Consider the following 144,179-nt stretch of genomic DNA (forward strand, 5'->3'; position numbering starts at 1 on the left):
CTCAATGGGGTTAAGATCCATAACACTCTTTTCCAATTATCTGTTGTCCAATGTCTGTGTTTCTTTGCCCACTCAAACATTTCTTTTTGTTTTTCTGTTTCAAACGTGGCTTTTTCTTTGCAATTCTTCCCATAAGGCCTGCACTCCTGAGTCATCTCTTTACTGTTGTACATGAAACTGGTGTTGAGCGGGTAGAATTCAATGGAGCTCTCAGCTGAGGACATGTGAGCTGTCTATTTCTCAAACTAGAGACTCTGAAGTTCTTATCCTCTTGTTTAGTTGTACATCTGGCCTTCCACATTTCTTTCTGTCCTTTTTAGAGCCAGTTGTACTTTGTCTTTGAAAACTGTAGTGAACACCTTTGTATGGAACCTTCAGTTTTTTGGCAATTTTAAGCATTGTATAGCCTTTACTCCTCAAAACAATGTTTGACTGATAAGTTGCCATTTTTGACCTAATATTGACCTAAAGACATGCCAGTCTATTGCATACTGTGGTAACTCAAACACAAAGACAATGTTAAGCTTCATTTAAAAAACAAATAGCTTTCAACTGTGTTTGATATAATGGCAAGTGATTTCCTTATACCAAATTATTAATTTAGCATGATTACTGGTAAGGTGTTGGAGTGATGTCTGCTGGAAGTGGGGCCTATCTAGATTTGATCAAAAAAGACTTTTCAAATGGTGATGGTGCTGTTTTTTACATCAGTAATATCCTGACTATATTTTATGATCAGTTGAATGTCACTTTGGTGAATTAAAGTAACAATTTCCTTCCGAAACAGCAAAATCTGTACATTATTCCAAAATATTGGCCGCCAGTGTGTGTATATATACACACACACACACAGTGCATCCGGAAAGTATTCACAGCGCTTCACTTTTTCCACATTTTGTTATGTTACAGCCTTATTACAAAATTGATTAAATTCATTATTTTCCTAAATTCTACAAACAATACCCCGTAATGACAACCTGAAAGAAGTTTGTTTGAAATCTTTGCAAATTTATAAAAAATAAGTATTCACAGCCTTAGCTCAATACTTTGTTGAAGCACCTTTGGCACCAATTACAGCCTCAATTCTTTTTGTGTATGATGCTACAAGCTTGGCACACCTATTTTTGGGCAGTTTCTCACATTCTTCTTTGCAGGACCTCTCAAGCACCATCAGGTTGGATGATGAGCGTCGGTGCACAGCCATTTTCAGATCTCTCCAGAGATGTTAAATCGGGTTAAAGTCTGGTCTCTGCCTGGGCCACTCAAGGACATTCACAGAGTAGTCCTGTAGCCACTCCTTTGTTATCTTGGCTGTGTGCTTAGGGTCGTTGTCCTGTTGGAAGATGAACCATTGCTCCAGTCTGAGGTCCAGAGCACTCTGGAGCAGGTTTTCATCAAGGATGTCTCTGTATATTGCTGCATTCATCTTTCCCTCGATACTGACTAGTCTCCCAGTTCCTGCCGCTGAAAAACATCCCCACAGCATAATGCTGCCACCACCATGCTTCACTGTAGGGATGGTATTGGCCTGTTGATGAGCAGTGCCTGGTTTCTCCAGACATGACGCTTGCCATTCAGGCCAAAGAGTTCAATCTTTGTTTCATCAGACCAGAGAATTTTGTTTCCCATGGTCTGAGAGTCCTTCAGGTGCCTTTTGGCAAACTCCAGGTGGGCTGTCATGTGCCTTTTACTGAGGAGTGGCTTCCGTCTGGCCACTCTACCATACAGGCCTGATTGGTGGAGTGCTGCAGAGATGGTTGTTCTTCTGGAAGGTTCTCCTTTCTCCACAGAGAAATGCTGGAGCTCTGTCAGAGTGACCATCTGGTTCTTGGTCACCTCCCTGACTTAGGCCCTTCTCCCCCGATCACTCAGTTTGGCCAGGCGGCCAGCTCTAGGAAGAGTCCTGGTGGTTCCAAACTTCTTCCATTTACGGCTGATGGAGGCCACATCATAGACAGTTGTGTGTCTTTCCAAATCATGTCCAATCAACTGAATTTACCACAAGTGGACTCCAATCAAGTTGTAGAAACATCTCAAGGATGATAAGTGGAAACAGGATGCACCTGAGCTCAATTTTGAGTGTCATGGCAAAGGCTGTGAATACTTAAGTACATGTGATTTTTTTTAAATTTTTAATAAATTTGCAAAGATTTCAAACAAACTTCTTTCATGTTGTCAAAATTTGTAGAATTTTGAGGAAAATAATGAATTTAATCAATTTTGGAATAAGGCTGTAACATAACAAATGTGGAAAAAGTGAAGCGCTGTGAATATTTTCCAGATGCACTGTATATATATATATATATATATATATATATATATATATATATATATATATATATATATATATATCACTGTATTTGAAGAACATAAGCACCCTTTTATTTACTTTAAAAATTAATTTATTCATAAAAAAATACACAAAGCAAACAAAAAAAATTACAATGATCAATATAAGACACCGTTTTGTCAGTTAGAGTGATAGTAAGTTAGTAGTTATAACTCATGTTCTACAGGTCTGGTAAAAAGAACAAGATAGCAGTCTAACATTGCTTTTTATACAATATGCTTTATACAGCACAAGATAATGCAGACTAGTGACTGTATATTACTATTCATTCCATTTTTATTGAGCTATGCTCTCAGAACATACATTAATAACATAGTCATATCAATAGGCAGAAATACAAGTTCCATAAATAATTATATAAAGGGACATATGGCTTAATAATTTGTATCATGTTGTGTGAACATTTTCCTACAGAAAACTGTAAACGTGTTTAACAAATCATAGACTCTCCCATGTTTTTATCTTGCTATTAACTTTGTGGCCCTCTGATTGGCCTCACTGATGCGGGACTCATTGACTATGGCCTGCAAAAAATAAAGAAAGATAACAAAGGACCATTGAAATAAATTGGCTTGGTAAAACATACCTTTTTGTTCAGCAAACAAATGATTCCATTCCAAACACTGACCTTGCTCTGTATGCGTTCAATCTGGACATTCTGAGTGTCGATTTCATTGCCCATGTCAAGTGCCATGCTTCTGAGGTTGCCAAGGATACTGCCTACCTGGGCCAAGTTTTCCTCCATTTCATCCTCCCTTGCATCGTTGGTCACTCTGTTACACAGAAATGCACACAAAAGCTAAGAAACACTCTCAAATGACTGTTGAACACAGGTAAATAATACTGCTGGAATATGGCAACCATTTGCATTAACATTAATTATGAAGAATCCTTTAGAGGGTGTTCCAATCTCAGTCTATTTTTTTTTTATTGAATCAGATTCTGTCAACATACAACAAAAAGGCAAATTATTAAAAAAAAAAAAAAAAATTCTTTACACTCTGATAACACAGTATACCAACTTGTACATAAGCACAGAAATTATAACACAAAAGGTAAAGAATAACAATAACATAAAAACAGGAGGTGTTCCTTTATACAAATTCATATTTATTTGAAATACACATTTTTTAGTCTTGGGGACTTTTTATCCTTTTTTATGCATCAAAATACAGGGACAGCTCCATTAAGAAAACATGTAGTTGAGGTGGTGTTATTAATCTATATTTATATATAAACAAATTTTAACAAAAGAATAAGATTATTCGAAACAAAATATTTTTTTCCCTTAATTATTATACCAAATTTGAAAATATCCCAAGAAATAAAAGGTACAACAAATATTTTTATTTTATCCATTGACATTCCAAAAGGTCTGCACCAAATTTCAATGAAAAAAAAAAAACACGTTCAACTTTTTCTACATCAGTTACACATTACATACAGTATATTTGAATTAACTATGTTAGGAGCAATAGGAAACAAAGGTATTTACTCCTAAATTCACATGCTGATTTTCTGTTTGTAGTGCTGAAGGCTCCTGCATAGGTCCTAGAAAACATTCTTGTACAAGACATTTTCTTAAAAATTTGTTAGTAAAATTTTTGTCTATAAAATTGTATATATTTACCATGGGATCATGTATTTTGGGCATTGCCACTGAATATTTATTGCCACTTTTATTAACCAATCAATTAATATTTTTAATAATTTTACTATAAACCTTGGGGTAACCATTTATATTATTTTACTACAAAAATGACTGTGAATCAACATGTTATCATATTTATCCATAACATGTAACACTTACTATATTCTTATGCCCCCAATCATCTATAAATAATTATTTTCTATTTGTTAATACAAGTCTATTATTCCAAATCGAAATTTCAGGTGGACTGAAATTATGTTTGAAAATGTATTTCCAATTTTATAGGACCTGTTGTTTAAAATCTCATTCTAATTCTTACTCTAGGTGTTAAATAACTTAAACATATTGCAACCTGTTAAGGAGATTAATGATATCTGAGGGATTGATTTGAAATGGTTGATGACTTCTCTATTTAAAATGTGAGGTTATAGTGTGCTGTATGCTGCATAAAAAGCCAAAAGATTTGGCACCTTCTGATATATCCACCACTCATGGTCATCTTCTCTCTCTCATCCACCACTCGGGAAGAGGGCTGGCTAGATATCACCTCATCCTGATTATTACCCCATACCTTCTTATAAGCCCCACTTGCTTCAAAGTCTTTTAGCCTGTGAGAAAGTCAAAGTTCACAAGATCAGTCATATCTGTTGACTGTTTGTTTGGTTGATTGGTTGAATGGGATTCAACACTGAACCCTGAAAATACAACAATTTTGTGGTGCGTTGTTGGTGTTTTGAATGAACCACACAAGAATCACAGTACTTGTGATTTGGTTAGATTATAGTTTCAAAATTGATGCACATGATTGTTGACATTTATAATTTTTCAGAGGTCTGTAACTAAGTAGCAAAGAGCACTTTATTGGGAACACTATGGTCCTAATAAAGTGCCCAACATGTTCTTCTGTTGTAGCCCATCTGCCTCAAGGTTCGACATGTTGTGCATTCTGATTCTGAGACGCTATTCTGCTCACTACAATTGTACAGAAGGGTTATCTGAGTTACCATAGCTTTCTGTCAGCTCGAACTAGTCTGGCCAGTCTCCATTGACTTCCACAGAACTTCTGCTCACTAGATTTTTTTTTTTTTTTTGGCACCAACCGTAGTAAATTCTAGAGATGTTTTCCACATTCTGATGGCTGATGTGAACAATATCTGAAGCTCCTGACCCGTATCTACGTGATTTTACACATGAATAAGTAGGTGTACAGCCATTCCTAATAAAGTGCTCAATGAGTGTATGTTTAAACAATTCATAAAATTCAATCAATTTACTGTGATTTCTTGAGTTTTTTGACACAAGCAGTCATTCAGCGCAAAACAATAAGAAAAATGACTGAGGCATGCAAAGTTTTCATGCAAGCACACCTACATGCCCCTAAAAGCTACTCCAAACACATACTTATCACAGGAGCACAAACCGCAGCATTTGCCCAGGTCTGAAAGGTTTTTCTCAGCTTCTCTCATGTCCTGGTTGATCTGGTCCAGGCCTTCATCAGTCCGCTCCAGCTGCTCTGGATGATGGAGGGTGCGATCACAGAGTATGGCAGTTTCAGGGATTAAAGGGGACAAGATAAAAACACAACCACAGTTTCTCAGCAAGAAGCGCCACAAACCCACAAGCAAATATACATCACAGTAGCAACAGTAGCTCTAGCTCAAAATGACAGAAACAAAACAGACACATGTAAACTAAAAATGGCTGAATGACAAAGGAATATTTTTGTGTGAGCATGGGTTGCAACTTTGTACAGCTTAATTTCAAATGTATTATTTCTATTCATGATGTAATGCATGTAGTTATAGCAAACTTCTGCTCACAAAATAGGCCTTGAACACACACACACACACACACACACACACACACACACATAAAAAGACAAATATGAATCTAAATCAAAGCTGGATAGGCTTTCCAATGGGCGGAGACATGGACAGAGAGGTGACATTACTGATAGTGGGATAACTGACTGCCAAAGCCCAGCCATGGCTCAGGTGTCTGGGAGGAGACCTACTTTGAACATGGCCAGATGCAGAGACAGCAGCACCTGGCCATTTCAGTGAGATTTTTCTCAGCCTCCTTCATGTCCTTGTTGATCTGATCCAAGCCCTCATCAATGCGGTCCAGTTGTTCTGCCCATGCAGGGGAGATAGGCGCGGGAGTGGGAGGCAGCAGGGAGGGGAATTGAAAGGGGAAGATATATGCGAGCATGCACACATGAACACATACAAGGTACGCATTTCCATATGTACAAAATCATATATAACTAAACTTGTATATATGTTGTACTGAAAAGACAAATATTAGAGGATGAAGAAGACACGGGCTCTACACCCACACAGCTCTTTGGCATCTTTGTGCACAACTGTGCATATTCACAGCATGATTAGCTCAGAGATAATTGCTACCTGTCTAACAGATGCAACTGTGAATCCACTGGTTGAACAACTAATGGTGCATTTACAATTTCATTATTTAGCTCCAGTGCATTTTCCATTATTTCTATTGATCTGTAACACTATTGTGTATGGAGATTATTCATTACCTCCCTGCTCATCCAGCATAACAAGTGTCCTGATTCCAGCATCTTTACTCTGTTGAAGAATTAGGACAAAATTCAGTACAAGACGACATTGCAGAATCCAATGTACCTATTCTCTTTTAAACCCAAAGCCAAACCATCCTAGATTCATAAGTGAATATTACTGTATAACATATTTGAAATAGTTACAAAATGTGTGTTATATGTGCTCTTGTTGTATTATGTTTTATTTGTGTCCAAGTGCCCATTTAAGAGTACTAAACTAAAGAATAAAACCTGTTAGTTCCTCAATGGACACACAACTGCATACAATTAGCATTCCTGATAATATACTTCAGTGTCTTCAAGACATTATGAAAGAACACTGTGCTCAGAGTCAGAGGCTTAGTTCCGTATGATTGCTTGAGCAGAGCAAAGTAATTTTTCCCCTGATGACAGTACTGTGTGATACAAATTGATATGGCATAACAGCAAACAATTCATTGTTGCTGATGATTATAGGATGAGGCAAATACAATTATACAGTAAGACACAACATTCATGCAGTTATGAATATTATCTTATGAATAATGAGCTCTCACCTCTTCTAAGAGAAGCCTCATGTTTCTGGTGAGGTCTAGGGACTGTTTGTGGTAAAAGAGATGAAAACTGATTTTAAAGACAAATTCAAAGTATAATTGTTATGTATACCTTGTCCTGTCTCACTGTTGCCCTTTGTTTGTCATTTTTGAGTTCTCAGTTTTATTTCATTGTGTTTAGTTTCCTGTTTTCCCATCGTGGTTGTTTCTTTTGTGTTTATTCGTTTGTTTATTTAATAATGTAAGTTGCATTTGGATCCGCTCTCCTCGTCTGCCTTCGCTGCCTCCATTCGTTACAGAACAATCAACCGGGGCTGACGAGGAGAGCGGATCCAAATGCAACTTACTTTAATAAATAAACAAACGAATAAACACAAAAGAAACAACCACGATGGGAAAACAGGAAACTAAACACAATGAAATAAAACTGAGAACTCAAAAGTGACAAAAATGACAAACAAAGGGCAACAGTGAGACAGGACAAGGTATACATAACAATAATGTTGGTTATAAAGAGTTGAAAGCCAAAGTAAGTCATACACAAACAAACCAAAAACTTAAATCCCAATCTATATGAGAAAATTGTTAACCTAAAAATTGTGCTTCATCTAAATTCACTGGTCTTATTCATATATTATTTAATATCACTAAATCAACTTACATTTAGGTTACACCAACAAAACTCATTTTAAGAGTTAATCAGGTAGAAATAGCTCCTCATGGTAAAAATGGTGGATTACCACTTTTTACAGTGTATATCCAACAACACTGTAAACATGTTTCCATCATTAGGTTTTAAAGGGATAGTGGTAACCTGCAATTGTTACCTTAAAGGGATAGGTCACCCATTAATAAAAATGCTCTCATCATTTACTCACCCTCCTGCCATCCCAGATGTGTATGACTTTCTTTCTTCTGCTGAACACAAATTAAGATTTTTAGAAGAATATTTCAATGCAAATGAATGTTGGCCAAAACTTTGAAGTTCCAAAAAGTATATGAAGGCAGCATAAAAATAATTCATACAATTACTGGTTAAATCCATATCTTCAGAAGTGATATGATAAGTATGGGTGAGAAATTTAAGCACGGGAGTCGTGTATTACTTTCATGCTGCCTTTATATGCTTTTTGGATCTTCAATGTTCTGATATGTTCTTCTAAAGAGCTTAATTTGTGTCCTGCAGAAGAAATAAAATGATGAGAGAATTTTTTTGGGTGAACTATCCCTTTAAGAACATCTTTGTTTCCATCCATTTAACATGTCACAAGTTTTTGTCAATTCTAATTGATTTTGGTTTCAATTTGATTTTCCTGATCAGTAATTAAATTCAAAGTGGTTGGAAGAGTAATTGCAGGTTGTAACTTTGGCACCACTCTTTGATAAAACTTAAAAGGCATTAAACCTTTTAAAGTGTATTTTACATTTTTGTGTGCTGACATTTTTTACATTGTGTTTTCATTATTTAACATAGATTGGAAAATCTGACGCTGAATAATGGACACATTTATGATTTACATCACTCAGTCACAGTGGGAATCTATTTATACTGCAGGTACATATATAATGTGTTTAGCGTCATCATCTTTGCTTCTATGTACCATGGGAATAAGAGAGACCGGTAGTAACCTTAACATAACAGAGGAACAGGGAAAATGATTGATGTCATCACTGTAAGGCTGTTGATGAGTGAGACTGGGTGCAATCTCATCAAAACAGGACTCACAAATGCAGGGCACTCAATTGTCAGCTGAAGATCCAGAAGAACCAATACCTTAATCTAGAAGTTTCCTACCACTTTGGTGTTTGTTTGTGCCATTACCTCATCTGTCACCTGATTTGCCCTCCTCTGCAGCTCCTCCACTTCAGATCTCACGGTGGGGTCATCAGCCATCCTAGCTGAGTTCTGCAGCAGGGGGGAGGACAGGTTGAGGGATGCAGTTATTCTTAGAGCATGGGCTTTATAAGCTCAGCATGCCTCAGATTGACAGCAATAATTGGTCTAATACAACAGATAAGAGCACAGCACAGCTGATGTGTTGAAATTCTTTGCATAACATTGAACGCAGACAACAGACCTACTTATACAATACTGAAAACCTCATTCATTAATTGCTAGGTGCATCAAAATCAGCGTGCAGACTGGAAAATTATACATCTCTACAATACTAAACCAATCCTTGAGCACACAGTCTTTCGGAGGGGTGTTTAAGTTGTCAAAATGTCTTGCGCACCTTTGTTTTGTGACTAAAGTAAAACAACAGTAGGTATTCGAACCAAAGCAGTGAGACTTATTTGCTGCATAAGTTTTGTTATTTCACTAAACTTTATGATACATGACAAAGACAAGTAATTTGGAATGTTAAAATGTACCAAAACCAACGATGCATATCTTGGTTATATATGAAGACTACAAGAAATGTGGAGTACAGCCATTTGATGTTAAGGATATTCATGCCAAAAGTTGACTTTTGAAAGAAAGGTGTAAAAATGTTAAACACCAACCTATTCACATTCCCCCTGAATTATCCATATTGATTTTAAGACGCTTAACGATGAATATGATTTAAAGGGCATCATCCATTCAGCATGCTCTGGACAAAACACAAACATCACACTACTCACACACACACACACACACACACACACACACACACACACACACACACACACACACACACACACACACACACACAATACAATTCTCTTCCTTGTTCCCTGAGAGGAAACAGATTTATTTCTGTCTCTGTGGGCAGCTTTAATTAGTACATTAACATATTTATAGTCTATTACTTTAAGCTGAGCATTTATATGCAAAATCAAACATCTTATATCACCAGGACACAGAATTACCACACACTCCACACACAATAACAATATTTTCTCATTTCAACTGCAGTATTGAATACATTGTAATTACACAAGATGTACCTACATTATTTGTTTTACTGTAGCAACATGCAGATGTATGGCTTGTGAGAAGCATTTCATATCATCATCATATATCAACCAATAAATCATGCATATGGGTATAGGTCAACCGATAGTGGATTTTGTCTACCCATACCGATAGCCAAGTTGGTGTTACCACCTTAATTGGTTATCAATAGTTTTTTTAATGTAATGGTTATTTTACTACAGGGAAGCGTGCGCCGTTTAACAGCAGACGGAAGTGACGTTTCAAGTGCACTTGATGTGTTGCCGCTAGCTTTAGCGCATTCGCCAACCTCAGTTCAATACTTGCATCTTAAACAAGGTACATATTCACTCAGCGTGGGGTGATGGTTAAGCATTCAGCTCAAATTTTCAACACAGCTGTTTTATCAAACCAGCAGTGCCGCCAGGTTACCCCCTTCCGATATCTACGGCAAGCTGTGTGCGCTGAGTGCACTAAGTGTCCAACATTCCACACTCTGTGTTGGCTGTTAAAAAGTGCATCATCCAGGCACTTAAACTACACTTCTTTAGGGCTGCATTTTCTTTGTAAACATACTACTCACTCTACACTACAAAATGGCGTAGAATAGTGCAAAAGTGTGTGGTTTGGGACACACCTTTTGTCATTCCAAACTATGACTGTCACAGACATAAAGGCTACAAGAATTAAAACATTTCGGCTTCAATTTTAGTGCAACCAAAATCCCAATAATAATTCGAAAAATTGAAGATTTGGAGCACAACGCAGGACCTTTTACTATAAACAGGCCCGAATACACGTTCTTATTTCGGGACTCTTATTTTGAAATGATAGAGACTATGCTCTGTTACAATGCTCTATATTAAAGTGTTTACCAAATAAAGCTTTTATAGCCTATATTTACCAGAAGGATTTTATACATCACCAGATTTTTTCACAAAAAGGTTGGAGTCACGATGTATGTGCTGCAAGGCACGTTTCTATTTAGTTTAGAACACTTGATTTATCAAATCAAAATAACAAAATATGCATTGAAGCGAGGATGAATAATATATGAATATTGTTAATAGAGATGTTCAGCCATGATGTCAATCTGTAGGCAACCCTGGAAGTCTAGTTCACCATGGGTTCCCTCTGGATTTTCCTATGGGTTTTTAACTTATAGGCCTACGTATAATAAAGGCTGTGGTAAACATTACTTGAAGATACATGAACGATTTGTTCTACAACATAAATTGCACACAGGCATACCTACTTTTTTTTTTTTTTTAAGTTAGGTAACTAAATAAGGCTTCAAAATTCACGTTTGAGGTATGACTGTGTGTAATTTATGTTGTATAACAAAACATCCACGTATCATCATGTAATTGTTTACCACTGGCCTTATTTTTCTCATAAGTTATAAAAAAAAAAAACACATTATAATAACACAGAAAAATCCCAAGGTAACCCATGTCGAATTCTCTTCCGGGTTTTTGGACTACAAGCTGAACGGCTCTATAATGAAAGATTTATGCTGCCATCACATGCTATTGGCATTATAGTAAATACAAGTTTCCCACTCTGAAGTTGCACGAGTGATCCCTCAAGTCGTAATAACAACTGGGAAACTCTGAGATAATATTGATACCAGAGTTTACGAGATGGGAGGAGTCCTAAGCTTTCAGCATGGTGGAGGAGAGTGCAGTTTCTGTAGTGAATGACAGGTTTTGTTCAATTTTCTAAGTACAGCTAATTGTTAGCGTTTGCCATTTTGTTCATATTCATTTATGTATCAGCAATGCATGTTGTACATTTTTACACCGTGAAAATCGCTTGTTTCTGACCAAAGTTCCATTATCGTCAGCAGGCTAGCACATATATGTATAATGGTGTCAAAATAAAGTTTCCTCAAAAATATGAATGAATGAACCTGGCATCCTCCATGTTTCCAGCTCTTTTCGACAACAAAGCACGTGAACACGACGTACTCGTAATTACCACTTCAGAAGTGGGAAGTAGGATAATTCCAATAGCACATAAGGCAGCATTAGATAGGCTACATCAAATCCTCTGGAGGTGTCAGAGTAAAACACTGTTTTACTGTAGATCCAAGCCATTCAAGACCCTCTAATGCTGGCCACAGAAGAACATGCTGGAATTAAAATAAAATAAAAATATCTGCAACTATAGCAGCATCGTTTTTGACACTAACCATTAGTAACAAAAAGCAAATATCTGCACTGATTAATCAGTAAAACCACTGATATATCAGTCTACCTCTAACAGGGTTGGGAGGGTTACTTTTGAAATGTATTCCATTACAGATTACAGAATACATGCTGTAAAATGTAATTTGTAATGTATTCTGTTAGATTTCTCAAGGTCGGTATCATATTCTAAATACTTTGGATTACTTCTTTTTTTTCACTTGTTTACACTATAAAAAATCTGCCAGTACATTAAGACAAAATGTTAAAAATAATTTCTATAAAAAACAAATATCTTCAATATCAGTGTTGCTTCTAAAAAAGATGTAATCTCTTCAGTAATCAAAATACTTTTTGAATGTAAATGTTTTCTGATTACCAATAAAACAGTTACTGTAGTGGAATACAGTTAATAATTTTTAGCATTTTAAATATGTGATCCAGTTACATGTATTCCCAATACATGTACTCCCCAACCCTGGTACGCAAATGATTTCTGTTATTTGTAAAAACAGATCTTATAATAATAGATACCATGTTGCTATCACCTTTAACAGATCACTAGTTAAAGTTCATACAGCGTGTGGTTCAGCACAGAGGGAGGGGTGATGTCAATTATAAAAAAAATCACCATTAAACACACTTTCAGTAACAATGTGCCTCCAGGTTAATAATTATTTCAGTGTGAAATTGAGTTTATAAACAATGTATATTTTGAAACAGTTGAACGTTCTCCAAAACATTGCCTATTTGGAAATGAAAAGAGCATCAAACCCAGAAACTTGTTGGTGAACCCCAATGAAATGGGTAGGCCTAATCCACAAATGTCTTCACAATGTTAGATTATATTCATAAAATGTATAGATTCAAGTTAGATTTATTTATTATGTAGTTAATTGTAACTTACATTTTCTTTTTTGGATTTCTGAATGACTTCATGAAAAGCCCACCATCAGTTTTACATCATTGATCATAATTAGTCTAAGATACAATATATCATATTACTGTAAGGCAAATGTCAAATGACTCCTCCTGAAAAGGAAAAGATTTATTCATCTTAGTACCTTCCCCGGGGCACATCAACACACTGTATAATTTACTGGACTAGTTTGCCCATGGGTTTTAAACCACAGGTGGACATAACATGCCCTTAATGAAGGGATTTCATCTGCATTAATGAAGGACTGCTGTCCAAACCACAAAACAGGCAGTAGACTAAAATCTGTAAAACTATACCAAGTCTCAGATTATTTATTGACATTTGATTGAAATTGTTTACACGCCCAGCAATTAGATAAATTCATATGGACATATTATTATTTTAACCGCCCAAAAATAATAGGAGCGTCATTTACTGTCCTTAAAGGAACCGTGATAACATTGTAATACCAGACTTTTATTTTTTATCAAAGTATAATCAGATTTTATGGAAATATTATGGAATCAATTTTACTCTCTTGCCTTTTTGCGCTTGAATAATGCAAGCAGCTTGACGTAAAAAATAAAATAAAAATTATATAAATTTAAAAGTTTCCCCCATTGAAACCTCTGCTATGGTGAAAAAAATTACATACAAATTTAAAGGCAAATACATAATGATGCAATGTTTCTCAAGTATACTTTTTTAATATGAAAGACTACAATAAAGCCAATTCGAAATGTTATACTTCAACATCTAGATAGGGAAATCTTAAAAAAATTATAATAAATGTTTAAAACAATGTACATCAATTCGACCACACTTACCTAGTACGAGACGGCACACGCTAAAACTGTCTCTTCCCCGGATGAACGCGCAAGGACAAATCCCGTTTTGTTCGCCTAGTCGCGCTGAACACCTGTGTTTGCGCATTGATCTTATTTCAGCATCATCTACGAGGCAGCAGTTTTCTTCATCCCAGGTAACTTCGAAGCCACGCCCACTTGTGGAGCCCTGTTCTCGTGCTAGATTTTAATTGGCTATTTAAACTGTCAGTCATTCTCTATCCATTCCCTGAAGAGGGCAGCTTCTGTTGCCCAGGGCAGCCGGTGTTTGCACACGTAATGAGTGGATATCTGCTTTTGTATGTCTTGAACAAATAATGTTTATTTGCACTTCAGCTTAATATTATACACTGCAAAGCTGTCAGTTCATTGATGTCTTCAGTGATTAATATGCAACTGGAATGTTCTTAAAAGCTATTATCTCAAACACATAATTATTTTTTGTTTGTAAACTATGAAGTTGCTGAATAAATGGGAAGATTCCACACTTGCTTTGGAATTAAATATGGCATAAACTGAACCTTTAGAGACCACAATGCAGACACTCTGTCTAACATTGCAACAAAGCTGCCACCTAGTGTAAAGGCACCGTAGGTTTATGCCATGCTAACAAACTAACATTGAAACAAACAATAAGGTAACACACACAAAAAAAGAAAAATGGCAATTAACTTCGGAATAAAATCAAGATGTTGTAGAATATTCTTCTTCATTTAGGAGTACATAGTCAGCTGCAACCACTGTGGACAGAAAACAAATGAAAGTTTACATTATAAATAAGTGGTAACCTGCAATTGTTATCTTAAGGAGCAATTTCTACTTGATCTAACCCATAAAATTAGATTTGTTGGTGTAATGTGATGTAGTGAAGTTGAATTAGACATGTTAAATACTATTTTTGACTTAAATCATAGCAGTTAATTTAGATGCTAATAATTTTTTTTCCATGTACATAAGTTAATATCAAAGAATCATGATCAAAGTAATACAATATCATTGTAGTCTTCAATTATAGTTCACATACCTCTTGAATGTCTACTTTTATGGTGCCATTTTTGTCTGTATCAAGCGTATTGAAGGCACCTGTAAATGAACATAACGCCAGTAAGGCAATTAATGCTGAATCAAATAGATAGTTCACCCAAAAATGAAAATTCTCTCATCCCAGACGTGTATGACTTTCTTTCTTCTGCAGAACACAAACAAAGATTTTTAGAAGAATAGCTCAGCTGTGTTGGTCCATACAATGCAAGTGAATGGTGGCCAGAAATTTTAAGCTCCAAAAAATCACATAAAGGTAACATAAAAGTAATCCATATGACTCCAGTGTTTAATCCATATATTCAGATGCGATATGATAGGTGTGGGTGAGAAGTAGATCAATATTTATATATATTATTTTTACAATAAATCTCAACTTTCACTTGCACTTATGTAAAAGTGAAAGTGGAGATTTCTAGTAGAAACTGACTTAAATCTAGATTTTTTTATCAATACAAAAAAATATTTGGTCCATACAAAGCCACCATTCACTTGCATTGTATGGACCAACACAGCTGAGATATTCTTCTAAAAATCTTTGTTTGTGTTCTGCAGAAGAAAGAAAGTCATATACATGTGGGATGAGAGAATTTTCATTTTTGGGTGGACTATCGCTTTAAGGCAGAAGAAAGGATGAAGACAGTAAAACAATCGCACAACTTACGACACATGGCATCTAGACGCACAAGACACCCAATGAAATTGTCAAAGTCCATGTTGCCACTTTCATTACTGTACCGTCGGACGATCAGCTGGAAAAGCTGGTCATGAAGTGGGAAGCCTGAACAAGGATGAATGGAAATTTCAAGTAAGACCCAACAAACCAAATCCTATTCCACTGACTTATAAGTGATGTAGAATGAATTATGATAGGTAAAACTACTGGCATTTGAAAAGTAAGTTTGCATCATTGCGTTACACAACTGTAACCTAATCTGTAACCATTCCTACATGACAACACCACTCACCTGCTGCTTTGAATGCTCCAGGTAGCTCGTCAGCCCCAATTAAACCAGAGCGGTCTGCATCAAAAGACTTGTAAATACCCTGTATTTAACAAAGACAGGTTGCTCAGAAACCCAATTTTTAGGACATGCAAAATAAAATCTGTTGGGTGAACCAGGAAAACTCAAAAGATATTATTGTATAAACAAAACAGAAGTGGTCTGTTTTAGAAACTCATTATGACTTGTAGCTAAGTCAAAACAATTCCACATAAACATTTGAGTCATAGTGGTTACTAAAAAAAAAATACAAATCATGCCAAACATGAATTTTTGGCTCGAGAAACAATGGATTCCTCTGAAGCCAATTCACACCTGAAGCAAAAATTCACGCGCCGACAAAGCAAGATTTTTTTTACGGTGTGTCAGTTTTTTTCTTTGCGTGGTGATGAAGTGCCCTGACCAATAAAATATGAGCTTTGTATCAAGTGTCAGGACCCGCTCCAGTTACCAAAACTAGTGCTACTGGTGGTGCTAAAGCACAGAAAGTTGTTTTGACCACCCACAATTAACGCTGAAGTAACTCGTGGAAGATATCCTGAACCAGCAGTGAGGATGTGCATTTAATTTGCATCAACTACCTTAAAAACTGAAAAAGAAAAAAAAAATAACAAATTCTCTTATGGGTTCTCTTAACATGTAAATGATATGGCGGCATTGCTGCTTGGATCTCCTTTAAAAAAAAACTCTCTGATCTTATGTGGATTGTCTCCATAATTTATTCCTTATTGCTGTATTTTTTGCTTTGCAATTAATCTTATGTGAGTTCTCTTCTATCTCTAATTTAATATATATTATGGCATCTTTGACTTTGTACTTCTTTTTTTAATAAACAACTTTACATATATTAAGGATTTTTCTTCAGTAAATATGAATAAAATTAATACTATTGCTATGAACTGCAGTGCATTCTGTATATATGTCTTTGTATCAAAGTGCCTTTGTATGCCATAAATGTTGGTTGGGATTTGTGTTTTACTGTGTGGATTATATAGACTCTTGGAGTACATGGCAATAAGATACAATCAGTATTGTTCTAATCAATAACATGATTTAACTATTAATATTTAGTTTACACTCGATTCTGTTGTAAAAGCATGAATGTGGTAACAGCAATCATTTACCTCACTTTTAACGTGAAAGGGCGTTTGTTGGTGATTTGTTTCACATTATCGATTAGACTCTGGTGTGCAAAGGCCTTTAGGCGAATTTGACAGAATCTGTGGCATAATGTTAATTTTCCACATTAAATTATTTCAACTCGTCCTTCCTTTTCTTTAAAAAAGCAAAAATTAAGGTTACAGTGAGCCACTTAAAGTGGAAGTGTATGGAGCCAATGGTTACAGGGTTATGTCGTCATGGCAACAAAGTTGTAAAATTGGATATAAATTTACACAGAAAACGTTAGTAAGCATTAAAATGCATATGGTTTAGATCTTATGGCTATACGTTTACAGATTGCCCCATTCAATTCCATTGTAAATGACTCACTTTAACCCAGATTTTTGCTCTTATTTAAAAAAAAAAAAAAAAGGAGGGACAGGTTAAAATAAATGTGTTTGGTTATCAACATTATGCCACAAATGTTTTTGATTGAGCTTAACTTGTATTGAACCTGGAATAATCCTTTAAATATTTAATACATAATACATTAGGTTTTTACCTGCCATTTCTTGATATTATTCCAAAGATACTTGAACTCATCAAAGCCTAGCTTTCCAGTGCTATCACTCTAAGAGCAGATAGTTAAGGCAAAATCAATGTATGTACACATAAACACTTAATATACTTAGTCAGGTTAGACATCATATTCAATTTACATGGACAATGATGAAGCTGTGGGGATAGACTTACAGTCTGTTCAATGACATGCACTGCATACAGGTTCTATATCAAATATAAAAATGTGTTTGTTTAGTTGCAACTCACATTTTCAGTGTTCTGACATTTCTTTTGGAAAATGTTTCATCGGCTCAATCAACACCAATTTAAACAACAGTACAACCCATTGAACAGACTGTACTTCTGTTTCTCAACGTCTTATTTTCATTTCAGCCAAAATTCAATATTATCTATTGAAGGATACATCCATTACTGCCACCATGCTTCTGCAGGACTCAATAGTGAAACCATCTGTCTTCAGATCAGCATCTGGAGGTGAGAATAAGGGAACATCTTAACAACGTGCATAAACATCATGGCTCATTCAAGCATGTTAAGGTGACTGCAAAACAGACAGAACTTTGTGAGCATACAGAGAAAATAAGCTTGAATTGCAACAAAAAAACAGGTTAAGATGACTCACGTTTGGAGATAATCTTGTTAAGAATATTCATCAGCTCATTTGGGCTAACCTCCATGTCCTATGATGACAGAAAATTAATACAAGGTGTAAAAACATTACAGCAGGCTTATGACATTTACATTTTTAAAACAATTTACTAAGACTATTAATTTTAATTTGTGAGATTAAAAATAACCTATTTATATTTCTGTTATAGTGCACTCAAATTAAGAAGGACAAATATACTAAAGTGATAGGAAATGTGTTTATTTGTTGTAAATACTAGTTTTAGATTCATAATGGTTTAGTGCAAAAAAGGACAGTATCCCTTCAGCTTCCGAGGTGAGGCCCTCCATATAATGGACCCAAAACTCCAGTAAACATAAAGCAGGCATCCACGCCTCTCTCTGACTCATCATAAACTCAACCCATCGTCCTTAACAAAACTCTCATAACTGCCAGGACACCCTGCATCACAATAGCAGGAATGTACAAAAGAGGAAGAGCCAGTCATCCTTCTTGCCTCTGGACTCAATGTAGTTTTGCCAGCTAAAACCACACCCTTTGTGGCTGTTCAGAGATCAGTAACTTTGGATGAGCCCTATAAGACTGTGTGGCAATAAACTGTGCTAAATCAGAGAAAATGCCACAAGCCTGCTGGGTGGAGCAATGCAATGGAATGTAGTTATGACTTGATGTGGAAGTTTCTATCTGGAGACTGAAGTGTCTGACTAAAGTGTTCATCAGACTAATTACACAACTTTTCCTGCCTGGTTTGTTAAACCAAACCAGTTTCAAATATCTTGATGAACTAGTGCATTGCAACATGATTTCACTGTTTCTGAGAGTTTTGGTACCGTAGAATTGGCCACATTATGCCGACAAACTGACAAGCGTCATCTCCCATCAAGCATTTTCATCGGCTCTGGAGCGTTTACTTTCTCTTGTGGGGTGATCTGAAGCCTGTTGCATCAGCAGGGTGGAAGACACTTGTTTGGATCCCATGTTAAAACAAGGAAGTCATTGTGTCTGCATAATCAGTGACGAGCGGGATTCAGATGTTGCATTTTCCCCCTTAACATAAAATTTGTATTTCTTTCATGGTTAGGTTAAAGGTGCTGTAAGCGATTTTAGCCGGGAGGGCTCTATTGTCTCTATTACAGCAACTACAGCTGAAAACAACTCATTTCACCACTCGCTTTTGGCACCCCTCCATGGACATTTGCCAATACGCTTACTACTTTGGCCACTGGAGGCAGTATTTCGAATTTCGGTAAGCACAGACCGACTTACTCTTTCCAATTTCACTATGAGATCAGTCTGTGCATTAAGAGGTGTCTTGATGATTTGAGAAGTGTTATGTGTGTTTGGGGGTTGGGTTTTTTTCCTTCTCAAAGTGAATTGCTACAGACATGAGTGTATAATAGACTGCATTCACAAGATGTTACAGAAAACTGCACCACAACTCCATCCTTATTATTTACAGCCCTGAGCATACAGTCTCATACAGACACAGTTTGATAAAATGCAAATTAAACAAACTTGAAAAGGGCAGATAAAAAGAGCAAGGTCCACAGTAAAAAGCAGGTCTACTCACATCCCCTGCAAGTTGTTTAAACACTTTGCGAAACTGCTTCTCCTCTTCAGATTCATTCTGATTTGCATATGCCAGTGGTCTTTTGGGAGGAGGCTGGGATTAGAAGACAGAGAAAGCACTGAGAGAAGTGCATTAAACTTTTTCATGCCAAAGCAAGAAATCAATGAACCACTATATCTGACTTCCAGGATTTGCTAATGTGCTTTAATGGTAAGAGGCAAAACACATTGCTCATTGCCTCAAATATCAAAATGGTGAAAATAACAAAATAACTGTAGAAAAACTTACAGGGTCTGAGGGAACAAACTGTCCAGGATCGATGTTGCTATGATGTATATATGGAAAAAGTACAAAAAGGTATAAAAACTAAGGTCCTTGGTGAATTGTCAAAACATTGTTGATGTTTTACACTCAACAATTATTGATATTTCCAGAGACAAGTAGTGAGAGTTTGTCCGTATATATATATATATATATATATATATATAGGAGGCTTACCTTACAACATCCAGGATCCCTCCAATAAGTCTTTTGGCCAAAAACATTTTGAGTACTCTAAATAAGGCACAGATGTGAAAATCTAAATAAAACAATAAAAGATCAGACCAAAGTTATAAAAAGAAAAAGTTTTTTGACTCACTAATATATGATGTTTATAACTAAATGCACTAGAGCACTACATACACATACTAATCCTACCTGTATTGTGAGAGTAGGGTCACGACAGAACTAATTTATTAAGTTTGTACAGCAGTAATATTACTGTAGGAACTATGTTAGTACCATACATTTTTAAGGGTAATGCTATGAAAGAACACAGACCATTTCCTGCATTATGATTGTCTGCTTTCAGTAAGTGATTGACATATTATCTAACTATAGATAGCAAGATATCAAAAACATTGGGTATTAGATCGCTTAGGCACTAGTTCGTATAGTACGCATATGTAGTAAGTAGCCTATGCTACCTACTTGGTTTCATTGCCATGATAAAATTTAAAGTTACATTTTGTTCAGACCGTTGTGCTTTAATTCTGACGCATTTCAGAAAGCAGGAAATTAATTTCAAATAAGACGAAATAACACATGACAACTTACTAGAACAAAGACGTTGGAGAGGTCCAGTCGAAAGCTATAGAGAAGAAAGGTTCCACTGCTCAGATAAACACAGGACAGTAAAACAAATTTGCCAAAGGCGTTCTGGTCTTCATGTATAGCGCAGCGGTCCACACCCTGTCCGCGGATGTGTGAAATCCAGGGTCCTAAATACAGTCAAGTTACACGAACAGCACTGCGATCCTGGATGTTTAGTGTACCTGGATGGATAACAAAATAATAAGTGTATTTATCATTATTCTTTAACGATTAATGACGAATCCTCTCCCAGAAGGGAAAACTATGCTGATAAAAAAGAAAATTAACTGGAAGCAGATTCTAAATCACAATTTCACAAAGAAGGTACTACAGATGAATAGGAAGTAATTGTCCTCTAAATGAAACTCACATTAAAGTACACAAGTAACAAGATTTGTATTGTGACTTTACCTACTTAAAGGTGGATAATAAAAAAATAATATTCCTAATGAAAATAATTGTGATTTTGAAACATATAACAAGTATTAAATCATTTCATTTCAGTCCTCACATGAAATGAAGACTCCAGTCATATCAGCTACCTTATAAAAGCTGTATTTTTTCCATTAAGGGGTCTCCTCAGGGGGGCAGCCATGTCGAGATCACATGACCGGCCGAATACTTTTTGCTAAATCCAAAGACTATTTACAGACATTCTTTTATATTGAGATACTTTCTTCTGCGGCTCTATCATAGGAGAGAGTATAACGTCAGCTAGCGTGTTTTAACAGTAGGTCACCGTTTAAGTAAACTCCACACATAGTTAATTCCTAAAGGATTGTTTAGTGTAAACTATATTGTAGAACAGCGGACAGGGGGTGAATTCATTAAGTGGGTCTCCTTGCCAGTGTACCGCTATGTTACGCTTTGTTTTGCTAAACTTGAAGGCTACCCCTTGGTAGAGGGGTTCTGCTGTTTAACAGGCCACTTTTATTAAAATTAATGAGAGAAACTGAAACCTGCAATGTAGAAAAGAAAGTCCTGCCTTACAGATAAGAGCCAGTCACCTTTTACAGACATCGCCTGTCAGTCATCTCGAGAAAGTGCATTAGCTTGACCAGCTTTCTAAAAAGAAGCACAAGTTATGATACCATTGTTGGCAGATTTAAAGCCTACTGCTGATTTGAAATATGTTATTTGATTTGTTCCAAAGATGGCCACAAAGTGGCCTGACTTTTCTTGAAAGGGACTTTGCTTGATCTCAGTAACTGCCCTGTTATTGGTCACTTTCACTCATAGATTTATTTAATCATGGCTGACTGACAATAGTGAATTTCTACAATGGCATTGGCAGCTAAAGATTTATTTGAATGAGACTGCATCCATGCCCCTAAGTGTCAGTGTACACTACAGGTCAAAAGTTTAGTATCACTTACTCATTCTTATTTTTCACATTTAAGGATAATAGTAAAGTCATTAAAACTATGGAAGAACAGAAATGTAACTATAGGAATTGTGTCCTATTTTAAAAATCCAAATTAAATAAAAACGGTGTTATATTTGAGCATATTGAAAGTAGCCACCCTTTGCATAGAATTTTCAGACATGTGCTCTTGACATTTTCTCAACCTTGAGGTATCACCCTGGGATACTTTTTAAATAGTTTTGAAAGAGTTCCCATCAATACTGGGCACTTATTAGCTTCTTTTCTTAATTATTCAGTCCAAGTCATCCATTTTAAAAACTTTTTTTTTTAAATAACATTTTAGTTTTGTAATGAAATAAATGAATATGTTGGTACAATTATATTTTTGTCTGCAAATGCAAAATTTTTGAATGGCAGTGTAAGTCCAAGACACAAATAACAACAAGAAAAATATTACTGAGTGCACCTTTAAACATTTAAAGAATGCAAATTCATCAGAAATATGCACACATTTGCATATAATATCAAACGTGATTTAGACCCTGCAGCAAAGATCACAACTGCTATTTATGTTTTAATATGATCAACTCAGTGGTTGGTAATTGTCAGACCCTTTTGCTACAAGGTTCTTTATTTAACTAAATATTTCATAAAACTCTGGTGTAAATGAAGATGCTTTTGCCATTTTAAATATTAAATCGGCCTATAAGGATAATAGATTTTCAAAAGCCACTGTAACCTATTTTGAAACATAAAATATCATGTTTACCACAAACAAAATATCACTTTAAAGGTGGAATAAGTAACCTTAATCTTTGTGTCTTCTTGGACTTTTGTCATCTAAAATGATTTTTAGCGTCATCATGCAATTTACATTTTCTGAAGAAGCTTAGCAAATGCAATCCGAGGTAAAGAGGGTTAGATTTAAAATATTTAAAAGTTCTTAAATGTCCAAAAGCTCATTTTCTGAATGTGAACTCAGCATTGGACAAATAGTTCTTGACAGTTTATACTCTTGAAAACAGTGTAGAACATTCTGAGAATCTCAATCAAATGACTTTTTTCATCTACAGAACAAGGTAAGGCTAATTTAAGTTTGTGTAAAGAAAAGACAATTATATAGCCCTAACAATATTATTTTTTTTTTTATTATGCTTTATTCGTTTGGTAATTTATTTAATTTAATACAAACAATAATTGTATAGGGCTGTATAGTGTTCCAAAAAAGCACACTGAAGCTTTTCTCCTATTGTGTTTATTTTAATTTAAAACATATTTGTCCACAGAAAATGTTTTTTTGTACTGTGGACTAATTCCATGACTGCCATCTATTATTTTGAATAATGGATGTCTAAACAAGCTAGAACAAGCTACTGGGTTGCAGCATCAATTAATTAGCATATTAGCATTAATTGCTAATATTGTGAAATTAAACCAAAACCATGCCTATAGACATCCTGTAATACCTGTAGGCTGTTTCAGAGAATCAATACAAGTTGGTGCAATGACATCAGGAGAAAGGGGTGTCCTGGTATCTGTAGCTTGTGCTGTGAATGCACTAGGAAATGTCATTCCTCCATCCTTTGTCTTCCCACGTAAAATATATAAAGACCACTTCTTAAAGGATGGACCACCAGGTAGTGTTGGGTGTGGTAATGGATCTGGATGGATGCAGGAGGAGGATTTCCTCATCTTCCTGGATCACTTTGTTAAACATACAAAGGTCGGTCCTGAGAGGAAGGTGCTACTGTTGTTGGACAACCACAGTTCTCATCTTTCAGTGAAGGCGGTCACTTAATGCAAAGAAAATGGGATAGTACTCCTTTCTTTCCCACCCCACTCATAAGCTACAGCCCCTTGATCGTAGCGTCTATGTCCATTCAAGAAGTTAATCAACACAGCCAGTGATGCATGGATGAGAATGAATCCTGCAAAAACAATGACAATCTATGACATCCCAAGCCTGGTCAGGATTGCATTCCCCAATGATGCTACGCCAAGCAACGTACAAGCTGGTTTTAGATGTACAGGTATCTGGCCTTTCAATCCAGACGTTTTACAGGAGTGTGACTATACACCATCACAGGTCACAGATCGCCCTGAACCATCTGCCTCTCTGGCCTCCATCTCAGCTGACCAGCCAGCCCAAGCCTCTACCTCAGCTGACCAGCCAGTTCAAGCCTCTACCTCAGCTGACCAGCCAGCCCAAGCTTCCACCTCAGCTGACCAGCCAGCACAAGCATCCACCTCAGCTGACCAGCCAGCCCAAGCATCCACCTCAGCTGACCAGCCAGCACAAGCATCCACCTCAGCTGACCAGCCAGCCCAAACCTCAGCTGAGGCAGCCCAAGCCTTTTTCCCACTTGACCAGGCAGGTCAAGCCTTTTCTCAGACTCAGCCAGACCTCTCAACTCAAGCTGCTCAAAAAGGTTTCAGTCCTTCTGCTCTGCGTCCAATTCCCAAAGCAGGACCAAGGAGGATTGCCAGGGGAAGAGAAAGAAGAGGCAATCAGAAATTCTGACAGATGCACCTGTGAAACAGGCACTTGAAGAGGAAGCAAAGAAGAGGACCATTAAAAAGAAGTGAAAAAAAAAAGAATAACCCTGCCATCTGGAAAGGGTCAAAAGAAGAATGCAAACAAGCAAAAGGCCCAAGCCCAATGATCAAGAGGATTCTGAAACCTCAGATGATGAGAATTTCTGCATTGTGTGCATGGAACACTTTGAAACTCGAGACCAAAATAAATGTGGGTCAAGTGTGTAAACTGTCAGTTCTGGGCCCACAAAGCCTGCACTCCAGGGGCAGCCATTTACAACAGCACACACACACACACACACACACACACACACACACACACACACACACACACACACACACACACACACACACACACACACACACACACTTAAACAAACTCACACAGAATTTCTTTTTGTCGACTTTAAATTGTTCAGATAATTCAAAACAATGTCTTCTTTATTCTTCATTAAAGTGGATCTTATTTTAGCAAATTACCTCTCATCGTTACATCCATCCCCAACTCGTTATACAACAGGTTGAAACAACGGAACTCTTTGTATTTGACAATAACTCATAATATATGATTGTGTAATAGATGTCCAAGTTAGTTTGAGAGATCTAGCACAAACAACCACTGAGTTACTGACGCTCAAACAAAAGGTGTTACTTTCATCCCCGGTCTCCCCTATAGGCCTATATATTTACGATCTGCCTGTAGAATATACTGCCAAATTAATCTTCTTAGATCATCAATTAATCTTCTGGTATTTGTATTACGTAATACAAATTTATCACATTCTTTGATATCAACAAATCACTGCCACATGTAGTAATAAGGCCATGTTTGATTATTATCATAAAATTAAAATATCCAAATGTGTCCCCGCCCACCAAATTACGTCAAACAGGAAGTAGCGCAGCAGAGGGAAGTGAAGTCGCTCCTTTTCGCGTAGAAGTTGTCACGTCAACTGCTTCCTTATAGCAATGGCGACTGTTACGACCGCGTCATTGGTGTCGACAAGACTTCGTGGAGTATTACTAGTTGCCATTCTTAACTGCGTATTAATTCGACCGGTGACAGCAATATCTGAGCCGGGCAAATGGATCCTGAAGGTGGACAGCGTAAGTGCATCATCTGTGCTGGTGCAGTATCCAGGCTAAGTGAAATCTTGTAGAACTACCTTGTAGAGTGATGACAGTACATTATGTTTCGAGACACAACACCAGTCAACAGTCACCGTATATGAATGGGAAGATACTTGAAATGGGGCTTGCTAATATGAAACTTATGTACTAGCTAGTCCTGTAGGCTAAACAGCATAGGTGTCAATGTGTTTAGGCTAAACTATTGGCAATATAGATTATTACTATAAAATAGCTAACTACATAATGCTAAACATGTGGTAATAATCAGTTTAATAGTCCTGTTGTACTCTAATATACGGCAGCAGTAGACGGATACCATCATATGTAAACCAGTTTTCAAATTGTAACATGTAAAAAAGGAATCCATTTTTGGCGACCAATAAATATTGAGTATTCATGCTTTTTGACTCTTTCAGGAAATGATCAAGAAGCAAAACTACTTCTATTTTCCAAAGACAATGTTCAATGACAGTCTCATTGAATTGAAGTGTGAGTATATTCTTGAATTGATCAGTTTCTTTGTCTTTTCAAATCAGTTTTGGTAATACTTTACAAATAAGTTTCCATTTGTTAACATAAGTTAATGCAGTAGGTATCATGGGGCTAATGTTAACAAATAAAACCTGGGGCCTGGGTAGCTCAGCAAGTATTGATGCACACCTGGTGTTGCGAGTTTGAATCCAGGGTGTGCTGAGTGACTCCAGCCAGGTCTCCTAAGCAACCAAATTGGCCCAGGTGCTATGGTAGAGTCACATGGAGCAACCTCCTCGTGATTGCGAATAGTGGTTCTCGCTCTCAATGAGGCATGTGGTAAGTTGTGCGTGGATCACGAAGAATAGCATGAGCCTCCACATGCTGTGAGTCTCCGCGGTGTCATGCACAATGAGCCACATGATAAAATGCACGGATTGACTGTTCCAGAAGTGGAGGCAACCGAGACTTGTCCCGGATTTAGGTGACTAACCGCACCACCACGAGGACCTACTAAGTAGTGAGAATTGGGCATTCCAAATTGGAGAGAAAAGGGGATAAATAAAAATGCTACTTTAAAATATAATAAAACCTTATTGTAAAGTGTTACCTCAATCTAATGCATCAGAGAAGGTTTGTCATTTTTTGAATGCATTATGCCTTGTGTTAAATTAATGCTCATGTTTTAGGGCTCACCGAGAAGTGCGAGTCTGTAGACCTCACTATATCATGGTATTTGCGGAGTTCCCCTTGCCATGATGAAGTGTTTGGACTTGATGTGAGTGTACTGTTTATAAAACCATTTCAATATCAATATTAGCTACTGTTGACCAAATTTGCAGCATGATAACATGCATTTCTGCTCCTCTGAAAAGGCTGAAATGGCAAAACAGTATTTTGGCAATGATCAAGTGCAACGTGAAGGAGGCAATGGATTCTATATAACCCACAAGTACTCTCCGATAAAGTGCACCCAACACATGTCTGGAAATGTGGTACGTGGAATCATCTTTTGTTCATATTACATCAGGTTATAGGCGTAGTTATATTCCGGTCAAATGAAGTACATTTTAAGATATTTTGTCAGTGTGTTGCTGAATCTGGATTAATGAAATCTATGATTATCTATTGATTGTATTATGTTTTGGCTTAAGTTATTATTTAGATAACACTTTACAGTAAGGTTCCATTAGTTAACATGAACTAACAATTAACAATACTTTACAACATTTATTAATCTTGGTTAATGCTAATTTCAACATTTGTAAAATCAAACGTATATATTAACATAAGTTAATGTACTATGGACTAACATGAACTAACATTAAACAATTGTATTTTTAATAACTAGCATTAACAAAGATTAATAAATGCTGTAAAAATATTTTGTTTATTGTTAGTTTACGATAATTAATGCATTAAGCAATGTTAATGAATAGAACCTTATTGTAAAGTGTTACCATTATTTATTTTTTACAGTTGATACCTGTATTTGTTTCTCAGTGTTAACATGAATGTCAACGTATTTGTGGTTTAATGTTTGTTCACTTTTTCTCGGTTTTCTTGACACCACAGCTTGCAGTAAAGGAGCTTGATAGGCCAATAAAGCTGGAACCACTATATCAGGTGAGTTAAATTGCTCCTGCTTTAAACTGATAGTCATTTTTATATATATATATATATATATATATATATATATATATATATATATATATATATATATATATCAAATTGGTGGCTGCTGTTAAATTTCTCAATGCAGAGAAAAGTTTCTGAAACAATGCCTCTTTTTGCAGTCAACCACAACAACTCAAGGCAGGCGCAGAAGAGACACAGAGAAGACTGAGGAAGAAATAAAAAATGTGGGTTATTAGATGAATGTGAAATAACATGACTTTTATAAGGTTCCTGGTCAACAACAAGGTGTTTTAAGACTTGAATACAGGTATTTGAAGGTTTTCAATGTTCCCAATGTTTGCAGGATCAGGGTGCCACAGACAACAAATCAAATGCTGCAAAAAGCAAAGACTCTTTATCAGTGTATACACTGGTGAGTATTTAAGCACAGATTAATGATTCATAAATGCTTTATGTATAGATATTGCTCTTTCTTTACAGCGTTTTTTGTTATTGTTTTGGCAGAGGTCTAAAACAGACAACACAGTGGCACGAACCTGGGAAGACAGTCCTTATATGTTCATCATCAAAATTGATGAGTCTGAAACCACAACAACAAAATGGAACATACAGTGTAAGTTTTTAATTTCTGGGATAGTTCACCCAAAAAAAAAAAATTTCTCATCATTTACTAACCTGCATGCCATCCCAGATGTGTAGGACTTTTTTCTGCAGCTGAACACAAATGAAGATTTGTAGAAGAATATCTCCGCTCTCTTGGTCCTTTCAGTGGAAGTGAGTAAATGATGAGAGAATTGTAATTTTTGGGTGAACTGTCCCAAAGTGACGTTTTGAAGTGAGGTTGCATTTAGTAATCAACTAGCCGTAGAGCTTGCAGAGCTAGATATTGATTACCGGTTTGAAGTCCTGTGCATATTAGCCCTGTTGTTTATTCCGTCCAAGAATTGCTTTTTTGTATGTAGAACTAATATGAGGTTCTTTTGAATTTCTTGAACCAAAGTGGAGGTCAGGATGAGGGGACCCCATGACTATATTTCTGCATCTGAATGGCCTTTGATGATTGTGAGTATACATTGTTCCTTGTTTTGGTTGTGTATGGGTATGCTCTGTTGGTTAAGTTCTTGTAGGTTAAATTTTTAAAAGTTTTTTGTGCCGAATTTGGTATTTATTTATTTTACAATAGCTTCCACATTGTGTATTTCAAATGCTCCATTTTCATTGTGGCTTTCCAATGTCCTCAGTTCTACATGGTTATGTGCATCATCTATGTGATTCTGGGTGTGCTGTGGTTGGCTCTTTCGGCTTGTTACTGGAGAGACCTGCTGCGGATACAGTTCTGGATTGGAGGAGTGATCTTCCTTGGCATGCTTGAGAAGGCAGTCTACTATGCAGAGTTCCAGAGTATCCGCTATGATGGCCACTCAGGTAACGTGAGAAGTCATCTAATAAAAAAAGTGTGTGTGTGTGTGTGTGGATCAACAACATTAAAACCACCTGCTTAATATTGTGTAGGCCCCCCTTGTGCTGCCAAAGCTGCTCCAACCTCTATTCTTCTCACCACAATTGTACTTATTATTGAGTTATTGTGGAATTTGTCAGTTCAAACCAGTCTGATGTGCCATTCTCTGTTGATCTCTCTCAGAAACAAGACTTTTCTGTCTGCAGAACTGCCTCTAACTGGATTTTTGTTTTGTTTTTGGCACCATTCTGAGTAAATTCTAGATACTGTGTCTGTGAAAATCCCAGGAGATCAGCAGTTACATAAATAATCAAACCAGTCCATCTAGCTCCAACAATCATCCATGGGATTATCTAATCAGCCAATCATGTGGTAGCAGTGCATAAATCAGGCAGATACGGGTCAGGAGCTTCAGTTAATGTTCACATCAACCATCAGAATGGCGGAAAATATGTGATCTCAGTGATTTTTGGAGCGTGGCATGATTGTTGGTGCCAGATGGGCTAGTTTGAGTATTTCTGTAACCGCTTATCTCCTGGGATTTTCACACACACAACAGTCATGAAATAGGTCAGAACAATGTTAATAAAAATGGATACCATTGTTAACAAAAAGTAGTGATTTGTGAATTATATTCACACTTTGCTAAATTGAAAATGCTACAACTACACATGATGTTTTACCTTGTGAATTTCATATATATTTTTTTTATGTACATTAATTTCAACATGCACCAAAATAGTTGAGATGGGCAATTTAAGACTAATAACAATTTGATGAGTGAAACAGGAGATGTTAAACAGGTGAGGAAATTGTGTCCTAGTATATAAGGAGCCTCCAAACAGCCTAGTCCTTCAAGAGCAAGGATCATTTGAGACAACAGATGCTTCAGCAAATAATCCAGCACTTTGACAACAATGTTCCCAAAGACAAAGTGGAAGAATTTTGGCCATTTTACCCTCTACAGTGCACAAAATAGTTAAAAGATTAAAGGAATATGGTCAAATCTCTGTGCGTAAAGGGCAAGATGAAAACCACTTCTGAATGTGCGTGATCTTTGATCCCTCAGACATCGCTGTCTTAAAAAATATTATTCATCTTTAATAGATATCATGAACATGGACTTGGGATAATTTTAGTAAACCTTTGTTAGTCAACGGCATTCGCTGCTGAATCCACAGATGCAAGTTTTAAGACTTTACTATGCAAAGCAGAAGTCCTAAATCAACACTGTCCAGAAGCGCTGCCGACTTCTCTCATCTTAGATGAAAAGTAGAACAGTGGAACCATGTTTTTTGGTCCGATGAGTCCACATTTCTAATAGTTTTTGAATAACACAGCCGTCGTGTTCTCTGGGCCAAAGAAGGACCATCCAAGCTATCAGTGTCAGGTCCAAAATTGTCTGCATGGACCAGGGCTGTGTCGGTGCCCATGGCATGGGGAACTCACACATCTGTAAGGGCACTATTAATGCAGACAGATATGTAAAAAAAAATTACAAATCACTCCTTTTTTGTTTTATTAGCATTTTTCATACTGTTGTACTCAAATGAAAACTGTTTAGATATAGTGTTATACTAGTTGTTTTGAATGAATGATCTATGTAAGTCAGATGGTCATTATCACATCAGGGTCTTTAAATGACATGCTGTATATTGTCATGCTGATGACATACTAAAAGCTGAAGGATGTAATTTTTGTGAAATTAGCGCCACAGAATGGAATTGCAAAAATAAACATTTTCAAAACAGCTTTCTGAAAATGCCCCCAATCTGCCATTGGTGAAACAAATAGTTGGTCCCAATAGAGGACTAACGTAGAGATTGTACTAACCATTGGTTGATCAGTGTTGGTGGGCGGGATCTAAACTGGTCGGTCAAAACAAATGGTTAAGAGAAGATTATTCTAGGGTTTTTCCAGTAAGCATCGTTCTGAAACTTCATGTAAACAAGAACTGTGATTTTCTTACACCGTAAGAAATACAAGGGATTAAGAGAAAGCAGTTTAACACATCCAGATTTCTCCTGGAGAACACTGCTTAATGTGGCCATGTAAACACTTAAAAAGCATTCAAACTGTTTTTTGAGGAGTGCGCATGTGCACGAACAGGCCGGATAACAAATGTCGTAGGATGGAGCCCAGCAACAAGTCAAAACAGTGAAAATAATTAAACATTTCTGTGAATAAAGTGGGAAAATCACATACACCATAAACTATACCAATTTGTTCACACCAATGTAAAATATTGATGTCCCTCGCATTTGCATTTTACATAGGGGGAATCCTGGAGTTTTATGTAACCGGGAAACCCCACTATTGAAGTGCAGTTCTGCTCTAGGTTGTGATCGAAAGTTAAGAAAACAAACACATCAACAACTCTGCAATATCTAGAAATAAAGCGAAGCTTTGAGGAATAAAATCGGCAAGTCTCAGATAACAGTTTTGTTATTTAAACAAGTGTCGCCGGGAAATTACGTTGCCGTGGAGAAAGCTGCTTACTGCTTGCATGTATACGTTAGTAAAGATTATGGTGCTTATACAGTGCATGTAAACTGGAATGCTACTCTGCTTTCTTGTAATAAGCCGCTTTCTGATTTCCATGTGAACATTGTCAGTGTTACAGTTTTCAAGCAAATTAACCTCAGAAATTGCTTACTTCTAATTGTCTCTGCATGGTAAATGGTCTGCACTTGTTTTAACCTTAGAGGTTACCAAAGCGCTTTACATTGTGTCGCATTCATTCACATTCACAAACCAATGGTGGTGATAATAATAATAATAATGCATATTAAGAAATATTAATGTTGTAAGTGATGATGATGATGATGATGATGATGAAAGTTGAAATGATTGTAAGAAAGCAGTGGTACAAGAGACGTGAAACTAGCACAACTAGGTCTGTGTAGTAAATCGGTTGCCTGAAACAACGATCAGTTTTACAGTTTAGCACTCATTATAAAAAAATTATTTACTGTTGAATGCTGCAGTTGACAAGTTTGAATTTAGAATCCCAGAGAGCCATGTAATAATGCTGAATATCCTAAGATGTGTGTTAAGGGCTTATGTTTACTGTGACAAAATGTTGTTTAATTAAGCTCTAAAGCCTTGGTAAGATTGATAAGGTGAATGTAGTTTTTATGATGCGTGTTTGTAGTTCAAGGTGCAGTAGTATTTGCTGAGGTGCTTTCAGCTGTGAAAAGGACCCTGGCCCGAGTGCTTGTCATCATTGCTAGCCTTGGATATGGCATAGTCAAGTAAGTTGTTGTTTAAGCAGTAAAAAATGTTTAAGCACTGTAGCCTCACACTTAAAATGGATTAGAATCCTTTATTCAGTTTATTGAAATGCCATGTTCTTTAAAAATCAATTTTTCCTCTGAGGGGAGAAGACTTGTTCAATATTATTTTTGTGATTCAGTGCTAAACAAAGTAACCTTAAACCTTTTATAAAAGATCAGTAATGCCCATCTCAAGTATTTACCATTTTGGCAACATATGAATGCATAACACCCTAAAGCTCTTCAAATAAGGATGTTTGGTAACAATTGTTGACGTGATGACGCAACAAGCGATTTTTCATTTTATGCGTAATTGTGTATGTACCGTATCTCACAAAAGTGAGTACACCCCTCACATTTTTGTAAATATTTGATTATATCTTTTCATGTGACAACACTGAAGAAATAACAATTTGCTACAATGTAAAGTAGTGAGTGTACAGCTTGTATAACAGTGTACATTTGCTGTCCCCTCAAAATAACTCAACCCACAGCCATTAATGTCTAAATTGCTGGCAACAAAAGTGAGTACACCCCTAAGTGAAAATGTCCAAATTGGGCCCAAAGTGTCAATATTTTGTGTGGCCACCATTATTTTCCAGCACTGCTTTAACCGTCTTTGGCATGGAGTTCACCAGAGCTTCACAGGTTGCCACTGGAGTCCTCTTCCACTCCTCCATGACAACATCACGGAGCTGGTGGATGGTACAGACCTTGTGCTCTTCCACCTTCCATTTGAGGATCCCCACAGATGCTCAATAGGGTTTAGGTCTGGAGACATGCTTGGCCAGTCCATCACCTTCACCCTCAGCTTCTTTAGCAAGGCAGTGGACGTCTTGGAGGTGTGTTTGGGGTCGTTATCATGCTGGAATACTGCCCTGTGGCCCAGTCTCCGAAGGGAGGGGATCATGCTCTGCTTCAGTATGTCACAGTACATGTTGTACTGGGCCCAATTTGGACATTTTCACTTAGGGGTGTACTCCTGTTTGTTGCCAGTGGTTTAGACATTAATGGCTGAGATATTTTGTGGGGACAGCAAATTTACACCGTTATACAAGCTGTACACTCACTACTTTACATTGTAGCAAAGTGTCATTTCTTCAGTGTTGTCACATGAAAAGATATAACCAAATATTTACAAAAATGTAAGGGGTGTACTCACTTTTGTGAGCTACTGTATGTGGTTGTAAATCTGGTGTTTTCATCTTAACCATCTGTGAATGCAACAGGACATTTTGAAATTTTCTGCAGTGTCATGCTGTGAATCCCCACCCACACTGAAATCTCATTGGTCTAAGATCATGATCCATATATCTGTATATTAAACATCAAATATCTTCTTATTTGCTGTGATTGTATCATATCGTGTGGAAAGAGAAATTGCTTGTTGGTGGAATTGTTTTGCATTGCGCCTGGTTAGGACACTGTGCTAAAACTAATTTTAAAGATGTGGAGCATTTCACCATAAGAAATATGTTCTGTATCCGTCAGTGGTATTTATATATTTGCATTTGTAATCTGCCTTTACGCTGCAGGCCCAGACTAGGAGCATTGCTGCACAGGGTTGTGGGGGTGGGAGTGCTCTACCTTCTCTTCTCTATCATAGAGGGTGTCTTGAGAGTCAATACGGTAAGGAGAGTCACACCACAGAAATGGATTACACAATCTTTACTAAGTAATGAATGGAAACTATTACAAAAACCCTCTCAACTTTTGCCACAAACCTCCCCAATTTAAAGTGATAATGATGTTTCTGCACCCATGCCTTGTGAAGCTTAATTTTTCTCTCTCACAGGAGCACGGTGGTTCAAGCAGACTGCTTTGTGACATTGTTATGGCCCTCATTGATTCTTGTATTGTGTGGTGGATATCCTTTCGTAAGCAACCATCTATTAAGGCCATGTGATAATGCAGTTCTCCCTTTGTGCAGATGCCACATTGGCTTTTACATCATGTAGATTAGGACAGATCATTGGAAATAAATGTAGAAGCAACAGAGTAGAATTTATGATTTTTGTATTGCAGAAAATAGGCATGTGATGGTACCATATTTCCACATCACGATAATTGCTGAAGCTTTTATCATGGTATTGAGATATATTTCAACCTGTTTTTGTAATGTGTGTGTATGTATGTGTGTGTGTGTGTGTGTGTGTGTGTGTGTGTATATATATATATATATACATACGTATATATACGTGTATATATATATATATATATATATATATATATATATATATATATATATATATATATATATATATATATATATATAAACTTTTAATACCAAACTGGCCTTTTAAATTAATAGAGAAGGACTTTGAAAAGAACCCTGACAAAAAAAACTAATTTAGCCAGGTGCTAATATATAGCTAGGTGCTAGGTACAAATTTAATAACTGCAAGTTCACTCGCACTGTATTGCAACATTAGATTGCGTTGCATTCCAACTTGAACTTAATATTGAAATCCTCGTTGTGCCACATTGACATTATTAATTACAATTTAATGATATATTTAATTAAAATTAGTTTGGAAAAACAAGCAGAACTGTCACAATTTTATCTTGCTGATATGCATGAGATGATTGTCCCACTGATGGTGGCATTCCTGTGTTTCGCTGCCACGTTTCTGCCACATGTTTTACACAAAAGGAAACTGTCTTCGGCCGACATTTCCTCTGCATTTTTATGGAACCCATAATACTTCAACACTTCTGACTTAACGCTTTTAGAAGTGATGTACCATATTACCGAATACCATCACATGCCTAGCAGGAACTTCAGGAAGCTGTATTAGGGAAAGCCACAATGTAAAGATTCAATTCGATTCTTATTTAATTGCTTTACAAGGAGATTTTCTTTCCTGTGTTGATGCATTTTCTATTGAAACGGGGTAAGCTTGTCCTTTTTAAAAAATAAATAAATTGGCAATAGCCTTTAGTTTGTTACAGCCATGAACCTTGCTATTCAGTTGCAGGTGGTATTAGGGGAGGGGACATTCTGATTCTAGAGAGCATTTGATTGGACAAAATGAGTGAGTGCAAGATGATTCATCAATACTTTTGGTCTGTTTTCTTGGATGAAGAAGACTTAAATGCTTATATTTGATTAAAGTTAGTTTTGTCAACATGTATGAGTACGCTAGCATATTAGATGCCCTCAAAGCTAATAGACATGCACTAAATACCACAACACTCTTTCAGTTTAATGGGTTCTTCTAGGTTTCTTTTGGCATTTATTATTTCGGTGGTTGTGGTATACATTTTTGATAATATTTTGGGAATATCTTCCTTCTCAACTTTCAGTCTTTTCTTTAAGCTTACCTTGCTACTAGCCTAATGTGTACCTGCCTTTGTTGGGCTGAATGCTGGTTTTGGTTTGCAGTGTATGAGCCTTTTAGGACCCTCTGATCGTGATGGAACTGTAGGTGTGTGATGGTGCTGCTCTTCTCTTTCTTTCCCTTTCTCTTCCCCCTATATTGTTCTGCCAGGCTGAAGATGACCTGGTGTTGCTGGCTGCCATCCCCTTGGCTGTTCTCGACTCTACCCTCTGCTGGTGGATATCCTCAGTTTCTCCATTACTGTGTCTCTGTTTCTCCCCTTTCTCTCTTGTTGTGTAGCAGTGGGCATGTCTATATGGGATGTCAATCACCCCTCCTTTTGTCCTCATTTTCTCTGCAATTCCCTTGATTTTTTTTCTCCTTTTGTAAAGATTGAAATCAGAGAAACATCAAGGGACTCAGTCACATTTTAGTCAGTGGTTCAGGAATACTTGCTTCTCTGGCTCTTGCTACACTCTGCATGGGTCAATAAACTAAAAAGCCTATCAGCACCTCATCCAGTGCTCCATTTAGACTCCATGTTTAGTTCTCAGTGTATTATTTTTTGCTGTAGAGTAAGGTGTGTGTGTGTGTGTGTCTGCTTTAGATAGATTGAGTTAGAAAGATTCTGAGCCTTAGTGATCTGAAGTAGCCCTTGACACCCAGTCACATCTTCATTAGCCTGGCCCAGACAATGAAGCTCCTTCGGCTGAGGAGAAATGTGGTCAAGCTCTCCCTTTACCGACACTTCACCAACACACTCATATTCGCCATCATCGGTGAGCACAAGCTGCATGTTACTACTATATTGTGCATAATGTCTTTTCATATGTCTTTTGGAATGATTGCAGTGCTTGCAAATATTTTGTTCATTCTTTTCTTACTCTTCTCTATTATTCAACTCCCAAGTTTTTTTTACAAACTTTATAAACTCTACTGAAGAAATGTAAGACTATTCTTTAAATATCTCCCATTGACCCTGATTGGTCTGTATCTGGGTCACATGGTTTATTATTGGAAAGTGAACCTTAATTGGGGAGACTCCATCTCTCTTTCTCACTCATTTCCATTTCGTTATGTTTAGTTTTACAACTTTTCATATTTTTACTAAAACATTTTATATTATTATTTTGCTGTCTTGCAAGCACAGTTATTTCCTTCAGGAAATGCAAATCTAGTCACAGAGAATATTTAATGATTCTCATTATGAAATCCTGATTCTCTTTCAGTTTCTGTTATATTCATTATTTGGACAACAAAGACCTTCAAGTTATCAAAGTGCCAATCTGTAAGCATTCTTTAGTAATATTTGATTCATGTTCATTCTGCATGACAGTTGTATCTTTTTCCATATAATTATCTGGCATGTATTCTTGCAGGACTGGAGAGAGCTGTGGTTAGATGATGCCTTCTGGCGCTTTCTTTTCTCAACTATATTGCTCGTCATCATTTTCTTGTGGAGGCCATCCGCCAACAACCAGAGGTTAAACAATTCCCTACATTCATGGGTCATCTCTAAGGGGCCGTTTAGACTGAACGCTTGGGCTAAAAAACTAATAGAACAGTTGTATCTTGAGGTGCTTTCTTAAAAGTTGATGTTCTTTGTAACCTGACATTGCATCTAAAAAAATTTGCTGTTCATGTGAGAGATGCTGAAAAACAATGAACGGCCCCTAATTTGTAAGTGTATTAAGGGTAGTTCACACATGCATTGGTTTGCTGCAACCGGAAGGCATTCTTTTTTTTTAAAGAGAGTTGTCTAATTCCAGCAACATGAGTGACCGTTGGCAATGTGATAGGGGTCCAGCGACATGCCAAAGTTGAGAGAAGTTTAACTTTATGCAAATGAGTAGAAATGTGATGCATCAACTGCCAATAGTAGTGAAGATGTTGGAGCTCATGTGATCCATCTCCCATGAGATACTGTAGTCGGTAGTCAGCAAAATGGAGACGTTGATGTTACTGTGAGCGATAGGGCTGTCCCGATTATGAAATTTGACTCAATTAATTGTCAAACAAATAATTGTGTAATTGTGTTTTAAAGCTCTCACAATTCTGACAATTATGATTCTATCATGCGTGTATGAACCCACAACCACAAATAACATTTGCCATTTACATTACACAATTGTTAAATTAAAGTAAAACTTTGAAATATTTTTGCGGGAGTTTGGTCTGAACCTCCACAGATGGCGTGCACATCACGGTTTTGAAGTGGTTAATCTTCACATGCTCTTCAGTAGCTGCACTCCTTGTGGTCCGCAATGCTGCTCAGTTTGACAGTCGGAGTTCAATTAAACGAGACACCATTAATTTCCTTATTTGGAGAGTCAAATATAATTGGAATTTAAAGTGCACAATAATCGCGGTCATCTCAGATATCTGCAGTTAGATCGAATAACTGCGATCAAATTATTATTTAATAATCGCGACTGGCCAAGTGAATGATTTCTGTGCTCTATGATTTGTCTCTGCCCATTTTAAAAAGTTGATGCATAGAAAATTGTGTCAGGAATTGTTGCCATTCTAAGTGAGTTTGATTTATGTTGATAATCTGTGCATTTATGGGAATGGTTCATGATACAATGCATTATTCACTGCTGCAATTTATTTACAAATGTTTCCCCTCCGAAATGTGAATTTTAACAGCAAGAGAAGTGATTCCTTGTCAAAATATAATTGTATCATATTTTTACTGGCAATACATCTTGTTTGTGATCAGATTTTTAAAAGCTATGGCCAGTTACGCAGCCCATCAATACAATTTTGACAACCAGTGGCAGGAACGTCTAGTAGTGATAAAACCTCAACCTTGCGACCTCCAGTGAAGAAATCGATGTATGTGTGAAAAAGCCATGCTGTTACAATTGAAAGTGTTATGTACGTCGAGGTGATAAGCCTCAATCTTTGTACTTTTGAATTCTTCAGATATGCCTTCAGTCCACTGGTGGATGAAGTTAGTGAGGAAGAAGAGGGAGAACAGCTAATGAATGATGCCTTTGGTAAGTGTTTTGATTTAACAAATTAGCAGGTGTAAGATTTCAGTAGTGCACTGTATTTAAGGATGACAGATAAATAATTCTGCACACAGGACCATTGCAAGCTGCCATTTTTCTTCACTCAGTTAATGAAATAGTAATTCAGAAATGATTCAATATATTATTATATATAAATCAGACATGCTGGTTACATAGCTTCATACTAAAAGAATAATCCAGGTTCAATACAAGTTAAACTCAATCGACAGCAGATGTGGCATAATGCCAATTAGCACAAAAATGTATCTGGACTTGTCCCTTTTTTTTTTTTTTTTTTTGTTCTTTTTAAATGTTCTTTTTAAAGAAAAGGAGAATACAGGCAAAAACATTTTTTGCGGCAATCAACATTATGCCACAAATGTTGTTGATTTAATCATAACTTGTATTGAACCCGGAACATTCCTTTAATCATTGGAGGCAGCGCATTTAAATGCTGACTATAAAGTCTCCATTTCTGGTAATCAGTCTTTGTTTCTTATGCTTTTGTTTGACTGCGTTAAACTGGTTCTAACCAGTTGTACTTGAATCCACAGAGGGTGTGAAAATGAGAGGAATGAAACCAGAGACCAATGGAAATGTAAACTGCAGCAAAGTGGTAATGCACACCAATACTTGACCTAAGAAAAATGAATGTTTATTAAGGGAATAGTTCATAAAAATGCACTATTTTTATAAAAATATAAGATTCCATCATTATTTACTCACTCTTATGTTGTTCCAAACCCGTATGACTTTGTCTTCTGTGGAACACGAAAGGAGACTGACAGCCTCAGTCACGTTTCCTTTCATTGTATGGAACAACAATGTTTTCATTTCTAGGTGAACTATCCCTTTAAGAGTAATGACTTAAGTATTGTTGTTGTCAATGTAGGATTGCTTTACCTGCTTCAGAGATTATATATCTTGTATTTTAATATAAAAAAACATGTTTTTATATACTAAATCACAAATTTTTCCATAGAGTTCAGAAATCGCATTCAAGATATTAGCTGTTCATTTTAAAACAAGCTGAATTATTCTTAATCAGTCTCATTCCTTCTCCATTATTATGAAGTAATGCTTTCCAAAATGAAATGATTTAGCCATTTCTACATCTTCAGTTAATACTTTCTCAATGCTGTAAAATCGAATTAATATATTAATTAATATAAAAACATTTTTTTTTATACTGAAAAACAATCGTTCATGTTATGTATTACTGTGTGCCAGACATCAGATTTATGTCATCGAATCCTCCATCTCACAAATCAGAAATGTTTTGTTTTTTTCCCATCTAGGATGAAGATCTCAGATGGGTTGAGGAGAACATTCCCTCTTCAATGGCTGATGTGTAAGTCCAGAGATCATATTCAAGCCATAAATACTGAAATTATGCAATAGTAACAGTATGTTTACAATGAAAAAAATATATATTTTTTTATCATTATTCAGCATGGCTTTTGATTACTTGTACACCAAAACGCATCATTAGTTTGTCTGTAAAACGTCTAGCAATCACTGCTGTGTCATTAACCTTTTGTTTTTCTTTTACAGTGCCCTGCCGCCTCTGCTAGACTCAGACGAGGTAAGTACAATACTCTGAAATGCCAGCAGTGGCTGCTCTTTGAGCTTGTAAAGTAGAGCAGAGAGCGATCAGACTGTCGCGTCACAGTGTTTACCCTCGCTCCCTCTCCTTTGGCCGTTTTCTTTCTGCTTGGAACAAAAGGAGTGTTGAGGTTTTGTCTGTCTAATAAGAGCTCACTTAAGCTTGCGTTGGACATTGTATATTTGAAACCTCTTAAAAGAGATCAGAGATTACACACTACAATACACGCAGGCTTTTTACAGGTTTTTATGTAACCGTATTGAATATTTAGGAGATTTCAGTGTATTCCACAGCCATTCAAATAAAAAACCTTGATACATTTTGCTTAAACTGTAAAAGATAAATTGATTCAGCTCTCTCCCATAACTTTGGTATTGATACATTTTCTCTCCAACAGGAGATCATGACGACGAAATATGAAATGTCCAAAATGGAGTAGGTCTTTAAAGATGTATGTATTGTAAATATGTATGTGTAATACAATGCACAATTGCTTTATCCCAAATGATAAGAGCTTTTCATAATTGATGTCTGTAAATATGTGGGACGATGAGGGTAATGCACTAAACAACTTTTTGTTTTATTTTTAATTGCCTGTTTGTATTTATATTTTCTCAGAAAATATGGTGTACGGGTTTCTTAAATAAGTGTATATTGCCTTTTTCTGTTGTTTATGTATTTAAAGTACACAAATGTAATTAAAACAATAGTTTGTGCATTGTGCTCTTTTATAAATCAGATTTGGAATCAGATGGAAAAACATGTAATAAAGCCTTTTTTTTTTTTTTTTTTTTTTAAATTCGTCAGTATGTTTTCATACAATAAGAGTACATCTGACCTGGAGGTATTTTCAGTAAAAGTGGCCATTAAGTGTCACCTTGCCAGCCTGTGGTTCATTAAGCAGATTGCTTTTCAACTGGGATTTATATATATATATATATATTTTTTTTTTTTCATTCCCCTGGAACTAGATAAACTGCTTAGCATGGGACATATCTAGCAATGTATGTAGAGTTCAATAATTTATTATAGCTACAAAGAAACAAAGTTATTATTGTTGATATTCTTTAACTTTAAAGACATATTGATTTGACTGCATATTCTGAAGCCTGTACAGTCCACCCATCTTTGTCTGTCGATAGTTATTGATTTCCTCTCAAAGCCACATTCAATAAGTCTGTCATACGGAGTGTCAATTTCACCAACTTGCCAAAACAGTCTGAATATCTGTCCTGTTTTGTCCTTGTTAAATCTGCTCATTATCTGTTAATACATCCACACAGTCCTTCATTAACCCTGCCACTGCGGTGAGCAATAGTAAATATCGCTCCGAGACCTGTTGCTAGGCATTCTGTTAATCTGCAGTTAACGTGCTAATAGCATGATCCCGGAGAATAAGTGCAAATAGTTGACAGCATAGTGGTGGTCAAGAATGGTGCAGTCATAATTACCTGAGCTTAATAGAAATGTTTTGGGGATGAAGTGGGATATTAAATTGCAATTAAAGCACAACATTGAAATATATCATGATTTCCATGAAATCCAATATAAAATAAAATTTGCCGTAATACAGTGTCCATACTGTATTAAGGGCCTTATATAATGTGTGCTCCCATAATGGGAATTATGCACCAATATAAAATTCGTCCTCCATTTTTGGAGGGTGCATAAACAAACATGTTCAGCATTAGCTGTGCCTGTTGTGCAATTGCCCCAAATGGCAATTCTAATTAGTTAGTCTAATTATTAGTTGGCAATTTTGGCATTTAAAAAAAGTAATCGCAAGAAAAAACAGAGAATTACTTTGTTTAATAGAGGTTTATTCATGTACACATAATAACAGTCTAAAAACAAAAACACAGAGATTAGTGCACATTCCGTATTGAATTCACAATTGGGAGGCTGGTGGGCTGTTATTTCAAATGTGTCTATTTTACATAGTTATATCTAGTCAAAGGAATGCTACAAACAGAATGGCAATTAATATAAAACTAAGTGTCTTTATGATATCGGTACTTTGTGACCAACAAGATTATAATTTCAAAGGAGTGTTGTTTATAACAATATAAAATCTCACTAGTAGACAGGCAAAACATTTACAATGATGGAATGGTAGCAAGAACTGCACTGATGATCCTGAATTATTGCTTTTGATATATATTTTTTAAACTATGTGGATTGCATCTCTCACCATGGTGAATCGTGGCGTAAACATGTGATTACTCCATATTTTGGGGGAAGGGGGGCAAAGCTCCTTGCTGAGCGAATCCAATGCAGATCTATTCCTCTTTGTGTGGGGTCACACGTTTCCCGCCTTTTTCTCTGGTAAATGATAACAGAAGAGATTAAATATATTACAATATGTTTCTACATTTAACATTTTAAAATAAATTAATATTCACAAATGTAGTCACCGAGGGTATTTTTGGGTTATTGTTCATTAAAAATAAATAGTGAACTTTATAAAACAGAACAGAAACCAATACACAATTCCTTGTGACAGTTCAGTTAAGACAGTTCCTCAGCCTCAAGAACACTTAATTGTTTGTGGTTCCACATTCACATAGAGAAATTGTGTGTAAATAAAGTGTAATTTGAATAATTTCACAAAATAATGTGGCAAAATTTAGAGAGAAACTTCACAACGGCTCAATTAAACTACCTGTACTTTCCTTCGCATTGACTGACACTACAGTGCACAAGTTTTAATTCTTTAAAGGGGTTTACCAATGTCTTTTGACATGTCTACATCACCAGAACATGTTCAAACAGACACAGATGAAGGTGATTAGGACATTAAGAATCAATACAGATTTCCCTGATTCAAAGAAACTTGTCTTTGACAGTAACTGAGATAAATTTCTGCATAACTGCAATCGTTTTCAGGTTGAAAAGGTTTCAGACTATTGTCCAGGATTTCCTTCTTGGCTAACTGTTCAGTGACTGAGAACACAACTGCACGAATGATGGAAGCTGCAACCTCATAGAACATCCTCTTCAAGGTCTCTTGGTCATTTGTTTTGGTGTTCGCTGACCCAGAAATTGACGCTTCACAGTAAGCCCCCCCAGTCTCTAACTTAACACTAGTACTAGTCCTAATTTAGAATCTGCTTTGTCATTTCCATTTTGCTGCAGATCTCTTGAGTCAATTGAGGCTGCACACTCACCGCTTTGGGCAACTGCATTGACAGCATCGAACTTCCCGTCTTGATTGAGGATCTTCCCATCCTTTGGACAAGTTTTGCCACTAGAGTCTATGTTCTCCTGGTTGGTCTCCTCCTCCTTCACATCATTCTGGATTGTTGCATCATGATTGTGTGCCGTGGTGTCCTCTGATGTAGCATCCAAGCATCCATTCTCACCGTTGGCTTTGGGCTCTGTCTGGCATCCACCTTCTGGCACTGAAACGACTGCGTGAGAATTGTCTGATGGTTGACCATGAGGTGTGCTAGTGTGGGATGTCTCCTCTCCATCAGAACTCTTGAGCTCACCTGCCACCTGAGCTTCATTATTACTCTCACTCTGAGCTACCGTCTGCTCCTCTGTTACAGTCTGTGGGACATCAGTTGCCCCAGCTGTATCATCAAGGACGTCCATGTCTTTAGCCTCGTTCTCACCAGTACCATCGCTCTCTTTTGGCATTGTTGTACCCTCCCCCGTGCCCATGCTGGTACTCTTCCCCTTTCGCAGTATGAAGTTCTTCAGCGACACAGCACGGTTGAAGTGAGTCCTTTTTGCCTTGGCTGTCTTGCCTGAGTCTTTACCTGCCTGTGGTTCATCAGTCTGCTCTTGCTCACCTGCTGGTTCCTCCTCTGCTCCACCAGTGTCAGCTGCCCTCTTTGATTTATGAATAACTCGTTTTTTGAAAGAGGTCCAGATCTCATTTGCATGCTGGTCCACAGATTTTGCATGCTGTGTGGTATCAGTTGCTCCTTTCTCCTCCTCACCCTCAGCATTAGTCTTCTCCTGTGTTTCTACATCACTGGACATCTTGACGTCTTCTGTCCCCTGTTCTACCTCGGGGGCATTTTCATCTTTTAGATCCAAAGAGTCTTTATCCTTTGGTTTGTGGATTCCAACAACCGATGAATCTCTCTTCAGACCTTGAAATGTCCATGATCTCTTTAGTTTCCACTTTTTTTGCCCACTGTGCTCAGACTTTGTGATGGAATCCAATGTCCCGGTGTCTCCTGCTCCATCTGAACTTGTTCCCTCTGCCCCTTCAGCATCCTTAGGATCATCTGTGTTTTTTTTGTGACTCTTTTGAGCCATAAGTTTCTTAAAAGAGTGCCAGCGTTTCATGTGTTTTGCTTTCTCAGTGTTGGGCTTGTCTGGCTCGTCTGCTGTCTGAGAGGCTTCTGTTTGTTCAGCCACAACTCTGCAGACTTCAGCATCTTCCAGTCTGTCTAGAGATTTTGACCTAACTTTTTTCTCTGTGCTTTTGTGTGAGAAAATTTTAGCGACAGGCTTGCGGATGAAGTCCCTAACACTAGACTTCTCTCCTTGCTTTGGCTTGGCACCAGCTGCCTTTTGCTCTTGGGAAGCATCCTCATTTTCTGATACTTTTTCAATAGTCTGGCCATCAACTGCAGCCTCACTAGGTTCTGCTGGCTGACTAGATGCCTGGTCTATAGAGTCTGCAGTATCCACTTGATCGCTCCTTGTTGTGGCCTTATCCTGCTCCTCGCCAGTAGTATCCTCAGCTTCTGTATGCTGTTCCTTCTTCTTCTTCCTCCCATTACTTTTCCAAGCCCACTTTTGTTTAAAAAAGAGTCCCATATTTTTTCAGAAGCTTGCTTGGATTTGCTATCAGCTGGTGGCTCTGTGTTTGGAATTTCCTCAGTGGTAGGTTGTGTTTCCTCAGTTGAAGCTGGGGCTGGAGCTGACTCTACATTTGTGGTTTCCACCTCAGGTTTGGTCTCTACAACATCAGCTTGGACAGGCTCTGCATTAGCCTCAGTTGCAGCCATATCCAAAAATGAAAACTCCAACTATCTGGACTTCCTCACAGAAAAATATGTATTTCCTTGTGTTCTTTAAAGAACTGAGTTCATTGATGATCAGCCAACAACTCTGAAAGTTTTCTTATCCAGCTTATTTCCATAAGAATTGGGGAATTCTGCATCATATGCCGTGTAGAATATAGGGAACTCAAAGCTAGAAGGAAAGAAGACAATCAGTTTTAAATTGGCTGCATATTTCAATCAGGATTTAAATGATAATTGTATGAGTGTTTTATTTTACAAGACTTGATACTGGTGATCTACAGTAGATCTTATGATCCTGAAAAAAATCAAAGCAAAGGATATTTTGTCAAAATAAAGTGTGCATCATAAAATCTCATGCTGACTTTAAGAGCCTGACACCATTCACCTTAAAGGCACAACTGTACAGATGATCAGTGATTTTGTTTATCAGTTGGGCTATTTTAGGAGTTTTGTTTGTGTTTCCTGGTGTCCAATCCAGAAGTAGCGTATTTTTTATGTAGTTTAATATCTATAATTTAGATATGGAGCTGAATCCACCTCATTGCATAATGCGCACTTACGTGCATTCACGCAAGGACATGAAAATGGAAAATACAAAAGTAAGTCCTCATATCGTTGCCCATATGATAATAAAATCGTATTTTAAACCTCACCTCTGGGTCAAGTCATATCTTTTAACACTGGGTCTGTTTTGTAACTCTACAGATGATTCTTTTGTTGCTGTTTTTATGTTAAGAATTAATGATGCTTAAAGCAATTTAATGCTTCCTTTGAATGACCCACTTGCAAATTTGAAATTATTTTACATTGTCTATTCGGTGTAAGAGGTTAGAGGCGAACCATATGTGACATAGTTATATAATTGATTTATACAAGGCACCTTATGACTATATATTTATATATACATATTCTTTGCCTTGTGAAAGCCCAATAGATAGAACAAGACTTAATTGGATTTCACCATGACTGAGTCTGTTTACTGATGGGGCACATGACCCTGCTTGCCCATCAGACTGACACTGGGACAATTGAGACTTGACGGTTTTGCCCCCTCTTTTCAAGGACAAAACCCTTGCCCTTTGTTATGCTAACGCAAGAGAAGAGATTTTGAGAAGCTCCCTCAATATAGCCTTAAGTGTTGGCGCAAACCTTGCTTTGCAGAAATGGAATATAATTCTAATGAGAAACGAGGGAAAAAGCAATGCAAATGTTCGAGACAGCAGGTGCCAATGCACTTCAAACCCTAATTTGCATTGCTAATGTTTCCTTAACCATTTCCTCCATTTTGTAAAAATACCAGTAGTTGATATCAACATCGCCGATTTATTTTAATTGACGTCATTTCACGAGTAATAGGTTATTTGCCGAAACGAGACATGCAACTTCTGTTGTGTCTGGAAAACATGCTGAACAATGGTCAGTCACTTGTTTAGGTTTGAACACCAATGTACCTCATAATAATCATAACTTTGTAAATAGATATCACTTAGAAGCCTCGTGCCATCGGTAACACGTCAGTCGCCGTGAAAGTGGGCGATGTGGAAATTAGGAAATCATCATGCGGCGGGAAAACAACAACAAAAACCCAAGCGCCATACAGGCACGCGCGCATGAATCGTCTATCGTGGTAAAGCCATGCTGGTTACATTCTCGAAATATTTACAGTAATGTAGTATTGATCCGGAGACTCTATAAACACTTAAATGTTGTTTTTACTTTGGAAAAGGAATTTCATTCATAAATATTAGACTAGAAGCAATTTGTAGCAAATTCACACTTGAGTGCGTCTTATTATAATGTGCGCGAGGGCAGTCTGGCACGTTTGGCGAAGAAGTGGATTGCATGAATGAATGAAATAGTAACAGTTGCTTGAGCACACAATTAGCAATCGTGAAGCAGATGCCCGTATTCATAAACATAAAAACAAAGCGGGAAACGAATTCATTGAACCAAACGCGCAATTTCACTATGCCAACGAATTCAAATCCAGGGCGCATTCATTGACTTGCGCATATTGTCCATTCCTTATAAATCCCTGTACTTCATTATAATATCTCCAGCTTGTGTTAAAACACATTGTTCAGGCACAGCAATCAAAATAACACGCACACATTTTCAGACACAATAACAATTAAGTTCAGTACGTTTTCAGTCAGAACAAACCCCATTATAACGGAAGAGGCTGCAAACCTTGTTTCTTGTGTCTAAATCGGTCCTGTGTGCTGGAGGAAAGGTGATAATCTGCTGCAGACTGGAAAAGACACTGAAACTAAATCCCCTCTCGCATCCTCATGCCTTGACTGAGGAGAGCTCAGTGTGTGCGAGTGTGACTGTGTATGGACATTTGCGCGCGCGGGGACGTTGAGAGTCGAGCGCTGGTACTAGACACGCAGCTGCGGCTACATCTATCTCACCCTGTTGCCCTTAGCAACCAGCCAAGGAGACCACCCCCACCCTGTCACTACCACCATACACACCCGCCCCCATGACTAAAGGGCCGTTCACACTGTACATGTTTTTGAGTCTGTTCGCGCGTAATAGTTTTTCTATGTAACCAAGCCATTGACGGGCGCCGCGTCTCGCTGTTTTTTCATCGTCTCGCGCAGCAGCAGCAGCACCGCGTTTTTAGACCCCGTGCCAGGTAAAAAAAAGAACGTCAACTTTTAAAAGCACGTCTTGAGAAACGTGTCCTGTTGCGCTGCTGCTTTTTAGTGACGCTTGAATCTGAACGCAGGGGCGAAAATTTCATCAAAATGTTGGGGGGACAATAAACATAAGAATTCTCAAGAACAATTTTTGAAGGGGACAGCAATAATACAGGAAAAATTGTATTTGCAAGGATACGTGTACACCGAGGAGAGCCTTAACTACTATTATTAGTGTAGCATGGAGCTAAAACAGGCAATATGGTGTCTAAAATGTACATCACTTAATATCAACTTCTTGTTTATTAAACTTGTATAAAATCAAAATCACATTTGTTATCATGCTGATATCTGGAGGAAAAACTGCACTCTTCGTGTGATATTATATTAGATTAACTATATTAAATTATATAAACCGACTAAATCACAGTGAAAGCGTTAAAATCTAAATGTGCACCCGGACTAGTCTAATCTACAAGACTAACGTTACATCACGTAGTGTATGCGTACACTCTATGGATGTGTGTGTGAGTGGGGATATACTACTGTATTAAACAAGCTAGGTAAACGCATACTGTATTAAACAAGGGTAACGTTAAACGTTAATTCGCTAACATAGCAGACTGCATCAGTGACAAAAGTACATTGGTAAGTACACAATCATATTTGTTTTTTGACATGATTTATTAATGACTCAGAATCATTAAAGAGAAAATAATCACTTCATCCGATGTTTAAAGTGAATAAAATAACATTGACTTACTTGAGTTCCACAACTACTTAAAAACTTTGTTCTTCTCTCCCGCCACCGGAATGTATGTGTGAAGGTCGTGAGGTAAAAGGGGCGGAGGCAGTGGACAAGGGGGACTCAAAAATGTTTAAAACTTTTTTTTGTTGTTGCCCCGTTTGCATTTGTATTATTTTATTTCTTAAACAATTATTTTAAGAATATATCATTATATTATTTACAATACACCTATTTTAATGATATTTTTTGGGGGGGGGGGTGTCCTGACCTATGTCTGAGGGTGACTGTAGGGGGCTGAATTGGATTTGCTTATAGTATCTCCACTTGAGATTAAAATCTGCGTAAAATTACATATTGCATAATTTCACTTCAAATTGGCTGCAGCAGGTCCGCGTAGTCTACATTGTTGTTTCTGTGCCCCAATGAGATTGAGAAGTGCCCTTATGTTCTGATGGAAGACGAAAACTTCCCACATAGAAATGTAAACAAGCTGACCTCATTATCTTAGGGACCAATTGTTTGAGAATCAAAACAAAAGCGTGTGCGCACGTTAGCTTGATGCAACTGGCCTGTAAGAAAGAAAAATAAAAGTCACAGCAGTTCCTCCAGAGACCCAGAGGCTTAGCCGAGGGATGAAACCGAACATTTGGGCCACAATTGTATTTGTCTGTTTCCCTATTTTAAATGTCGGACAAAAATCGCCCCTAGGGCAGAATTATTTGTGCACTGCACTGGAAATGCTTCGCTCCGTGATGAATATTTCATACGACAGAGCATCTGCAAGACAATTTCCCGCTTTTTCTTTTAGCTTCCTTGTGGAGGAAGCCACGTCTGTTTGAAGGACTGAGCAACCACGTCGAAGGATTATCATGCTGTCAAAGAATCATTGTAAAATCATCATCATCTTCATTCAAGCGAAGGGGTGGAGCATAGGGGATTGGCCAATTTTAAGTAGCGACCTATAAATAGCAAGATAACAGGAGTTTGTTTTTACAGGAGGCGTAGTAATTTATGCTTGTTGTGAATATGGTTGACAACGCATGCAGATGGTGTAGAGAGGTCAACGTGCGGATGCATTCAAAACATGCACTTCCACAAATGTTTGATGATTTGGGAATTATAGGCCCGTAACCACTTCGCCCCCCAACATTAAGATTAGTGGTCAATCAGAAATTTACCAGCTCCCATTCTGAACACGTATCACTGTGCATGCTCAGGTAGGGCCACCCTCGGCATTTCACTGCAACAGTGAATGATCCACCATTAACTTCTGATATGCTATGCATCCATTTATGCGCGGGATTCGCAGATCCAATAATATCACGTAAACTGCTCGTGCCATCGTCCAATGACAGGCTGTCTTACATCCTCTTTGAGTGGCACCTGGGAGAGAGTGACTGTCTTATAATGGAGTTTAAAGTTCATTGGTTGCTCCCACGAGTCAACAGTCCAATGGCATTTTTTAAACTCAATTCTCAATTGGTGAAAGAAAAGGAAAGCCAAACAAAAAAGAAAAGCCATTGGCAAATGAATTAAGAAACCAATTGCCAAATACCTTTTTAAAATGTAATTTAAAAGGTGCTTTTAAAGTACATTAAAAAGTGCATTTCAAAAACTCATTAATGTACTCATTCATTGCTACATTTAATGACAATTTAAACATAAATATAATTTATTAATGCACAATTGTATTGTTATATGTATTGTCTATTTATTTGTCCATTTATAAATTGATATATTCACATTTTTTATTTTCAAATTAATAGATTGATAATTTATTCCTTCATTCCTTCACTCCTGGGCTTCCATAGATGGCAAGGTGAGTAAAGTAGAGAATTTTCATTTTTGGGTGAACTGTCCTGTTAAGGCACAACAAAAATATACAGGAAGGAAATATAGACATTGTTGTGAATTTGTTGAGCAAAAACAAACTTAACTGCAATAAATTTGATTTAGAAAGTGACTAGTAATGTGATTATTTTTTTCCAATGAAGTATCAATAAGGTATTGTATTGTATCAGTAAAGTAAATGTATTTTACATACATAATATAATTTTAATCCCAAGTAGGGGAAGCACTGTTGCCTCAGCAACAAGGTCCCTGGTTCAAGTCCTGGCTCATCCAGGGCCCCCCTGTGTGTTTGTGTGGGTTTCCTCCAGGTGTTCTGGTTTCCCCACTGTCCGAAAAACATGCAGGTTAGTTAATTGGAAAATCTAAATTGTCCATAAGTGAGTGTGTGAATGTGTATTTCTGTGTGTATTAGCCCTGTGTTCAGACCCTTAACTCAGTACTTTGAACACAGTACAGCTGAATTATCTTTGGCAGCAATTATAGCCTCAAGTCTTTTAGGGTATGATGTGACAAGCTTTGCACACCTGGATTTGGGAATTTTCTGCCATTCTTCTCTGCAGATCCTCTCAAGCTCTGTCAGGTTGAATGGGGATTGCCGGTGGACAGCCAATTTCAGGTATTTCCAGAGATGTTTGATTGGGTTGAAGTCCGGGCTCTTGCTGGGCCACTCAAGGACATTCACGGAGTTGTCCCTAACCTACACTTGTGTTTTCTTGGCTGTGTGCTTAGGGTCATTGTCCTGTTGGAAGATGAACCTTCGGCCCAGTCGCAGGTCCTGAGGGCTCTGGACCAGGTTTTCATTTAGGATATGTCTCTATTTTGCTGCGTTCAGCTTTCCTTCAACCCTGACCAGTCCCTGCCGCTGAAAAAATTTCCCACAGAATGATGCTGCTACCACCACCTTGCTTCACTGTTGGGATGGTATTGCGCAAGAGTTGAGCGGTGCCTGGTTTCCTCCAGATGTGGTGCTTGGAATTGAGGCCAAACAGTTCAATCTTCATTTCATCAGAAAAGAGAATCTGGTTTCTCACAGTCTGAGAGTCATTTAGGTGCTTTTTTTGTGTGTGTCTTGCGAGGTGGAGAAGCTTCCATAAAGCCCAGATTGGTGGAATGTTGCAGTGAGGGTTGTCCTTCTGCAAGTTTATCCTATCTCCACAAATGATCTCTGGAGTTGATCAACCAGAGTGACCATTTGGTTCTTGGTCACCTCTCTTACCAAGGTACTTCCCCCCCGATTGCTCAGTTTGGCCAGGCAGCCAGCTCTAGGAAGAGTCCTGGTTGTTTCAATGTTTTCCATTTAAGAATTATGGAGGCCAATGTGCTCGTTGGAACCGTCAATGCAGCCAAAATGTTTTGTAGCCTTCCCCAGATCTGTGCCTCGACACAATCTTGTCTCAGAGCTCTGCAGGCAGTTCCTTTGATCTCATGCCTTGGTTTTTGCTCCGATATGTGTTTTCAGCTGTGACCTTATATAGACAGGTGTGTGCCTTTCCAAATCATGTCCAATCAAAGGGTGGAAAAATCTCAAAGATGATCCAGAGAAATGGGATGCACCTGACCTAAATTTCAAGAGTCATAGCAATGGGTCTGAATACTTCAATTTTAATGTGATATTTCAGTTCTAGCCTTTTAGCATAAGGCAGGAACATAACAAAAAAATAAAGGGGTCTTAATACTTTCTAAATGCACTGTATATCACACAGGATTCTTATCTTGGCAGCCCACACAAACTTGCCACTAAGACTGTAAATGCACATCTGATGTCACATATGCTTAATGATCAGGAACAGGAAGATGTTGTGCTACTGTTGTGAATTGCCCAGGCTGTGGTTGGAGTGGGGCAAAGGAGCCAATGCATGTATTTCTGTTACACTAATGCCTTGTGACAGCGTGCGCTTGTGTTTGAGCAGAGGGGTGAAGATAGGGTGGGGTGTCTGCACTGACAGATTTTACCGAAGGCCGCATCAACCCCATGGCTCTGACTTTCAATTCCATTTCCCATGCTCTTATCTGCTACACAAGGTCTTATTTTAAGATGCTGATGTTGTGTCGGAATGACCAACATGTGCTTCTGCACGCAGCTGTAAACACCGGGATCAGGAGTGAGCCTATTAACTTCTGTTAAGTCAGGACATATTTGAATCTAGATTTTGAAGCATCCAGTAGCATTTAACCCAAATATTTTAGATGAAGGGAAGTCTCCTTTTATAGGAGGTTATTTAGGTAATGGCACTTTCCATGGGATATTAATTTGTGTAATTAGCTTTCAGCTCCGCTGTGTGAAATAGATTGTGCTGGCATACTTCACTTCTCTGCAACCAATATATGAGAATTTTGGTGGATTGAGCATTTCTTGGCAGTCCACCTCCTTTTTTATTTCCTCACCATCCCAAAGCATCCATCTGGAAATGGAAAGGGCAGATCTGATCAAACACAAGAGACTTATTGGTGAGCTCAGGACCTCATGGGTTGGCTGCTGTTGGGGTGATGATTCAGCAATATCATAGCCAGTGTTAATCTCATCAACAAAATCACTGGCGAAAACATTAGTTGATGAAGGTCTTTTTGATTTAGTCAACGATAATGAAGACAAGAAAAAAGGCGCATCATGATAATTAAACGGTTTTATTAAAGCATACTATTTATGAAAATATGAATAGATAAAAATTATACTGCAAGATATTAGATATATATTAATCTAACACGTTAATAATTGGGGATTTCTCTGCTTGAATTGAACATAGGCAAAATTAACCGCTTCAAAACGGGTTAAATACCTCATTCAAATGCATATTTATACATGATTTTAAATCACTATAGTAGCCTATATCCACAACATATATGTAATATAACAACTTACATGCACAGTGAAGCGAATTATCAGGTGAACTTGAATTAAATAATGTGCTAGTCAGAATGTGTAATTTGCTTTGCGTAACTTGTGTTGTGAATACACTTTCCATAAGAAACACACTGCATGAGATGTTATATCCTTTCACTGAAAATGAATAAGTCTCTAAAGTATAAATTATTCAGAAAACAGTAGGATAAAAAGTAGCTAATTCTTCAGTCTATTCATTATTATTTTAGGAGCTCTGTTTTTTCACAAGGACAGTAGGCTATGTATAGTTATATGTTTTATACATTTTTAAATTAGAAAACGTTTATACATTGTTTGAATATTTGATTAAAATTTGGTCTGTTACATTTTTACACGTGTCCATTTTGCATATCGTCATAAACTAAACGATTTTATTTTCATTGACTATGTCATTTTCATCAGACTAAGACTGACTAAAACTAATGGAAATGAGATGACAACATATTGACTAATTTTAAAGGAGATCTTTGTAAAAAGTCAAACTATGACAAAAAAAATAAATAAAAATTAACACTGATATTAGCACGCACGAAGAGTAGTTTGAAGAGTAGTACTGTCTCAAATGCAACATTATTGCCTTATTACAACATGTAAGGCTTCTCAAAAATTATGTAAAACACACGTTCTCTCCTTTGGTGTTGCCACCAGCTTTTGCATGCAAGTTAACCTCCAAGTTTGAAATGAGTGCCCAAAATTGGCATTTTACAAATATCAAGGAATCACACAGTTTGGGGGGATGGTAAATCATTTAACTAATATTTATAAGGTGCAGTCTACTAAAGTTTCAATAGTTGCTACCGCCACCATCTTGACAAGCCATCGTGGCCTGATACCCCCTCCCCTGCCGCTACAAGGATTGGCAAACTTGCCTCAAACTAGAAGCAACCTGCTGCAAATGAGCTTGAGATTTGCCACAAATGTTTTCAGTCCACCAGTAGTGGTGAACCTGCAGCAAACCTTTGGCAAAAATGTACAATTTGCCACTATTGTCAAAGAGTTAACAGTATGTGGCAACTAAAGAGTTTGCCACAAAAATTATTTGCATGTAAAAATAATCAGTGGCAAATTTGCCAGAACTCTCGATTTTTGTAAGGGTTGTCCAACATTCCACACGTTTGTTTTGGTTGAATAATTATATAATTTGGGCACTTGTATTTTACCAACTTGAAAGTTGAGAGTCACAGGAACTCGACACAGAATGTTCCAATCCCCTGACATCAACCCCATTCTTCCCAGTTACTGACAAGTGCCATCTCCCATCAGACATCAATTCAAATGTGTTTACCTTTTCCTGTGGCGCTACTGTTAGCACATTGCGAGAGCAGCCTCAGACACAGGTTTTGGTCCCATGGAAACCAGGGAATAACTGCATCCACATAATCAAATATTAGCGAGATTCGGATGTAATATTTTCCCTCTAAGAGTACATTGTCACTTCACTGATGCTTAGGTTTTGGGTTGGGGTTTAGGTTATGGTGCAATAAAATATCCATTCCTGTGTACTGTATTCTATTAATTACAGCTAAAAAAAAAAATAAAAAAAAAAACACTTTACAACTCACTTTTGGCACCACTCTGAGGACATTTCATCTGGAAATTAACATGTGCTAACATGTACCCATACGTTCAACAGCACTTCAATATTCAGCCACTGGGAGCAGTCATTTGAATTTTGGTAAGCACAAACTGATTTCAGCTGAAGAAATTTCAATCCACTGTCACCAAATTCACAGTAAGATCATTCTAAGTACACTACGTCTGATCACAAAACTTGCAATATTTATACTACAAAATTGTGTACAATAGTACAGAAATATGCACCTTAAGAGATGGTTTTGTTTTTAAACAAGCTGTTTTTGTTAAAGAAGAAGGTGCCCTGCAAATTTCACAAAAATATTTTGGGCCTACCAGCAATATTAATTCCTCATACCTTTACTTTTAAAATGACTTTAGATCTTTCCCACTGCCCCGGTGGATAGCCCAGACAAGCTGCACTGCTCGATGACATTTATACTTGTGCCAGATGGTTAATGTGTTCCTTGTGGAGTATGGCTAACGCTAACTTCACGCATGGGTAACCTTTGAGTTGTAGCTGTTCTAACTATCCAAACGCATGCCGTCCTGAAGTGTTTGCTTCGGAGGGATTTTCATGTAATCTCTTTATTAGTGGACAGTCTGTCAATCTTAATCACCGCTGTTGTTGTGGCAGAGCCCAATGTGTGGGAGGAGGGTTGGTAGGAGCCAAGATCCCAACCAATGGTGCCCTATCCTGTCGATTAGCTCCATACTATCTCATTATGTTACTTAAGAGCATTTGCCCACTTGTGTTGGCAGAACACATTAATGGTGTTCATTTAAAAAAAAAAAAAAAAAAAAAAGTCAATGTGTAATGCTTGTTTGTTTTGTTGATTGAACAGATTTTAATGCCAAGTGGGACTGGATACTCAAACCCCTGTCCACCAACAAAATTGTATTTTAAGTCCAGTTCCTCAAAATAATTAATCTGTTTTGGAGCTTACCTTTTTGTTTAGGAATGGTCTGACCGTTTCCCAACACAGCCATTTAAATATCCCTTTAAATCAACACCAAACATGAAAATAGGTTCTTATAATACACACACACACACAATTTCCTTAACTGAATGTGGAAAGACATTCACTACAAAAAACATGATTGTGATTCATTATTTTAACCTTTTGACAGTTTTAATGTTTTTGGTTTTGTTTTAACACTGCAAAATCTAAATATTTCCCTCTCAGAACTACCCTATGGTATTTATTAAAGGGATAGGTCACACAATAATAAAAATTCTGCCATCATTTACTCACCCTCATGTTGTACAAAAAAAAAAAAAAAAGCAATAATTGCGAATGGTTACGGAGGCTATCAATTTGCCTAACATTTCCTTTTTGTGTTCCACAAAAGGACACCATACGTGTTTGAAATGAGGGTCAGTATATGACAGAATTTTAATTTTGGTTGAACGGTTCCTATTCTGAAGTCTCATTTTTGTAGGTGACAGTCACTTGTTTTCAGTGTAACATTATTGGTACAATTCCAAGCTTGACTGGAGAATTCTATGCAAGTACAACATTATTATTGTTTACAGCTTCTTTTAAACACTAACATGGTATTATTAACATTCCGCAATGAACAGGAATGAGTGTTGTACCTTCGAGATTAGTCTGACATGTTTCAGTCAAATGGAATGCGAGCAAAATGCTCTCTCTATTCTCAAGCATGGCAAACCCCTGACATACCTCAGACCATGACAGTCCTTAAGTATCATATTAATTCAGAGTAACATCTCAAAACTGAGTTAGAGCCTAATCAGAGTCAGATTGTCCCAGCTCACATTTTCTAAATTTTCTGATACACATCTGCGGTCAACTTGTAATGTCACATTTAAAAGATACCATCTGCAAGAGAGTTAGAAGCCAAAATTAAATGCATTTACACAAAAAAACAAGTCCCATTTGGTAAGACCATGAGAGTTCTGCAGCCCAGATGAAATTAGCATGTTTTATTAAACCCCCCCAAACATATATCAGCAATTACTGTTAGAGTAAAATGAGCACCAACCTTCAAGACATTGACCGTGTTCAGAAAATTATATTTTCTTGCCACACAAATCTGTTCAGTTTACATCGTCCTAAGGTGGATACCAGAGTTTATATGCTTGGGTTTTATAGGCTTGCAGAGGTATATGGTTCGATTTTTAACGATCTCCTCCTTGACTTGCAAAAATAGGTTAATTTCCAAGATAACGCTGCATTAGAAATGCAATGTGAAGTCATGTGACAACACTGTTGCATACTACTTTTTGAAACCATTCTTGTGGAATAATGCCTTTAGTTTCACTCATAGTAAAAGGCATACAGCCTTTACACAGCATCCAGCAAGTACTATAGTAAACAAGTATTCCATTCCAAACAAAGCCAGACACATGCATGCTTACCCATGCCCAGAACACAGCATTTTCCAGTGTTCACACTCTGTATGGACATGGATGAGATTGAAAGGCCAAGTGCAGACTCTTTCAGCAAAGATAATTTGTGTGCTAATTGAATTTGAAACATTCTTTCATAATCGTTTTGAGTGTTCTTCTCTGGCAGCAGCAGCACAAAAACCTCTTTCAGCATGTCCACCAACCCAGATACACAAAGACACTGACTGCCCCCCCAATGAGAAATCACACAGCAGGTTGCTCTACATGCATTCCAAAGTTACCATCCACAGCTGGCCACTTTTCTTCACTCGTCTCTTTTATTATAGAAGTCATAAAAAAATACATAAGTGCAAAACCGATCATTGATGCACATGGATTTGGTTTAAAGCTTTTTTTGTCTCTGTATTTTGGAAGTTACATCAGTCCAAAGTAGTTTTGCAGAATGCCCTTTTAAGTTTCAGTGATTACAGCATACAGTACAGTTAAATGATGAAATCATTGCAATATGAAAATGTACAATAATTATAGTTCTCTCTGTACAACAACATATCAAACTATACAGTTTTTAACAGCAATGAAAAAGATTCAAGCAAATGCTGAATTCAAAACACATACAAAATATTCAATATTCTACAGTTGACTTTTTTTATTCATTATTTGCCTCTATCAAAGCTAGAAACAACTGGTTGACCAACAATTAAATGCTTAAACTGTGCAAAAAATGTCAACCAGAATTATAAGCAAAATGTAATCAAATTCTAGAAAATTCAGGTAAACATGCTTGAAGAGGTCGTTTTAAATAGTAACGCTTCTAGAGCCCCCATCTTATTACCATTTTATTCTATTCACTCCAACAAAATTAGAAAATTTGTGTCAGCAGAATTAAGTGCATTTTGTAGGGTTTACACTCCTGGCCTTTGATGGCCAGAGTCAAACCATATTTAAGGCATGTGGATGGCACCCAAGTATAACCTTTTATAATAGTTATGCAGCACTGCAAAACAGCCAAACAGATTTAGCAAATCTCCTGCTGAACACCATTTTCAGGTGAGAAATGCTTTAATAAAAAGGGATTGTTCACCAGAAAATGAAAATTGTCATTTACCATCATGTTGTTATAAAAAAAAAAAAAAAAAAAGAAAGTGAACTGTGAAAAATACTAACATTCAGTCTAACATGTCCTTTTGTTACACGTAAACAAAAACATACAGATTTGGTACAACATGCACGTAAATTACAGAATTTTGTATTTTTGGATGAACTACCCCTTTTAAAATCCTATAATGAGAATGCATTTGCTAAACTCTGCACTTTGCTTTTTGGTTACATAAACTGCAGTTTGCTTCATCAGGTGGGAGGGGGTCCTTTGTAATGTAGGGTCAGGTGGAAGGAGCGTGTTAGGGTATTAGACCAATGGCATGGGGTATCGTGTAATATGAAGGGCCAGATCATAACAGCTAGCAGGAGGGCACACAAGATGACAAACAGTGCTGCAGAGGCCTTTCGCGCTTCAGAAAGCTTTAGGGGTCCAAAGAGCCAGGGGCCCCCATGACACGAGCTGCCAGAAGAGGCCTTTGGATTACATGGCTCACTGCACACATGAAAATATCTCTTTACAATTAAACAAAAAGCAGATGTTTACATTGTCCATTTTCAGCATTAAAAATAGTGGGGATCCAGAATTTACTTGCAGTACTGTGCAAAAGTCTTCAGATGTCACAAAAACATTTGCCTCAAGATGGTTATTTATATATCTTTGGCATGTCATCAGGAAATATACATTTTAGACTTTCAAACTTTGGAAATATCATCATTTTGGAAATAGAATAGAAGAACAGGGATCCCTGCAACAGATTGGCTCCACAGAGCCCCCCCGCTGAACATCAAGTTAGTTAGGGATTACATGAAGAGACAATTAAGCAATTAAGACTCTAAATAGATAGAAGAACAGTAACTTCAAGCAGCTTGGTGCATCCGATGTGCCAACAACCAACGAAAACTGTGTCCACGTATACCTAGAAGAATTGGTGCTGTTTTGAAGGTAAAGGTGGTCCTACCAAATACTGGTTTTGCTTTTTTCGTTTACAGTATGATGTTAATTGATAGATGAAAACTATTTATGCATTATTTTTTAAATACACCCTTACTACGCAACATTTTTTTTCACAAGTGCCTAAAACATTTGCACAGTACTGTACATGTTTGATATGTTGATGAAAATGATCCAATTGTGCAAGCATGACCTTTTAAGAGAAAATAATCTACAAAAATATTTCGCAATTTCCATGCATTTGTGGTATTCCATTTCTTTTATACACCACAAAAGCCAAGGCTGCCCTTACAAATCAAATATGAATTGCATTTACTAATATATATTTAAAAAGTACTTTAGCTAAGATTTAAACAGTCATAATCAAAGTAATATCTGCACTAAGCTTCATGTTTAAAGGAATATTCCAGATTCAATTCAAGTTGAATAATGTTGATCACCACAAACATTTAGACTTTCTGGGTTCCAATGAAGCACTCACAATGGAAGTGAATGGAGGCCAATCCATAAACATTAAAATACTCAATTAAAAAAAAACAAAAAAAAAACAAAAGTATAAGCTCTTTTTCCTCATCTTTGTAAATGTGTTTTGACATTTTATATGTGATGAAATTGCTTACCAACCTTTTCTGTGTAAAGTTTAATCCAATTTTACAACTTTGCTGCCATGGCAACGCAATGCTGTAAACCCTAAAATTAAATTGTTATTCTTCAGTAAAACTTGTATGTAAAGTTTACGTTGTCATGGCAGCAAAGACTATTGGGTTTTCCATAATTGTTTGGAAATATAATCTAATTTGGTCAATGTCAAGGTGCAATTTAGCACATGACAATACATGCAAATAAAAACAACCAGATTACAGCAAACAGCTTATTGATCAACAAATTAAGAGTCTGAATAGTAAACACTTTCTCACCAACTCAACTTTGTATGGGTGTTGTCCTCCAGTGAATCAGGGAAACAAAGTCTCTCCTGCAGTCTCTAGTGACAGTGAGGGACAAGACGATAATAGCTGGAGATTAGAAAAGCCCTGCAGGGACTCTATTGTTTACCACATCTATGGCACTGGAGCACATTACAAGCATAATTATGTGTGGGGAGTGCAGAAAGGTGCAAAGTACATCAGAAAATTATGCAAAGAGCCACACTGGCTACACATTAACAGCCCTGACTTTAATCTGCAAAGCCCAAGTGATCACAAATAGTGTTTAGGATAGATCTAGGATGGCACTGTACACTGCAGAAGGTTATGAATTTGCAAGACAGAAAGATGGTGTTTATCAAAATATCTGTGAGCGATATACCTGTGGGTCTTGGTGACGTGTATAAGAGTGATGCTGGAGGTCATATGACATAGTTGGGTGGGGATAGGAGCATGTGTGCAGAGCTTGCTGTGGGTGGGGGCACCTCATGGGGAGCACATTCTCTTCATACTCAGCTCCCCCCTCATCTCTGGATGCCAAAAATGGAAAACTGGAGCAGGGCTAGAAAGATTCACACAAGCAACAAACACTTACGATTGCCAATAAGTGGACAGCACTGTTTGCACTGCAATGTGACAGCGTCGCAATGCAACAAAGGGCAATTGTAAATCGAAAGAGATGGGCTCCATTAACTAAAAGGTTTAAGGCGGCTAACTTTTTGTGCCTTATTTGGGGCTTCTCACTTGCTTTTCCACATTTGCTCTCACTAGCGCTCTCTCTCTTAAGCCCTTTAATGGGAGCTGAAAAATTACCTTGTCCACCTTTCTAGTAGCACATCATCGTGGGTCTTTTTTGACAGCCACTCTTGGCCCTTTTGCGATGCGAGTGCCACCTATGTTTGCGCCCACTATTATGAGAGCCATTAAAGAGCCTGTTAAAGCAGCAGCTCTTTTTCCTCATCTTTGTAAAGCTGCCAATTAGCCGTGAGCACTGAGAAATTACAAGAACCTCTTTGAAATGGAAATTCTCTCTCTCTCCCCCCCTCTCCCTCCCTCCCTCTCCTTCTTCTATAAACAGATGTTTCCCAAATGTTTCTTGTTCTGTTTATATCTTGCATTGTTATTTTAGTATTTTTTTTTCTTGTCATATTTCCTCGACTGTATGCATTAATAAATGTTTGATTATCATCATGATATATCTTTTGTCATTGCTGAATTTTTTTTAAAATAAAAAAACCCTGTCAACAAACATTTTCAACAGAGATTTCATTGACTAGATTAACACTGGATTTGATGCAACAAGGTGAACAAACAATATGAAAAATTACTTATGTAAATCATTAAATAAAAACACCAACAGCAAGGTCACTGAATTCTTATTTTCAAAATCGACTTAGTGCATTACTGTTATACATTTTAACACTCAATATGTTCCCACTAGGAATCAAACCCATAACCAAAAAACAAGCACCATGCTTAACCTAGAGACTGTTAAGGGTGAAAATCCCAGGAGATCAGAAGTCCCCAACAATCATCCATGGTAGAAATCATTGAGATCACATTTTTTCTACATTCTGATGGTTCATGTGAATATTAACTGAAGCTCCTGACCCATATTGCTAATGGAATGATTAGATAAATCACATAAGTAGGTGTTCCTAATAGAGTGCATACACACACCATTATTTACATATGTATATATACATAAAAGTACCTGTGGAACATGCTCTGTCTGAACTGCTTTAGAACAAAGTTGGTGCGACTGGCCCAGCCATGCGCTGATGCGCTCAAGGTCAAAGGTCACAGGCTCAGGAGACAGTGTTTCAGGTGTGGAGGTCTTAAATGGACCAGGATACAGGGGCTTGCAATCTCTGCTAACTGCATGCCAAACACACACACACACACACACACACACACACACACACACACACACGGTATCAAAACAGATACTAGTCTCTTAGGATAAACAAATCAAGCCCATCTTAAGATCCTATGGTTGACTGTGCATTAGAAAGGCATGTTTACAATAAAATGTCTACTCCTTTTCTATAAGCATTAAGTATAATATTTGCAAAAGTTTGCCGCTTTGAAAGAAAATGTGAAATCAAAGCGCACCACAAATGCTTCAAAAGTTTTAGCCCCTTTTCCCCCATGAACCTTTAAAATGGTTTTAGGAGGCTGTTGGCCATTTTTCAAGGATATTAGAAAACAAGCCAAATTTGAGAGCTGCTCTTCCATGATTATCGAGTGATTAAGCTGTAAGAGGGATGCTGCTTTCAGTGGATGGCACCAGTCACACTGACCAATCAGGAGCTTCGGCTTTACCTGGCGTCTGGGGTGGGGCGGAATGCTCTAAGCTCCTCTCCATGCCCTGAAAAACACCACAGATATGTTGAGCATTCACTACATCGAGAGATACACACACACACACACACACACACACGTTGTTAATATGGATTTTAAGCAATGAGGTTTGCTGCTTTACACTGCAATAATGCATCTTTATACTACATGGGCAAAAGTATGTATACACTTGAAGACCATAGCTACAGTACATGTGCTTGTTGAATTTAACTGCAAAACAAAAAAAGGCATTAATTCCCATTTTTGCCATTCTAACAGCTTCCAGTCTTCTGGGAAGACTTTCCACAAAATTTTGGAACACCGTTGTACGGATTTGTTCCCATTCAGACAGAATGGGAACAGAATGTTCGCACCAGTCACCAAAATTCTGTCCAACATCTTTTTTAAAAGGAAAAAAAGTCACAATGGTTTGGAACAACATGAATGTGAGCCACAAATAACAGAACTTTCATTTTGGGGTGAACTATCACTTTAAATCAGAAGGTCGCCATGCCAACACCACAACTAGCAAATTCACAGACCTGCAACCACCTATTGTACTTACATTTCAGCTTGAGTGAAAAAACAAAGCATGCAATCCCTTTTTGCATTTAAATCGCATTTTGCAGCTGGACCAAAAAAGTATGCAAACACATGGTTAATATACTATACATTAAAACAATAACTGGCTCCATGGTCCATAATGTAAATGACAATTGGATGAAAGCATGGATGAAGTTTAAGCTGTCAGACAGAACAAGCGAAGTGTGGATGACTCACTGGTTGTTTGATACTGATAGCAGCATTGTCTGGTTGAAAGTCCACAGGATTTATGTAGACTCTCCTCCTCAAAGGATATTTAGCCAGTTCCTCTGTGCAAGACACACCTGAGAGAATAAAAGAAAACTTTGACGATACACTGGGTAAAGATTACACTCCTCGTGCTTTAAAGCAGAGTTCTCAACTTGTTTTTAATTCAGGATGCAGATTTTGCACTGGACACAAAGCTGTGACCAAATACTGTACCAATTTTTTTTTTTTAATATGCAAACATAAAGGTAGTATTAAAATCAACTTCAATTGCATAGGGCAAGCAATATGCAAAATTATTAACATATGAAAAACTAAAACACTAGGCCAGACATCGTATTAGTATTATCCATATTACAAAGTGACAGATTAATTTGACAAACGATACTAAAAGATCAACTGGATGCATAAACTTGAGTTTTATTTTAATATTTTGGTTTGCCAAACCAAATGTAATATTTGCATTTAGCACCCCCCTCCAATCAGAACAGAACTGCGCCCATTTTTGGGTTATTGGCAAACAACTGATTTAAAGAAAAATAAACTACAAGAATTGTATATTGTAAAAAGCATTAAAGGGCCATGAAATGCATTTGAATCATCTAATACTCTTCAATAAAGTTTGCAATGTACTGCATGGATGGATCAGAATATTGCTTTGAAGAAACATTAGATTTTGATACAAAAACACTGAAATACCCACCTGCAGTGAAGTAAGAGGAGTCTGCATCATCATGGGACATGGAACCACCAATGTCAACTGAAGGGTCCCACTCCAGAACCAGGTGGTCTTGGTTGGTCTGATGAAGAGAGCCCTGAGGCCGAGTGGCCATGGCATGGTCTACAAAATATTCATCATCCAGCACACTCTCAGAAGGACAGCCAGAGTCCGGAGCACCCAGAGCCCAGTCCTCTTCAAAAACCTGCTCCAGCACATTAAAAACTCTTGTTATTAATTAAAATAACAATTTCAGAATATCAGTTCATAAAGGGCAGGAAAACAGTGCATTGTGATCAGTATGTGGAAAGGACACATAAGTGTGTAAATTCATAATTGTTTCTCAAGTGTCCAAATACCTCTTTGGGCCACTATATATGAAAACATTCTGAAAGTTCTCAGAAGACAATGCATAGAAGTGAAGATTCAATACATTATGAATGTCAAGTGGGTTTTGTTGTGCTATGGAAAATGTGGCAATTCATTATGGGGCATCTGGTGTGAGACTCTATACAGTTGTCAGATGTGTATAATGAACACAAGCATGCTACATTTTCAGCATGTCTTTACATGATCAGCTTGGGTCTAGAGAGACAAAGGCTCATACAAGGAACTTGTTCAAATGGACAGCACATCTATTGTAGAGGGGGTGCTTGGCGACCAGACAACTATTCAGGGCATTCAGGAGGTGTATTAATGACTTTACTATTAGAACATATGAAGTCGGATGCTTGAATAGCTTTCCCTTGGGATACATTTCTGAAAAAATACAAAAGCCCATAAGTGAACTGGAGTTGAAATGGTTATATACTTTGAATGCATTCCAATATAATAGAGCAAGTGAATTAGATATTAATAGATTAAGAAGAGACTATGTAGCCTTTAAAAGGTATAGATGAAAATAAAATGGTGTCATTTAGTAGGGCTAGGTAATGATACAGATTTCCCGATCCAATTCACAAGCTCTTGATTAAATTGGATTTCAAATCAATATAAAATCATATGGGTATTTTCAGCTATAATGTCCCTTTTACTTACATATGAAAAAAAACATTCTCTCCCATCTAATGCTGTAAATTATACAGGGGACCCAACTACATACATTACGTAAATATTACATTTTACTAAAAGATCGATCTTGGGATTTTAGAATCTATATCAAGGTCATTCAAATACATCAGAAAATCTATATTTTTACCCATCTCAATCATTTAATCCACCTTAAATGACTTGTATGAAAGAAATGTTATGCATAAGTTACCATTCACATTCATTGTATCTCTTTTCTGTACAACGAAAGTAAATGGTGACTGAGGTGAAAAGTTGGCCTAACACCTCTTTTGTGTTACACGGAAGGAAGTAATTCGGGTTTGGAGCAAAATGAGGCTGCATAAACGTCAGTATACATACACTCAAGTCACCATTCATTGTAATTGGATGGAAAACAGCTACCAGACAATCATTCAAAATACCTTCTTCGGTGATCCTAAATGGATCATACAGGTTTGGAACAAAATGATGGTCGGTAAATAAATGACATCTTATATTTTTGGGTGAATTTTCCTTTGAAACTTTCTTCACACCTGCAATGAACTTAGATAATCTAATTTATATTGTACTCATGCATGTACATTGATATGCAGTATACCAGTCTCATGCTGAGCAGGCGTGTGTGCAGGTGGCCCAGGCCCTGAAAGACACCATTACATTGAAGCAGGAGATCCTGCAGCTGGCTCTCAATGGCCTGGGCATCAGCCGGTTCGCTCCTCTGGATCAGCTCTTCTCCACACTGGAGCAAATCGTTCAGTCGGTCTGCACTCTCTCCCACGGCCTCCTGAAATCCCTGAGATAAATCACACACTTACAACATCATCATTCCTATATGGGTGAATTCCACCAAAAAAAAAATCAAGAGGGAAAAATTGTTGAAGTCAGAAGTTTACATACACTTGGGTTGAAGTCATTAAAACCAATTTAACCACTCCAGAGATTTTATATTAGCAAGACGTTTAGGACATCTACTTTGTGCATGACAAGTAATTTTTCACAGGCAGATTGTTTCACTTTTAATTGACAATTCTAGTGGGTCAGAAGTTTACATACACCACGTTAACTGTGCCTTTAAGCAGCTTGGCAAATTCCAGAAAATGATGTCAAACCTTTAGGCAATTCGCTTCTGATAGGCTAACTGGAGTCAGTAGGAGGTGTAGCTGTGGATGTCTTAAGGGCTACCTGAAAACTCAGTGCCTCTTTGCAGGTGTGCAATTTCTTTTGAATTTCCCATGATGTCCACATCATGGGAAAATCAAAAGAAATCAGCAAAAACTTCAAAAAACAAAAACAAACAAACAAACAAACAAAAAAAAACATTGTGGACCTCCACAAGTCTGCTTCATCCTTAGGAGCAATTTACTTATGCCTGAAGGTACCGTGTTCCTTTGTACAAACAAAAGTATGCAAGTATAAACACCATGGGACCACACAGCCATCATACCGCTAAGGAGACGCATTCTGTCTCCTTGAGATGAATGTAGTTTGGTGCAAAAAGTGCAAATCAATCCCAGAACAACAGCAAAAGGACCTTGTGAAGAAGCTGGAGGAAACCGGTAGACAAGAATCTATATCCACAGTAAAAGGGGTCCAATATCGACAAAACATGAAAGACTGCTCAGCAAGGAAGAAGCCACTGCTCCAAAACCACCATAAAAATCCAGACTTCAGTTTTCAAGTGCATATGGGGACAATGTTTCCTCTGGTCTGATGACACAAATGTAACCCTTTGGCCATAATAGCCATCGTTATGTTTGGAGGAAAAAGGGTTGGTTGGTTGAGGTTTGCAAGTCAAAAAACACAAATCACAACCGTGAAGCATGGGGGTGGCAGTATCATGTCATCTATCTATAGGAAGTTCATGGATGATGTCTCTTGATGCTGTTTGTGTATATAAGAGAGAGAGAGAGAGAGAGAGAGAGAGAGATCATCCACAAACTTCCAAATGGACAATGACCCCAAACATACTTCAAAGTTGTGGCAAAATGGCTTAAGGACAACAAAGTCAAGGTATTGGAGAGGCCATCAAAAAGCTGTGATCTCATTTCCATAGAAAATTTATGAGCAGAACTGAAAGTGTGTGCAAGGCGGCCTACAAACCTGACTCCATTTCACCAGTTCTGTCTGGATGAATGGGCCAAAATTCCAGCAACTTCAACTTATTGTGAGCATCTTCTGGAAGGCTACCCATTTGACCCAAGTTAAACAATTTAAAGGCAAAGCTACCATATCCTAACAAAGTTTATGTAAACTTCTGACCCAATGGGAATGTTATGAAAGAAAGAAAAGCTCTACTATATTTTGACATTTTACATTCTTAAAATGATGTAGACATCCTAATTGACCCAAGACAGTGAATGTTTTCTTTGATTAAATGTCAGGAATTGCAACAGAGTATAAATGTATTTGGCTAAGGTGTACATAAACTTCTGGCTTCAAGTGGGTGTGTGTGTGTACGTGTCTGTGTGTGTATGTGTCTGTGTGTGTGCGCGCGGAGGCACGCAAGCAACAATCAGGCATGATTGTTGGTCCCAGATGGGCTGATTTGAGTTTCCGTAACTGCTCATCTCCTTGAATCACTTCAGATTCCAATTTTGTCATCAAGAACTGAAAGCTGAGGCTGCAGTGAGCACAGTCTCATCCAAAACTGGACATGAATCTCGATTTCTGCCAAGGTACACAGATGGTAGAACCACTGAAGCCCAAGCTTTTTTTTTTTTGGCTGACAGAAGTGGAACCTGACAAAGTCTTCTTCTGTAGTAGCCCATCCGCCTCAAGGTTCGACATGTTGTGCATTCTGAGATGCTATTCAGCTTACTACAATTGTACGGAGTGGTTATCAGTGTTACCGTAGCCCTTCTGTCAGCTCGAACCAGTCTGGCCATTCTCCACTGACGTCTCTCATCAACAAGGAGTTTCATTCCACAAAACTACCACAATCTGGATTTTTTTTGGGCACCATTCTGAGTAAACTTCAGTTTAGCAGTTACAGAAACATTCAAAACAGCCCATAAGGCACCAAAAATCATGAAGTCAAAAATAAAAAAAAATTATCCCCACTATTCGAATGGTTGATGTGAACATTAAATGTCCTGACCCATATCTGCATTATTTTATGCACTGCTGCCACACGATTGGCTGATTAGATAAATCACATGAATAAGTAGCTGTACCTAAAAGTGATCTGTGTATATTGCTTTTAAAAGAAAAACAAGCCCATTTTTGGACCAGTATATACTGTAAACCGTGTGTGTATTATATACACAAACACACACATTATGGAGTATTTATTATGTTGCCTTTAATTAATTTTAATCAGCATACATTACTGTAATTTAGTTAAAGTTCAGTCAAAGTACTGCATTACAGTAATGAGAATCTAATGCCAATCACCACTGAGAATAATGGGAATTAAACATCTGGACACATGATGACATGAGAATTTGAGCTTGATTTTCATGAAAATAATGCCCCCAAATCCTAAAATGGATGTTTTCTTTATGCAAAATATAAATTTTCTAACTCTCATTGATGTCTGAGTGAAATGTGACCTAGACACGTTTTTGTGAGATTCACCCATAGGGTGTTATTCAAAGTAAAGTAATAAGAAATAAGTCATAAATCTTGAATGATATCATGCAGACATTGTTATACTTATGACCAACAATACACTTATTAGAATGGCTCAAGGGCACAATAGTGATTATTCATGAAATGGCTCTTGTGGAATGTGAACCTGAAACTTGTCAAAAGAGCATATCTGTAACACCCCAAAATGCACCAACCCAGATGTCATGCTCTGAACCACAATATAGAATGGTAAAGCAGAGGTAACCCTCAACAGTCAATATCCCTTATAGTTCCATATCTCCTTGAGGGCAAGGGTACCTGAAGCTGGTGCATCTTCGAGCAGGTGTCTTTGCCTGAGAAGTGCTCCACTTCAGTCAGCCTGAGGTCCATATCAGCCAGCCACACGGCAATCTCTTCCCTCTGCCTCTCAAAATTCTCCCGCTGGCACACAAAGTGCTGTGGCACACACACAACACACACACACAGAGCATGAATCTGTCTGACCGTCTACACCCGATGCTGTTTTTAGCATAGACCGCGACTGACAGGGACGTCAAAGTGCTCGACAGGGAGCAAAGAGGAAGTGGCATAAACAAAACACAGAAGTCCACAGTAAGGGGCAAATGCTGTGTAGCCAAGCATGGACCAATGGTGCGCTGGGGGTCACTGTGGCTGGAAGGGCAGAATTTTGTAAGCTGAATGCAGGCAGAGCAGAAGGCTGCATGGATAAAGATTTAATGGGATTAAAATGAAGGGAGGAAAAGGACAAGAGAGACTTATGGTGCGCTACAAGCAGCGACTAAAAATGTCTTTCAAATGCATGTTTCAACATCCATAGAATGAGGTTTTGAAGTTAGAGAAAACTAGAATAATTTGCTTTATCGTAACTTGCTTTAAATACCCATCTTTCCTGTGTTGATACATTTCTAATCAAGTTTGAGCAGAACATGTCAAAGGGCTTGTCTCCTCTTTAAAATAGCCACGTCACAGCCATGAACCATGATTTGCAACTTTGGCTGATAGTTGGTTGCAGGTGGTTTTAGGGGGAGGGACAGTCCCATTATACAGAGCATTTAAATAGAAAAAATTGTGTTGAGCAAGAGTCATCAACATCTTTGGTCCCCCCCAATTTCATGGGGTCTCTTAAAAAAAAAAAATCGTACCTTTGAAATTTGAGCAGTTAAAGGGCCAGCAAAGCTGAAAAAGAGCCCCTTTACCTTTAACCGGCGGCAGACAGTGTCCACGGTGTTGCTGAGCTGGTCCCAGCGCTGTCCACAGTCCTTAGTCATTTCCACTAGCCGTGCACCCATAGCACCTCTGAACAGGCCAACCAGAGTTCGGCTCATCTGGGTCAGGCTGTCCACCTGACTTAAACGTATTCTGGCTTCAGCACGAAGGCTCTGCGGTGAGGTACAAAAACAGACACCCAAAAAAAATTCACACACACACACAAAAATGGCCAAGATCGAACTTTAAAATCTATTCCTATTTTCAGTGTCTTTATGAAAATTTATTTGTAGAAAGAAAAAAAAAAAAACTGTAGTAACAAGTAATAGTAGCTTGTTTTAAATTAGGGTTAGGTTAATTAACGACCAACTGCAAAAGCAGTCTCCCTGAAGACATTTTGAAAGGTGTTTGTGCACAAGATTTCTAATTCACAACATGCACAAAGAGTGAATCACTTATTTTATTTGTAAAGATTTTGTACTGCATTGACATCAAAAGAATTCAGAAACCTTTTAAAATGGACTAAAACCACATACTGCAGCAAAAAGAAAACATTTCAGGTGGTATTTTTAATCCGTTTTTATTTATAATTTAAAAATAATTTTACACATTGTCTTAAGTGGTTTCAAGAAATGCAAAGTAGACTTCACTTTTGGTTTCGATATCTGTTTAAAAAAAAAAAAAAAGCAATAGTAATGCATGGTTGTAAAAAAATAAATAAAATAATTTTAATTTATATTTTCGTCATGTATCAAGTTTGGTAAAGTAAGGTTCCCTGTATAATTTGCAATGCTAGCTGAAAGAAAACGTATATCATAAGTAAGCAAAATGGACATAGTAACTTAAAGGGATAGTTTACCCAAAAATGAAAATAATTTTATTTACTCACCCTCGTGCCATTCCAGAAGTGTGACTTACTTTCTTCTGCTGAACACAAATATTTTTAGAATAATATCACATACAATGGAAATGAATGGGTACCAAAATTTTGAGGGTCCAAAAAGCACATAAAAGACTGCGTAAAGAAGTGGTTAAAGCTGCACTACGTAACTGTGCTCTAGCAGCATCTGTGGTTGAAACGTAACATTGCAAGCAATTTGCAGAAGAACACTTTACGTGATTCGTGTTTCGGCACTGCTCTTCTGGTGGATGTATCATGATTTGAGCTTACCTGGACATTGTCTGTGTGTGATCATTTACATTTATGCATTTGGCAGATGCTTTAATCCAAAGCAGCTTAGTGCACTTATTACAGGGACAATCCCCCCAGAACAACCTGGAGTTTATTGCCTTGCTCAAGGTCACAATGGGGGGATCGAACCAGTGACATTCTGATTAACAGTTATGTGCTTTAGCCCACCACGCCAACACCACCCCCAGACATGATCATGACAGGATATATTCAGAGCCGGTGTCATAATGTGCTATTTTGATATAATGTTACACAATTAAACATTAAAAACTGGAATATTACTTGCTTTGATAAAGATAAACACTCGTATTCACATATTTTGAATGAATGTTACACTCAATCGCCTCAATTTTTTCAAGTGTTTTATCTACTACTAATATTTGTATTATACAACACATCAATTTAAGGGGTGATGGCTTTACGGCCATCTACTGTTTACAAGGGAACGATACAGCTGGCTCTTCTTTCCCATGTTCACTTACATGACGTAATAAGCCAGCGATTTTACGCCAAACGAAAACCGACAGCTCAAAATACAAATAATTTTTATAGGCTTACCTTAGAGGATCGGGGTAAGGTAAGGTCATTGTTTTAAATACCGATTGTTTATGTACTTAATAATGGAAATTTGTTAATTTTTAACCAAAAAAAAAAATCTAACAGTGCAGCTTTAAATCCATATATTTAGAAGCGATATGATAGGTGTCGGTGATATACAGATCAATATTTAAGTCCTTTTATGCTCAATCCCCACATTCACATAATTTTGATATGGCAATTCACATTCTTCGTGCATATCGCCACCTACTGGTCAGGAACGAGAATTTAAAGCAAAAAAGGACTTGAATATGTATCTTTATCACACGCCATATCACATAATTTCACTTGTGAACACATGGATTTAACCACTGGAGTCGTGTGGATTACTTTTATGTTGCCGGTGCGCTATTTGGAGCTTCACTTGCATTGTGAGGACCCACAGAGATGAGAATTCTCCTCAAACCTTTGTGTTCGGCAGAAGAAAGTCATTCACATAGCATATGGGATGTAAATGATGAGAATTTAAAATTTTGGGTGAATTATCCCTTTAAATATACTCAAATTAATTAAATAATTTTCAATACCGATGCTTGGATTGATTTTTTTTCCACAGCGCTCATCCCAGTGCATTATGGAGCAGCCTTCTCCACAAAAGGAAACATGCAAAGCTGCTTTAAAATTTGGCCAAAACAAGGTATCCTAAGAGGCAGCAATAATCAAGTTGCTTTCATAAAATTTGGCTTTTAAAAACCTTCACATCTGTAATGCACCTATAATGCCTTAAAATGCTGCAGCTGGTTAAGCATCTTAATAGAACAAAGCACTTGCCTTTGGTCAACAGTTACCATCATGCGCTTATCTAGGAAGGTGTTACACAACCAAATGCTAAAACGACCCCCCAAAAAAAACACCCTGGTCTCTGATCAACTAAAGAGGACATTTGAGTGAAGGGTTAAGACAGAAGCAGGCGCAAATGAGCTCCTGCAGGCAACAGTGTGGAATAGTGCTTAGGAGGAGAGCCAAGGAGTTTGACGACCATTTGGTGTCATTTATCTTCACTGGCACAGGTCCCGGGCTTTCAGACAGTCTGAGTAAATGTGCTGCCTGTGCACTTGTAAGTGTCGTTGATTACACTTTCATTGCAGGAAGTGTCAAAATGTTGGCCACTATCCACTCAACAACAGACACCTGTATACAAAATGACTAATCAACAATTGTCTCCATAATCTTATATAATAAATAAACAGCTATAACAGTTTTGGGAGAATGTGCATTTTTGTCATTTAGACTATATATTACTAGGGACATGTAAAACCTTCCGTATTTTCAAAATCAGTGGGTTGCCGATCAGATTTAAACTAAACTAAACTTAGTATGAGCCATTGACGTTGTGTACTGAGGGTACCGAAGCGGTTTTCTCCCCAATTTGGAATGCCCAATGCACTCCAAGTACTCATGGTGGCATAGTGACTCCGGGTGACGGAGGATGAATCTCAGTTGCCTCTGCATCGGAGACAGTCAATACATGCATCTTATCACATGGCTTGGTGAGCACGTTACCGAGGAGACCTAGCATGTGTGGAGGCTTCACACTATTGTCCATGGCATTCACGCACAACTCACCACACCGAGAACCACATTGTGGTGACCACGTGGAGGTTAACCCAACATGACTTTACCAACCCTAGCAACTGGGCCTATTGGTTGTTTAGGAAGCCTGACTGGAGTCACTCAGCATGTCCTGGATTTGAACTTGCGACTCCAGGTGTGGTAGTCAGCATCTTTACTTGCCAAGATACCCAGGCCCCAATAAATAGTTTTATAATGGATGGATTAGAACCTTTAGAACCACTCAGTCTGACTCTGAAGCAGTTTTAAAATGGCACAAATTAGTCTTCAACAACATCGAGAGAGAAATAAAAAAAGGGCTCGCTGTCATTGCTGGATGACTAGTCGACCACCGTGACCCAGCTCTACATTTAACGGCATTGAAGTTAGAAAACTACACATTGATACATTACCTCATACTTTTGTAATTCTTCTTTAGCCATAACATACAGCACATGGCTCGAGTTAGGGGACGCAGCTTTTTTCTCAGCTAACTGAAGCCAGTCGTCCAAGCAGGAATGTTCTTTCATGAACTGATACCACAGCATCCACCTTTTCTCCAACCTGATGGAGCAATAAGAAGCATTTTAGGATTATTTTAACATTAGTAGTACATGCATGTTGACAATTTACATAACTGCCTACTCACTTAACACAGCTTTCAAGGGAGAAGGAAAAATCTTGGCTTAAGTCTCCAACAGATGACCCCTCAAAGACATTCAAATCATCTTGTGGTTGCAAGTGTCTCTCTTGGAAGCAGGACTCTGGGGACTGCAAGTACTGACCAACACATGTTTGGGAGTTCATATCAACAACATATGTTTGCCTCTCTTCCCTGTCTTCATCACTTCCTCTGGGGCTAACTCTGCCGTTTCCATGGTAACTGGTTTTGAGTGACATCTCTCCTAACATTCTACCATCACCAAGTGCCACCTTTAGAACACAAAGGGAGGTCAGTTCATTAGACTCCAAAAAAGCAAGATGCACACACTTTAATTGAATCATTATTATGCATACACATTTCCATGCATAAAACAAGAGAATCAGAAACGGATATTTGACATGCAATACTTTTGGAAAGTTTACATATTCTGCAGTGTGACATGCTATACCGCATCAGATACCATTTAAAACAGCAATTTGCTAATTCTACTGTAATTGTTATGCATGCCTCTAATATAAATGTATATTATATACTAAATGGAATATTTGTATTTTAAAAATGCATCACACCATAGGACTATTTAAATTGAACTAGAAGGCAAAAAGGTGAAGAAAGTGTGATTCTCACAAAACCAGTCAAGAAAATGCCCTGCTCCCATATTTCTCCAAAAAAACAAGATTTGCATATAAAAAAATTAAACCATTAAATTATATCACCCAAATTCTCATTACCGCAATGTAAAAAAAAAGTTATTTAAATTGTGGAATAGTTGTACATCATAGTAGAAATCTCTTGGTACTACCTTTTTTTCCCTGCTGATTTAAAAAAATAAATAAAATAAAAAAAGAATAATTGGAAATCAGCAGAATATTTATATTGTAATAACAAAAAACAATTTAAAACAACAGGATTAGTCCATCTCTGGAGGTGTTACTGTAACGAGAAATGGGGGACAGAATGTTATTTTGTTGACAAAATGATATTATATTATATTATATTATATTATATATATATAAAAAGGTTTTTCCACAAGATCTCTCAACTCAGTGATTCATTCTCGGTGAAGGGAACACATTGCTCCAAAGTGTCTGATAAGAAAATCAGTCGTTTCTTTGCATGACAAACGGATTCCAGATTTCAGACACCTCAGACATGGAGAAAAATTCTCCTGCGCTCTGGGGTATAACTTCAGCCATCAAAAACTATAAATCAGTTTTATGCCTATTACACAAAGGAGTTACGAGGCTACCACCCCAGCCCTGGCAGAGAAAAATGGCAAATAGATTTTCCTCACTCCAATACTTGCATAATGTGCCTAGCAGAGCAAGGTCAGCTATACCAGGCCATGGTTGCTGTCAATTAAGACTGATGCTCCCAAAACTTGCCTCAGGCAAACTTCATTGTTGACCCTTTGACAAATTAGTGTTTTTTTTAATGTTTGAGTGTGCCCTAAAGGGATAGTTCACCCAAAATTGAAAATTCATAAATTACTAACTCATGGAGATGGTGTTCCAAACCAATATGACTGACTTTCTACCATGGAACATAAAAAGGGGATTAGTCGGTATAGTTGGAAGTGATTCTACTACTTATCCCCTAACTAACAAAAATAAGAGAGTCAGGCACATCTGAATGAATGTACTTGTCTTGCATGATCACTTGGGAAGAATAGTTCTTTCAACCCTTTAGCCCAACAAGCTTATAACTCAAAGTTAGATGGGCATAATTTACCTGCAACCTTGCCATCCACCTCAGTTACCTACACCACCACAGGTACACATTGGCTTTAGGCTTAACTGAAATGACAGACATTTCTCAGTGTCTGCAATGAGTTTGCCCCAATTGAGGGCATTAAGGCACTAGACTGAGTCTCAAGGCAGTCAGGTTGAAAATCGAAGGCCCCCGTTATTGCTTTTCTCAGCCTGCAGAGAATAGTGCTCTTGCCTTAGGAGTAATGGAGTGCAAACATGACTGAAATCCATACGTGGTTCCTAACCTTTTCAGGAGTGAACAAACTTATAGCAACCTGAAGGCCATTTCCCATTTCATTGATGACATTGGGGCATAAAAGGTCTTGAGGAATAGTTGTGTTATGTTGACAATCTCTCGATGTCCAATGTTGGCAAACATTCAGTACATTTACATTAGGGCTGGGTAAAAATATAGATTTCCCGTTGCATTGATATCTTTGTTTGAACGATCAAGATATTGATTCGTAAATCCCAAAATCGATCTTTCACAATGTTTTAACCCTCTATAATGCAAGAATATCACTCGCATGTGCAACCAAATCTGAAACTGTGACTAAAAGGTTATACGATTAGCCATGGGCTAGTAAATGTTTAGAATTCTCTCACCAGTGATTGAGTTAAAGATCTCTGTACTAAAAACTTTGCTGCATGTTGAAATTAAAAATTTGGTTTGACTCGTTCGGTGTCCAAAGAAGAGATCCACAGATCCATACGTCACTGAATAAGGTCTCTTTTAATACAGTATTCTTTCTGCTTTTTACAGTCAGTTGTTGGTTAAAAACAAAAAGAATAATTTAATTCCAATCACACATGGATGTGCTAAAGAAATGATGCACATCTTCTCTGGTCACATGCGTTTACCGGCAAATACCATGTTTTAAAGAAACCGTACAGATTAAGCGTGTGTTCTACATGTCAATGTAAATACTTTTAAATGGTACACATTATGCAAATAAAAAAAGTAACAAACTATATGGAACATAATATATGATTAATTTTATTTCAATAAATGTAATACATTTTAAATTGTAAAATAAAAATAAAAAATTAAATTGTAAAAAGCTAAAATGTGACCAGTTTGATAAAAACCCAATCATAAAATAAAATTGGTCAAATTAATATTTAAAAATTGTAGATAGTGGATGCCTAGTGGATTCCTTTATAATTAAAGAGCATTAGCTGAGAGAGAATTTCTTATATGCAAGCAAAATGGATATTGTAACAAATGTACCCATATGAATCAATATTGAATTGAGATATTGAATCTTGAGCTTGTGAACTGAACAGGAAATCTGTTACAATACCACATATACATGCGCAGTAATAATAGAGTACAACAGGATTTTGTCAAGCTACAGTCTTCATCAGTCAGTCAAAGTATACATGAAGTGAACAACGCCCAGGCCATTTGTGGTCAGATTAACATACATACATACATACATGCTGGACAAAGCGGAGCTATAAATCACATCATCTAGGTCTGTTAGTGTAATGTCACAAAAAGCATACATTTTATTGCATAGCCCATATGTTTGTTACATGTTTATATTGTACATTTATCATTTTTAGTCGGTGCCATGTGCGATTACATTAAGTTTCTTTTTATTGTTTTTGATGAACAACTGACTGTAAAAAAATAAAAAAAAAATAAAATAAAAAGGCGAATGTATTGGCATGGATCTCATCTGTGCCAAGAACAAAATGACTGACTGGCAGAAAGTGCCTCAAAATCTACTGATCGGTTAAACAAAGAATCTGCAACACATTTTTGTTTGCCATTTATAGAAACAAAGGCTGTCACAGAGACAGATGTGATATTTCAGGATGCCCAATTCAGTGATATCAGTCAGATAATAGGGATGTTTCCCAAATGTATTTCAATAAAATAAAAATTGCACCTTTAAGAACCTGATTTCACCATCATTCTAATATGTGCCCAATGGGATCTGACTAGCGATGTCACAATATGAATTTTTGATGGTACGAATATTGCCTGTAAAAAAAAAAAAAAAAAAAAGCACGATTTTTACAATTATTTGCAAATGTACCTATTATGCTACACTGAACATAACCCTCCACAAACATATCACAACTTTTATTGCAGCATTCCTTAGGACATGCAGTTAACGTATATATTCCAGTAGGTAAAGTACTTGTATTGAAGGTGCAATTTTCGCTATCTGCCCTCTTGACACCAAAACTTACTGTACCTTTTCAACAAAAAAAAATGTATACCCTTTCAATGAATACAAATAAACTTAAATATGAATTAAAATAAATAACCAAACACAAATGCTCTCAAATAGCGGATTTAATTAGCTTATTCGGCGGTACAAGTCCGAGAGATCACTTTGTTCCGTCATGTTTTCATTGTGTTTCATGTGCACTGCAAGTTCACGTTCTGTACACACCCCGCATTACCTAGACAATCACATCTTGAACTTCGTTACCATAGCAACAGCATCACAGACCAGCCAGGCAGTGTGCGCAAGGCACACGCATGGTGCAAGTAGTTAGACCCACACTGAAAGGCTTATTTTCAGTAAAAAAAAATCTGTTTTTTTTTTTAACCGTAGCTTCCAAATTCTTATGGTTTATTAACCGTGACCATTTTAAAAATCGTGGTTAATTGTGAAACATGGTAATACCGGTAATCGCGACAGCCCTAGCGCTGACAAAAGTCCAGCTCATGTTTCATACTTGCCGATGGATATACAACACTAATGTCCATAATAAAATGTTCTCACAGATGTTAGATGTAAACATAACTTTTTGGTATCCAATCACATCATGGTAATCATATACCACAGACACATGTAATCCTGACTGCCGTTTTTCAGCCTCAGCAGTAAGTAACCAAGCAAGGAACATGCTAAATTAACAGATACCAGGATCAGAAAACAGCAAGAGACAAGTGAGGATATACATGACAGAACAGATTACAGATGTCTTATGCTTAGTCATCTCATTCAGTTCAGTGTCAGTGCTTTGGCCAGCAACAGACGAGGCAGGTGCATCTGGGGACTTTTCAATAACACAGCCTGCATCTGAATGAGCTTGAGTTGACTAAACATGCAAACTGCTGCCTGCATGAAGAAAATAAGCCACATGCGAAAGCAAATGGAAAATAATGGTGCATTCATCAATGAAGTTCAAATCACTCTTCAGGGCCTCTTATTCAGATATTATAGCCCATCCCTAGCAATCTTTCTAGATCAAATGACACCTCGGTACAGGCACAAAACACCACAGAAAATGAGTGTTTCTCTGCAGAGATCATTATTTTTCTCTCTTAACAGCAGATAAAGCAGAGCTTCTCTCTCTGACACTAAATGAACCTTCAGAATTTTAAGGTATGGTTAACCTTTTTCTTGGCCTATGACAATTGTGTCACTCCGTTTATGATAAGCCGGGAAAAGGTCATAACACTCTAAAAGCTTTGACTGTTGCTGTTTTCAGAGGCAGTAAACAGAGGCTGTTATTGCATCGATGAAATCTCTTGCCAAGCTCGGGGTATGTGCTGAATCTTATCCCACATGCTGCCAAGCAAAAAGTATAATCTACAATTTCTGCCCACATTCTATTGATTAACTGGAGGACAAACTTGAGTTTAACAGCATGTCTAATGACTGTAATCAATCACATCACGAAAAGCTCTATGGTAAATACTAAACACAGTCATGGACTAACATTCCAAACCGTAAACTTTCCTGGCCAATAAATACAAATTCATGATATATTCTCATAGATTTTGTGGCCGATATTAAACGAAGCATGACTTTAGTGGGCCATTTATTTGGCCACTACAAGGGTCGTTCACCCAAAAAAAGCAATGAAAGTGAACAGTGACTGGGACTAACACACAGCATATATCCTTCCATGTTCCACAGATGAAAGATCTAACTAATATCGGTTTGGACAACATGTGGGTAACTAAATCACAGATTCTGTTCAAGAATATTATATTTGAACATATAATACCATGTGACCCACTTTTGGTTTTTGACCACTGAAAATGTGTCAAATGTAAAAATGTAAGCATGCAGCCACACAGAGTCCCATATTGCTGGGATTTGTAACTATTAAGTGTTTTTTGTTCCCCCATGTTTGGACCACATTGGCATTTACTGCAACAAGGGGTACCTAGTAATAGACATACCAATGTCTGTAAAAAATAATAACACTGCCATCTTTCAAAGGCAATTATTTTAAACTGTAGCGTTGCTCTAAAACTGTTGGCGAAAAGTCATTTTGACCTCCTATACAAATAATGGATTTCTCATTTAATATTGATGTGGCATTTCATATTTTTGGCTTTCATCATTTGCGTTTATCTTTCTTACCAAAAAAGTATAAAAAAAAAAATAAAGAATTTCAGCCAGGGGAGCTTCTGAAATTCAGTTTATGTTATAAAATAAATGTGTAGAATTTTTTATACGATGAGCAACACAAACCTGCACAATTTTAACACCATTTTCTCATTGGAAGTACCAAAACTATGACAAGCTTAAATAGGTCCATTGTTTGGCTCATCCGGTTTTAATAAAAAAAAAAAAAAAAAAGTGTTTAATCTGAAATGAGCGTGCGCGCACACACGCGCACACACTTCAGGTGATAGCATTCAACCCAATCCCGTCTATGCCACCACACAGAGTTACATCTGTGTTTCTGGTGATGGTTGCTCAACTGCTCATGGAGTTAAGGATCCAGAGTTTGGTCTCTCATGAGCTCAGCTCTCCGAGAGCCCAGAACCCCATTGTCCCCCCACTCCTCACACAATCTGCACTCATTGTCTCTTTGGTGTCACAGGCCCAAATCGCAAACAAACAGGCCTTTCTCAGCACCCGGATAGAGAGAAAACACCAGTGCCAGGACACCTGATCTTATATCCAATGCACACACAAAGCAAGAGATGAACTGGGGCCCCTTGCTCTCCTTGGGCCCTGTGCTCTCCTTGGGAGAAGACAGAACTATGCAGAGGGTAAATCAGGGTGATACAAGAAATATGTCCCAATACCAGCTCTCTACTTGCCGATACCCATTTTTATTTTATTTTTTTCTGAATTCCATACAAACAGTTTATTTAAATGTTATGATCAGAATGGTGTCTAAAATTAGTTGGCGGTAGCCTTTTTTTTTTTTTTCTCTCTTTTAGTGAAGCCCTTTCAGTTGCTTTGTTGGTTTTGAAGGTAGCGTTTCACTTCCGGAAAGGCAGGTCATTACGTTACCCAATATGATCATTAAACCGCAAAAGGCTGCCATTTAATTAAAAACTTAAGTTGTCTCATTGTACCTCTTGATACAATGTGAATTAGTCGCTGTCATCTGCTACAAAACACAATGCTCATGAAAGTTAGATAAATTATAGTTCAGCACATGTGACCAATGAAATAAAACATTTAAAATGAATACTGTTATTTCCAGACCTCCGAAGAAGCATTCCAAGAGTGCTGATCATTTGTATAAATCACAACAGATAACATTCAGTACAACAGCACTCTTGCCTGATCATTTTATATTGCCTAGTCATTTTCATTAAACAAAATATGTCTCAAGACCATGCTCTGAATACTTTCAGAAGCTAAATGCTCTACAATTTGTCAGTGATGTCTTTCTAGTAGCTAGATCAACCTTCAAATCCAATCCAGGCTTCTTTTACAGCAACATGTACTATGGTTAAGATGATATTTTCGCTTTCTCCACATGAGCACAAAGTCGCTGGAGATGGAAATTATTGTTCTCTCAGCTATGATTCCCCAGCCAGCAGATGCTTGACAGGTGTTGTGTTCAGGAATAACAACAGAGACTCATTCACCTGATGTCTGAGGATTCAAGGACATACAGCACATTGTACCCAGTCAAATGTCTGTTTCTGATACATGACTACTAGTTATAGCCTAATTAAGGTCATTCTCTTTGCAGAAAAAGATGCAAAGAATGTGCCTCAGTCAATTTAGTTGCCAACACTGAAAATATACATACAGTGATCCTAAAATTATTTGGACACTTAAGTCGCACTTAATGTCTGAAAGTCACTGCATTAGATACAAAACATCAAACCAAGTGGTATCTGTAAAAACAATTATGCTAGACCTTTTCTCAGAACTATTTTTTAATTACTTAACCTACTGGTGTCAAGGTGTAGTCATTAACATTAAACTGACATTTTTCAAGTCTGACAACCAGAAAGAGCACAGATACTTTGTCTTAATTTTTAATATTTTAGTTTCATATTTTGAAACCGCATTATATCATTAAAATTCAGACAGATTCGCAGAATGATTCAGAAGATCAATTTATGAACAGGTTCAAATGATTTACTGAACAGACTTTAAAGCGTGCCACATTCACAAATCGAACACAAGTTTGACTCTACACTAGGGCTGCGACTAACGATTATTTTTATAATTATCTAATGATTATTAGAACAATTATTCGACTATTCGAGCGATTATTGTCATGATTAATCATTAGCTCTTAACTGATTATTTAGCTTGTGGCCGACATAAAAGGTTGTATTAAACGTGCTTACAATAAGGAGGACAAAAATCATCTTTTAAAATACTTCTAAATGACATTCACTGAATTAAAAGGCGAATAATTTCACTGCAAAAATACTATAGTTAAAGTGTTTTTGTCTTGTTTTCCATTTAACATTGTCTAAAAATCCTTAAAACAAGATAGATTTACTTGAGTATAAGTAATAAGTACATAAGATATTTAGACTTTAAGAGAATGCATCTTAAATATAAGTGTATTTTGATAAGGGTATTTTTTCACTTGTTCATACTTCTGCCAGTGAAGAAAGAAAACTCATATTCAAGATATTTGCTCTAAAAGCAAGTCTAAATATATTATATGTTGCTTCTCCAGGAAATGTATCTTGTTTTAAGGATTTTTTGACATTTTAAAATATAAAAATGTATTAAATATTATATTCAAAATTCTCAATTAACAATTTTTATAAACAATTTTTTTCTTCTGCAGTATAGCTGCAAAAGTAAATGTACATAAGGAGTTTTAGATATTTATATTAGAAAACAAACCAAAAAAGCCAAAATCAAAAAAGAAATTGTATAATGGGCTAAGACTACACCCTCTCACCTTTTTGTTCACTTGATTTCAATCAATCTATAACTCACAAAAAACAAACTCTTTCATCTTTATAGAGCTGTGTATCGCTGATTTTCTTCACCATAAGATACACACTGTGACACTCATATTATAATTCACTATTTCAAAAGCAAATCACTTCAAACAAAATCTAGCTGCAGCAAGCGTGCGCCAGTGAATTTTGAAACCCTTGCGCGCTGTTTTTCATGCGACTTATACAAGCAGCTCTAACCGCACAGACAAATGCCAGTTTGAATTTGTGCTTATTTATACAGCCCACTTCCTTATTATTTGAACTAATAAAGGATGAATCAAGTGCGAGCTCAAGTGCTGCTCTCCCGAGCCATCATTAGTGTATCAAAAGATCTCAGAGTGTTAAATGAAATCAAACGACTATTCGACAACGAAATAGTGTCGAAGTTATTTAAAAAAATTTCATTATCGACATTTTCGATAATGTCGACTAATCGTTTCAGCCCTACTCTACACACAACAGCAATATCTAGCTAAATAACAAATTTTAGACAAAGACATACCTAAACCAGAAACATTTCTGGTTGAATGGCATCTACGCTAATATTATTAAAATATTTTGTCTTGGAGTCTTGGTGTCAGACTCCACTGCTATGTGTCTGAGTGATGACTAAATGCAGCTGGTGCCAGCCAGAGATCACTTCAGTCTATTACGATCGACTTCAGGAGGATAACTTATGCCAACTATGGAGTGGTGGTGGTGTAGTGGCTAAAGCACAGGGCTGTTAATCAGAAGGTCCTTGGTTCGAACCCCACGGCCACCACCATTGTGCCCTTGAGCAAGGCACTTAATTCCAGGTTGTTCTGGGGGGACTGTCCCTGTAATAATTGCACTGTAAGTCGCTTTGGATAAAAGCGTCTGCCAAATGCATAAATGTAAATGTAACTCAAACCATAAGACATGGGATCCATCGTATGCTACTGCCTGAACCTTGTACTTAGGATAGACATCACCTAATGGGGCTTTTCCAAAGCATGGTAGCTCGAATCTTCTCTGGATGGTACCTGGTACTTTTTTTAGTACCACCTTGGTCGATGTTCCAAGCGAGCTGAGCCGATACTAAATATGATGTCAAAAACCTGCAGATCACTGATTGGTCAGAGAGAATAGTCACTACTAGAGTCACTGGATTTGCAACACGGCACATCACTCCGCTAGTTTTAAAGTTTCGACTTCTGAATTGTAAAAAGAAATGGCAGTGTGCAAAACCACGCCGTGGTCAATAAATGAGGTGCAGACGTTCCTCTCGTTAGCGACAAACAAAACGAAAATGTCTTTCAGGAAGTGTCTCAGTTATTGGCTGCACACGACTACCACCAGACCTACCAACAGTGTAGGGAAAAGTATATATAAAAAAACCTTAAGTGACTACAGAACCATCAAGGAACACAACAGCCGGAGTGGTTCAAACAGAAGAAAGTGGAAGTGGTTCGACCAAATTGACGCCATGGCAATACACCGGCGAGCAATGGGAAGGAGAGTGCCCTGGACTCGGTCAAGGCGTTGTCGGGCCAATTTAACTGTTACACTTGTGTAAATTCACCATGCAACAACTGCTTTATGCAGCACAATGAGCTAGTAGCTAACAGCTAGCGGTCATGTAATTGTTTATGGTCAGTAATGTTTGTGTCACGTTTAAGATGATTTCATGGCAGCAAAGGCGGCGCAACTATGACAAACAGCCTATAATCCAATCCACGTTGAGGAGGCACTAAACTGCAGTGGAAAAGAAAGCTCAGAAAAGTAAAGCGAGCTGAGTCAAACCGTAACGTGCAGTGGAAAAGTACCATAAATTACCTGCCGGATGAAATGCGATGCACCTCACTGATCTCTGTCTGCATCACCTTGGTAGTACTAATGGACTACACACTTTAAAATGGAATACATGGACTGAAAATGAATTGCCAACAAAAGCTTTCATCAGCCATCTAACAAAGGACAATGCATCTATGTGAACTTCTGCAGTTAATCCAGGATGAACTTTAAATTACAATATCAATCCTCCAGTTCATGCAAAATTTTTGTTTAAACACTGGCCCTTAACACTTACGTTTCCTAATTTTAAACAATTACTTTTATATTATATTAATCAGGGTTCGTACAGATGCTTCAAAGTTAAATTCAAGGACTTTAAGACAGTAAGCACAATTGTATTTGTTTTCAAGGACTATGCTCAAGATGTCATTATTGAAATTTAACAAAAATAATTTGTTTTAAAGATAGTTTAACTATACAGTTCATTTTTATAAAACACCACTTATAACAAGTTCAACAATTAGCATCTTTAACTACACATTCAGTAACAGTTCTTGGTTCATTCATGACTAAATTGATGTGCAGTTGTAGTGTGCTCCCTTAATATGCACTTCGCTTTCCAACAAAATTTGAATAACTGGGTCTGTAAACGGTAGTCCATATGACTCGTGCTGTGATTCACGTTTTCTAAAGTCACACATTTTTAGATTAAGTATGGGTCACTAAAATGTTTCACTTTCCAACTTACAAAATATTGAAATTTTCTATTTAGTTCAGTTTTTGCCAATAAACGCTGAGGGTAAATATTTTGTAACATATTGACATAAAATTGTATTCATAAAAGGACAACTTGGCTGTTGGCTTTTATTTAATTTTGTTTCACGAACGAAGCAAGTTAACACTAACAAGGGTAAAATGGGGTATAACACCAAATTGAGGGATAAATGGGGTATAACACCAAATATTTTTCTATGCGAGAAAATATTAGTTAAAATGTGAATTAATAACTTTAACACGCAGAGAAACTTTAACACTATATGCATATTTAAGCAGCCTCTGAACTTTGACCTTAATTATTTTCCACAGTTTTTTGTATTAATCATTTTTTTTTAAATGATATATATAATAATTTAGTTTTGCTTTTTTGCACATTTGTTCGGCCTTGCACTAATGCTTTTATTAAAAATAAGTACAAAATAAATACACAAATAACTTTCATGTCATAGAATTGATGTACCAGATGAAGGGGACAATGATCCAATTTTAAAATTTTCAGGCAATTAACAATTTCAAATAAATTCAAGTCAAGCCATTTAATTTCATTAAAAGTTAGGTTATAACATTTCTATTTTCGCTATTTGAAAGTTTTTTTTGTGACTAAAACAAAAAAAGCCAAGGGACATGACTTTGTCAACAAATTTTGATATTGACCCAAATGTTGTCAGAAATAACCTATTTTTTAACCTAAATCTCAGAATTTTTTCACTCTGGAGAGTAAATTGTTACTAAAACTGATAGTTGCAAGGATCTATACTTGTTAAACCCACCACAGCAGTATCTACAATTAATATATTTTAAATCCTCCAGTAACAATGGATTGTGATTGGCCCATTCTGAACCGCATAGTGTTGTCACGATACTAGAATTTCTAACTTCGATACGATACCTTGAAAAATATCGATATTCGATACCATTTTCGATACCACAGAGAAAAAAACTGCCACAATATTAAGAGGGTAGAACTGTCTAGAACATGACAATGAGGTATATTTTACATTAACAAAATGTCCTGAGGTATTGCACTTGTTCAAAAGCCTCTCAGATTGCCATACATTCAAAAACCAATAAAGTGCAAGTAAATAAAAAGTGCAATCTTTTGTATTTCCAAGTGAAATCCAATCTCAATGTCAACAAAAGATACTTAAACGTCAAGGGGGGGTTGGGGTTGACTAGCTTTCATAAGGTCTCTCGCTCTCTCCCTCTCTGCACGCTATGTATGTTGCGTGCGCTATCTATGTTATGCGTGCAGTATGTTCTGTCTCGCATGTGCGCTATAGATTCCGGAGATTTGAACTAAATTACGGGCATCAGGGAGAAGCTATCAATATACGGGAGACTCCGGAACTTCCGGGAGACTTGGGATGTCTGGCTTCATATCAAAAATATTTCCAGATAGCACTCCTGCTGTGTTCTTTATCAAACAAAACTGGTCGCGGGGGCGCCGCATGCACTCGCCATCTTTACATTCACTTCACTTTTGCTATTTAACCACAGCGAATGAGAGTGCGAGTGTGTGTGGTGTTTGTCAACGCGCCTTTGGAGAGAAGTGAAAGTGACAGCTCGGCTAGTATCGATACTTAGGGAAATTAGTATTGGTACCGTTCAGATATTTCAGTATCGATATTTCGATAAATATCGATATTTTTGACAACACTAGAACCGCACTGTGAAAAGATACATGTGTCACGTTGACAATGCACTCTATGCGCTGCCTGCTTCAGGAGAGGTCTATTGGTCCGTCGTCGTGTTTTTATGAAAATAAATACATTTTATTAATTAAATGGTTCAAGCAACGTATTTTAATACTTTCTATAATTCATGAACTTAAGCACCTCTTGTTAAAAATAGACATTTTCAAGGGCTTTCCAGGAATTAAATTTGAAAAAGGCAAATTCAAGTAGTTCAAGCACCTTGTACAAACCCTGATTAATGTGGTTTAACCAGAGGGGAACTGGCCCCCATAGTGAGCCTGGTTTCTCCCAAGGTTATTTTTCTCCATTAACAAACATCTTCTGGAGTTTTGAGTTCCTTGCCACAGTCGCCTTCAGCTTGCTCACTGGGGTTCTATTCCATGCCTTGAAAACACAATTTGTAAATTCGCTGATGTATACAGGTTTTTTTTAATGACTGTGGAAACCCTATCTAAAGGCAAACTATCAAAAGACATTCATATATTTTAGGTGGGGGATAAGTATCTAGAGGCCTCTGTATATAAATTAAAATGGTCTAAGGAAACTGAATCTAAATCATTTATAACTAAATCATTTATAACTAAATCATTTATAACTTTCACCCAAGGACAAATAATTTCTTTCAGTGAGGTCTGAAAAGTCTTTCATTCAGTACAAGTGTTGGTGAAACTGGAATCCAGTTTTCAAACAAAGCCCTGCCCGGGGGAGGGGGATGCAGTTTCGGTGATGGAACGGTCCAGAAACGCCAGTAAGGAGAGGACACCCCCTTTTTTTATTTAAGTTTAACAATGAAAGCCAGCAGCAGCATTAGACTGAATGGCCAATTATTACCGATGCATGACACCATTCATCACTAAACTCAGCATGGTGTCATTCTGCCAAAGAAGTGTGTTTTGTTGACTGCATCTATAACCTTGCTTGAAATGGGCCTCGAAGGGGATATTTAAAATAAAAGAAAAAACAAATGCAGTAAGCTCTCTTTTAAGAAAGCTCACCATTAAACAACAATATACATTTATTTCCACCAATATCCTTCAATTAATATCACTTCTGGGATCTGTCCAAAAAAGAAAATCCTTTGCTGGGAGAGGGTGCATCATTTTTGCTTGACATAGCTTTATCACTAGCTTGTTAGGCCTCAGTAATAGAATCATTGGATTTAGGTCTACATTAGAAAAATGAACTAGGCAATAGTACACATCAAATTAGAGGGTATCTTGACTTTAAATCAGATAATTGCTTTTAAAAGGGATTATTGGAAGGCCCCTGGAAGATTGAGATATGGGTAAGAGGTCTAGACCAAGTCAAACACTAATTCAGTTCTTGAGCAAGTCATGAATTCTTAAAATGCATGGAGATATATTCAAGCTAGAGGCAAATGCTTAAACTGTGAAACTAACAATTGCAGGCAGCATATTTTACTATCAACTGTCTGCAGATGAATGAAATGTAATTCTGGTGACATCATTAGAGAAGCCAGTTTTAAGTTTGCAGATAAACAATTTATTTTCAAACACAGAAAGATGGAGACAAGTACCATGTAAATGGCATTCTTATTATGCTAATGGACTGTGGGAAATGGAATAAGCTGGTGGCCAGCATAACTGAGGGATCTGCAATATAAATGCTAGAAGCATTATGCAAATGAGGAGTTGATTTCTGTAGGTAAAGAAACCATTTGCATCAGTATTTTCTGAAGGGTAAAGTGCAGGGGATGTTTGGAATAATGCAAATAAATGGTCAAGCAAAAAAAGGATCTGCTTGTTGAAAGTTGACATGCTTCACCATCTAGACTACAACTACTTTAAACAACATACTGTTAATTATTAATAATTATGCATACACCTTTTATGACCTCATATTAATCGCCAGACTACACTGAATGTTTGTGCTTTTAAAAATTAATTTGGTCACATGACAGGGCCATTTAAAAATGTACTAGTGAAAGCAAAACTGTGATTAAAACGGTGATCAGTTACAGCACCTAAGATATACATGTAACCTTAAATTTAACCTAATATATAGATTTTGATCAATCAAGTCATTTCAACTGTACTTGTATAACTGAATTAACTTTTTTTATAATTAAATTAATGTGTTGAGGTATGCCTGAGGAGGACTGTCATTTAAAACACAAGTCTAAAAAAATTCGACAAAAAAGGTCCATGACCCAGAATAGAAGGCCCTTTTACAGTTTAGAAGAGGCACTAGCATCACGTATCATTGCGAGAAAAATCAATGGGCATCAAGTATCACATTCAGTAGCAGTCTGTAACCCGATGGCCTGTTGTTGTCACCCAACTGGTGAGTCATGCATACCATTCCACAGACAACACATTTAAAGTCTTTGAAAACAATGGTTTGCATAGAGTCAAAACACATTAGTACAGACCTTGCCCACCATCACATGTGCATTCCCCATCTGGTACATGTTCAAGAAAAGTTTTTCACCGTGTTTCTAATTCAATGTCACCGTGTTTCTAATAATGTCAAACTTGGAGGAAAATATATTTTAAACCTACTTTGTAAAAAAAAAGTGTGCATGCATTTGTAATCTTATGTTACGCTGCTGAAATAAACACGGCCTAAATGCACAAACGCAACGGACAGTAGCCTACGTGAACAATGTTTTAAATGCTCAGGGCGGTTTAAAAAAAAAAGTTCAATAGTATTCATTTGTTACATTTACCTCACCAACTTCACTCCAGCGTCCTCCGGCTTTTTTCTTCAGGGAACTCTCCACGGCTTCGGGAATCAAACAGGTGCACCAAAGTTTTTATCCTCAGGGTAAAAATATCGGTTCAACTTTGAGGTGCCAGGTATGCTTTACGTTGATAAAGTACACATAGACTGAGACACTACTCTGAGCGGTATGAGATAAAGAGCAAATCTGCCCCGAATGGTTCACTTTAATAAGCTCATTCTTTTGAGATCCGTGGAAATTGAAATGTCACTTGACACAGGTGAGCCGTAAACACGCCCCCAGGTCAGTTAATAAACGCTCCTCCCACTTGCCTTTACAACTCTCTATGCGTAATTTCAAGCACGTATGTTTACTTACAGAAATTAAAAATAATATAATATCCTGTTTTTGCATTTATTTCTACTGTGATGTTATCTTGTGAATCAGTTGACTTATACAGGAAATACATTTGTGTTTCATTCATTTCTTAAACTCAACATTGTGCCAATAATATACGTCTGTACATAGGTTTAGTTTAATTGTTCAAAAGAGCCAACAGAAGTACTGAATATATGTTGACGTTTGCATATGTATATTGAATATGCATATTCAAATGAAATTATAGAACATTATTGCCATGTTCAGTGGAACTTGAAAGGAACTAAAAAGAAACAGCCTACTTGAAATAGTTGTACATTTAATAAAAAAATACCACTTGCTCCCGTATTTTTTAAAATTATTATTCAAAAGAGACCACTAAAGTACTGAATATATACTGACATTTGCATATGCGAAGAAGCAGGTTTCAATGTATTATGCATGTATATTGTGAGGGAACTTGGGAACTAAAAGAGACCACAAAAGTACTAAATATACTGTAAGTTGACATTTGTATATGTGAAAATGCAGGTTTCAATGCAATACAAAGTCATATTGTTGGCAATTTTAAAGGGAAATCTTACTTTAAATGTTGTAAAACGAATTAAAATACCACTTGTTTCCATGCAGCAAATTACCAACATTGAACATGGTTGACTAATCAGCAGATCATTTCCTTGTTAGTTTTTCAATTAATGTTTATTGGATTTTTTTTTAATAAAATATAATACATTTGATTAAAACCCCTCAATTTATTTATTTCAAAAATAAGATTTCCAGTGCATGTTAACTGGGAGACTGCAGCATGAATGTATGCTGCTGGGTAATGGATTGGAGGGATGGATTAGCTCACTGTATATTAATAGTCAGATCTCCCAAAGGAGCTCCTTTGTTGATTACAAGGAAACAAAGAAAAAAGCCCCATTGGGGGTAAATGCAGCTCTGTTGTCTGACAACTGCTGGATATGAATTTGGCGGACACATGGCAGGACAGAAAGAGACACACAATTTAGTCCTCTTGAAGAGCATGTGTGAGCAGGCTGTACATATACACCAGGGTACACCAATCCGCCAGCTAACCTTCACTCTGTACCCTCTGTTCCCTCATGCAGTCACCATTTGTCTCTTTCCTCACCCAGTAAGGAGGTACAGCTCTCACATATGTTCATAACTCTGAGTGGGGAGGGGCCCAGTGATTCACTGCTCATGTCAGAATGGATCGGTCACTCTGTTAATTATAAATAAAACACAAAATTATGCAGTGGAGTGTATTTATTTGCTGTCCTGTTGCTTTGTTTATGCAGCCACAGAGAAAACTATTGAGGTCTGGAAAACAATTGAGGCTGAAAGGTGAAAAGGTCACAAGCTTAATTGTACACCCAAAGCAGATGTGTAGTTCAATGAGAGGCATTGCTCTGGTTGAACAAGCTCTTCCTAACACAAGCTCACACCTGAAAGCCATAAGGAGACATTTGGATGTATATAAGGACATAAACAGGAGAACTTGCTAAAAGCATTTTTTTAAGGTACAAAATGTTTGCATGACTCCCTTCTCAAGAATATTATCTCACCATCATTGCCTTTTTTCCTGCAATGACATTATATTGCACTTTGGCTGAGTTCATATGGTTCTCTGCAGAGAACATCTGCCTTACAAACAGAAAATATGACACAATTATGCAGTGTGCATAAACTCTATTCTTCCAATGATTCATTCAGTTTTATTGTTGTAATTAATGCCTGCATCCAGATGTAATTCTTCTAATAGATTGTCTCCCTCTTTTGGTTGTTCCAAGAACCATATTACACCATCATCCTTTGATCTTGGGCTTTGTCAAAACCTTCCTTTCATGGCGCTACTGTAAACATCAAAGCACATTGAAATGAGTGTGATAAAAAAAAAAGATGTCTTATTTTGAGGGTTTTTAAAGGACACCAGAGGCTTTGTTCACATTTGCAAGAACACAAGCCAATACAGATTAAATTAGGTACCCGCTGTCTTTCAGCCAGAGTAGAATTTCTCAGAAAATGAGCATTAATATTCCAACTTAAATACCCCACCACAGCCACAAAAATGGGCTGTGTTTTTCTGGATCTTGTCATAGGTATTAAATATTTTAGCTCAGCTCTCTCTAGAGCAATTCAGTATGTAACCTTGTGTAGCCTCCACAGTCTGCTGAACTTGTTTGGTCAGAACAGGGTTTTACAGATGACTAATCGACTAAAATCAACAGTAACACAGTCTTCTGGGGAAAGATGATTATCTTTAGTGATGGCACTAGAGAAAACTGAACATGCTTTTTCATTTCCTGAAGAACTACTTAATTTTTTCATCCAATAGAGTGCAATATAAGCAGAAAATACAGTTTTATTACACAAACTAAGAAAAAGTTGTAACAGTAATGGGAAAAACAATCTGTCATATCAGATGTGAAATTATTCAGCTAATAGCTGGCATTAAGAGTTTTTCAAATAACACATAATTGGGGAAACTCAGGAAAGAATATGCTGATGTATTTATTATTTAGATCTCAAGATTATCTTTACAGTACATCTTTACAGATTATTCCATACAGTGGCCCCAAAAAGTATTTGGAAACCTACATATCAATGTCATTACATGTTTAGAAAAAAGTTTCTCACCCACACTTGTCATATCGCTTCTGAAGATATGGATTTAACCTCTGGAGTTGTATGGATAACTTTTATGCTGCCTTTATTTGGAACTACAAAGGTCTGATCAACATTCACTTGCATTGTAAGGATAATAGTGAGTAAATTATGAGATCATTTTCATTTTTGGGTGAACTATCTCGTTAAAGTGCATTCAAACTACTATATTTTATCAGATTTTATCAGTATGCATATTTCGTGGGAACTGAACCCATGAAGTTGGTATTGCTAGTGCCATTCTCTGCCAGTTGAGCTAAAACGACTTTGTTTCTATAAAGAAAGATAGCACAAGCACATTTTTAAGAAAAATATTTCACACACAAAAAAATGTTAGGTTTAAAAAAAGTATTATAATATATAAATATATAGCAAGTTGTACTGTTTAAAATGAAGGCAAGCAGTTTTATTTGGACACTTTCTGGACGTCAAACATGTCACGTCATGGACGTCATGTGATGGACTACACCTGCTGACCTGTGTGAACTTGAGGTAAACTGACTTCATACATCAACAAAATGACCTTGGAACAAATACTCATCTGATTTTGTTATATAACTCCTCCAGTTTCTGCCTATACTGATAAATACTTTCCCTTAGCTTACATTTACTCAGTGACATTTGATCTACTCTCACTTTATCAGGGGCAGCTGGTGTAGAATTGAATTGAAAAACCTGATCTTCATGACCATGACACACAGTTCATAATTCTATTTGCTTTGTGATGGGGTAACAAATTATGTTGACCTGATACTTAGACTCTTGACTGGGATGAAATACTAATTGCTTTTTCAGCCACCTGGAAGAGTCAAGGGTTAACCTGGCCTTTAATACAGTTAGTTCAGCAGGCTGTCACTCTCACAGAATACCTGTAGAATAAAAGGACAGTGCACATGGACTCACTGATCCATTGCCAGCATGTGAATAACATGCTAGGTTGTGAACAGGTGCTCTTTAAATGTCTGAATGGGATGGGAGTGGACAGGTGATCTTTAAATATTTCAATAAGATGAACCAGTTCTAACTGGACCAGCATTTGATTTGATTTGATTTGATTTGATTTACTTTATTAATCCCCAAGGGGAAATTTATATGTCACAACAGCTCAAAAATACAATTAATAAATAAGCAACAACAACAACAGACAACATACACAACAACAACAAGTCTTGTTCTCAAATATCAATTTCATCAAAGCATTATGATTATATACGACCATTATCTATATATCATCTTATATAACACTGGTTATAAAATCTAATCGCAGTTGGGAAAAAAGACTTTCTAAAACGCTCTTTGTAGCAGCGTGGATGAATTAATCTTGAGCTGTAGGTACTCACAAATGCTCCAAATATTTCATTAAGAGGATGACAGTCATGATTATTCATAAGAGAAAGTTTCCCAATCATTTTATCCTGCACTATCTCCTCTAAAGTGGGTAACACACACCCCACGACAGAGCCTGCCTTCTTAATGAGTTTGTTTAACTTATTCTTCTCCTTTTCCAACAGTCCCCCTCCCCAACATGTGATAGAGTACAAAATCACAGATGAGACTACAGAATCATAGAATATCTTTAGTAGTACCTGACGTACCCCAAAGGATCTCAGTCGTCTTAACAAATGGATACGACTTTGACCCTTCTTGTAAACATACATCATATTATCAGACCAGTTGAGCTTGTTGTTCAGATATACACCCAAATACTTGTAAGTTGTAACAATCTCAACTTCTGAACCTCTTAAATTTACTGGTACAGCTTTCTGGGGAAATCTACTAAAATCAACCACTATTTCCTTTGTCTTACTAGCATTTAGCCTGAGGCCATTTTTATCACACCAGTCCACAAAACTCTTTATTAGCTCCCTATATTCAGTCTCGTCGTGGTGCTTTATACAGCCAACTATTACAGAATCATCTGAAAATTTCTGGAGATGACAAGATTTAGAATTATACTGAAAATCTGATGTATAAAAAGTGAACAAAAATGGTGCTAAAACCGTTCCTTGAGGGACTCCAGTGCTGCACTTCACTATTTGAGACACACAGTCCTGCATCCTCACATACTGTGGTCTATTAGAGAGATAATCTATTATCCAATTGACCATACCCTGATGTACTCCAACATTTTCCATCTTACTTCGTAGAAGTGAAGGTTGAATAGTGTTAAATGCACTAGAGAAATCAAAGAATGTAATTCTAACTGTGCCGTCCGAGGTCTCTAAATGACTTAAGGATTTATGTAAGAGGTAAATAAGTGCATCATCCACTCCAACACCAGTTTTGTAAGCAAACTGTAGTTTATCCTCAGCACCACACAATACTGATTTTAAATGGTTTAATACCAATCTCTCAAAAACCTTCATTAGCTGTGCTGTTAATGCAATAGGCCTATAGTGCGAGAACTCAGTGGGATTTGTTAATTTAGGTACGGGTACTACACATGATGTTTTCCATAAAACAGGTAATTTTTCTAAACGCAAACTCATGAAAATTATAGTTTGTACACTTCACCAGGAAATAAAGTAACACATAAATCCTCCAAACTTTGTCCTGCACTTTGAAAATGGTGCTTCAGAACTTTTTTTGCCAGACGCAATTTATTCAAGAGACACCAACATGGGTTATTTCCTCACTGCTAGGTGCTGAAGAATGACTCAGCTAATTTTAAATCCAAACACCATCTGCCCGGTCTGTTTCCCAGGCATCTACAGCTGTTGTGGCCCAAATATATCATCTACAACAGTGTCTTACCTTTGGTCATAAATCATTTGATTGTAGTAAGTGCACTCCATTGAGAAAAGCAAGAGAGTAACCTTCAAAATTGCCCTTGTTTGTCTGTGCTTTGGATTTTGTTTTGACGATTGCTTCAGAATGAATTTCCCTTTGCTTATTGTGGTTGCATATCTAACTCACTGCAGCCTGAATTTCATTTCCAGAGCAGTTTGATTTGGCAGAGGAGTTCTCAATGAATCGCAAGCTCTGTTTGGAGGAGGTCATGCATTTGCTAATTGCCTATTGGGTTAAATCATATCAGTTCTTGTCAGTAGCATTGTGCAAATCCTGGCTGGCTGTACAGATGGATGCTTACAACTACACTGGATGTTCTCCGTAAACATGCACCACAAACCTGAATATGGGTCAACCCATATTCACAATTCAGTGCAATGCTTTGAATCAGATTGTTGCCTTTTTCATGCAAATACCTGCTTCTGAGGTTTGTTTATTGTTGAGCTGCTGAACTTGTATTGGCTGATAATGCCTGTGAGAGATCTTTCAGGTATGGCTCATTTTTAAATTATAGATACAGATTAAATAATTGCCTATATCTGTCCTCTTATTGACATAATGATCTGTCAACCCACTTTGATTTTTATTTATTTATTATTTGTACTTTTTTATAAAAGGCCAACATGTATCAACATAACCTAAAAGTTCTTAATGCAAGATACATGGAAAGAAAATATTTTTTGCGAACCCTTTATACTACTTATGCAAGGATCATACTCATTCAGATATCCTATATATAACCCTTGTAATTGTACTATATCATCCATATGTGGACACATCAGGGTATTGGATTTCATAATAAAGACACATAGTGGCACTGAATGCACAGGAAACTCACATGAAGGACAAGGCCTTATTTATTTTTATAATTTATTTGTGTGTGTGATATATATGTGCTCTGTGGGGAACACAGATTATCCAATGATCTCATTTGGCAAAGAGGCAAAAACCAATATCCGCTCAGTGGGATTTTCATAAGATTTCTTTGTAAACCCAAGTAGCTTAAAAAGAATTGAATATTAATAGTCTAAGCTGAGTTATACTGGTAGAATCTGCTGGTTTGTAAAATACACACTTTTTAGTTTATTACCAATTTACCATTTTTAACATCCCTAAGCCATGACAAGGGGCTTGCATGTTTAAAATAACCATGATCATTTAATCCTGAGTTAACCCTGATTTATTGGCAGACAGCATACATGTGGCACTGAAGGCTTTTTAATAATCCCTCTAACCACACTGGTGATATTGTCTTTTTCTAGTCCTTGCCCCTTTCATCCAATCCATCTGAATAGAATTAGATCCTAAAATGCCATAATTTCTTATTACCTGAAGTAAAACAATGTTGTCTTGCAATATATTCATGAAATAGGAGAATTTGATGGCGTTAAAAAGCAATTCAAGCCATTATTATTATTTTGAATCATTGTAAAGGACCAAAATATGTATTTATTTCCAAATGCATTGCTAATAATGTACATTTATCATCAAACTTATTAAATAAAACCTCAAAATGGCGACAGTTGTGTGAACATTGTGTGAAATACAACTATAGCTCCTCCATGTGGTCAATTATATATATAGCCTATTGATAATAACGCTCACACGACTTTATGAACAACAAGTCTTGTTTAATGGCGTGAGGTTGTTTTTAATTTTTATATCAACACTATTGACAAGGGAAACATGACATCACAGCACTCTCGGTCACTTTGAGTATACGTTAATGACTTTGATCTGTTTTAACTTCAAATAAATCAAACGATCGTTACAATGAGCGAAAGTCTGTTTGAACAAGTCTTATCAAAGAAGTCTTTCCTCTATTATGCATTAAGATACAATTTATTTAAATCCAAAATTAACTTTTGTAATGGATTTATCACAGCAATATACATTTCTCTTCTTCGATTGATTAATTGCCTTTTATAAAGGCCAACATAAATAACAAAAATATGAACCCAATAACTGCTGTTAAAATAAGACCAAAAAAAGTACATTCAAATGTAGCAATAACAGCTATTCGTTTGGTTTAATATACGGATACAATACAGTATAGAGGCCGATTGATCTGACAATATTCTACAGAGATCGATGATCCACGAACTCTATAAAATCAGACATCTGATACTTAATAAGCTAACTTCTATTGAAGTGTGATCAATAAAGATTCAGAGGAATCATCACTCATTTCAAGTATTCAAAGGGATTAAGACTCTTCAAAGTGGATCTTCAAAAGTTAATTTCCTTTGGCCTCCTTGAAGGACCTCGACCTTCACAAAGAGGTGTTAATGAACCAATAATATACATTAATACTCAATTTAATCTTTGTTTTGAAGTTAAAACGAGAGAGGAGGTACAAATTCAGCTCTCTGGATCCATGTCATTATTAAGATAGAGTAAGAAGAGAGAGATACATCAGTGAAGAACATGGCAACTCAAAGATTTTCAAACTTCTCCATCGATTATATTTTAGGCGAGAGCAGCAAACAAACACCAACATCGCCTGCAGTGGATCATCATTCGCAGCATTCCTCAGGACATTTAACCAAAGTGGATCTTCTGTGCCAGGATGGATCTAGAGGTCATGGTGACCATGCAACTCTAATGATGAACTTTCCATCATCATCCTGGGCAGAAATGTGCAGATGCTGTGTTCCAGTAGGATATTATCAAAAGAGCTTTAATTCCAACTACTATGCAGGCCAGCAGTGGCCCTTCTATATGTATGGAACAGGTATGTTTTTATACTAATTGCATTGTTTATATTGATTTTATGTTCTCAGATTAGTTTATAGTATGAAAAGGGGTGTAACAAAATTTTTCATTTTTAAAAATATTTGTATATGATTGATGTGTTGTATATAATTTACTATCACATTGCCTTTAGGATGTGACAAAGCTGACAGTCGCTGCCACCAAACTGCACCTCAGAGACAGCGCAGTAGAGTACGAACCGTTTTTACGGACAGCCAGACGGAGCAGCTCGATCGACTCTTCGCTATCACGGACTACCCGTCCGTGGAGGCCCGCGCTGAGTTATCGAAGAGCACCGGCCTCAGTGAGGAGATTGTGCGGGTAAGATAGTGCTTATTTTAATTTATTTTTTTTATACCTGTTGACTGTTTTTATAATTTTTGAGGTAAAAATATTACTAAAAATTAACTAAAGTCAGGTGTTCTTTTTATTTTAGGTGTGGTTTAAAAATCGACGAGCACGCAGAAAAAGACAGACACCTGCTCCTGATCTTCCCCAGGATTCAGATTAATTTATGACGGAATTATGTCAACGCTGACTCTAAATTAAATTGTGAACACCGTTTTAAAAAAAAATACAGACACTTTCATTTATAGTTGTAAAGTATGAACAGGTTTTATACGAATAAATGTTTTTTTCTGAGTGACAAACTTGAGTTTCATTTATTTTCTTCCTTCATTTTTTGATTAGCTAGCTAGCTAGCGGGAAAAACAGATAAAAATAAGCTTACAAAATAAGTATAAAACCTAAATGTTTATTAGTCATATATCCATAGCCAGGATAGTTTCACTTGAAGTAATTAATAAACTTTTCATGCTGATACACTGTAGGAAAACACCCCCAGCAAAAGGTATACACAGCATGCAGTACAGTTACTGTATGGTCCATCAAATCCCGAACTGAATTAATAAATAATATCCACATTAATTCCATTTACAGAGTACAGTATTGTTAACATGAAAACACAAAACACATAGGCCTAACCTTAAAAAAGTACATTGTAAAATTATTAAAATAGATATTTTCTTGGACAAATAAATGCTTAGAAATTAACTATACCAATTACACAACTGGATAGAAAATGACAAAAAGCTTTGCTGACAATGTTAGATGTCACATTTAAACTCTCAGACTTGAAACTTAAAAGTGTGGAGGGTAAGCCATGTCAATGTGAGATAATTACAAATGAAATGGTCATACCTTTTTGTTTTCCTTTTGGCATCAAACAATGAAATGTGACTTGTGTTGAAATTAATTTAAAAACAGTGAGATATTGTTGATTTTTACAACTTTAAGTCACCATAAAGCAACATACTCTACAAGTCACAATAAGTTTCATCAAACTGATTATGCACAAGGTTTGTTGAAAGCTGACCTTTGAACTCCATTAGAAGAATACTACTCTAATCACTACTGTGTCAATGTTAAACCTACCACACAAATTCTATAACTCTTCAATGAATAATGGCATGGCAGCTGAAGAAATCAAAAGCTATTCAGACCTGTTTAAGCAGTACATTTTCAATTTTGCAATTTGCTCTTTTTTCTTTCTTTTTTTTTTTTTTTTTTTTTTGCAGATCAGTGCAGTTCATCAAGTGTTCACAAGAAAGTTGTTTAGGAGAGCACATGAGAAAAGCATTTTTTTTTTATCTCTCCTTTACAATATCTGCCCATTCTGGGATCATTTGAGTGATTTTACCTAATAATGTTTGATCCCAGGTTAACTATAAGGGGCAGACAGTTTTACTCATGCTGTGCTTCTATAGGTGGTAATAAAGTTGACACATTTCTATCCATATTCATATGCAAGTTGACAGAGTAAATATTGCTGTTTTTACCCACACACTTGATTACAATATAATAAGCACATACTTTTTCACAATCAGAATTTTAAAGAAGAGCATTCACAAAACGAATCAATGTTGCAAAATGAATGATGGAGAGTGAGAAGGGATAATTGGGGCTGATCTAACAGCTTTTTTAGACTGTAGAAACTAGTGTTGTTTTACATTGGATAAAACGTACAATGCATAAAAACTGTTTGGCCTGTAACTTCTGAAAAAGGTGCAAATGATACTTTATTTTAAAGTAAATAACAATAAAGCATATGCATTTTATTTTTCTATTTTTTCAGTGAAAGAAATACCTTTGTTGTTTATTTGTATAGTTATTGGGTTATAGAATCAGACCTTTTAATTTTGTCTACCTCGTTTTTTATTAAAGGTCAAGAATGTTGTTAAGAAGGTAGTTTAAAAATCTATAATATGTCATTTGGAGTAATTGATAATTTAGCCTTTAGTATATCATGTAGCTTATTTTTGGCTCTGTGGTAGATTTTAATGAAATGACAAGTGATTAATTCACTTTTAAAATCTAAAGCAGTCCTCTCAACGCCTTTCAGAACAGTTTAAGCATCGGGAAACGTGCCCATGCCTGCGAATGTCATGCAATATTTATACCTTAATCTATACAATTGCATAAGGGTAATTGTGGATGAAGAAAACATTGGGCTCAGATGGGAAAACCCTGTTCTTTTTTCACATTGGCAGCATCAATATTTTCAGAGGACAGTGTTTTTTATGAAACATTTTTATAAGCTTTCAGAATTTCACTTATAATTCAGAAATAATTTAAGTCACCTACTAAAACTAAATAAATAACAGGCATTTGAAACTTAGGAATTTAGCCAAAGTTTGCACTATAATACTGGAAATTAAGGCAGGTTCATAATACAGCAGCAACATGTTTCAAAACCAAATTAAACAAAAAGCACCTTTACAAATTTAAGCAACAAAAGCCAACAAGCGTGCTTGTTTGTATCATGACTGTATTAACAAGCCTGAATCCTGCCAGTAATCTACCCACAGTGGTTTATCAAAAAACCCAAGCAGATACAAAGACATGAATGGCTTTTAGTGGATATGATTTTGCCTTAATTAGATTTAATAAAAGATTGCTTATTTGTTTGTAATTTAATAATCGGAATGCAGGACATTAGTTACTTCACAAGGCACTATTTTTTGTTATTTAATTGCCATCAAAGGGGTGGGAGGAGAGGGTGTACAGCTGTGGCTCTGACAGCAGTCTGGTTAGTTCACAGAAAGAAGCACATGTGAATAATGGATGTACACAGAAGGGGGAGAGATTTTATCTTGAGGAGGAACAGAAAGAGGAGGAGATAAAATTAAAGATGTAACCGGTGGATTTAAGACTGCATCTCTGCACGGAGCATCCAGGGAAACCAGCAACAGAACAGCAACCTGCTGGAACACAGAAACAAATCATAAATGTAAAATGCTGCTGGATCTTGCAACAAAGGATGCATTCTATATTCATAGAGGCCACTAAACGGATATGTCATTTGTTGGACACGTGCTGGCCCAACATACCTGGATACAGAATTCTCAGATGTTATGTCTTTCGGAGACCGTACCGTATTAAAGTTACGCTTCGGCTGGGACACTGTACAGAAAAGGACACAAATAGCAATTACAACCATTGTTGCATATTGTCTTGCCATCTCAGTATCATGATGAAATGTGGGGCTGTGTTGTATTGATGTTCAATTCAAGAACCACTCTTTGATGCAAAGAATATTATGAATATTGTTTAGCTTCTTGATAGGCCTAATTATTATGTAAAAATGCATTCCATTTCTTTTAACAATTGATGCGTATCAGGTTATAATAGGTTTGTTAGCTATTATTTAAACATTTTTGGACAAATGTATCCCAAAACTAAATGGACAAATTCCACATGACCATACCAGTTTACCACTTAAAAATGTTTGCATATATGCCTAATTTAAATATATGGAGAAATATATGAAAACATCTATAGATTTCCATTTAAAAAAGTACTTTAGTTACTTTTATTTGGAGCTAAATACAGTCATGCAGGTGAACAGAATTTGGGACAATTTAAAAGAAAACTTTATGGCAATTACACATTATGGATGATAGAGGTCACTGCAAGCAAAACAAACAAGATAAAACCCATTTAAAGGAATAGTTTATATAACTTGAATGTCCAAAAAGCAAATAAAGGCAGCATAAAAGTAATCCATATGACTCCAGATGTTAAATTCATGTCTTTAGAAGTCAATCCCCATATACATAAATACAGTGTATGTATGTATGTGTCTAACTGTATTATGTACTAAATTTACTATATACTATTATATTATAAACATTATTTTGAAAAAGGGGAAAGACATACACATATAATCCCTAAATGAAATAGCTCCCTAGCTAATGATTAGCACAAGATACGCAAGCTCCTTATCTTTATACTTACTAGTCACCTGGTGGACTTTCTTCACTAGTGTCCCATCTCCCTCGGAGTCTTTGGGTCCTCCAATTCTACAAAATTTCAAAGAAAACAATTTTTAAAATATTGTTTATGCTTTTTGAAAAATTAAAACTTTATAAGCAGCTTTGTTTCGATGATTAGGTTACTTGCAAATATTTGGTTTGAAGTTACATTTTATTAAATGTTCCCTTCGTATCCACACTTTTTTCACACATCTTACACCAGATGGTTTCGCAAAGACTTAATAGACAGCATCTAAACACCTAGGCCCCACCCCATAACATTGTTCTAAAACTCTCTCATTGTCATTAAATCAAGACAGAGTGGAACCTTTGCTGCAAATGATTGTGATATCCAGAAAGAAAAGGAAATAGCACCCAATGTTCTGCTTCATATGCTGACAAACAGTGAAACAGTGACAAATGACACCTATACTCAGGGCTGGATTTGTAATCTGGCATACCGGGCATTTACCTGGTGGGCCAATGCACTTTGGGCCCGATCAGGGGTGGACTGGCCATTGAGAGAACCGGGACTATGCTGAAATGAGCCTCTTCATTCTGCAGAATGGGACGCAATATGCCGAAGGGGGCAGCGATATGCAGAAAAAAACAGCGACACCCCCCCTACCCCCCTCGACAATTTTTGGCCAGTTTTTTGTAAAATTCCTTGGCCGATTTCTCTTCCCAGTCAACCCCTGCCTATGCTACAAAAGAGTGTCCTGTTTTAATCCCAAACCTGTTTGTCCCAGTAATCCACATTGTGTCTCTGTAAACATGTTTTTCTCTGGAGACTTTTACCTCTGAACACGGGATGGTGGTGCAAAAACCCCATATTTGGGCAAACAGTGGAAGTAACGCACTCCAAATACACTGCCGTCATGCTTTCCAGTGGGCTGCTCCAATTCCACACCAAACCAATATCCTGATGGTAAGAATATGCACACACACACACACGCATGCGCGCACGCGCACACACACGTGCCCAGACAGATCATTAGAATCTTCCTTAAACTGCTAAAAATGCTGTGACATAAATGCTAGTACTTTTATAATCAATATCACATTATTTATAAAGGTCTCGCACTGCACAAGTTTCTACATATTCTCAGTATTTTACACCATAGCTTAGATCTTCACATAAACATACCAGGAGCAAAGTCTGTCTTTCCAAAAAAGCGGACAATTCCTTGCTTTTGGCCGGCCACCAGCACCTGATCCCCAACTTCAACCTTCACTCCATCAGGATCCAAACCCCCAGACAGAGACTTCTTTCTCGGAACTGGTTGAAAATAAAATAAAAAATGCAACAACTCAGAAGACAAACTTCAAGTGTTCAAGAGCTTTGAATTATTCAAATACAAGTAATGTAACTACTGTTGCATACAATATTTTAAGTGATCAGGGATAATCAGGAGTCTGAACCGCAATCTGATTCCAAGCGGAGCTCTGAAAAAGCTGCACATTGTTACTTCAACAGGACAACTTGATCGTGAGCACTCACTCTTTTCACGATCTTTCTCTTTTTTCTCTTTCTTGATCTTGCCAGTCACACGAGACAAATCCATGCGAGGGGTTTTGGGCGTGGAGGTGACAGAAGAGGGGGTCTGTTCAACAGCTTTGCTGATTTTTGACACAGGGGTGAAAATACCTGCAGAACAAATCAGTATATAAAACATAAAACTCTGAATATAACATCAAACTACAGTGCTTTTCATGACAATAAAAAATATTTGAAAAACGTTTTGTAACAGCACAGAGAATAAAGTTACAAATCATGAAATACATGAAGTAATAAAACACACCTTGTTTTGGGGAGCAGATAAAATAGCGGATCCCACCCACACTCCCGTCATTCTTGCCCTCTGGCTCATCCAGCTCGATGCCCACCCACTGCCCGCTGGCGAAATCAGTGGTGCCACAGAAACGGAGGGTGCCAGTCTGCAGGATAGAGGCAGAATTCATCATGATGGGTGCATTCATTTACTTTAGTTGACAAAAACTCTACTTGCATTTGGACTTGGCACACATCTGGAAACCTATTTAAGCTGTGCAATGAAGCAAACTAAGCTTTTGTTTATGTACCCCTGAATTATGTCTAAAGATTGCGATGTGTCAAGTATTATGTCTTATGATGTAAGTCTTGCTCACAGTTAAAAAATACAATGCTAATGAACCAGTATATAATGCATCAGCTAACAACCTCACCTTCATGTCGTCCAGCACCACACGGCCCCCAAGTTTGAGGCCCAGGGAGGAGAGCATGAGGTTTCCGGGGATGTTGTCATAGTTTGGCAGGGTGGCACGAGGAAGGTTACAGCTGAGCGGCACTGCGTCCAACAGCAACTGCTTCAGCTCTTTAGCCACCATAGCAGCCTCTGTTTTATCCAGACTCATGTCTATGGGGTCAGGGACGACCTCTGCAGGGTCTTGACCTTTATCATTCTGTTTAATATGGAATAAGAGTGTATACTAATTAGTGATAAACCAATATATCATCCAGGCCTGTTTTTCATCACTTGTGTGCCTTCAATAATTCATTTAAAATGGTACAGCAGTGTTCCAGTGAATTTTTTAAAATATAAATATTCCATGTACAGTAGTTTCTCAATTAATGTGAGGTAATAAAAGCTGGATGCATAATAATTATAGAAGAATATATATATATATATATATATATATATATATATATATATATATAGCCCTAATCGTTTATTTTTTTTTGCTGTCATAAATCGTACATATACATACAGTATACAGTATTGACCCTCTTCATTCTATGTATAGGAATTGGCCATTGAAAACCCACATATGTTGATCACTAATGTTACAGAAGTAGTGAAATAGCAACAGCAACACAGAAGTCTAAAACACTGATTCAAAAGGAAGTGGATTTGGGACGTAGCCAGCTCAGCAAATTAACTAAATGAAATTAACTGTACATTTAAATCATCAGTTTTAAAAGTACATTTTAAATCATCATGCTTACTCTGACAGAGGGGTTGGCTCCATGTTCCAGCAGACACTTGACAGCGTCCAGGCAGAGGTTGGAGGCAGCAATGTGCAGAGCTGTGCCATGATAAAAATCACTACAGGTGGAGTTGAGCACTGTGTAGAGAGAGGAACAACTGATATGACAACAGATATAACATTGTATTTTGTATTTCTAAACACTGAAAGTGAATGGTGCCTGAAGGTAACATTCTGCCTATTATCTAATTTTATATACCTAGGAAGAAAGTCACAAGTGGTTGGAACAACATGAGGGTGAGTAAATGATGACAGAATTAAACATTTTGGGTAAACAATTCCTTTAAGTTTAACGAAGAAGCTTCCAGATGTCATGCTAAGTATACAAACACTGTGCACGCTTTTTAAAATCACCTTTAGGCTTGGAGGCTTTGAGCAAAATGCGGATCAGTTCTGGCACATCGAAGTAAGCTGCGTAATGGAGAGCGTTCATGTTGGTCCAACGACTGCGCAGACTCACATCAGCACCTAGAGCTATGAGCTGATTGGACAGCCGGAGCGCTGCCTCAGGATCACCTGAGAGGAAAACACATAGTTACTATAGCAACTGTCACATGCTTCAGGCATGTCATTATGACAGGCAAAAGTAAAATGAATGGCAATTTTGTGCTTTTGAAGGATTAAAACTTCAAACTTTGAAGAAATTAAAATTTAATGACCTCAGTGCTGCAATTACAGAGAAATGTCACATTTCTAGGGTGGATCCCAGATTATGAGGCATGCCTGGGCAAAGATTCTGTGTTCCAATTGCTAGCAGTGACACTCACCCACTCCATGAGCTCCCGCTTTGCAGCAGTAGTGGAGAAGAGTCATATCCGTTAGGCCGTCACGGTCGTTGACATGGCAACCTCGCTTTAAAATCTGAAAGCGAAAATGTGACAGAACATAAAGAGAAAGAAATAATCAGAGAAAGAGAAGAGACTGGCCAGTGTTAACTGAAACTGCAACACCTACACCAATAATTACTATACCAGTAATTATTATTAATTACCAAATATTAAAATGGTCTTTCTGTTTCTTGCTTTAGTCTATTATAAAACTTGAGTCAAATGATAAAAAAAAATAACAAAAACAACTGAAAGGATAAAAAAAATAAAAATAAATTATATATATATTTTATTTACTGTATAGAAAGGAAAAACCCTGTGACAGACTGCCATCCATCAGGAATCCAATTAATAACTAATGCAGACTAGTAGACAATTTTGCTCTTGAGTAGATGCAGCTTTTCAACAGTAAATGGCCACTTTTGAAACTGGACAAGAGCCAAGTTAGTCAGATGTACTCTAATGATGAAACATTATTTCAATTAATACTAATGCTATGTGACTGAAGGAAGCCTTGTTGCTGAGTCACTCTTAACATGGCAGTTCCTCAATGTATAGCAGCCATTTTCTAAAAAAAAAAAACGAGAAAAAAAAACAAAAAACTGTATCAGCAGGGAGCATGTTTTTTATTGACTGAAATGTTTGATTCTAGGAATCCACTGCTGACAGTGCACATCCAAAACGTAGTTACATTAAAATTCTTTAAGAACATCCATATGCTAACTCCTAAATGTTACTTCAGAAAGTTGACAAAAATAAACTTTAGCAGATATCACGTTAAAATTTTACAGTCTTTCTCTTCCTGGAAAACCAATAAAATGCTCTCTAGAATGTGTATGTCCCTAATACCACCTGCTTCTGACTTGCAAAAGTAAGTAACAAATCCCACCCCACCCAACTTCCGGTTTCAACAGGAAATTAGCACAAGAAAGATAAGAGCATTTGTCAAGCAATTTTATGGGGTCTTTAAAATTCTACACAAGATATTCCTCCACCTGCAATCTGTTTAACTTCAGAACTAATCTTAGTTCATCACAAACAAGGCTTTTACTTTCCAGACTTCTGATGTTTTTCCACAGTGGTTCTCATCCAGGGGGCGGGACCCACTAGGGTGCCTCAACACACTTCCAAGGAGGCCTCAATTTGACTTATTAAATAAGAAATATTAAAATAATAAACATAATTCAACTAAAATAAAATGCCAAAGATGTATGCCTACAAATTATAAAGACTCTTTATGAAACTTCTAAAATCAAAAATTAACCATGATAAATTATTTTAATCAGACACGTCTAGTTTCGGGCTAAGGGTCTTCAAATATTGTCTTGGACAGTGGGGGGCTCAAAAGGATCTCAAAAAGATTGTTTTACCAGACCAAGTTACGTTGGCTGCAGTGAGCAGACTGATCTCACAGCAAACTCGGAAACAGTAGATTTACATTCTTTTTTGGGGGGCAGTGTTTACCGAAATTCGAAACACTGCCCCCCATTGCCAAAGTACTGTTGACCATTAGTGCACATGTGAAGAAGGATATAGCTGCAGGCCGAAATCCAAAAAAGTCTGATCTGGAGCTCCAAATCACCAGCAAAGACATACAGTGCCCCTAACCTAACCCTAACCGTGGGTGGAAGTGGCGCCCCATTTTGGAGTGTGCCCAACCCTCTTCTGGAGATTTCCCCGCCCTTTTTTTAGAGATCTCTGGGCTGCAGCAATGCCTACTTTAGGGGTGGACAACTATTTTGATAAAGGGGCTACATCTGGCTTTAAGTACCGTAGGCTAGTGAATACAGGGGGCCACATTGTACTCCTTTTGAGATACAATGTTCTGCATTGATTAGGTTTTTGTATCTTTTAAGCCCAGAAATAGTTGTGTACTCAATTTTCTGAAGTGTATCTGTGACTGATGGGACTATTCTGCAATGGCCTAAGTATTGTATTGCTCTACAAAGGTAGATACTTTTCTATCAGGCATTAAAAAACTGAATAAAGGCTGAGCTTATTATAGATTATTTTACCATATCTACTTCTGTGTTAATTTATTATTCAATTTAACACTCTCTACATCTGTTTTAATAAAAAAATCAAAAATGATATAAACTTTTAATGTTTGTCACAAATTGGGGGAAATTACTTATTTTATTCTCAAAACATAGCCTGTTTTCACGCTAAAAGGGTCATGATGCAGGTCTCTTCAATGGTTTGACTTTCCATTCAGATCACAACTGAATAACACAGGCTGCATGACTATGATAAATGATTACGTCAAGAGTTAGATTAACATACAGGTGCGAGGGGACTTTCTAAATTGCACAAATAAAAAATACATAAACATATTCATCTCTTGCTTGCTTTTGCTCGCGTGTCAATGATTACCCCTCCATGTGTCAGTGATGCCGAAATCTACTTTTATATTTAATTTCATCACTGAGAAGGTTTACCTGCAAAGTAGCACCAAACATCACAAGCAGCCTCAAGAATCGACACAGGGTAGCCATATAACACTTTACCTTTAGCAGAATATTGCACTAGAGATCGCTAAGTTTTTTCAAAGGGAAAAGCGAGAGCTAGAAAGAGCGCACTCACGTGCATGGTTGTCAGATTGCACAAAATAAGTATAACATTAGGCGGAATATTTCAAATTTGCGCAAGTATAAATCTCAAATTGGGGGTTTTGCGTCTCTTATCTGGCAACCCTGAGCATGTTACACGCTTGTGGATATGCGTTAGGTCCCAATGCAAGATAACTGAAATATCCACTGAAAAGAAAAAAAAAAAAAAAAACGCTTTTAGGCTAAATGAGCAAACCATCAGTGGAGCAAAACTGTTAAATTATAGGAAAAAAATTCAACTTCTGAATCACATAACCGAAGACGTTGACGCAACACGCTAACGGTCACGCTACAAGGGAAGGTCAACACGCAGGAGCCGATGCAAAAATGTTTGATAGTAGATGGTGCTTATCGGTGAGTTCACACAATGTGGGTGATCCTAGTGTACCAGAACTGTTGGAAAAAACATATTTACTTCCTGCAAGATCATAAGAGAGCTGAGCCTCACAGAGATCTGAAAGGTGAAGCTGATTTAAGGCATAACTCAATGGAGAGTTCAGTCAGATGAAGAAGGCTTATTATCCCTGCAACTGCAGCACCTCTTGGGACACCCTTTCACAGTACCACATCTACTATCCACCACACCCACATCTTTATAGACCACAATCAAAAGTAATGTGAACATGGGGGCTTAAATGTCCTTAAAATGACATATAAATCACAAGCTAAATCTGTTGTATGTTGTTTAAACACTACCTTTAATGTGCGTGGGATTTTGCCCCAAAAAAGTATTTAAACACTTAAGCCATACTTAAAAATGTATCAATGGCTTTGCATTATATAACAAATATCAAACCAAGTGGCACTTATTTTAAAGAGATATGGCACACTTTTCAAGCAAAACAATAAGCAGGTAGAAGCTTGCTTAAATGATTCAACAATAGATATATTAGGGCGTTAGTGGAACATGTGCACAGTTAATGTGATTCATTTCTTACATCCACTAAAAATCCCCTTGCAACCAGTTGGCTGAATGAAACAGCTGAAATAGTTAAAAAAAAGGGATGTTTGCAGATGCCACTTGGTTTGATATCATGTCATCATTCATACATTTTTAACTGTGACTTAAGTTGCCTGAATACTTTTTGGCTCCACTGTATACCTAAGCACAGAAAGAAATCAGTGTGACAGAAAGAAATATGACCCTTTCTCAAGACAGCTTGAATAAAATGAAAACATACAAAATTAGAAACTGTAAATATAGCATATCCAAACAGTACAATACCCTTGGCCATACTAAATAAAAAACTTTTGGCATAAGACAAGTGTCTATATGAAAAAACATAATGGTTCACATACTTATTGTGGAATAATAGAGTAGAAAGACAGATTTCCAGCATGTAGTGGGATAGTCCACTAATTTTCTTGTATCGCAATCAAGTCACAATCGCAAATGTTACTAGAAAAGTTCATTTATATTACATAAAAGCAAATGTAAATGTGCAATCTTTCTACAGGGCTAAAGAGCCATCTATACTCTGAACTCACAGCACCTTAAAATTATTTCCTAAATCGCTTTAGATGCTAAGTTGACAACATTTGCTCTGACATGTAAGGACAAGCTGTTTTCTCTCCCAAAACGTTAAGAGGACAAAGCCTTTAACAAGTTTAAATACAACCCATTCCATGTGGGAATTGGAGCCAGTTAATTCATCGATAGGTCATATTACACAGAAATGCCAGCAGCCAAATGGAAACTCAATACGTCTCTCTATAAATCCTGACAAACAATTATCTGTCACTAGGTCACTGTCTTCATCCATTAGGTTTAAAACTAATAAATTACACTTTCATGATTGCAAGAATCAGGCATCTATACATCTATACATCTAGCCAAATACTTAAAATTGAAGTTCGAGGTGGTTCTCACCTCATTGCCTATGATATCGATCTTGTGCTGAACTTGTGGGACCCACTGGCGGATGATGGCGAATAGCTCTGGGATTGTGGTCTGAGGGTCAATCAGAATCTCCATACAAGCCGGATCATTTGGGTCAAAGAAGGTGAACGCTTAAATAGAAGCAAGTAAAAAGCAAGATACATTTAATGGGCAAAGAGGTTTTCAGACAGAAAGTAATTAAACCATTAAGATGGTGTTTTACCACTACATTCTGTGCTGTGAATTTATCAGATTAGACAAAATCTATTTAATTTTATATCCAGTTTTAATAGCATGTAGTACAGGACTTCCACTTTTTCACTGTAAAATATTTGTAAAAGGCAGAACCAGTGGTAGATCGGGCAGCTAGTAGAGAAACCCACCATAGTCCTTGGGATGTGGAGCCTGTGCAGATGGATGCACCATGGGTTTTTTGCGAGGTTCATGAACAGGGCTGGTGAACTCAGATGCTGGTTGTGCCTCTTCCACCTCAGAAGTTTTCTCTTTAGTCATTCTGTTTGATGTGATTGGGCCTGGACATAAACAATGTGCATTGTTAGGACTAAACAAAGACATCAGATCCTGTCAAGTCACTCCAGATTACATTAAATGTTTTAACCAGTACCATGTTGAAAGGATGATTTGGTCTTAAAGGAATAGTTCACCCAAAAATTAAAAATTTCTCCTCATCCTGAATGTGCATGACTTTCTTTCTTCAGCAGAAAAAATGAAGGTTTTTAGAAGAATATCTCAGCTGTGTAGGTCCTCACAATGTAATTGAATGGGTGCCAAAATTGTTAAGCTCCAAAAATCTCATAAAGGCAGCACAAAAGTAATCCATACGACTCCAGTGGTTAAATTAATGACTTCAAAAATGGTATGATAGGTCTGGTTCAGAAACAGATCAATATTTAAGTCAATTTTAACTAGAAATTCTTCTCCGTGCTCAGCCAATCTCCACTTTAACTTTCACATTCTCTTTCTAGTGTTTTTGGTGGGTCACATTCTTCATGCTTATGCCCCCTACTGGGCAGGGCGAAGAATTTCTAAGTAAGACTAACATACTGCTTAAATTGGATTGGACAACATGAGGGTGAGTAAATCATAACAGAATTTATGATACCTTTAAAGAAATAGCATAAAGCCAATAAAATAAAAAAGTCTGTCCTAAAAGTCACAACAGAAAAGAATGGCTATTTTGGCCGATACCTCTTACAATACTTGATAACTCATTATAAAACTGTTTCTGGATTAATCCGTGACCATTATTCCATTAAAGCATGGGCCACTAAAAGAACAGATTCCCTTTTTGCTCTCTCAGTATAGGACAAAAACATCCACACAAAATCTGCCGTCATTAGATCACTGTTTCACTTTGGAATTATGCTTTAAAAATTTACAAAGATATACAAAGCTTTTTTTTAATGTTCAAACAATAAATCATTTCCATTGAACATGGATAGGATCTGTTGAAAGCATGACAGGCCAAATTTTTATATGGAGCCACAATAAAAGATAAATAGAATTTAAAAAGTTAAAATGAAAACTAAATATGATACACGATGACTGATATGAAAAAAGGTTATTTTGTGCTTTTAAAATATTTTTGAACCTCAGTTTTTGCACACATTTTATATGTATGTACTGTATATTATAGAACATTACAAATACTTCCTATGCATATGTTGGGCAATTCCACATAAATGTCAACCACATGAAAAGAGAAAGTCTGCTGGTTTAAAAGCGTTTTCAATACTTACCATCATTATGTCAACCTATAGACAAGTGCCATTTTCACAGCTGTCACATCCATTTATGGCAGTTTTTACGCATTAAAGTGTCAATAATATTTGACATGTTCTTTTACGTATTGAGGCTGTTATTATTTCTGGAATGTGTGTTTAAATTCAAGTTTTAACTAAGATTGTTACAAATTAATTATAAATCAACCATCTTTTTTTAATATCAGTGTTATCCTGCTTATAACCGACATGCAGATGGTTTTAATTTGGTTAATAATTGGCCGATATCGGCAGCCGATTCATCGGTGCATCTCTAAAATAAAGCAACTGTAATTTACACAGTAATTCAGACAACTATAGCTGTATTCTGCAGTAATGTAGCTATAACATCAGCCATGAAAATAACATTCAGAGGTCAGTCTCAAATAAATGGACAAGCACCTGCTTCCAGAACCAAGCTAAGTGCACAAACGATTGTGCTCATTGTGATTGAGATCGAATGCAAATATTCAAATCTCTTTGTTTTATTAAATTAATTTGAAAGTTATCACAAATGTTTGGCAATCGAATTAGGATTTTGGATCACCATTTAACATGTCAATAACACCTAAGGAGAATTTTGCAACTAGACCGCATCTGAAGACTATGGGAACTATTTGTTATTATTTAGGAAAAAACAAAGAATGTATTGTAGAACTGGAATGAAATATCATTGACATGAAAAAAAATTAAATAACAAAACACTTTAGAATGTGAAATCTCCAAAATCCCATTATGATTAATCATTATTTTAAGCATTATGCTATCTTTATACATTGTGCAACCCTGGATGAAATGAATGATTTACCAGAATTGATTTAGGTTTTGATCAGGATCCATCACAATATCCATTTTAGGAGATGCCTGGTTACTCAGTATTTAACATTGCTAAGCAATGCCAGTACTTATGTAAATATGTTTAGGAGAGAAATGGTCAAAGTAAAAATAAACATTCAATATCACTCACTGTTTCTAATCACGCACTATAAATTCATCCAATGGATCTGTACACTGCTTCTGGAATGCGATAAGCCCACACATTAGCCAAATATGGTACTGCAAGCTAGCAATGTCCTTCTTTTGCATCTGTGGAGGACTTTGGTAGTGTTTATGCACTAAAAGGGCAAGACATTCTATCAGAATTTAATTAAATTAGAAAATGACAACCCTAACAGCATTAACATTTCTTGGTGTGCATGATAACTGCAATCTTATGATTCAAAGATCAAAGGTTTCTCAACTAATTAATAGAAATGTATAATATAGATAATAAAACAATCACATTTTAATATTCAACAACAATTGAGTAAACAACTCTCTCTCTCTCTCTCTCTCTCTGTCTATATATATATATATATATATATAGACACACACACATATCAGTATGATAATAGCATTACAAAAATGCATCAGATACAATTTTATTAGTTTATTAGAAATGTGTTAACAATATAAAGACTGACTAATTTATTCTAATGCTGTCCTCAATCGCCCCATTAGTAAAATATAGTGTTAGTCAATATAATACACAGCTGAAGATTTTTTACACTAATGCCTAAGGACATTTCAGCTGTATTATCGCTGGATATTTTATTTTGAGATGTTCTACAATAGTCAACCAAAAAAAGGGGCGTATTCAGAAATGGATTACTCACAAAGGCAATGAGCACAGTCTTCAATCTCTCAGTGTTATTGATTAAAATAGATTTTGATAAACCTTAATCATTTAAAAACGGTATCTCTCGACAAAACATGGAGAAGCAGGTGCTAAACGACGCGTATAATAACGCATTCTTATAAAGCATGTCAGTCTTTCTTACCCTGTGTCAACAAGAAAACATGGACGCTCAATCACGCAGCACTTGAAAAACAAGCAGGCTACTGTTCACGCGCCAAAAAACACGATTGCTATTTACATCCCGTTAATTTAACTTGACATAGCAAAATAATATCCGTCTTACCTGAAAGCAAGCCACAAAATCGTTTCTTGTCTCTGTTGTCAGCGTCGGGTTGAGAGAAATGCGATGGAGGATGTAGGGATGCTGCGCCTTGTCCTTCTTTTAGCCTGCGTCACGGATGTGACTCACGCCTGGACCACTCTCCTCCAAGCTCCATTCACATCCCTCAACCAAACTTGATACTCATTCTAGAATTTGCTTGATGAAGAGTGCTTTACAGTAAGTTTTCAAGAGACTCAAAACGAATTACAAATGGAACAAAAATGATGTATGATTTTTATTTATTTGCTTTTTGTCTTCGTAGCGAATATCAAACGATTACACGTAGCGATTTATGGAGGACGATCAAACCGAAAGTGTTCTTGCATTTAAAAAAAGCTAAACGCCAAGTTGACGTTCTATTTTTGCATTCGGTGCAGAATGTTATTCTGGCGCCTGACATTTAGCCACTTAATAGCCTAATGGACAAAACCAGTGGCGTAAGTTTCATATGAAAACTGGGGAAGACACGTCAACGCAAAGCTAAACTCCGACATTTGGACAAAACATTTGTGAATGGACTAGATTTATTGTGTTTAATATAAATGGATATATAAACATTTCCCAAAAGTGTCCAGGCCAAACTTACCCCATTTTCGTCCTTTATAATTGCCTCCCAATAATCATCATAATGATACAGGCATTAACAACAATGTTTATTTATTTTAAAATGTTTTATTATTAATAATATTATTATTATATATGTAGCCTATATAAGATTCCTGAAAACATGTATTCCTCTTGTTGAGCTTCTTATTATACATCTACATAATGTTAGGCACTTATGGGCTTGTGTTCCTATAGCTTAACTGGTAGAACATGCCTTGAGCAGTTGCAAGGTTGTGTGTCAGATTTCCAAGGTACGCATGGACTGGTTTGCAAGGTGTTCTTTGGATAGAAACGACTGCCAAAGGTATATAAATTAGCTTGAAAAGAACAATGTCTGTACAAAATATTTTTTCAGGCTATTTATTTTGGAGAATTTCAGACAGGAACATTGTGGACAGATAAGACATGGTGTACTTAGTTATTAAAAGTTCTAATGTAACTAGATCTAGTTGAGACATTGCCTACAAAAGCAGAGTATTTAGACACTTAAGTATTTAACTCCTTAAACTCTGTGGGGCCAGGAGCGTGTAATAAGTTCACGCTTAAAATGTAAAAGTCAGATATTTGGTAGGGTACAACAGGGCTAAAAGCCCCTCGGGGGAAAATGCACATTTGATTTTATTTTCTCCCAAAACACTAAACAGCAACAAAAACTACCACAGTACTTTCCTTAACACATGTTTGTACACTGCAAAATATTCCTGATCCATAAGATAATTGCATGCAAGTTTGATTTTGAGGTAATTTGATCTAATATTTAATATACTTTTTTGATGTTTCAAATGACTTTAGCTAATGAAAATCCCTGAAATCAACACACAGTTTTACTCAAATTGCTCATTTATCATTTTCAGTTTTGTTCATATGTGATTAAATCAAAAGTGTTAAAAATACTGTCAAATAAATGCCCTCCTGCTGTAGGTACTAAATGCCCACTTATGACATATAGTTTTTCTTTAGTGGGGCAAATTGATTTGTTATGAGCATTTTTCAAAGTTGGCTCACATTGACAGATCCAATCATAATTGAGATTAATTTGTTTATTTAATACTAGTTTTTATGAAATGCCAAATGTAATTGAAATGAACAGGAAATGGTTAACCCTTTTCTGATGTGGTCATTTTGAATAAGGAATATCTTCTCAAAAGTATTTGTCGTATGACAAATGTTGCCCTATATAACTACAGTAATGTCCTACCATTAAAAAACTTAAAATGTGAACTCTTCACAGAACTCCATCAGGTTTGCATTTGTTACATAAAATAACAAGATTAAACATGAAAAAATGAGCACCACCTTGTGGTAGTGATGTAGAAATAAGATTATAAATATACACGCTTTTCAAATAGCTCTTAAATAGACATTTCATTTTCAAATGAAAGCTCACATTCTCAGGAATTGCCATAACACCACAGTTTAAATGATTATCAAAACATATACAAAGTTAATTTTGATCTCTGTTAAACAGCAAAGACAAATTTCTACCCAGATTTCTGCTTCTGTATTCTAAGTAGACACAAACCCTATATCAACGCTTACCGTTTTCTTAAAAATTAGCAAATTTTTACTTGTCCTTGAACTTGCAATAATCCAGTGTTAAATCTTAGATGTCCAGAACAAAATATGTGGCCCAGCAGTAAAAGCATCAACTCATCATCTGCGAAAATACGGTCTCAATTATTGATGATAAAATGTTATACATCATTGCCAAGCTGAGGATCTTTACAGCTATACTTAGATTTAGCTTCTAGTCCATTCAGAGGCCAAGATATTGACAAAAGTGTGGGGAATGTGTGTGCATTAGATCGCATAATAGGCTGCCGGAGTGCCAAATATCCACATTTTCCTACTATATAGTATGCCAAAAACAGTATGTAAATGGAGACGCATGTCCAAATCCTCAGTATTCATGAAACAATAAGCGAGAGATACTCGGATGAACTACTATTTCCGGCGAAATTCTAAAGTGTTATTACTTGCATGCAAGTATGTCTACCCAGCAAACACAGAACGTTTCCCTAAAGTTAGCGTATTGTTATCATTTGGTTATTTTTTTGGGGAACGAATTCCTAACTAGAAACCTTCTCTTTAGGTTCTATTTTTTATAACCATAAAGTAACATTCCTAGAACATTGCAGATAGTTTTTTGGGTGAAAACCTAAAAAGCACATTTGAGTGTTCAGCTGCATTAGAGTGCCTTGTGCACTTCAGAATGTATTTTGTGATTGAAGGATTGATAAAATTTTATTTTTCGTAGTACTTGATGCCATCTTGAGTAAAAAGAGCCTGAAATACATGATTGCAAAATTAGGATTTTATTCTTTGTTTGTTTTTTATGTTCATCATTAGATTGTAAACACATGCAATATTATCTATGAATTATTGGAATCTGTTTTGGAATGTGAAGGTTTCTAAATTAGATTAGCTACTTTGTGAGTATGTGTTTATTTACATTTGAATTTGTTGCCATTCTCTGTTTGATAGTTGTCACATGTTTGGGGTGAGTCATTGTTTCATCGAGATAATTACTCGCGCAGACTCCGCTGTCATTATATCCACCTGTCGCTCATTTCCTCTGGCCTATTTAGCTTGCCCAATCCCTTCAGTGTTTCGATGATTATTGTATAGTGTTGCAGCGTGTTTGCTGTGTGTTCACAGTCTGGTCTAGACTCATGTATTTCAGCTGTCTGTTTTTTTGTTCCAGTTTTTGTCTTTGTTGGTTCTCGGCTGATCTCACCTGCTCTGTTCCAAATTTAGCTTTTTCTCCATGATCATCTGGATTCTTAAGCCTCTGTCTCTCTGCCAGCCCAGTTGTGCCTCCCTTCTTCTCTCAGACTCACCGGTGGACTGGCCCATTACATGGATTGTTTCCAGCTCTCTTGTCAGCTAAAAAGGGCCGGTCGGAGCTGTGGATTATTAGCCAGGTATCGGCATTCCTTCACTGAGGATTCCCAATTTGTTTTTGTTCTTAATTTTTCTAAAGAAATAAAATAATTTGAATTTACATCCAGTGTTTGGGTCCTTGCCTGTTCTTGTCTGAACAATCAGACCAAGAATGTACCCAGCAGATGATTACCAGTTCTGTTCAGCACAGTTCCGTACAGCACAGGGATTGCTCCTTGGACGATAGGCCGAGCAGTTTGCCGCCTCGAACCAGGCTCTGGATGCGATAACGGCCTGACCTGTCCTTGTGCCATAGCTTCACCCCTGGATTTTTTTTTTTTAACATAGATCCTCTGTCTTGCTGGGCCTTCTTATCACAATGCTTTCTAAAGTTTCCCTTCAAACCTTCCACGTTCCAATCGAAAGAGGCAAAGGTAGCATTTGTTATTACCGTCCTCGCTAGCAGAGCATGGGACTGGGTTACAGTGGCCTGGGAGAGCCAGCTACACTTCTGTGCCTAATACTTTGTCTTTGTTGCAGAGCTCATAAAGGTTTTCGATGGCATAGCCCGCAGCAGAGAGGCTACTTGGTTGTTGGCTGAGGTACATCAGGGTTCCAGGTCAGTCTCAAATTTCTCAGCCAAATTTCACAATCTCACTGCCTCTTGCCGGTGGAACGAGCAAGCTCTGTGGGATCGCTTTCTCAATGGACTCAGAGAGACTGTCATTGGTGAGATTTATTCCCTAAAACTGCCTGAGAGCCTTGACTAACTTATCGATCTGGCCATTAGAGTTGACAACCATCTTTCTCTATGCTGCCACCGTGGTTCAGCTCAGTCTCCCCACGCTCATATTGTTAATTCTTCACCACCTCTGCAGTCCCGCAGAACCAGGTCCACTGTAGAGCCTAGGCTGGTGAATTGAGTCAAGCTATCCCGAAGAGAGATTGAGAGATATGGATCCTCCAGGTCTTATGTATATATTGCAGATGAAAGGGTCATCTACTAGTGATGTGGCCATTAAAAGATGGAGCTCTGCAGTGATTTGGAGGCTACTGGTGAGCGGAAGTCCTCCATCCTTTGTGCCATTCTTCCCGATTTGATCTCCTGGGGAAACTCTTCCTGGAATGACAAAACTTTGGTGTATTCCCTGTGTTCCTGTGGATCGGCCTATCATCACCCACACCCACTACAACAAAATACTCCATGACATGGTTAATCACTTTATCTTCATGTATCTGGATGAGATTCTGATTTTCTCCAGATTCCTCCAGGTGCACATTGAGCACATCAGGCGAGTGCTGTAATGATTGCTTAAGAATCAGCCGTTTGTTTAGGTGGAGAAGTGTGCGTTCTACGTGCAGTCAGTTCCGTTCCTGGGAAACATTGTGTCGTCCGATGGGTGTTTACATGGATCCCTTCAAGGTGAAAGCCATCACCGACTGGCCCACCACAGACACTCACTGAGCTCTGCAGAGATTTCGGTGATTTACCCATTTCTACCGATGATTCATTTGTAATTACAGCACAGTAGTCTGACCTCCACTAAAACAAAATTCTGCTGGTTGCCACTGGCCCATGAAGCTTTTGAAAAACTTAATGTACTCTTTACGTCCAAACACATCCTTATTACACCTGACATTTCTCGTCAGTTTGGGGTGAAGGTCTATACGTCGGAGGTGGGTCTGGGTGCTGCTCTCTCCCAGTGTTTGCCTAAAGATGACAAGATGCATCCCTGTGCATTCTTTTCGCACCATCTGTCATCGGCCGAACATATTTACGACATCAGTTATCGAGAGCTACTTGCCATCAGGCTTGACCTCGGAGAGTGCCAGCACTGGTTGGAGGGTGTTGAATGGCATTTTTGGTGTGGACCAACCATAAGAATTTGGTGTATATCAGTCCTGCCAAATGTCTTAATTCCAGACAGGCATTTTGGGCACTCTTTTTTGGTAGATTTAAGTTTACCATCTCCTACAGGTTGGGGTCTAAAAAACATCAAACCTGACATGCTCTCCTGCATCTTTGAAGACTCCTGTCACATTGGATCTTCCAACACGACCCTCCCCTCCCACCGAGTGGTCGCTATTGTGTCTTGGGGATCAAGTCAAAGGTGCAGGAGGCTCTTTGGGGAGTGACGGCACCGGCAGGAGTGCCAGATGGTATGCTCTTTGTTTTGCGGTAAGTCGATCAGCCGCATGTTGGCCATTGTTCGGTAACATTTCTGGTGGCCATCGATGAGACAGGACCAGGGCTGGACTGGGAAGAGAAATCGGCCCGTGATTTTACATAGCAACTGGCCTAAAAGTCGCTGTCCTTTTCTGCATATCGCGGCACCGTTTTGTGGTCCGTTCTGCATAACACTGCGGCTCATTTTAGCTTGTCGCTGCCCATTCGGCCAGTTTCGCAGCCAACCCACCGGCCCACTAGGTTCTTCCAATAGCCAGTCTGCCCCTGATCGGCCCCATATGTGTCGGCCAACCGGGAAAATGCCTGGTATGCTAGATTACCAGTCCAGCACTGGGCAGGATTTATGACCATTTGTTTTGTCTTGTTTGGTCTGTACCAGAAGTAAGATTTCTAATCGTCCCCCAGCCAGACTTTTACCAACTTTATCCATGCCTTCCAGACCCTGGTCGAACATCACTCTGGATTTTATCACCGGGTTGCCACTTTCACTGGGCAACTCGGTGATCAATAAGATGGTCGATCGGTTCTCAAAGGCAGTCCATTTCATCCTGCTCCCAAAGCTCCATTCAGCCTGTGAGATGGTGGTCGCTGTCTTGGACCACTTCTTTCAGATCAATGGGGTTCTGTTGGATGTGGTCTCTAACAGGGGCCCTCAATTTGTGTCCAGGTTCTGAGGGGAAAGTGTAGCCATCTGGGGCTGCAGTCAGTTTGTCATCTGGGTTCCATCCCCAGACTAATGGTCAAACCGAGCAAGCTAACCAAAGTTTAGAGGGGAATCATAATTGCATGGATACACAGAATCCCTCGTCCTGGAGTGAGCAGTTGTAGTGGGTTGAGTATGCTGAGAGTTTCTGAGTTAGCAGGGAGTAATACACTGATGCCTCATGACCTTTTCCAAAAGCAGCAATCACCTCTCCCAAAGCACCTGCCACCTTAGGGGGTGTGTGCTTCTCCCAAAAACAGTACAGAGCATGAGGCACAGCTGTAAATACCTATAAAACTGAGATCTGGGAATCCCAAAATGATGACCCAAATTCTCAAAAGATCTCAACACTTCACTCTCATACAGGTTGCAGAGTGTAGTAACCCCCCTCACAATCAACTCTGACCAACAGAAAGGGGATTGTTGATACATAATTTGGGGTTCAGTCACATGCTTGAGGCAACATTTAAATAAATGTCTGAATTAAATACTCTGGCCACTCTTTTGCAAATCACGTGTAAATGTAAAATAACGGGATGTGACTTAACTTTTCTGGTTAGTTTGATAGAAAGGCTTTGCAATGGCGAAACAGGGGCAAGGACTTCCTGTTTAATAGAAAACCAGGGAAGGGCTTTTTCAGTTGGACGCGACCAATGAGCCAAATGTCTAAGACCGAACGCATAGTAAAAAAACACATTTTGGGTAGGCCTAGCCCACCTTTGTCAATCGGCCTATGTAGTTTGTTGAAAAGTAGTCTGGGACATTTACCATTCCAAATGAAGGACTTTGCTATGCTATCAAATTGCTTTAAATAAGAGAGGGAGAACTCTATAGGGAGTGACTATGACTAGCAGGTAGATGAATTTTGGAATAAAGTTCATTTTAATAACATTAACCTTCCCAGTCATCGATAAATGTAATGAAGTCCAGTTGTCCACATTGCTCGAAATTAACTCTAACTAAATCAGAAAATTTTATGGGAATAAAAAATCAAATACTTGATGTCCCGTTTGGGCCACTGGAAGGCGCATGGCAGAAGGTAGATACTGGACAGTATGCTGTCAGAGCCAAAGCTTTGGATTTAGACCAATTTACTTTGTATCCTGAGAACTTGGAAAAGGAAATAATAATTTTGTGGAGACAAGGCATAGATCTAGTAGGCTCAGAGACAAATAATAAAATATCATCTGGGTAAAGCAGAAGCTTATATGCCACACCTCTGGAAAATCATCCTCCTTTCTTATTGCGGCTGCTAATGTTTCCAGGGCAAAACAGAACAATAATGGTGAAAGAGGGCAACCCTGCCGAGTGCCCCTATTCAGAGTAAAATAATCTGAAATTAATCCATTTGTTTGTACCGCTACTACATGGTGTCTATAAAGTAACTTAATCCAACCAATAAATGCACTCCCGAACCCATATATTTTCAAAATCTTAAAAAGATAATCCCATTCTACCATATCGAACGCCTTTTCGGTGTCAAGTGAGATGGCAGCAACCGAAGTCTGATCATTCGCTACTTACCACATGATATTGATGAAATGCCTAATGTTATCAGAAGAGCTATGGCCCCAAACAAACCCCACCTGATCTATATGTATAAGAGATGTCATAACTTAACTGGTTACCCAAAATGTTTGACAAAATTTTTACATCTAGCTGGATCAGTGAAATTGGATGTTAACTTTTACACTTGCTTGGATCTTTGTCCTTTTAAAGAATCAGACTGATCAGGGCTTGTGTCATGGTTGGGGGAAGGTTTCCATTCTTTAATGATTCCATATAAACTTCTAACAAAAGTGGAGCCAATTCTGTAGCACAAGATCTAAAATAATTCAGTGGCAAAACCATCTGGCCCCGGAGCCTTGCCTGTAGGTAAGGCCTTAATTACCTCATCAAGCTCTTTCAAGGTTATCTCAGAATCAAGAGAATGTTTTGCTCAGTTCTAATGGTTCCATAATTGTTCTAATATCTTCATCAGTAGACGAAGACGTGGAACTATAAAGATCAAGATAAAGGCATTATTAATATCAATGGCCGAGGTAAAAATGTTACCACCAGGGAATAGTAGAAAAATACTTTCTCTCTGCTTTATATATCTAGCCAAATGCTTCCCTGCTTTTCCCCCTGACTCAAAGTATGACTGTCTTGCCATGAATAACCAAAACTACACTTCTGTAAAAAAATAGTATTATATCTGTATTTCAATAAGGGTCAATTATCTGTGGCCATCAGATGACATTCGCCGCTTGAGCTTTTCCTCAGCACTTTAATATTCCCTTCCAACTCCACAAGTTCTCATGCTTTGGAGTTTTTGGTAAATGAGGCATACTGTATGATCCGACCAAGAAGAACCGCCTTAAGTGTCTCCAAAGCCACGCTCACAGAAGATACTGAGGACCAGTTGGTCTCCATATAAACAATGATTTCAGTCTTTAACATTTGTTGGAAATCAGGATTTTGCAACAGGGATACATTAAAGCGCCAGCTATATGATGTTTTTTTCTACATATGTGGCAACATCTCTAAATTCACCAGGGCGTGATCTGAGACTAAGAAGTTTCCAATTGAGCAATCAACAATAGATGAAATGAGGGACTGAAAGTCACCAAATATCTGCAAGACCGAGCTATCGCACACTCATAACACATGAACGAATGGTCAAAACACATCATTGTTTTGCGAATAAATCATTTCCATCACCTTAATGCAAATTTGAACTAATACGAAACTCTAGAAAATCCACCTCCTCCTAGCACATAACATTTTAAGCGAATATAAAAAGTTTATTCGCATATCAAGCGTTTCCATTCAGGATTTCTTATGCGCAATTTCAAAATGCACATAAAAATTGTTGGATGGAAACCCACATTATATTTCTTTATTGTTCATTGTTAAACACAACTCATTCACTCAGAATCTCACATTTCTCCCTCACAATGACTCGTTATGGAGCCATAATTCATGTATTCTTCAAAAAGAATATATTAGAAATAAGCATAACCTAATAATGTACTTAAAAAATTATTAAATTAATCGAAACTCATTAACTATAATTTGATTACAAGAATTTTAAATATAATGCACTAGTTACACTACTTTTTGATTTAAAAGTAATTAGGTCACAGTAACTAACTACTGTACTTTTTAACTGAGCACAATGATCTTTAAACTGGAGTGGGAGTTGCTGTGGCCAGCCATGCGTCCTTTGCTGTCTGGCACATGATGTAGTTGGCAGTGGCATTGTTTAGCAACACAGATAAGATGGGAGTATGGAAATGCATCTGGAACAAGAGCTAGATCTGACACAGGAACTATTCACCAATGCAGCATAACATATTTTCATTTTCATATGTATATCACTACATTGAATCCATTACAGTTAATGTCTTTGCTTAGTAAGAAGTATGGCTCAGTTGTAAACATCTGGTAAACACTATGTGGTGATTATCTCTGAATATCAAGCTCTGAAGGACACAATGATTGGTCTTGGTGAAGAATTCAGTGGCAGAGCCAACTATCCCCTGATTGTGAAAGCAACTCTTGGATATGGTGAGTTCACTTTATGCTGACTTTAAGTTGGTTAAAGATTTTTGGTATTTTAGTGTTCTTGGTGAATTAGAAGGTTTACGGATAGTCATTATTTATTAGAATGGAATACCTTCACCCTTGACTGGAACAGAACATGTAGTTTATTTGACATAAATAGACAAGAAACATTCTGAAAGGCCCCAATATACTGCCGTAGAAGTTCTCATTCATTCTACTTTAAGGTGTAAAAATAAATTATTAACAGCCAAGCAATACTATACTCTTTCCGAATATTCATACTCCCACAATACCCTTGTGGGAGGCATTTAGAGAAGCATTTAAATTTGAGGACATTTCATGTAAAACTTTAACTAATGTGACATTAAAATGTGTTATCAACAGTACTGGGTAGTTATGGATTACATGTACGTTTAGATCTTTATTAATCCCCATGGGCATTATTAAATCTGGATTAATAAATCTGTGGATTAATAAATCTGGATTATGTAATCAGAGTACACATATCTAGTACTTGTAATTGGATTACATTTTTAAATACTCATGAGACTACAGTTACTTTTTATAGATTACATGATTAAATAATAACAAGGCAACAAAGGCAAGGCAATAAATAGTCAATCATTTATTGATCATTTTCATATCAATATCCTCATATTCCTCCCCTGAAGCACAATGGCCTCACAGATGAACATTTTGAGCATGTGCTCCTTTTATGTTACAATTGTAAGATATGCACCTCATATAAGGAATAGGTGATGAACTATTACTTAGTAGTAAATGTTAAAATTGTCAGAGTTTTGGGCTGTTAGCTTTGACCTAGCAATGTCATTCCTGTTGATTTCACGTTAATTACTATTTGTTCATGTTTCTATAATAATGTTTCTATTGTTTTATGCACTTAAAATGAACTAGATATGCTTTAATTTGTATTCTGCTCATTTAGAATATTCTTGCCTTGCCTGTTCTTGCTGTTCAAAAGATAATATCTTGCACCTTAGCTTTGGAATAGGCGATGGACTATCAGTAAGCAATAAGGGTTACAAGTATTTCAGTGTTTTTAGATCAAAGCTTTGATCTAGTCAACGTCATTGCTGTTGACTTTATGGTCATTCATTTTTGTTCATTTTATGATAGTTTTATTTTGATTATATGGGATAGTTCACCCAGAAAAAAAATTCTCTAACCGTTTTCTCAATTCTAAACTCTTGATTTTTGAACACTGTCAGAAATCAAGATATGATCTTCAGACAGTAAATTCTTACTTCTTTATCCTGAACAGCCCTCTGGGACAGGTATCGTACTGAATAATTGTTTTGAATTTTTTATGTATATTTCATATTCAATATCAATTATCAATATTCATATACATTTACATAAATATTTGTTTTCTCCAATAGTTTGAAAGTACACCTAGCCGTAAATTTTGAAATATTTTTGGTAATTGCATACAAAGTAAAAAAAATCAGTTTTCATCATATTTGTGCAATAGATGTTTGGTAAACAAGTAAACACAATAAAACCACACTGACATTCAATAAAGACAAGGGTCAACTACATAAAGAATGTTAGAATATAAGTTTGAGGTTTCCTTTAATGTTTATATATATATATATATACTTACTAACAATATTCTATATTCAGCCTTTTTCCTGACAACCAGGATGCCCATTTTAACATCACTCTTTGCTTGTGAGACAACAAAATTTCATAGTATAATTTTCATTGATATATTTTAATGGCCTTTATCATCATAAAGTATAGCCTTTTTATTTAGTTTCAGACCTTAAGAGAGAACCCTCTACTTTCAATCAATGTACAGTATATTGTATCACTGAGGTCCCATAGTTTTATATTACTTTCTTCTGGAGGAGAAAGACAAACCTGACACAGAATATTATTTAGAAAACTTGGTATCACTGATATGGAATATGTTCAGTGCCGGAACAGAAACCACCTCATCCCCACTCAGACACGCTCTGCTTCTGATGATGAAGCACCCAGATATGCAAGGTGAGGGTCTTTGCTGTTCAATGATAGACAAGCAGAAGGTAAAATCTAGTGGGTTTTTTCATGATGATTTGTACAGAGCGCATTCAGCGTGAACTTGAATTGAATTGATACCTCAGTGGTTGTGTTTAAAGGGCAAAGGCATTTGATATTTGAATGATTTTGCAAGAATTATAATGCTTTATACAGGGAAGCGTGCATGTCCTGGTGAGGCTCTGGCCCGGATAGAAATTTTCTTTTTCTTCCCTTTCCTCCTGCAACACTTCACCTTCAAAGCCACAGTGCCATCTGAGGAGCTCGAAACAACCCCAACCAACTGCAGCTTTGTCCGCCTGCCCCTTACATATGAGTGCTATGCCATTTCAAGGGCATAGAGGGAAAAATTCCCAGGCAAAAATTAAGGACAGACATTTGAGGATGAGAGTTTGTACATACAGAGAAAGACAAGCAGAGAAAGAGAGTGACAGAGAGTTAAATATTTAAGGTCAATCACACTCAATCTCTGACGTAAATTGTAAATGCAAATGCTAAATACATTACACATCCTATACTTGAATATATATCATATACATTCAATATATCATCCAACCTCTGATATTTGATATAAATTACAAATATGAGACATAAAATAAGCTATATAAACAAATGTAGCTGCTAATTTAAGCAGGCAAATTTACACACATTATTTATGTCTGTATCAGCACAACAACAACAGGTAAACACATTATATACTTAGAACTACTCATTAAGTGGATGAAGAAAATAGATATATTTATGATATTGATTACAGTTTTTATGCACAACACACATTGTGAATATGCCACTTACACACAGGTAGAAGGATGTGATACACTATTCATCATTTGGAATCATCTCTAGATGGTCAACTAAAATTAACATGAAGAGAGGAAACCACCAATAAAAAAAACATATTTCTGCCTTTGGCACTCAGCACATGTAACATTAACCAGAAAGATGAAGGATGAATAGACAATAACAGTTGAAACAACAATGCAAAACTTCTAAACAGAAAATAAGCCTTTTATAGCGGGATCAAACAGCTGCAACAGGTCATAGGTCAAGAAAATCAGCTATATTCCTCTACGACACTACTGTCGATTTACTGACAGATGAAGAAGCACATACCGCCACCTATACTGTATACTGTTCAATTAATATTTAGCAATCTAATATAAGCTGTGTGGCACAGAAATTAGGACTCGTCTTCACTCTAAAATAACTTAAACAGGGTAACCACATTTTTAAAGTCTCAAAGCATGTGTTTGTGTGTGTGACTGAGTGACCAATTATTTTGTTTCCATCTTCTGCACATTTGAGATCTTCAGTGGCTATGTGATGAGATCCAGCTTATGACACTTGGGACAATTGTGGGACTCATACACAACTAAGGTGCAAATGATTATTGATGCTCAAGAAGGCAACACAAGAAGATTCAAGGGGTGCAAACCTTTAAACAGGATGATGTTTAAATAAGAGTACATTTTATGTTATGTAGCTTTTGAAGAGCAGTACTACATAAAAAATATAATCTTTTATCTCTTATAGGCTAGTTGCATACTGTGAAGCTTTTCCACTAAGGAAGACACGAAACAGCGTTGACTTCAAAGGTAGGGTTCTTTTTAATTTTACTTATCAATCAGTCACTATATACAGTGTAACTTTTCTCTGTGTTGGCGTCGGGTTCTCTCTCCCTGAGGCTCGGTTGCTGCTGCTTTTTATCCCGCTCTCCTCACACTACTGCAATTAGACACAGGTGTTAGACATAATTTAGCTCAGGTGTGAGCGCCCTTACCACTTTTCTCTCCCGGACGGGCGCTTGACCACGCCCCCGCTGCCACATACCCCCACCGCCCGACTCAGGCCGGGCGTCATCCGGCCTGCCTACCACTCCCCCATTTCTGGAGAGGAAGTCCGCAGCAGCCATCTGCACCCCGGTCTGTGGATCACCTTGAACTTAAAAGGCTGGAGTGCCAGATACCAACGGGTGATCCGGGCGTTAGTATCTTTCATGCGGTGGAGCCACTGCAGTGGGGCATGATCCGAGCAGAGGGTGAAGGCCCGCCCCAGCAGGTAGTATCGGAGGGTGAGGACCGCCCACTTGATGGCCAGACACTCCTTCTCTACGGTGCTGTACTTAGTCTCCCTCAGGGAGAGCTTCCGGCTAATGTACAGCACCGGGCGCTCCTCTCCCTCCACCACCTGCGAGAGTATGGCCCCCAGCCCTCTGTCTGAAGCGTCCGTCTGTAATACAAAGGGGAGAGAGAAGTTAGGTGTATGCAACAGCGGCCCCCCACAAAGTGCAGCTTTAATCTGAGTAAACGCCTGTTGGCACTGCTCTGACCATTGGACCGGGTCTGGAGCCCCCTTTTTAGTGAGGTCAGTCAGCGGGCTGGTGATATCCGAATAATTAGGCACAAACCGTCTGTAATAGCCAGCCAGCCCCAGGAACTGCCTCACCCCCTTTTTGGTCTTAGGTCTAGGGCAAGTCGCAATCGCCGCGGTCTTATCAATTTGGGGACGCACCTGGCCATGACCCAAGTGGAACCCCAGATACCGTACCTCCACACTCAATCACGCACTTCTTAGGGTTTGCTGTGAGCCCCGCCCGCCGCAGCGATCTCAGGACGGCCCTCAGATGTTGCATGTGCCGCTGCCAATCATTGCTATAAATGATAATATCATCTAAATAGGCAGCGGCGTACGCGGTGTGCGGTCTGAGGATCCGATCCATGAGTCGCTGAAACGTGGCGGAGCCCCAAACAAACCGAAAGGAAGCGTCACAAATTGGTGTAATCCAAACGGCGTAGTGAAGGCTGTTTTCTCACGGGACATTGGTGTCAAGGGGATCTGCCAATAACCCTTTGTTAAATCCAAGGTCGAATAAAATCGAGCAGAACCTAACCGATCGAGCAGTTCATCAACACGGGGCATTGGGTACAGCGTCAAATTTAGACACCGCGTTGACTTTTCTGTAATCCACACAGAATCGAACAGACCCATCACTCTTGGGAACAAGAACAACCGGGCTGGACCAATCACTGTGGGATTCCTCTATTACGCCCATATCAAGCATCGCATCTAATTCCTCCCGTACTATTTTCTTTTTATGTTCGGGTAAGCGATAGGGACGGCAACGCACCACCGCGCCCGGCTCGGTCTCGATGTGGTGCTGTATGATGTTTGTACGGCCCGGTAGAGGGGAAAACACATCCGCAAATTCCTTTTGTAATTCGGAAACCTCTGTGAGTTGCCGCAGTGAGAGTTGGTCTCCACAAGTAACCGGAGTGTTAAAATTGTAGTTTTTGTTTACCTCCGGTCCGAGCTCCGCCCTCTCCGGAACTACTGTGGCCAACGTCACAGAGGCCGCCTCCTCCCTCCATAATTTCAGGAGGTTGAGGTGATAAATTTGACGTGCGCCCCCTCTATCGGTACGTATAACTTCATAATCGAGATCCCCTACTCGTCGTGTGACCTCAAAGGGTCCTTGCCACTTGGCGAGTAATTTAGAGCTCGATGTTGGGAGTAATACAAGTACCTTATCTCCCGGTGCAAATTCCCGTAGCCGCGCACCCCTGTCATACAGCCGGCGTTGGCGTTCTTGAGCTTGGAGCAAATTCTCCTGTGTTAATCGCCCCAGTGTGTGGAGTTTTGCTCTAAGATCGAGAACGAACTTAGAGAACTCCTCCCACGCTTCGCGGATGACGTCAACGACACCGCGGGGGCGTCGCCCGTACAGCAGCTCAAACGGGGAGAACCCTGTGGAGGCTTGTGGGACCTCTCGTACTGCAAACAACAGGGGGTCTAGCCACTTATCCCAATTTCTAGCGTCATCGTGTACGCAATTTACTGAATCATGTTCTTGAGCGTTTTATTAAATCGTTCCACTAGGCCATCAGTCTGTGGATGGTAAACGCTAGTGCTGAATCGATTTAATGCCCAAGAGCTCGTAAAGTTCGCGGAGTGTTCGTGACATAAAAGTCGTGCCTTGATCGGTGAGGATTTCTTTCGAATCCCCACCGGAGATTATCTTGAAGAGTGCCCCTGCAACACTACGTGCGGAGATGTTGCTCAGAGGCACTGCTTCCGGATATCGCGTCGCGTAATCCACTAGGACTAACACGAAGCGATGTCCGCGTGCTGACCGTTCTAATGGCCCGACGAGGTCCATCCCAATTCTTTCGAAGGGGACCTCGATTAATGGTAGAGGGCGCAATGGCGCTTTTGGGGTGACCGGTGGGTTTACCAGCTGACATTCACGGCACGCCGCACACCACCTGCGGACGTCACCGTCAATGCCCGGCCAATAGAAACAGGCTATTAGACGGAGAAGTGTTTTCCGTTCCCCTAGGTGACCGGCCATAGGATTATAGTGAGCCGCCTGGAAAACCATTTCCCGGCGGCTCCGTGGAATCAATAACTGCGTTAATTCCTCCTTTGTTTGAGCGTCCTGCGTCACTCTGTATAACCGATCTTTAATAAGCGAAAAATACGGATATGAAACGGCGACACCCGGCCGGAGTTGTTGACCATCGATTACTCTCACTTGGTCAAAAGCGTGCTTAAGGGTTTCATCCCGCGACTGCTCCAAGGGAAGTCCCCTCCAGGAATTCCGGAGAGGAGGGCGACAACCTCGCCCCTTCCCTCGTCATTCGAGCAGCCGAGGACGGCCCCGGCTCCGCCTCCCCCGCCAAAGCATCGCACATCACACATCCCTTCACTTTCATGCAGGACCCATCCGCACAAACTCCCTCCAATAACTTTCTAAAATTCGGCCAATCAGTACCCAAAATTAGCGGATGGGTGAGGTGGGAACTAACCGCTGCCTCCACACTATGTTTTTCCCCCCCCCGGAATTTGATCGCCAAAGTCACCACGGGATAGTTGTGAAAAGCCCCATGCACACACCTCACCCTCACCAGTTTAGCTGAGCCCAGAGCCCCGGGTTGAACCAAGCGTTGGTGGATGGTGGTCTGATTACAGCCGGTATCCAACAAAGCTTGGTATGTACCCCCCTGGATCCTTACCGGAATCCGGTACGCTCCAGCCCGATCGGGGGCAGCCTGCGGGACATCGGAGACCCGCACCACCGTCCCTATTTCCATCAGCGGACACTGATCCCGGAAGTGGTCCGGGTCGCCGCACCTCCAGCAGACCGGCCCAGGCGCCACGGCCGCACCCGTGCTGGCGGGAGCCCCCACCTGAGGAGGAGAGCGGCTGAAGGACGAGTACGGGGTAGGCGGGTTCTCCCACGGTCGGGAAGTTGGTCTCACGAACCCTCCACGCCTGCGCGGGGCAGTAACGGACCCTGGGGAGAGAGCAGAGCGAGAGGGAAGAGGGGAGGGGAAAAACACAGGGGAGGGCACAGGGGAAGGAGAGAGAGAGAGAGAGAGGGCTCATCCGCCCTTGGAATCGCCGCCATGTGGTCCTCCGCGAGTTGTACGGCTTCCTCCAGCGACGCCGGGCGGTGGCACTGGACCCACTCCGCCGTTTTCTTGGGCAAACGCTGAACAAGCTGCTCCAGCACCACCTGATCGACCAGTCCCTCGACACCGCGGTCCCCCCGCAAGCAGCCACCTCCGACAGGCATCACGGAGGCGCTGGGCGAACGCGAACGGGTGGTCGATCTTATCCAGCTTCATAGCCCGGAAGAGCTGGCGATTTCCTTCCGGGCTCCGACCAACCCGTTGCAGGATGGCTCTCCTCAGGTCTGCATAAGCCAGGAGGCTTGTTGCCGGCAGTTTTTGCGCCGCGAGTTGTGCTTCCCCGGACAAGAGAGGGACTAGACGGGCTGCCCACTGGTCTTGGGGCCACCCCCAAATTTCCGCCGTACGTTCAAACAAATCGATGAACACCTCTGGATCATCTGCCGGCCCCATCTTCTGTAACGCGGGTGGGGGTAATGTGGCGCAGGTGTCCGGGGTCGCGGCTGCGGCTGGAGCGGCCTCCTGGGTGAGGAGGCTCCGGATGACGAGCCGGTCCTCTGCTTGAGCCCGCATGATCTCGAAGAACCGACGATCCTGGTCTTGCCGGAGCTCAAGCAGGGACTGTTGGTGGCCCTGATGGAGTGTAGCGAGGGACTGGAGGACTTCCGCCAGCTGGGAGGACTCTATGGGGCGACTCTGTTCCATAATTTGTAGAAAATTTTCTAGGTCCCGGGTTTTGGCACCAGCGTGAAGCTTTTCCACTAAGGAAGACTTCAAAGGTAGGGTTCTTTTTAATTTTACTTATCAATCAGTCACTATATACAGTGTAACTTTTCTCTGTGTTGGCGTCGGGTTCTCTCTCCCTGAGGCTCGGTTGCTGCTGCTTTTTATCCCGCTCTCCTCACACTACTGCAATTAGACACAGGTGTTAGACATAATTTAGCTCAGGTGTGAGCGCCCTTACCGCTTTTCTCTCCCGGACGGGCGCTTGACCACGCCCCCGCTGCCACACATACATTCTCATTGGGGTGTGGAAACTTATGAAAACAAAAGTGGTATGCAAACTTCTGCTCTTAACTGTACACTGTAAAAACAATGTCTTTAGTTTTAACGGTAAAAGACTGTAAAATGCTACAGAAATAAACATTAATTAACAAGTATTAACTGTAAAATACACAGTAAACTTAAAAAATATATATTTTTAAAGAAAATGCATTAGTTTTTACCATAATAAAATTTTTTAGATGTAAAATATATGATTTTCCTGTATAATTATTGGCAAAATGTACATGTACTTTTTACAGTAAATGATTGTTAAAATTACAGTAAAAAAATAATTGGGCATTCCCAAAATTCCCTGCATGACATTGAGGTGTTCTGTTTTATATTTGATGTAGTTTAGTTAATGTATACTGCATTGTTTAAATTTCACATGTTACCCTGATGGTGTTTAGTGTTTGTGAGCGCTGTCTCTACATGATTATTGCTCCAGGAAGAGCCACTATTGGTGAACTACTTGCCATCATGTGCTCTTCTGCAATTTATATGGTACCTCTAAGTGAAAAGCAGATTTTTAAAGTTTCAGAAGATTAATATCAAGTTTATGATGTTTTTTGCTGTAAATGTAACATATTTATTTTCTTTACATTGCCATCATGGTCATGTAAATTACAACAGATTTAAACTGTAAAATGTACCGGTTGTTCTGAGAAATGAGAAAACAATCCCTCATACAACATTTAATGCCATGACCTTATGTATTTAAGAATTGGTGCTTCGATTTAAGATATTATGGCCTTTATTTGCGGAAGGGCGAATTAAGATCTTTAAGACCTGCGGAAAACCCTGTTTAATAAAATTCTTAAATTCTACTTTTGTTTTTAAATTTAATGCTTTAGCTTATGAGTGAATATTATTTATGATTATTTGTTATTTTTTACAATGTGTACTCATGTACTTATCCTAAAGTAGAAAACCTTGCCATATTTATTCGATAATTTAAATGAATTTCACTAGATAAAATAAGTACATTTAACTTCACTTTTTTGAAGCTGTTATTCCCAGCATATTGAATAATTAATTAGCTTGTACAGTTTAGTTTATTTACACAATTTTTTTATGTTGATCTGGCAAAATTGCCAGTTTAATTTAATGTTCTAGTAAAATGTTCATTTAAATTTTACTTATCTTACTTAAACACCATGGACACTAAATTTGTAAGTAAAAGTAACTGGAATGGTTAGGTTAAATTTAGTCTCTTACTTCATCAATAAATGAAGTAGATTTAACTTTTAATTTTACTTAAAATTTATATAATTAAAAACTAAAGTAAAGTAATTTTTTTTCAGTGTGGATAGATTAAATGTAATGGGAGGTAAAAATAACAAAATACGATAGACCTACACTAAATAATTATAATAAAATAATATAAAATTCAGCAGCTTGGTAAGTTTGAAGCAAGACGTTCTTGAAGAAAATCATGGAATACTCAGAAGCAAAACAGCGATGTATGAGATTATTCTTGTGGTGGACAACATACACTAAACCTGTACTTGAATAAAAGTACAGCTGCCCTATAAAATATATATTACTCCAGTAAAAGTAAAATTACTCATTTTAAATTTCTACATGAGTAAAAGTACTTACTTTTGAATCTACTAAAGTATTAAAAGTAAAAGTACTGGTGTATTAGGGCTAACATTAAATATACACTCACTGACCACTTTATTAGGAGCATATGGACACCCAAATATTCATGCGATTAATTAATGAGCCAATCGTGTGGCAGCAGTACAATGCATCCAATCATCCAAATACAGGTCAGGAGCTTCAGTTAATGTTCACATTAACCATCAGAATGGGGAAAATTTGGACCATAGTGATTATGACCGTGGCATGGTTTTTGACACCAGACTGGCTGGCTTGAGTATTTCTGTATCTGCTGATCTTCTGGGATTTTCAAACAACAGTCTCTAGAGTTTACTCAGAATGGTGAGCCTTAAATTTCGGTTCTTGGCTGACAGAAGTGGAACCTGGCGTAGTCTTCTGCTGTTGTACCCCATCCACCTCAAGGTTCGATGTGTTGTGCATTCTGAGATACGATTCTGCTGAATACAATTATATAGAGTGGTTATCTGAGTTACCGTTGCGTTTCTGTCAGCTCGAACCAGTCTGGCCATTCTCTGTTGACCTCTCTCATCAACAAGGCATTCCTGTTCGCAGAACTGCTGCTCACTGGGTGTTTTTTATTTTTGGCAGCATTCAGAGTAAACTCTAGAGGCTGTTGTGTGGGAGAATTCTAGCAGATCAATAGTTAAAGAAATATTCAAACCAGCCCATGTGGCACTATCAATCATCATCATCAACATCACTGAGATCACATTTTTCCCCCATTCTGAACATTAACTGAAGCTCTTGACCAGTATCTCCATGATTTTATGCATTGCACTGCTGCCACACCATTGGCTGATTAGATAATCACATGAATGTGTTGGTGTACATAATAAAGTTGTCGGTGAGTGTATGTTTGAAATTAAATTCGCTATCTTGTGTGTGTAAACATGGGGAAACTGCAATCTATTACAAATGAAGTTCCACTATCACAAGTGTTAGGAATCAGTGTAATAATCACAGTTGTAATAACAATAATAACAATTTTCAGAAATTATAAAGGAATAGTTAAAAAAAATAAAAAATTTACTCACCCTCAATGTTATTTCAAACCTGCATGCTGTTATTTATAACGGTGGAACACAGAAGTAGAATTTTGAAGAATCTTCACATAAAAGATAGTCAAATATAAGATCTTTTCCATTCAAAAACAATTTTGGGAGTTTGAGAGCCTCTAGTCACTATGAACTGTCATTGTGTGGAAAATGCGAATGTGTAAATATTCTTTTTAAAATTATCCTGTGCCCTGGAAAAAGAAATAGCATACAGATTTGGAACGGCATGTGGGTAAGTAATTTTTGGTTGAGATATTCCTATTAAAGTTCACTTCAATAGCTGTTTTGTTTAGGTGCCACATTTTGGCACTTTTGGTCTTAACATATTTACAGTGTATTGTACATATATCTCTTGTATGCAAAAGCGTGAATGAATCTGTATACAAGTGTCGGTATTTGTATATGTATTCTGAAAACATAGTATATAAACAAAAAAAAAAAAAACTGCCCACACAGGAGGCAAAATAGTACTGTAATTTCAGAAAGACATAAAAGAACTAGGAAAACCTAGTTCCTGCTGCACCATACTGCTGCAGTTCATGTTTAAACAAAGCTGCACATTCTTTTGTTGAAAAATGTGTGCGTCTGAAAAGGAGTCCATCTGTTCTAAACAGCCTCTAAAGCAGCTTAAGCCGGTAAGGCAGTATTCACCCTCAGATATAATTTACACAATGCTGGGAAGGACTTTAAAATGTCAACTTTGCATGCAAGGCATCCCTGTAACTGCCTGGCACTTTCCTGAGTCTATATTTGTTTCATACTTGCAAAGAAGTCTTCTTTTTCAGTAGTGTTGGACGTAATCTCTCCTTCCAAATGGGCTCTGATGTAGTTCTGACTTGAAATGTAATGATACTTAATTGCTACTAATCAATGAAAACTTTTTTGCAAACATATGCATTTTCCATATTAAAATGGTAAAAGGGCAAGGTGGAGGCAGAAACCGGCAGCACAGTCAACATAAACTTTAATGAATAAAATAAACTTAAAACAACATATAGACGCGCGCGCACGCACACACGCACGCACACAGGACACATTTGTCTCTCTCTCTCGAACTGGTGTCTCCGGCTCTCTTTTATCTGTCTCTCCTGCTGATTAGTTGACTCAACACCCTCATGGCCCCGGCCACGCCCTCCTCCTTGTCACACTCCTCCCCTGTCTGATTCAGGCCAGGGCACCATCCGGACTGCCCCCCCCATCTCTAGAAGTAGGACGCTGCCCTTCCGGCCATTCTGCCAGCCGATGATCCACCCTGCCTCCTGGGCACCTGGGGAGAGACAGGAGAGATATATTATGTTATGGGAAGAGACACTCTTTTCAGATAATTCCATTTTGATAATTCATTCTGGGCATGGACGTTTCCAGAATGAATTACGTTGTACACACCTGAAAGACTAATGAAGTTGTTCTCGTGTAGTACACTCACCTCCAAACCAGATACCACATTATTAACCATCGTCTTTTCTTGATTTATGGTTCGCAGTAAAATGTTGGTTCTTTTTGCAGTCATGCCAAGTTGATTCATGACAGCTGTGGTGCAGAATGTGGCAGAACTGCCAGGATCCAGAAATGCATAAGTTTGTATTACTTTGTTTCCTTTGCTTACTTTCACAGGCACAATTGCTAATACACTTTCCTGTTCACCAGCCCCAATATGACCACAAGTGTTTGACGAGACTGCTTGTTTGTCACAGTCAGGGTGTTGTTTCCTGTTATTCCCAGTTATTGTTCCTTTGTCTGCTTTTCTTATGTGTAGTACTGTGGGGTGGTTTTGATTGTAGATTGTACAGGTTTGGCGTTTTGTGCAGGTCTTACTCATGTGACCTTGAACTTGACACCCAAACATATTCAAACATATTGAGTGGTGGTGGCGTAGTTGGCTAAAGCACATAACTGTTAATCAGAAGGTCGCTGGTTTGATCCCCACGGCCACCACCATTGTGTCCTTGAGCAAGGCACTTAACTCCAGGTTGCTCTGGGGGGGATTGTCCTTGCAATAAATTCACTGTAAGTCGCTTTATATAAAAGTGTCTGCCAAATGTAAATGTATTCCTTTTTCCTTAATGAATTGGAGTTTATTTATGTGTGGTTTCATTTCTAAATGAGGACACATATCCAATAAATGCTCATTTGAACAAAATAAGCAGACAGGCACCTTGGAGTTCATAATTTCGCTTTGTGGACTTTCAGTGAATTTCATTACACTGTCCACACTGGTAGCAACGCTGCTAGAGGATTTTGGCTTAAAAGATTTTACAGCAGACTTAGGGTCAGTTATGTTTCGGCTTGTAAGATCTTGTATATTATTAAACACTGGGATTTTCAATGAACCTGACTAGGTCACAAAATCTGGCCATGTAATTTCCTCTGTCTTGTAGGTCGGAGACGTAACTGTTAATATTCAATAACTTCAATGTTACACATTGTAGTATCGCTTTTCGGTTTTGCACTTTGCAGATCAATGTAATTTGTCCAGCTCCGACGGAGGCTTGTTTTGATGTAAACGAGGTTGTAGCTCGTTGTCTACATTACTGCGGTTTGAAATGGGTGTTGTTTGTGTTTTAAGAACGTTTCGCGTATGAGTTATTGATCCAGGAATTTCGAATCTGTGAATATATGTCCAACTTTACCGAACTTACTGGCCGAGGCAGTTTGTTCAATACACTCTATGGCGCAGCATGTGTAAGATTAATTATGCATGCTTTGTTTGACAAAAATTATTCCACTTGTGCTTCTAAATTAAGTTTGAACCCACTTCAAAGGAATTCCTTCAAATAATTTTCATTCAGCTTGTTGATGACTTGAACTACAATATTAAACTTTACATACCGCACCATGCTCCGACATCTTCAGCGTTTAGTCCTCTCTCTTGCACTCAGTCCAAGATAATCCAAATAATTCAAAATCCGACTGTTTCAAGAGCCTGGTCTTTAGACTATTGTAGAGACCATCCTTAAACAAATTGTCCATTTGGTCACTCCTTGGGTCTGCTGAGTGATTTAGACTCTTCCTTTGTTTATAATCCATTGTCCACAAGGTTTATGTTGAATTCCATGCTGTTTATTAATTTCTTGAAGCAACAAATTGAATTGAAAGAAAAATGCAATGTTTGCCAAACAACAAATTAAACAAATATCCAGCACACAAACAAAGGTGAAGGTCTAAAGACTGTGTGCTCCCAGCAGGCCACCACTCAACAAGCAACACCTGGGCTTTTAAGGCATCACCTCTCCTGAAGAGGGCACACAACTAAAGAAATACAAGTAAATACAAAAATAATAATAAATGGCTCCTACAGCTATTTCTCAGTAACTATAAGCTTTTGACTCAAAAGTACAATTAGACAAATGTGGGTTGCCCTTCTGTCACACATTGACATTGTGTCGATGTAGTGACACTGCGGTCGCTCTTGGGAGCCCCAAACACCTCTGATCTTTGAGAAAAGGCCAATGAGAATTAGCGAGTGGAATTTGCATGCCACCAGCTGGCTGCAACCACTCATTCAGGTTTTTTCTTTGGAGCAGAGCAGTTGTGTGTCAGTGAGCTGAATTCCACTTCCAGTCCATTCACCTCTTAACAAATAAGGGTATGCTGTTGGATGTATGCCACATTCCAGTGGCTTTCTCTCCTTCTGCACGATCAGTGTAGAGTGGCGCTTCGACAGCGCTAAAAGTGTATATTTTTTCTATTAGAGCAAAATATATTGATGTGGACGTCTTTTTAAGAAGCCTTTCCATCTTTGTATAGATCGTGGATGCAGTTGTTATCTCTCCTCCTCCTCCTATGGCCACGGGCGCTGCCTCACGTGTCTGGGCAGTGATCACGTTGAGGCAGCGTTTGTGGAAGGTTCATGTTCTCATTGCGAGAACATCAACATGGCAACAATGCGGTCGTGGCTTTCCTCCTTCCGTGGGAAAGCCGCTCCAGCCATGCCGTGCCTTCTACCTATGAGTATGAGGCGCTGTCTTGCTGGGTAAATCCCCACGGACCTCCCATTCCCAGCATGCTTGTTTTCCCCCATTGAGTTCCGAGATGAGACCAGCTCACCTCACTACCAGCTTAACTTCTCTTTCAGGGCTCTCGAGCTGGATGAGCCCTTGATCGCTGCAGGAGAATGCGCTGGCGATGTCAGACACAGAGGACTCGACTGGGCTGCCACCTTCAGGTCTGCCCGCCCAGTCTGAAGCTGACGCAGAGCTGACCACCATGCTTGCCCGGGTCGCCTACAAGTGCCGCTGGACAGGCCGCCTCCACCCTGCATGCCATGGCCCTCCTGCAAGTCCACCAGGCCTAGGCACTGAAAGAACTGCAAGTGGGTAGTCCTGATCCCAATATGATGCAGGAGCTGTGCTCAGCGACCGCCCTCGCCCTCCGGGTGACGAAGGTCATGGCGCGAGCACTCGAGCACCTTGGTGGTCCAGGAGCGCCACCTATGGCTGAATCTGGTCGAGATGAGGGACGCTGACAAGGTTCGCTTTCTCAACATGCCTATCTCCCAGATTGGCCTATTCTGCTACACTGTCGGAACTTTGCCCAATAGTTCTCGGCAGTGAAGAAGCAGACGGAGCAATGCAGCACATCTTGCCCCAGCATGGTTCAAGATCCCGTACCCCGTCTGCTCGCCGAGGTCCCCCTGCGGCGGTGAAAGCCCAGGTGGCTCCGCCACAGCCCGAGCCCAGTCCTCGGACCAGCGTATAGCCCCCCGCAGGAAGCTGACGCCCCCCCGCCTCACGGCATGGCACTAGGACCCAGAAGGCACCTAAACATCCCTGAGATGGATGACCCAGGGAGGAAGATGTCCGCTGGAACCCTGGAGCTGGTGTTGAGACAACTCCGTCCCCTGGTGGAGGGCCAGGAGGCAAATCTTATGTTTCCTTTTGTTTTGTGTTCACCGCACCCAAACGGGCTGCGGTACCCACATTTTCAAGAGCAGTTTCCTCAATCCTTGGGTCACATCGTCGGTGTTTACGACTGCCATTTTCAGGTTGGCCCAGAAGGGCCTTCTCCTAAGTCTCTGCCGGGTACGCGGAGCAAGGTAAGTGCTATCCGTAGCCATATCACCCTGCAGCTATTGCCTGGTTGCCCACTAAAGCTAAGCAGGGTTGAGCTTGGCCAGTACCTGGATGGGAGACCTCCTGGGGAAAACCAAGCTTGCTGCTGGAAGTGGTATTAGGGAGGCCAGCAGGGGGTGCTCACCCTACGGTCTGTGTGGGTCCTAATGCCCCAGTATAGTGACAGGGACACTATACTGTAAAAAAGCACTGTCTTTCGGATGGGATGTTAAACTGAGGTCCTGACTCTCTGTGGTCATTAAAAATCCCTAGGGCACTTCTAGGGCACCTAAGAGTAGGGGTTTAACCCCGGTGTCCTAGCCAAATTCCCCCCATTGGCCCCTATCTATCATGGCCTCCTAATAATCTCCATCCCTAAATTGGCTACATCACTCTACCATCTCCTCTCCACCAAGTGCGTGCGTGCGTGCGTGCGTGCGTGCGTGCGTGCGTGCGTGCGTGCGTTCTGGTGCACTATGGCTGCCGTTGCATCATCCAGGTGGATCCTGCAAACTGGTGGTGGTTGAGGAGATTCCCCCTATACTATGTAAAGCGCTTTGAGTGCCTAGAAAAGCGCTATATAAATGTAAATTGTTGTTGTTGTTGCTTCGAGGTTCCCCTCAGCGCAGCCACCTCAGGATGAAGCGAGGCTCCTCGACGTGGCGTTTCCTGCTCTCCCCGCTGCGACGCCCCACCCCCAGGTATTTCAGACGCGATTGTCCCCTTAGCCCCTCACCCTACTCGGGTTGATGCATATGAGACCGCTTCAGACTCGAGTCCTGAGATGGGCATGGCACCATGGTGCACATTGCGTGGCCATCACGCCGGTCTGCTGCCACATGTTCAGCCCTTGGACAGACATCGGCATACTGCTAATCAATTAAAACACCTGGTAACATCACACACATTTGTTTTAGGGGCACCAAGGTCAACAAAAGTATCACACTCTCTTTTTTATGTTATTTGCACTGAAGCTGATGCAATTAATAAATATTTATTACCATAAGAGCACATTTTCCTTTGGTTCTGCACCATCCCGTGAGTGAGAGCGATCTCCAAAGCAGCCACGGGATGCCGCCTAAAGTGGAACATGTGACACCAGTGGACTGACAAAATGTAGACATGTATTAAAGATTTCTGCCAAATACATTCTTTTTTTTATAGGCAGTGATCATTTACTTAATTTACTGAAGATACAAATACATTTTTGGAATTTCATATAATCCAGTCAAAATCCTCTTGGCTCAAAAATGTAAGAGGGCACGTCATCCCCTCAATCTGAATGGGCGTAATGCCTGGCAGTAAGTGTCCCCAAACTTAACCACAAACATGGATGTTAACATTGGCAAGCAACCATATGTAAACAATAGTTTGCAAAATTGCCAAAACACTTAGTGATGCACATGCACTGGCATCTACCAGCCTTAACGTAGACAAAATTTGGGCAATGATTGGTCAACCAATAAATAATGGAGCAAAAGAGGCATTCCACAAATAAGCAATACGTACAGTGACAGCTTATACTACTACATCTGTAAAATTAATCAATCATTGTAAAAAAAAAATACTTTTCAGTGGTCTTAGTGGGCTTGGCTTAAATATGCTATAAAAGGTGTCACAAGTGTAAGCACCTGTTAGAAGCAGCAGACTTCAAAGAGTGTAGCCTACCTTACACCATCCTAATTGTTGCCAGGACAGTCTTGGGAAATTTGCAAGATGGATATATTATTGGCATTAAAGACAAATATACTATCAGTTGTAATGGCTGTCTTGGTGCTGTTTTTGCTGTGGAAGAGTCGAGGAAAGCAGCGGAGTTTCGGACGTCTGCCTCCAGGACCCACTCCTAGACCACTGCTGGGGAATTTTTTTCAATTTGATATAAAGGAACCCTACAAGTATTACCTAGAGGTTAGTATTCACTGCTTACAGGTTTCTGTTTGTTCTTGTATGACTGTTGCCAGGGCTTACAAGGATGTGCGCATTTGTGACAATTACTTGCGCAGGTAGATTACAACTAGTTGAGAATTCCAAAGTAGAAATACAAAAGAAAAGATATTCATATACTTCTTTTCACAGTTTTGCACATCTTTGGTGTGATTCCCTTTATAAATGCACTACAAACAAAATGTGTTTAAAGGAATATATATTTAAATCAAGGATGTTTTGATGAGTTGCACTTCTACAATTCTTAAACTTCTTAATCAAATTTCATTTGTCAACATGCCTTAATCTATCTTCATGAACAACCTTGAACTTTCCACATCGAGTCATACTGAACAGGTTTTCTGCAAACATTGAATGTATGATCTACGTAGTTAGCCTGTTGTTAGTAGTTGCAGAGATTACATGTGCATTATTAGAGTTGTTGTTTATGGTACAGTATGAACTGTACATCTCACACTCTCTTTTCCACTTCATACTCCTATGGGGAAACCTTAAGGTGTTAAGGATATATTTGTTTACCAAAAGGTTTGATGACTTAATCAAAGGTTGAGGTTTTGAAGAACTGTTTTAATTTCTCTCACTGCTTTTTGAACTGCATCTTTTTCATTTTGGGGG

The 144,179-nt window shown here is 38.0% G+C and overlaps 8 protein-coding genes across 15 annotated transcripts in view; 3 read left to right on the forward strand and 5 right to left on the reverse strand.

Moving 5' to 3' along the window:
- Positions 1-2,471: 2,471 nt before the first annotated feature.
- Positions 2,472-14,141, reverse strand: zgc:101731 (SNARE_SNAP25N and SNARE_SNAP23C domain-containing protein). Of its 2 annotated transcripts, none has more exons than XM_052107589.1 (8): positions 13,974-14,141; positions 8,944-9,027; positions 7,125-7,166; positions 6,547-6,595; positions 5,403-5,514; positions 4,472-4,609; positions 2,979-3,123; positions 2,472-2,874 (listed from the first exon to the last, which is right to left on the reverse strand). In XM_052107589.1, exons 2-8 carry the CDS (start codon positions 9,013-9,015, stop codon positions 2,809-2,811), a joined length of 624 nt encoding a protein of 207 aa, XP_051963549.1. In that variant the 5' UTR covers positions 9,016-9,027; positions 13,974-14,141; the 3' UTR covers positions 2,472-2,808. The 2 variants fall into 2 exon arrangements, with proteins under 2 accessions (XP_051963549.1, XP_051963548.1); XM_052107588.1 differs by lacking the exon at positions 5,403-5,514 and adding an exon at positions 6,016-6,133.
- A 145-nt stretch (positions 14,142-14,286) lies between these two features.
- capns1b (calpain, small subunit 1 b) lies at positions 14,287-21,157 on the reverse strand. Of its 2 annotated transcripts, none has more exons than XM_052107586.1 (11): positions 21,016-21,157; positions 20,416-20,497; positions 20,206-20,242; positions 19,918-20,010; positions 18,342-18,399; positions 18,123-18,187; positions 17,700-17,768; positions 16,001-16,079; positions 15,697-15,813; positions 15,016-15,074; positions 14,287-14,731 (listed from the first exon to the last, which is right to left on the reverse strand). In XM_052107586.1, exons 2-11 carry the CDS (start codon positions 20,460-20,462, stop codon positions 14,705-14,707), a joined length of 651 nt encoding a protein of 216 aa, XP_051963546.1. In that variant the 5' UTR covers positions 20,463-20,497; positions 21,016-21,157; the 3' UTR covers positions 14,287-14,704. The 2 variants fall into 2 exon arrangements, with proteins under 2 accessions (XP_051963546.1, XP_051963547.1); XM_052107587.1 differs by having other exon boundaries at positions 20,416-20,472; positions 21,016-21,153.
- Positions 21,158-25,857: 4,700 nt separating this feature from the next.
- Positions 25,858-41,662, forward strand: zgc:162698 (Transmembrane protein 87A-like). 2 transcript variants are annotated; one of them, XM_052107494.1, is made up of 21 exons: positions 25,858-26,059; positions 26,500-26,572; positions 27,244-27,332; positions 27,430-27,549; positions 28,130-28,180; positions 28,351-28,416; positions 28,536-28,604; positions 28,697-28,805; positions 29,193-29,254; positions 29,434-29,617; positions 32,806-32,905; positions 34,462-34,555; positions 36,418-36,486; positions 36,917-37,025; positions 37,476-37,534; positions 37,626-37,729; positions 39,175-39,248; positions 39,818-39,879; positions 40,562-40,614; positions 40,818-40,848; positions 41,267-41,662. In XM_052107494.1, the coding sequence occupies exons 1-21, from the start codon at positions 25,922-25,924 to the stop codon at positions 41,306-41,308; spliced, it is 1,758 nt and encodes a 585-aa protein (XP_051963454.1). In that variant the 5' UTR covers positions 25,858-25,921; the 3' UTR covers positions 41,309-41,662. The 2 variants fall into 2 exon arrangements, with proteins under 2 accessions (XP_051963454.1, XP_051963453.1); XM_052107493.1 differs by lacking the exon at positions 36,418-36,486 and adding an exon at positions 34,722-34,793 and having other exon boundaries at positions 41,267-41,661.
- An 871-nt stretch (positions 41,663-42,533) lies between these two features.
- si:ch211-137a8.4 (uncharacterized abhydrolase domain-containing protein DDB_G0269086) lies at positions 42,534-48,262 on the reverse strand. The gene is given in 4 exon segments (XM_052107492.1): positions 42,534-43,191; positions 44,037-45,599; positions 45,602-46,026; positions 48,048-48,262. Coding segments are annotated over 3 exon segments (1,824 nt in total). The 5' UTR covers positions 45,840-46,026; positions 48,048-48,262; the 3' UTR covers positions 42,534-43,168.
- A 9,970-nt stretch (positions 48,263-58,232) lies between these two features.
- Positions 58,233-96,365, reverse strand: si:ch211-137a8.2 (uncharacterized protein LOC777613 homolog). Of its 2 annotated transcripts, none has more exons than XM_052106635.1 (13): positions 96,236-96,365; positions 74,612-74,895; positions 74,376-74,526; positions 70,613-70,795; positions 69,714-69,851; positions 66,424-66,618; positions 64,761-64,980; positions 64,028-64,134; positions 63,230-63,275; positions 62,619-62,782; positions 61,287-61,466; positions 60,899-60,963; positions 58,233-59,522 (listed from the first exon to the last, which is right to left on the reverse strand). In XM_052106635.1, the coding sequence occupies exons 2-13, from the start codon at positions 74,872-74,874 to the stop codon at positions 59,279-59,281; spliced, it is 1,956 nt and encodes a 651-aa protein (XP_051962595.1). In that variant the 5' UTR covers positions 74,875-74,895; positions 96,236-96,365; the 3' UTR covers positions 58,233-59,278. The 2 variants fall into 2 exon arrangements, with proteins under 2 accessions (XP_051962595.1, XP_051962594.1); XM_052106634.1 differs by lacking the exon at positions 96,236-96,365 and adding an exon at positions 90,440-90,692.
- Positions 96,366-98,698: 2,333 nt separating this feature from the next.
- Positions 98,699-100,598, forward strand: dharma. The gene is made up of 3 exons (XM_052107312.1): positions 98,699-99,005; positions 99,159-99,346; positions 99,462-100,598. The coding sequence occupies exons 1-3, from the start codon at positions 98,699-98,701 to the stop codon at positions 99,534-99,536; spliced, it is 570 nt and encodes a 189-aa protein (XP_051963272.1). The 3' UTR covers positions 99,537-100,598.
- On the reverse strand, positions 99,785-115,542 carry clip3 (CAP-GLY domain containing linker protein 3). Of its 2 annotated transcripts, none has more exons than XM_052107311.1 (14): positions 115,423-115,542; positions 112,064-112,213; positions 111,672-111,811; positions 107,133-107,226; positions 106,720-106,881; positions 106,325-106,443; positions 105,544-105,780; positions 105,141-105,276; positions 104,840-104,986; positions 104,486-104,617; positions 104,137-104,260; positions 103,322-103,386; positions 102,415-102,487; positions 99,785-102,285 (listed from the first exon to the last, which is right to left on the reverse strand). In XM_052107311.1, the coding sequence occupies exons 2-14, from the start codon at positions 112,191-112,193 to the stop codon at positions 102,231-102,233; spliced, it is 1,614 nt and encodes a 537-aa protein (XP_051963271.1). In that variant the 5' UTR covers positions 112,194-112,213; positions 115,423-115,542; the 3' UTR covers positions 99,785-102,230. The 2 variants fall into 2 exon arrangements, with proteins under 2 accessions (XP_051963271.1, XP_051963270.1); XM_052107310.1 differs by having other exon boundaries at positions 99,786-102,288.
- A 9,632-nt stretch (positions 115,543-125,174) lies between these two features.
- The window catches only part of LOC127629850 (cytochrome P450 2M1-like), a 27,026-nt gene continuing 8,021 nt past the window's right edge, over positions 125,175-144,179 (forward strand). The window contains exons 1-4 of one of the 3 annotated variants that reach the window (XM_052107128.1): positions 125,175-125,393; positions 128,967-129,028; positions 138,076-138,146; positions 143,415-143,528. Coding sequence is in view for 1 of the 3 variants with exons in the window: in XM_052107127.1 (XP_051963087.1) it covers positions 143,337-143,528 (192 nt within the window). In the remaining 2 variants the exon portion in view is untranslated. Of the gene's footprint in view, positions 125,394-128,966; positions 129,029-138,075; positions 138,147-140,464; positions 143,529-144,179 lie in introns of those variants that run through there. The other 2 variants (XM_052107129.1, XM_052107127.1) reach the window with 2 other exon arrangements.

The sequence above is a fragment of the Xyrauchen texanus genome, chromosome 36 (genome assembly GCF_025860055.1).
Source record: "Xyrauchen texanus isolate HMW12.3.18 chromosome 36, RBS_HiC_50CHRs, whole genome shotgun sequence".
Lineage (NCBI taxonomy): Eukaryota > Metazoa > Chordata > Actinopteri > Cypriniformes > Catostomidae > Xyrauchen > Xyrauchen texanus.

Excerpts from the sequence above, each read along its gene's own strand:
- zgc:101731 (XM_052107588.1), bottom strand. The coding sequence starts at position 9,015 with ATGGCTGATGACCCCACCGTGAGATCTGAAGTGGAGGAGCTGCAGAGG. Across the intron at positions 7,167-8,943 it reads CAAATCAGGTGACAGATGAG|TCCCTAGACCTCACCAGAAA; the intron begins GTAATGGCACAA and ends TACCACAAACAG. Across the intron at positions 3,124-4,471 it reads AGTGGTGGATATATCAGAAG|AGTGACCAACGATGCAAGGG; the intron begins GTGCCAAATCTT and ends TCTGTGTAACAG.
- capns1b (XM_052107586.1), bottom strand. The coding sequence starts at position 20,462 with ATGTTTTTGGCCAAAAGACTTATTGGAGGGATCCTGGATGTTGTAAG. Across the intron at positions 20,243-20,415 it reads GGGATCCTGGATGTTGTAAG|CAACATCGATCCTGGACAGT; the intron begins GTAAGCCTCCTA and ends TATACATCATAG. Across the intron at positions 15,075-15,696 it reads GCGTCTAGATGCCATGTGTC|GTGCCTTCAATACGCTTGAT; the intron begins GTAAGTTGTGCG and ends GTTCATTTACAG.
- zgc:162698 (XM_052107493.1), top strand. The coding sequence starts at position 25,922 with ATGGCGACTGTTACGACCGCGTCATTGGTGTCGACAAGACTTCGTGGA. Across the intron at positions 26,060-26,499 it reads GGATCCTGAAGGTGGACAGC|GAAATGATCAAGAAGCAAAA; the intron begins GTAAGTGCATCA and ends TGACTCTTTCAG. Across the intron at positions 28,806-29,192 it reads AACAAAATGGAACATACAGT|TGGAGGTCAGGATGAGGGGA; the intron begins GTAAGTTTTTAA and ends CTTGAACCAAAG.
- si:ch211-137a8.2 (XM_052106635.1), bottom strand. The coding sequence starts at position 74,874 with ATGTTAGGAGAGATGTCACTCAAAACCAGTTACCATGGAAACGGCAGA. Across the intron at positions 64,135-64,760 it reads CTCCTCTTACTTCACTGCAG|GTGTGTCTTGCACAGAGGAA; the intron begins GTGGGTATTTCA and ends TTATTCTCTCAG. Across the intron at positions 61,467-62,618 it reads AGACAGAGCATGTTCCACAG|CCCTGCTCCAGTTTTCCATT; the intron begins GTACTTTTATGT and ends GAATCTTTCTAG.
- dharma (XM_052107312.1), top strand. The coding sequence starts at position 98,699 with ATGGCAACTCAAAGATTTTCAAACTTCTCCATCGATTATATTTTAGGC. Across the intron at positions 99,006-99,158 it reads CTTCTATATGTATGGAACAG|GATGTGACAAAGCTGACAGT; the intron begins GTATGTTTTTAT and ends CATTGCCTTTAG. Across the intron at positions 99,347-99,461 it reads TCAGTGAGGAGATTGTGCGG|GTGTGGTTTAAAAATCGACG; the intron begins GTAAGATAGTGC and ends TTTTTATTTTAG.
- clip3 (XM_052107310.1), bottom strand. The coding sequence starts at position 112,193 with ATGACTAAAGAGAAAACTTCTGAGGTGGAAGAGGCACAACCAGCATCT. Across the intron at positions 104,987-105,140 it reads TATCTGCTCCCCAAAACAAG|GTATTTTCACCCCTGTGTCA; the intron begins GTGTGTTTTATT and ends TTTGTTCTGCAG. Across the intron at positions 104,261-104,485 it reads AAAGACAGACTTTGCTCCTG|GATATTGGTTTGGTGTGGAA; the intron begins GTATGTTTATGT and ends TCTTACCATCAG.